Source organism: Pinus tabuliformis, chromosome 2_1, assembly GCF_031772625.1.
Source record: "Pinus tabuliformis cultivar Carrire ecotype Pingquan chromosome 2_1, CPIR1, whole genome shotgun sequence".
In the NCBI taxonomy this organism is placed as follows: Eukaryota; Viridiplantae; Streptophyta; class Pinopsida; order Pinales; family Pinaceae; genus Pinus; species Pinus tabuliformis.
In genome coordinates this window covers 668961019-669105197 of record NC_142299.1, presented here as the reverse complement: position 1 = coordinate 669105197, position 144179 = coordinate 668961019, and positions in this window count along the sequence as shown.

Below are 144179 nucleotides of genomic sequence, written 5' to 3'. Positions count from 1 at the left end.
GCGACGAAGGAGCAGTGCAGACTACATCACGAAGTGTTGTTCAGCTAATAAATCAGGGTACTCCTAGAAAAAATCATCCATCCACTCCACCTCCACCTTCACCTCCACCACATACGCCTTCACCCACACCTCCCCCTCCACCACCACCATTCAACATGGTGTTGGCTTGATGGGCCCTAACCCAGGTTCAACATTGATTAGCCAAGCAAATCCCTAAACTACTAGCCCTTTCGGCATCAATCCATGGAGCGGAGACTGAAGTCTCAACCGAAGCTGTATGGGGGGATGCAAGAACCAAATTTCTACACCCTGAGATAGTTGTGATGTCGTTTTTAACCCTAACCTTTCCTTCGCGCGGACCTATAAGTCCTTTAGGGCTTATCAATGTAATTCTCTTATTCGTCCTTGAAGCCTCTGCGAAAGTCTCCGAGCTTCCTTCACGGAGCCTAAATAGTCAATTTAGATGCTTACATGCCTCTGTAATTATCCTTATGTCTATGTCGACCCTGATTAGCTTAAGTATTAGTTAACTTCAACATGCATTATGATTATCTTCGCGTAAACAAATATTATTACTTGCATTCATATGACAAAGTAAAATACATAGATTCGCGCATCAATATAGCATTAAATCATAAACATAGTAATCAACACAACATAATCACAAACATTCATAACAGAAGTAAAATAACTCATACACAGATATCTCCAGAATAATTCTCTTTATTGATGGTTCAGGTCTCCAATACAGACTCTAGCTTCCCTGTGCACACAGCTGCAGGGGTCCGCGCACTTAGCTGCGGACTTCTACCCTAGGCCCCTGCACACTCAACTGCAAAGCCTTTTCCTACGCTAAGACTCTCCACTCTTAGTTCTCACAGACCCAAAAACTTACTTGGAACTCTACCAAAAACTGCTTTAGACTCTTCTAAGACTCCCTTTTTATACATTCCCATGGCCCACGAACCAAGGGTGGATATCATCAAGCCGACACAAGCTATCTAAACTAAGGACAGAAACCATTTTTTACTATTTACATCTTCATGCTCTGCGACCAAAAAATGCGGAGACTTTACATTCTTTATACAAAACTTGGGCCTTTAGCCCCAAAACTTGGGCTTTTAACCCCAAAATTGACCCCAGGGGACCCGTTCCCAACAAGCCCCCAACACAAATCTGGTGACTCACCTCGAGTCACTCGGCTGGTGCAGAGATCTTGTCGCAAAGACCTCCCAGCTCCACCTATACGACTGCAACCTCAGTGGTACATTGCATCGTCGCCTGCTTAACCTGCTCGACCAGCTGCTCCGTCGTTGGTTCTGTGTTGTCTTCCAATATTTTCAGCTATGTCACTTGTAAACTAGCCAATTTCCCTTCGATGGAGGCAATGACTACATAGGCTTCCTCTAGCCAGGGCCCTAATCTAGCCTTCAGTACTGCCTTCTTGTGTTGAGCTGCATCCACCTATTCCTTTAGTGCCTTTGCTTCCTATAGCTTTGCCAACCTCTACGTGATGGCGACGGTGCGTGACATCACTTTGACCTCATCGCACTTCTGTTGCAGCTCCCATGCCTCAGTTTCCAATCTTTGCAAGTTGGGATCTTCCTGCAGATTGGTCACTACATCGAGCACCTGCTCAAAGAGCAAGTGCAATCCTTCACATCGGTGTCAATAGCTGCAACCACATATTTTACAGTGGTCACACACTGCTCTATGACTTCTGGTGGAGTCGAAGGCTGGGCCCTCAACTCGAGTTTCGTGATCTTAAGGTTCAGTTCAAATTGAACCTTAGCCAGCTTTGCTTGTGCCTCGCGCACATCTGCAGCAAGCTTTCGGATCCTTACATCAACTGGTGCATCTTTGGGGATGTTCAGCTCTGGAACAATCCAGTATGCCTCAGCCACCACAACTGTTGTGTGCTCATTCTTTTCTGTGATCTTCTTAAGAAGATAAGCCGCAAATGATATTTTGGCGAACATCTATGCATTTTTCACCTTCTGCTTGCTGATAATGTTCAAGGTGCATTTTTCTCGAGCCCGTATTTCTATGATCACACCATCCAATAGGGTGTGAAGGGCTTAACTTGGAAATGCATCCAAGTTTAACCCGACTTGCTTGATGGTGCTGACATTGGCCCTGTCATCCTCTACTTCTGCGATCAATGCTCCATCCAGCAGTGCGACAGCCCGGGGATACATTATACAGACCATATCTGATGCATCTAAGGTTCCTGGTGCCAAATTGCTCGACGTCACACTACCCCACCCTAAAGTGGTCTACACCTAAGTAGCCTAGATCTATAGTTCACGCAGACCCATTTGAATGGCGACCAAGGCTTGTTTCTGCTGCTACTCAAACTACTGCAACAATTTCGCAGTCGTGTCCCTCACTGTATCACTAATATCATTCAAACCACCCTCTGTCAAGGTGATTGGGTCTAGGGATGATTTTCTGACCTTGGACTTCTTCTACGACCCTACTTTCTCTTGCTCCCTTATGCACTTAACCCGGAATGAAGTAGTCTTTGAGTTCGATCCTCCCTGCTCTGAGCGCTGCTCCTCCTCATCTATCTGTGGAGAAGGCGACTTCTGACTCCTATCAGAGTCACGATCATCCTCTTTCTCCTCCTCTTCTACCTATGTTTTGGCTGCGCGCTCTGTTCTGGCTTTATCCTCAGCTTCGTTCCTTCGTTTTTCAGCCAACTATTCCATCTTTAACATGGGCTCTTCCTTATTTTTCTTCATGGAAAACTTGTTAGTCCTAATCGATAAGTCTGAGGCCTTCCACCACTATGCAGGCCAACTTTCCAGAACCGTGGCGATTGCATCATTCTTCACCAGGTATGGAAGATCATACCATTTATGTGTGGGGTCCTTTTGCACTCTGATGGACACAGTGGAAGTTTGCCTTGAACTCCACATACTCAGACAACTGCTCAAAGACAATCGGTTAAAGCTACCACTTGTGGTTCATTGCAGTTCGGATGCTTGATTCCAACAGAATCTAGAATACTTTGTTGTCGTTGATCCTTTGGGGGTCCTTCGTAGCCCAGAGTGAAGTGAACTTCGTTGTTTCTAGCATCTCCGGTGCATTCGGAGGAAACTGACTATCCTCCAGTAAGTCCCATGCAACCAATACAATCGACAATAACAACCATGCATAGTGGAAATTCTTGATTTGATCTTGCACTTCTCGACAGTTCACAAGGAACTCAAGTAGAGATAGTGCGCCCAGTTAAATTGTACGGCCTCCGCACACTGGGCTGCTAAAAATACCACCGGTGCCGGCACTTCATCTGCGCGACACTTCCTCATAATTTTCCCTGACAAAATCTGAGTGGCTACTTTAACCATAGGGTCGGTTATGCTGGAGATGGAGTAGCCACACGACTTCTTGGTAAGTTTGAACTTGTCCTTCATTCGCTCAATGAGGTCACGTTCACCCGAATTTCTGCCAAAGTCCATGGCCGGATTCAAACCTGAGTGCGGGAGCAAGTTGATCATGTGGATCAACATGCCAGTGATTGGTATCGATCTCCTAACCACAGGCACCCATCGTGCACCAAGCATTATAGCTGCTTGATCACTATCAAAGTTATGGGCATGCGGTTGTAATGTGGCACCCATAGCAAGTTCAACAATCCTACCTTCTCTACCCCTTTTATCCACTTTCTTGGCTCCAGCGCAGTCACACCACAGTCTTTATAGAATATGCAGTGCATGAATGTATCTATCGCTAAGTGGGGAAAGCGCTCTGTATCTTCTAAATCCCAGTCCTCCAGCTTCAAAAGGGGGATGCGCGCCAAGCATGGTACTTCTAATGTATTTTTGTCTAGCAGCAACTGGGTGAACATTGTGATTTTGTTCTCGTTGATGTCCTTTGTTACCTTCACCTTGCCTCGGCACGGAGGGACATATGGTGGCAACTTGGAGATAGAGTCTTACCCCTCAACGTCAACATCTTATGTCCCCATGTCAACGTCTTCTACACCCACACCGACATCCTCTACGTCCTCATTAGGTTCCAGGTCTACTACCTTGGCCTTCTCCTGTACAGTAGGCTTTTCTTTCTTCTGGTGTTTTCTTGGTGACTCACGCACCAACTGTGTTTCTTTTTGCTTATCCTTTTTTGGCTTGGGACCTTCTTTGGGTGGCGTAGACCTCAGCCTGGGCGACCTTGGTGATTTGGCTACTTTTGCAGGTACCTCTACACTCACTACTTCCGGGGCAACTCCCGGAGCTACCATTGTTTCTCCAACACTTGCAGTCTCCATGGGTGCCGACATAATGCCAATTAAAATCTCTTAAGTTTCCTTCGACAACTTCTAAAACACTAAACTTGCTACCAAAGCCTCGAAATTATCAAGGTTCATGCGCGCCTGATAGCTCAACACCTCAATTCTCAAAAGGCCAAGTGTTCTTTGTTGGTTGGTCATCTGTAATTTATAGGAAATTTTGAATTTGAATCTGACCGTTCCCCCCAAAATCGGTTCATAAATGCTAGAGTGGCGGCATATTTTCAAAGATCTTACTCCTAAATTTTGACTTAATTGCAGCCCCCCCACTCCATTTAGACGTTTTCCCACTGTCAAGTCATGAACAGTGACCATAATGGTCTCTTTCCGGCTACCTTGCGTGGTCTCTCCTTCAATAGCACAACTCACCTCGCACTTTTGCTGACACTGTGACAATCCTCCATTCCGCAAAGTATCCCAACTGCGCAACTCTACAACTCAAGCAGTGTAGTTTATAGTCTCGTGCCTCCTTTCAGCCACCTAGAGCGCTAAGACTGTGCTTCCATCATGTAGACATTTGGTCGGATCCTCGATGTATGGCTTCAATCGGCTACCATTCACCCTCCCTGGGAATGGCTCTACACTAAACTTTACCAACTGAATTGCTCCACCATCGATTATCCACTAGATGGTGTAGGGCCCCAGCCAATGCATCCGAAATTTTCCTAGAAATTTATCAAACTTGATGTCATATAATAACAATAAATCATTTACCTTGAAGGTGCACAGTTTGATGTGCTGATCATGCCATGCCTTTTTCGCGTTCCTTTTGATCTTGCTTATGGAATCTAGCTAGAAACCTATCTTCTTCCATTTATACCAGTTGTGCGAGCCTTTCTTCCATGGCTCCACAATCCATCATTCTTGTGAATGTCGTTATGCGCAGACTAGGTACAATGTATTCCATTGGCATCACAGCTTCAACGCCATAAATCTGCGTGAAATACGTTTGTCCCATCAGCTTCTTACAAGTTGTTTTGTAAGCCCATAGCACCATGGGTACACACACATCCTAGTCATTTCTTTGTGTATTGCAAACCTTCATCAGCGCATTCTCCAGTATCTTATTAAACGCTTCTACTGTGCCATTAGCCTGTGGGTGATATGGCGTGCTCTTCTAATGGTAAACCTTCAATTCCTCTATCATCATGCTAATCGTCTCATTGATAAAATGTGTATCGCGATCGCTCATTAAAAATTTTGGACAACCGAACCTTGTCAGCACATACTCAAAGATGAATTTTGTTGATGTTGAGCTTGTACAGTCCTTCACAAGTTGCGCCTCCGCCCATCTGGTTAAATAGTTAGTCACGTTTATGATGTACCATGCACCCGTCTTCTTTCCTGCAAGCTGAATAGGTCTCGAAAAGTTAATCGCCTACTTCTTGAAGGGTTGTAACGATATCTGCAGATTCAGTGGTAGTTCATCCCTCCATGATGGTCTTCTAGTCCTTTGGCATGCATCACATGCCCTACAATACGCTTTTGAATCCTTATGCAGTGTCGGCCACCACAACCCAGCGCGTAGAATCTTCTGCGTTGTTTCTTTGCCCGCATAATGTCCTCCTGAGGCCCCTCCATGGGCCTCAGTGAGGATGTTGTTTCATTCAAATTCTCGCACATAATGCCACAGTATTTCATCTGATCCCATTTTATACAAGTGCCCTGAAATGACAGAAAAATCTACCACGCGCACCACCAATTCCTTCTTTTGTTGGCTAGTATATCCTTCCGGAGTCATTCCCATTGTCAGGAAGTGTATAATATCATCAAAGTGACTGTCCACGACATGCACCACAAAGAGTTGCTCATCAGGTAGTTCTTCTTCTAGATTAGTAGGCTCCTCTCCTGTTTCAATGCGTGACAGATGATCCAGTCCAGCGTTCAATCGTCCTGGTTTCACAATAACTTCAAAATAATATTCTTGAAATAGCAACTTCCATATGCATATTCCTCCCCCAACACAGGCTTGTTCACCAAGTACTTCAATGTAGAATGGTCTGTATACATCTTAAAGTGTATGCCTAGAAAGTAGTGCCTAAACTTCTAGAGCACGTATACCATGGAAAGACCTTCGCACTTTGTCATTGAATAACTATTCTTAGCTTTAGATAGCTTCCTACTTGCGAACGTTATGGGATGATCCAAGTCTCCCTCACCAGCCCGTGTTAGTACTGCTCCCGGCACAATACATGACGCATCCACATGCACATGAAATTCCTTCTTCCAATTTGGGAAGACTAGGATCAGCACGGTGACCATTTTCTCTTTAAGCACATCCAAGCTCTTCTAACATTCCTCATTCCAGCAAAATGTAGCATCCTTTTTTAATAGTTTCTCCATCGGTGTGGTGATCTGGGCATAGCTTTTGATGAACTTTCTATAGTACCTTGTATGCCCCAATGTTGCACGCATCTGTTTCACACTTCTTGGTGCCTCGAAATTTATTATAACAACGATCTTCATAGGGTCTACCATCAACCCTTGTCTGCATACCATGTGACCCAGCAAGATCCCAAAAGGGATGCAAAACAAACATTTCTTCAAATTGAGTGTGATCGGGTACCTCCAGCATGTATCTAGCATTAAGTGTAGACTTACTATATGGCACTTTACCAGTCCAAACACTGTCTAACCATCAAAGTATACCTCCATAAATTTCTAAATAAAATATTTGAACGTTGTGATGACTATGCGTGATAAGATCATCGGCGCGTTATTCAACCCAAAAGGCATCACAGTATACTAGAAGCATCCCCATTCAGTTGTGAAGGTCGTCTTACTCCTATCCTATGGCGCGATCTTGATCTGATGGTGTCGGCGAACCCATCAGTAAACGAATATGATTCTTAGCCGCCAACATTATCCAACACCTCATTAGTGAATGGAGTTGGGAAGGGATCATGTACACAGGTGTCATTCAACTTCTTAAGATCTATGCATATCTGTATCTCATCCTTCTGTTTTTTGTCCTGAACTACCATTGGGCTTACCCAATCAAACTCCTCGACTGGTTCAATGATGCCCACTGCAATCATTTTATCCAACTCCAAGCAGACCCTTTTTTAATACTTTGGATTGAGGCTATAAGGTCTTTTCTTAACTAGCTTCGCGTCCAGTTTTAGAGTGATCTTCATGACACCCAAGTCCCCTATTATCCCCTTCAGGTCTAAAATCTTCATGGGGAACAGATCCTAATATTCGCGAAGTAATTCAACGACCTTATCTACTGTCACGTCATCCCAGTAGACCCTAATATTTGCAAACTTCAGCTCTGCCTCTGTGCCAATGTTCACCTGTCTAGTTTTGAGTGGCTCAGCTATGTCTAGATTCTCTAGTTGCGGTCCTTCAACTTTGTGGTGACGTTCAGTCTCTGAAATATTAATCTTCCTCGGGTCTTCATCTTCTTTTGTTGTTACATTGTAGCACTCTAGCACGTGGCTCAGCTGGGTAGACCAATCAGGTTGAATCAAATCTAGAGAGTCCTGCAATATCCTAAATATCCTTGCCTTAACCTCCTGCAATGCTTCGTCGATATATTAAAAACCATCCTCAAAGTTGAACGTCATAAAAAATCCTTGGCGCAAAACATCCCACTCTTCAGTGTCATGGCAGAGTTCTATCTCCAAGTACCAATTCATCGGTATAACATCCAAGGTATGACAAAACAGATGTACCCACTCCAGCTAAGGCTTCACCCCATACACTTTAGTCCATTTGGCTAAATGGTCACGTGGATCATGCCTCCCATCATATTTTTCCATTAGCCATACTTGTGGGTGACCAAACTGCACTCTCATCATTTTTTTGTATCTCTAGCACTTCTCTCTCGAATGCATCCGAAAAGTGATCAACAACAGTTAAACCATCATAGTAAGGAATATTTCTTACCTCTGAAGATACACAGTGCAATGACTTGGTCATCATATTACAGCGCAGCGTAGACACTTCATGTAGTCGATTCTACTAGTGCTCCAGTTCTTCATCTGAATCTGATGTGCAGGAACTTTCGCGGTCCCATGAAATATGTCCATCTGCTGTCGGATTCACCCAATCCTGACCTCGCACCGTTATCTTGTAAATCTAGTCCAAATCATCATCACTTTCATAATCGCAGACTGATTCAGTATAGCGTGATCCTTCTGCAGGGTCAGGGGCACTACTACGCAGAGCAATTTCTTCTTAAATATCATCTTCCGCTTCTTCAAATTGATTACCCCATTCATGTCAGTGGCCCAATCGATCCCAAGGAGCGCGGGGTAGGGATTGTTGTCATCCACAATCTCTATCACGTCAAAATCAACTAATGCACTTGCGCCTTCAATATCAACCGTTACCCCCTGCAACCTCCCCATTGGGATGATTTTCTGCTGATTCGCCATCCTTAACTGAATCGGAGACCACTATAGGGCAGGTCTTCCCATTCTCTCCCATGTCTATTTCGGAAAAACATTCACATCTGACCCCAAATCTAAAATAACTTTATCCATCTCATATTCTCTTATTTGAGCAGTAAGCCTCATCTCATGCCCCATTCTCGTCTTATGCTTGCCAATATTTCTGAATACGCATGGTCCATCAGTAGCATTTTCGTTCCCAGTGCACTTGTAGTCCTTTCACAGCCTTGCTATTGCACAGTAGTTTCACGTAGGTCTCCAAGAACATGTAATCATGGACGGGTCCATTTCTTCAATCGGCTTCTCCTGACTCCCTGAGGTAGAGGCCTCAGCGAAGCTTTTATTCACTTCCATAAATGTTTCTCTCACGTGTTCTAGATCAAACTCAGTCTCCTTTTCTAGCACCTTGCGGACCCACTCACCTTATTCAGTTTGCTTCCCCTTATCTTCACCAGTCGTCGCTCTGCTCCACAGCACAATATTTACCTTAGGATCTTCCTCACAAGACTTATCCCTCATCATCTACAGGTTCTGAGTTGGTTTTTGAGGTTGCACCCCCTTCTCATGTATCTTAGCTAACAATATAGGGAAATCTTCCATCACATGGTCAAACTAAGTACAATAGCGGCATGACAAACACGTCGAATTCGGGCAGTCTCATGCATAGTGTCCTGGTCCCCCACAGTTGTAACAAATGACCTGCCCTCGATCTCTACCAGATCCTCCTCACCTCGGCCTCATCCACGCCCTTGATACCTGCCTCACACTCCTCTAATGCCCTATTCTATGGCCCAGGTTTCTACCTACATCCTGTATGCAGGTGTTTTATCCATCATTAATTTGTAACTATGGAAATTGCACTCATCATGACCCACTGATTGACAGAAGTTGCAGAAGAGTTGTTGCGGTGTCTGTACGAATTTCTGCAGCAAATGGAATTTGTCTGTCGCATGTTTTCCAACTACCTGACAGAGAGCACACCATAGCGCGGGCTCTGTACTTGACCCTACTGGAGCTTCCAGCCTCAAAGGCATTGGTCCCCCCTACTGCAACATAATTTGTGAAAACTGGACAGTGATATTTATCATGGCCATTGCTTTTGCACTTCAGGCACCAAACTTATTCGCACACTTTGGGCTGAGCTATTCTATCTTTCTTCAAACTCTGCATTTCTAGGAAAAGATTCTACAATCGCTCGTAAATATGCAGAACCCCCAGATTAGCATCTTGCATCAGTGTCTCATGCAATCTCATCGCAATTTCTGGAGCTTCCGCCTGGGTCCCAATCTTCTATTGTAATAGTGCAACCCTTAAACGAGGCAGGAGCGAAGCCACAAACCATTTGCAGTGCTACCCATCAGTCAGATTCATGTTAGCCTTGTAGATCATACACTTCAATCTTTGATCCAGATCCCAGGGTGTCTCACCAAGCTTCATCATGATCTCTTTGAATCCCACAATTGATTGTGCTTCAAACTTAGGTCTGTTGAATTCCTTATTCAGCATAATCTGAATATTTGCCAACATGGACATCGGATTATCGGTGCAATACTTAATGTACCACATTAGCATACAATCCTGCAATGCACTAACCAATGTTGCTTTATTCATTTGATCATTCGTGATACCCTAAGCTTCCCATAAATCCTTCGTCATGAACCAAAACTGGTTTGGATCTTCATTCCCCACGCCCTTGAACATAGGTAGCTTTACGGAGTTTTCCACACTGAACGGTGGTGGAGGTGGCGATGGTGTAGATGAAGGCGTATGCGGAGGAGGTGAAGATGGAGGCGGTGTGGGTGGATGGGGTATTCACGGGAATCCTTGCTTTATCAACTCAATAGTGCTCTGTGGAAATGCTTGTTCTGCTTCCTCATCGTCACTCAGAGGGGGGTCAATTAGCGACCTATATTCAAGGCTTGTTCTTCCTTTGTTCCTGAAATTCCATCCACTTCACGTAGCCCCAAACATCAAGGTAGCTGCATAACCCGCTTTTCACACAAGAGCATCTTAATCCAAGTATTTACCGATTTTAAATACTTACCTCGCGACCCCTTAAAGAAGTGGTGCTCTACTTCACTTTAACTAATCGAGGTGTTGACCGTGAATTCTGTCACAAACCCTACTATGACACGATCGAGCCAATGATCAACAGCGCGCATAACCTTATCTTTAGGGGCTTCTAATCTCTGCACTAACTCCGAGGTCCAGACTATTGGACCATCAAACCTCCACCTTCCTTGGTCGTCTGCCAATTTCGTGATCCACTTGTATAACTCGACCGGGAAGGAACATAAGAAGATCTTGTGTATTTTTGTGTACAGATTTCTGTCCAACCACTGTTCTTTTGTCAATCGCAGATTCTTGTTATCATGTGCCACGAATTCATGGATCTTTCTATCCAACTAGTATTCGATCTCCTTCTTAGTTGGATTCCAATGATGTGACATCACACATCTCATTGTGCAAATCCCGGTCCTGGAAACGGAACCATTTTTTGGCTTGATGGGCCCTGACCCAGGTTCAGCATTGATTAGCCAAGCAAATCCCTACACTACTGGCCCTTTCGGCATCAATCCACGGAGCGTGGACTGAAGTCTCACCCGAAGCAGTCTGGGGGGATGCAGGAACCAAGTTTTCACACCCTGAGATAGTTGTGATGTCGTTTTTATCCCTAACCCTTCCTTCACGCAAACCTATAAGCCCTTTAGGGCTTATCAATTTACTACTCTTATTCGTCCTTGAAGCCTCCATGGAAGTCTTTGATTGTCCTTCGTAGACCCTAAATAGCCAATTCAGATGCTTACGTGCCTCTATAATTGTCCTTATGTCTATGTCGACCCTGATTAGCTTAAGTATTGGTTAACTTCAACATGCATTATGATTACCTTCGCGTAAATAGATATTCTTACTTGTGTTCATGTGACAAAGTAAAATAAATAGATTCACGCATCAATATAGCATCAAATCATAAACCTAGTAATCAACCCAACATAATTGCAAACATTCATAACAGAAGTAAAATAACTCATACACATATATCTCGAGAATAATTCTCTTTATTGATGGTTCAGGTCTCCAGTACAGACTCTAACTTCCCTGCACACACAGCTGCAAGGGTTCGTGCACTCAGCTGCAGAGCCTCTTCCTACACTAAGACTCTTCGCTCTTAGTTCTCACATACCCAAAAACTTACTTATAACTCTACCAAAATCTACTTTAGACTCTTCCAAGACTCCCTTTTTATACATTCCCATGGCCCGTGGACCAAGGGCGGATCTCATTAAGCCGACACAAGCTATCTAAACTAAGGGAGGAAACCCATTTTAACTGTTTACATATTCGCGCTCCGTGACCACAAAATGTGGAGACTTTACATTCTCTATACAAAACTTGGGCCTTTAGTCCCAAAACTTGCGCTGTTAACCCCAAAATTGACACCAGGGGACCCATTCCCAACACATGGCAAACATAATGAAGATGTTGATCTTCAAGGGCATAGGAAGTGAAGATCCATAGCAGTTATGGTTTGTTGTGAATGATGTATGGACAATGCAACAAATCACCTATGGTAATATAAAGAAGGCACAGTTGGTTACTGCCATACGTGATTGCACGCTAACCTAGTATGAAGTATTGTGTTGACAATCCTCATGCATCACTAGTAGAAACTCAAACAACATTGAACAAAGAGTTTAGTCAGCCTAAATCTAAGGCATAGCCAGTAATTTAATTTAAATATATCATGATGAAGGTTGAGGATACACCTTGGGACTTTGATCAGAGGTTGAAGTGCCAGATCGGGCAGGATAACATGCAAAACTCAGATAGCCAGCATCGTGACTTGTTTATCATGTCGCTTTTGCCCCATTTGAGAATTGCTCTGTCACAACAGAAGATAGCAACACTGGCAGAAGCCTTGGATATCGCAATGAGGTTGCACGCATCACCTATTCAGGATACAAACCTAGGGGTACAACAAATCCACTCACAATTAACTGGCCTACACCTAGAATTATAGAGTTTGAAGAAAGAAAAGAAGACTAAGCAGGAAGTGCACACAGAGGTTTCGTGTTTGAATTGCAAGGGCCACGGGCACGATAAAGATCATTGTCCAATATATGTGAATTATATTATGGGGGGGGGGGGGGGGGGGCAATTCCCCTGAAGCCAGAAGCCCCAATAGGGCTAAGTACAGTGGTTGCATTATGGTGTGCCATTTGTCAAGTTACTAGGCAACATGTGACGGATAACTGCGACTTGCTCTAGAAATTCATTCAGACACCTCAGAAGTTGTTTTGTAATTTCTGCAAATTTGTGGGCCATGATGAGCGCCACTATCGAAGCTATGAGCTGATTATGGAAAGAACCCTTACTTAATATATGTAAACAGAGACTCGGCCTCCAGATCAAGGTGCCGAAGGAGCGCGCGAAGGTTTTCAGCACAAAGGACGAGGCTAAGGAGGAGGACCTGGTAGAGGTCACGATCATATTATATTCTACAACTACGGACAGCCGAGGCATTTTGCGCAAGATTGCCCAAATCCTACCCACCCTTCGTGTCAATACTGCAGACATTTCAACCATTCCGTAGAAGAATGCCCAGTTTTAATAGCTAATATGAAAGAGAAGAAATCGCAGCCTCAACAGCCTACACAAAATTTACAAATGATGAGGGTTGAGCCCTGTGAGGAGGATCAAAGCATTAATATTGTGCTAAGAAGCAGTATGACGTCTGGCACCAATAAGGGTAAGTAACCTGAAGAAGACGGATGGGTCCGCAAAGCTTCGGAGAAGGAAGTTGGCTTTGATCTTAATCGCACTAAGGAAACATTCATGGAAGCCAAGAAGACATTCGTTGAGGCCTCCACCTCAGGAAGCCAGTGTTGAAAATAGCAACAAGAAATGGTAAATATAGAAGTGCTAAATTTAGTACTACTATAAATAGCATTTTGGGATACCTTCCTATTTGAGTCAGTCCCTAAACTAAAATAATGAAGTAAATTCGAATTTGATCTTAGCAATTGTTTGTAAAATAATTAATTAATTCACCATGAGTTAATTAGTTAAGGAAAATCAAACATGAAGTCTATGTGGGGACATGCAACAGTTTCTCCATTTATTTAAGAATTTATCCATCAATTAAAGAGATAAGGATGAGTTGTTATATTGAGTTGTAATTAGTTGGCTTAATTAACTGAGTCAAGTCCAGTTAGATTAATTCAAACAGTTTGTTGAATTAATGTGAGTTCAGTTAGTTAATGCATGCATGCATGTAACTGTTTCACTTCAGATAATTGAATATTCTCTCATAAATAACTTATGCATGTCAGTTCAGAGAAAGAACCAGTTGAGATAAGATGGATGGACAGTGTACAATCAGTTGCTAGAATATTCCATTGTGAATATCCCTTGCATGCAGAAGGAATTCTTTCCTAGAGGATTGCGCAATTACTTCTTCATGTTTTGTGAGTGTGATGAGGCCAATTCATACATGTGGCTTCACTGGACCCCAAGAAAAACTACACAAGAAAATAGGAGGTTTAGAGGGCTTGAAGAGGACATATACAGTGTCTATTCAGTCTGTGAGATGTATTGTTTGATTGCAGAGAGAGCAGGATAGCTTGACAGCTAACTCTTTTTGTAACTTGAACAAGATTTCCACTTCTATGATAATACAAAGATTGGGGTTTTAGGCTGAGGCTTTCCCTAGGTTATTTCTTCTGTGTTATGTGTGATTGATTTCTCATTCTCAGTTATATGTGTTCTCTTGATCTTGCTCAATTCGATTAAGCTTCTGCAAAGTGTTGTAGAAGTAGATCTTGTATTGTATTTTAGTATATTGCATAATCTATTGATCTACAATGGGAATTTCTACATGGTATCAGAGAAAAGGTGATAAAGGCAAAGAAAAGTATACAAGAAGGAGAAGTATGAAGTTTCTGGTTCCTGAATATAGAAATCGAGTTCTTATCACATCTCAATTTCACCAATGGCATTCAGCAGTTTAAGACTCGAGTATGCCCTTGATGGCAGCTCGAATTATATAGCCTGGAAGGATCGCATGAAGGCAGTATTAGAGGATAATGGTCTAAAGGACTTCATTGATCAAGAAGTCCACAAGCCAATTGATGCTACTCAACTGGTGGAATGGAAGAAATGTGTGGCTAGAGCAAGGAGAATCCTCCTGGAGGGAGTTCAAGACCACATTGTCTCGAACCTCCATGGGAAGGAGACACCATTTTCGATGTGGAAAACATTGAAAGATCCATATCAGAACAGTAGCAATCAGAGGAAGCTGGCACTGAAAGACAAGCTTCGTAAGATCAAGTGTGAAAAGGGCGACATGATCTCTACATATCTGAACAAGCTCACCACCTATAGGGATGAGCTTGGAAGTGTATGGATCACGACCGCTGATGATGACATGGTGATTATTGCACTCCTCAGTCTTCCTAAGAGCTGGCATAGCCACCAAGACTCGTTAATGGAAGAGAAAAACTGCCAAATTGGGAACGAATTTGGTCGGATCTGATGCAAGAGGAAATAAGAAGAAGCACCAGAGATGGATCCTCATCGAAGCAAGATGATGAGGAAAATCTAGCCTTAGCAAGTAAGGTGAGGAAAGGGAAAGGGAAGGCATCCCATCCCAAATCCGATTATTCCCATGGTGGGAAGAAGATTGAAAAATCGAAAGTGCGATGCTTTCATTGTCATGAAGTGGGCCATTATGTTACGAATTGTCCACAGAAGAAATCCAAGAAGGGTTCCTCGAAGGGATCTGATGGTGAGGCACTGGCCTCACAGTTTGAGATGGATTTCTCACTTATCGCATGCATGGTTTCATCCATGGTGGGACGTGTGTGGTACCTAGACAGTGGAGCTTCATTCCACATGTCAGGTGATAAGAATCTTTTCAGTGCCTTGGAGGAGAAGGATCTGCAGATGTGGATCGAGATGGGCGATGACGGAAAGTATCGTGTTTCAGGTGAGGGTACGATTGTGTTTCAGAGCGAGCATGGATCTCCCCTCACCCGGATTGATGTAAAGTATGTACCAGGTATGAAGTTCTAAGAATCTTGTGTCTGTCGCTATGCTAGAAGATAAACGCTATGAGGTAGTCTTTAGTAAAGGAAAGGTATTCCTGAGGCAGGTACTAGACATACAAAGAGAATATGGATTCGAGTCAAGAATCTCTACAAGCTGGAGGTAGATGACTGTGTTGCTTTGAGTTCCAAAGCTGAAATGGTGTAGAGCCAAGATGTTGGCGAGCTATGGCATAGAAGACTAGTCCACTTGCACCATGGAGCCCTGAAGATCATGCAACAGATTTCTACCAGATTACCCAAGGGAAAAATTGAGCAGACGACTACATCCAAAGGTTGTACCTTGGGTAAGTATGTGAAATCTTCCTTTCCAGATTGAGACAGTAGAGCTGGAGCAATCCTAGAGTGAGTTCACTCAAAGTTTGTGGACCTTTCTCTACAGCCTCCACTGCTAAACAAAGGTACTACGTTATTTTTATTGATGATTTTTCTCGTAGATGTTGGATCTACTTTATGCAAAAGAAGGATCAAACCTTCTTGAGGTTTTATGAGTTTAAAGCCTTGGCAGAGAAAGAATCTGGAAAGAAAATAAAAGCCTTGCGTAGCGACAATGGTGGAGAGTATGTCTCCCAACAGTTTAAAGACTTCTGCACTGCAGAAGGAATTAAACGGGAATTTATGGCACCCCATAACCCACAGCAGAATGGGATGGCTGAAAGGAAGAATAGATCGATTTTGGGAGCAGCTCGAGCGATGTTGCATGACCAAAGCCTACCACTACATTTGTGGGCTGAGGCATGCAATACAACAGTATACTTGTAGAACAGAAGCCCGCACCGTATACTGGGAATGAAGACACCTATGGAGGCCTATTCCGGGAAGCGACCTGATGTAAGTCACTTTCGAATCTTTGGATCATTAGTTTACTGTCATGTGACAAAAGATGCCAGGAAGAAGCTAGACCCAACAGCTGAGTTGGGAATACTTGTGGGGTACACAGATACACCCCACAACTATTGGGTGTACCTGCCTTCCACTCAGAGGACTGTGGTATGCAGGGATCTGAAGTTCGATGAGCAGAAAGCCATGCAAGTGTCACTTGAGAGGGAGCTCAAGTTGCATGAAGAGGAGGAACTTTCAATTCCTAAGGAGGAGGAGCCTCAGATTGATGCGGAGCAGCCACATGTAGAGGATCTGGGAGTGGAGACATCCACTCATGTTGATACTTCCAGATATGGGTGGAAACGCTCAAGGGAAGCTGACAGGTTTATGCTAGATGCGCGGGAGAATGTGGGACATCCATCTTCTCAGTGCAAATATAGGAGGTCGCCCGAATGGTACACTGGGTACATGGCCCTGGTTGGGGAGTGTGTAGATACCAAACCTTCTTCATTCGAGGAGGCAGTGCAACAACCAGTCTAGGTTGATGCAATGGTAGAGGAGTACGACTCTGTCATTTGGAACAATGTGTGGGATGTTGTCCCTCGACCTCAGGGTAAGTCAGTGGTGAGTTCTAGATGGCTTTACAAGGTAAAGCAGGTAGTTGATGGCAACGTTGAGAAACATAAGGCAAGGTTTGTTGCCCAGGGTTTCCCACAGGTCGAGGGGATCGACTACGATGAGACTTTTGCTCTCGTAGCAAGGTACTCATTGATTATATCAATATTGGCACTATCAACTCAGATGAGGTGGAAGATCCACCAGATGGACGTGAAGACAACATTCCTTAAAGGGAAGATTGAGGAGGAGGTGTGCATTGAGCAGGCAGAGGGTTTCAAAACCTTCAATCATGAGTCGCATAAGTTTCAACTCAAGAGGGCTTTGTATGGGCTGAAGCAAGCACCCCGTGCTTGGTACACCAGGATTGACAGCTATTTCACCAGGTTGGGCTTCACCAAGAGGAAGTAGATGCAAACCTTTATCACATCATTGTAGAAGGTAAACCATTGATCATTGTTATTTATGTCGATGATTTGATTTTGACAGATGATGATCAGCTGATATAGTCTTACAAGGAGGACCTTGCAAAAGAGTTCGAAATGAAAGACATGGGTCTTATGCACTACTTTCTAGGCATGTAGGTGAGGCTGAAAGATGATGAAGTATTTGTGTCTCAAGGCAAGTATGCCAATGAGATACTCAGGTGCTTTCACATGGAGAAGTGCAAGCCCATGCAGACTCCTCTACCTAGGAACTGGAGGAAGGAGGATGCTACTTCAAGTGAGGTAGTAATTGCTATTGTTTATCGGCAGCTGGTGGGTTCACTGATGTATCTGGTGAACACATGACCCAACTTATGCTTTGCGGTGAATTAGTTGAGTCAAGCTATGGTTCATCCTACCAAGCTATTTTGGAAGGCAGTGAAGCATGTGCTGAGATATCTTAGAGGGACATCTCAGTTCAGATTGTGGTACAGATGGACAAAGGGAGTGAAGATTTCAGGGCTTCACAGATGCAGATTGGGCAGGGAGTCCATCAGACCGGAAGAGCACTTCTGGACAAATCTTCAACCTTGGTTCAGCTGTAGTTTCTTGGTACAACAGGAAACAAAGATCAGTTGCACTTAGCTCAACAGAGGCTGAATACATGGCTGCTAGTCAAACTGCATGTGAGGCCATTTGGATGCGGAAGATTCTAGTGGGATTGTTTGGTCAGAGGATAGATCCTACAGTGATCTACTGCGATAACTATAGTTGTATCAAAATCTCTGAGAATCCAGTTTTTCATGACAGGTCCAAGCACATAGATATCCGAAATCACCATCTTCGAGACTGTGTGGTCAATAGGATCATGTTTTTGTTGTATGTTTCGACTGAGGAACAGGATACAGATATTTTGACTAAGGCATTGTCAAAATGCAAGTTCGAGTTCCACAGAGATAGGATTGGGGTTACTGATAATCCCTTTCTTTTTGAGAGGGACTGTTGAAAATAGCAACAAGAAATGGTAAATATAGAAGTGCTAAATTTAGTACTACTATAAATAGCATTTCGGGATACTTTCCTATTTTAGTCAGTCCCTAAACTAAAATAGTGAAGTCAAATTCGAATTTGATCTTAGCAATTGTTTGTAAAATAATTAATTAATTCACCATGAGTTAATTAGTTAAGGAAAATTAAACATGAAGTCTATGTGGGGACATGCAACAGTTTCTTTATTGATTGAGGAATTTATCCATCAGTTAAAGAGATAAGGATGAGTTGTTATATTGAGTTGTAACTAGTTGGCTTAGTTAACTGAGTCAAGTCCAGTTAGATTAATTCAAACAGTTTGTTGAATTAATGTGAGTTCAGTTAGTTAATGCATGCATTCATGTAACTGCTGCACTTCAGATAATTGAATATTCTCTCATAAATAACTCATGCATGTCCTTTCAGGCAAAGAATCAGTTGAGATCAGATGGAAGCACAGTGTACTATCAGTTGCTAGAATATTCCATTGTGAATACCCCTTGCATGCAGAAGGAATTCTTTCCTTGAGGATTCCGCAGTTACTTCTTCAGGTTTTGTGAGTGTGATGAGGCCAATTCACACATGTGGCTTCACTGGACCCCAAGAAAAACTGTGCAAGGAAATAGGAGGCTTGGAGGGCTTGAGGAGGACATATACAGTGTCCACTCAGTCTGTGAGATGTATTGTTTGATTGCAGAGAGCAGGATATCTTGAGCTCTGATTCTTTTTGTAACTTGAACAATATTTCCACTTGTATGATAATACAGAGATTGGGGTTTTAGGCTGAGGCTTTCCCCAAGTTATTTCTTCTGTGTTATGTGTGATTGATTTCTCATTCTCAGTTATATGTGTTCTCTTGATCTTTCTCAATTTGATTAAGCTTCAACAAAGTGTTGTAGAAGTAGATCTTGTATTGTGTTTTAGCATATTGCATAATTTGTTGATCTACAGTGGGAATTTCTACAGCCAAGACAAGATGCAAGAAACCAATGCTCCATCAAAGGTTGATCCTTCCATACTCACTACCTTTTTGGAGACCTGCATAAAGTTACTGCATGATAGGAAGGATGTGGAAGGATTGTAGCACCTAATAGACAAGTGCGCCAATAAGGAAAAGACTCCTTCGAATCAGCACGCGGTTAGAAAAATTGGTAAGCATAAGGCATGCACAGGGCGAGAGATGCAGCTAACAACTAAGATAGGTGATTATGAAATGGACCAAGTCATTTTGGATTTAGGGTTTGATGCAAATGTAGATATGGGAAAGGATGGGGAGACATGCGCTGTAGTGGTCTCTGATTCAGCTCAGGTTGGAGAACTAGCAAAAAATCATCCCTGTGGGACGTTTATATGGAGTAACAGTTGATATCGATGGTGTGAGTGTAGTAGTGGACTTTGAAGTTATAGAAATTGTCGATGACAATAATTCCTACCCTGCGCTCATGGGAATCGATTGGGATATTGATATAAATGGGGTCATTAATCTGAAGAAGAGGACAATGTCTTTTGAAACAAAGTTTCCTAGGGTTATAATGCCATTGGATCCTGCAAAAGGGGTGCGCTATACTAAACCAGTTCATGATTATGTGCAAATTGATGATGAGATGGATCAAATCTACAAGATAAAAACATGAGATCAGGATTGGATCAATCCAATGGTAGATGGATGGATTGCATGGGACTGGGAGAGTTCCTGCACTTCTACTTCAAATGACGAATTAGAACATTGGCAAAACTACTTACATGTATTGTCTACATTACGATGCAAAATGATGACAAATTCGTTGCACTGTGTTTCATTAGAGGTAAGAAAGTTACCCTATTATGATGGTTTGACTGATGTATATATGTTTTTAGATGAATTTGAGCGCGAAGTCCCTGAGGACCACCACTTTCAAGCCTTGGAGTTGGCGTTGTGCGCTACTCCCGCATGATGGTGGGCTACACATAAGGATAGTTTTGCTGGATGGCAAGATTACAAGAGAATGATGAAGCTACAATTTAGGCATGCTAATACCAGAATGACTGAAAAGTATAATGGGAAGGATGATCCGCGCAATCACCTAAAAAATAGACTAAGGCATGGGGAACAGAACCACAGCCCAAATGGGTACACATATTTTTTCATACCTTGGATACAATCCCCATGAACTGGTACCTTGAAATGGAGCTCCACCATGGAACTGCGGAATGGCATGTATTGAAGGAAGGCTTCTTATTGACTTTTAGCTTTGAAGACAGATTTGAAAGCATCGATGATGTACTGCAAGAAATTAAAGTGGTTATCTTCAGAACACCAAAGGAACCTATGGAATGAACCCAACCAGATTGGAGCACCCAGCTGCACCATGCATTGGAATGCTATAATGTGACCATTGAAGAGGAAGAAGAAGACTCAAGGAATATCAATATTCCGGAGACGGAAGGGAATTGTGAATTCAAAGGCGCACAAGTAGAGAACCTAGACATATCCACACCTTTGAAAATGAAGCAAGTAAACATTAGCACTGAAGAAGAACCGAAGTTCGCAAAGATTTGAGACTATTGGGGCAACACTACAGTAGATAAAGTTGTTGACTTACTTCGTGAATAATAGGATCTCTTCCCCACTAAGTTTACGGATTTAAAGGGCATAATTTATTATTTGGGCATTATGAGGATCACATTGAAGTTGGACGTGAAGCCTGTTAAATAGAGGTTGCATCGCCTTAACCCTAAGTATCAAGAAAAGGTTTGCCAAGAGCTAGATAAAATGTTGGAGGCAAGCATTATAGAACCTATTGAAGAGTCTAATTGGATGAGCCCGATGGTGGTCCAAGAGAAGAAGCAAAAGGGTGAAATAAGGATTTGCGTAGATCTGTGGAATCTTAATTATGTCTATGATCATGATCTATTTTTGACACCATTTACGGATGATGTGTTAGACAATGTCAGAGGGAAGGAGGCCTATTCCTTTACTGACAGGTTTTCTAGGTATCATCAAATTAAGATTTCCCCAAAGGATAGAAGCAAAACCACCTTCACGACAGAGTGGGGTTGCTTTTAGTACATTGTTATGTCATTTGGATTGAAGAACGCACCTGCAATATTTTCCTGCATAGTCATAGCAGCGTTCAAAGACTTCATTCATAAGTTCCTAGAAGTGTACTTTGATGACTATACAGTGTTTGGATTGGTGAAGCTCCATGTAGCAATTTTGCGCCTTATGTTGGATGCATGTCGAAGATACCAGATAGCGCTGAATTTGAAAAAATGTATCTTTTTTGTTCCTTTTGGGATCTTGTTGGGCCATGTTGTGTGCAAGCAAGGATTGATGGTAGACCCTGCAAATATTGTGGTGATTGTGAACTTGGAGGCCCCAAGGAATGTCAAGCAGTTGCGCACGACGCTGGAACACATAGGATACTATAGAAAATTAATCAAATCTTGTGCTCAAATTACCAAGTCCATGGAAAAACTACTAAAGAGGATGCAACATTCTGTTGGGATGAATAATGTCAGCGCAGCTTAGATGTGTTGAAAGAAAAGATGGTAACTGCACCAATCTTGGTATTTTCCGATTGGAAAAGGGAGTTCCACGTACATGTGGATGCTTCTTGCAATGCGCTAGGTGCAGTGCTAACTCAGGAAAGCAAAGGAGAAATGGACCACCATATAGCCTTCACAAGCAGGAATTTATCAAAGGCCGAGAAAATTATTCAACGATTGAGCGTGAAGGGTTTGCCATGGTCTATGTGCTACAAAAATTCAGGCATTATCTGTTGGGAGGACATTTCAATATGTATACAAACGATTCTTCCTTAAAATACCTAGTCAACAAGCCTGTGTTGGGGGGGGGGGAGAAGATTTGCAGATGGTTGTTATAATTTCAGGAGTATGACTTTGAATTCATCATGAAGCCAGAGAGGTTGATTGTTGGACCTGACCATCTGTCGCGAATTGAAATAGGCGAGGAACCCAGTAATTTGGAGGAAGGGTTACCCGATGTGCGGCTCTTTGCGGTACGTGTAGCTAATAACCATTTTTCTTATATTATTCACTTCTTAACTACAAGGATGACACCTGAAGGATATACAAGTCAGCAGAAGACATAATTAGTAGTGCGCACAACCGATATTTCGGTTATTGCAGGACATCTGTACAAAATGGGTGCAGATGAGATATTGCAGAGATATGTCCCAAACTTTGATTATGATAGCATTCTCGCTGATGCTCATGGCCCCGCTACGTGAGGCCATTATGCAGGTAAAGTAACTGCGTAGAAGATTTTGCACATAGGTTTAAGGTGGCTAACTTTGCACAAGGATTCCAAAGCATACTATAAGGTGTGCAATGCATGTCAAAGGACTCACAAACCGTCATGAAGGGATGAGCTACCGCTACATCCTCGGGTATCTTTACAGTCATTTGAGAAGTGGGCAATTGATTTTATCGGACCAATTCAACCACCTAGAAAGACAATGGGCACGTGCTACATTATCACTGCGACTAAATATTTAACTAGATGGGTGGAAGCATAGCCAGTAAAGGACTATACAGGGGCTACGGCAAAAAAAATATTTTTTGAACATGTCTTAATGATATTTGGATGCACGAAGATTTTGATGAGTGACAGGGGTACGCACTTTTTGAATGAAACAATTAGCGCGTTGAAAGAGGAATTCCAGATCTACCATTAGAAGAGTACACTGTATCACCCGCAGGAAAATGGGACAGTCGAATCTTTTAACAAAATTGGAGAATGTGCTGACAAAGATCTGTAACATGTTGTGGAATGATTGGGATTTGCGCATACCTACGGTTCTATGGGCCTAAAGGACAACCTGTAAGAAGCTGACAGGACAAACGTCGTTCAGATTAGTTTATGGGGTCGAAGTAGTAATGCCTATGGAATACATTGTGCGGAGTATGCGCATAGCAGCTTTGATGGAATGGCTAGCGCAACTCATGGAATGAGAGGAGGATTGATTTTTGGTAGGATTCCACCAACAAGTTTAGAAGGAACGTGAAAATGCATGGCATGATCGCCATATCAAGGTTCGCACATTCAAGGTATTGATCTTACGTTGTTATACGATAATAAGTTCACTAGATTTCCAGGTAAATTTCAGATGCATTGGTTAGGACCATATATTGTCAAGGAAATTACAGATGGTTGCGTAGTTTAGCTTGCAAAGATGAATGGGGAGCCCTTCCCAAGAAAATTGAATGGGAGCAGGCTGAAGCTATATACGGGGGATCCTATGCAATGACTATATGGCAACAGGATAGTCTTAGTGCACCTGACAGTTGCAAGGGAGCGTGGGAATATAAAATATACTGCATGGTTTGGACGACCAGGTAGCAAGTAGGTTGTGTTAAGATTGACGAGGATGCATCAGATGAAGCTGCGCTTAGGATGCTATACGAGAGGGAAAGGTACTACACAGCCCAGTAAGAAAATTATTGTTGGAGTTACTATTCATGATGGGATGGCCAAAAGTGGTTAAGAGGAGCGGGGAGGCAGAAATAAAGGAAAATTTCTTTGAAGATCTGTTGCCAAAACAGCATTTATTATCATAATTTGGGGGGAACGGTAGGATTTGAATTCAAATCCCTTTATAAATTGAGCATGCTGGTCCAACAGAGAAAACTTTGCATTCTAAGAGTTGTTGGAGCCTTTTGTTGTCTGACACATATGAGCTGAGTGTTCTGGGAAGAATTTATGTCGTGCCCCTCATTTGTGAACTGTTTAGAAGCAACCTAGGAGCTATTCATTGAATAATGCTTGGCACTAACCCCAAAGAAGCTATGAGTTCAGGTGATGTTGTTTCCGACGCGCTAGGACCAAAAGTTACAAGTATGAAAGCTTCGGCCTCTGTGCCTATGGCGCTAAGATCGCCTCGGCCGAAGCCCACCACTGCAAAAGAAAAACAACCCACTTGCAAAGGTGAAGCACTCTACAAAGGACAAATAGAAGAAGTTTGTGCTGGTAAGAATGTCACCAAGAAAGAATCTGGAGTGCAGCAAAAGGATCAAAAGGGTAAATAGCCAGAGCAAGTAGTGGATCTAGAAGAGGAAGAATTCTAGGGTATCAAGGATGTTAATGATGAGGGGGTTGGAACCTATGATGAGGATGCTTGAGTATATCCCTCTGCAGAAGGGAAAAACTAAAGTAACAAAGGATCTTGATTCTGAGAAATTTGTAATTTCGACACTTTTGTTGCCTGAGCATGTTGCATACGAAGGTCCTCGGCTAGTGTGCATTCTGTTGCTTAAGATGGAGGATTGGGACCTCGCAGACCATTCAAAGTTTCTGCACTTGGTGACTCACAAGTATATGCATAAAATTTACTATGCTGACACGGGGGTTACAATGTTGGAGCACATGAAGTGGGTTTGCATTGTTGAGCAGTCAAGGATGCTCAATTTGTTGTTGGTGCCACATTATCACCGCTCCAGCATCAACACGATATGTGTGCACCAGCTCCTTGCATTGGTGCATGATGGGTGACTATGACTAGGTGAGCCTATCCCCATCACAAACATGTTGATCCATAGGGTAACAAGGTTTTCTACAAAGTGGAAAACCCTACCAAATACTTTGGAGGAAAAACCGAAGAAAGAGAGTTGGCAGATAGCATGAAGAAAAAATTTTGTCTTATCAAAAAGTCACGAGGATACTTTATCACGTCCATCTCAGACCTAGCAGTATAGTTGGCTACCTATATTCTAGCTGGAAATTTAATGAGAAAATCTCGTGCGGATGAAGTTTCGGCGCTGATCATATCACTCGTAGCTCAGTGCGCAAAAGGTGTACACTACAACTGGGCCAGTATCTCTGTCAAGAGTTCCTTGCAAACTACCGAGAGACCCAGGAGGAGAGGAGGTCGTTTTGTTATGCATGGTTGTTGTTGTCGATCATTCTGGTTGAAAGTTACTGGAGGATAGCCAGTTTCCTCCCCATAAAGAAGAATTGCCCGAGGCAGCGTGGTTTGCCTTGTTGTGGGCCACAAAAGATCCAGAGTGTATTAAGGAAACAAAGATATTTTGGGTTTTGATGGATATGGACCTTCACATGGTGGTTAATCAGCAGCCACGGTTGTCTCCCACCTTGTTTGTGCAGCTATCAGCCTATGCGGAATTCAAAGTCGATTTCCATAGGGTCTCGATCAAGGCGCGTAGAGACCCTGAGCAGAAATGGCACCAGTTGCCTTATATGGTGATGGACACAAATATACAGGAAGTTGTGGGGCTTTGGCCTCTGAAATGGTGCGCACCTATGGAATTCTGTGTAGGAACAAGCGCAAACACAGAAAACTCTGTTGCGCAAAAGTAGAAGGACGCTACTCAAAAGGCTACTCACTCACTGACAGAACAAAAGAAGAAGGAAGCTGCTAAGGCAACTGCAGAGAAGGCTCGAATGGAAAAAGAGAAAACTGCTAAGGTATAGGTGGAAAAGGAGCAGCAGAAGCCATAGGAAGGCGACAAATTGACTTCGCCCGAAACAGAAAAATGGGAGTTGTCAGACGAGGGCAGAGGTGGTGACGAGGGGTGGAGCACCCTGTTCATTCTAAATAAATGAGGGAAGGAACATACTAGAGGATTGTGAAAGAAACAAAAGTCTGATAAGAAGACACTTGTCGATCCAATGATATTGACCGAAGGCGATCTTGACGAGATCGGAGATAAAGTGCGGGATACAACAACAAAATTGTTGCAGCAATTCGAACATCAATACATGCAGACGCTGGGTAGCATCCAAAAAGATCTGCGAGAGCTGTTGATCCCGGCGAACATGATTCAAATGCATGTCGGAAAGGTGAGCAGTGTGCAAGCGAGCCTAACAAAGGGCCATAGCACTGTCACGGAGATCAAATGGCCTCTGGATCTCAGATTCTTTCCTTTACCAGAGGGGTCGATCCATGTGGAATTGAATGAGGATCGCGTGGTGCTTCACACAATGAAAGATATGGGACTAAACCTTGTCATGCTTCCACTCGAGTCTCTTCATGTGCTACATCAAGGGTCTCTGATGAGTTGAAAATCAGAGAGCAACGCACACTCACTTCCATCAGTGAGTTTTGAGTCAACAATGAGTAGTTTTTCGCAAAAAAAACTCAGGCGTTGAAGGAACAAGAGGAGTTGTAGACACAACTCCAGAACTTGGTAACCGCAATTGAGCAGGCCTACAAGTTCATGCCTGAAATGAATATTCCCGACATTGCAGATGGTTCAGCTAAAGTGAGTAAATTGGTTGCCACAATGCACACGTCAAAGGAAAAGGTCGATAAGGTGATTTTCGATCTTCGAATGCAAATAGCTGAGCTGCACTTGAAGTTGCAGCCAACCACACCGTTGGAGGTTCAAGAACAAAGAGGTGTGGCGATAAAAGAATCCATGGCTCAATTAGATGTTGCAGTTCAAGGTTGCGACCAGCTCTTCATTCAGGCAATGGGCCTCTGGGATACATTGCAGGAGGATCCTACACTGTAGCAGTTAAACACAGAAATCAGGGAAGCGCAGCAATAGTACAATGAGATCATCACAAAAAAGCAAACATTGGCACCTGTCCAGCACTTCGTGCGCTGATGGGAAGGAAAATAAAAATTGATGAAGATATAGGACTTGCGGAAAAATCACTCCTTGCTCAGAGCCCGACTTGAGCCTTGGACAGAGGAAGCCTGCCAATTTTCACAGAACATTCATGAGAAGCTGAAGGCAATGCAACAGACATAGAAGACTACACAACTGGAAGTAGAGGGGCCAACCATAGAGAAACTGGTCCAGGAAGTACAACAAGCAGTAGAACAAAGTACCGTAGAGCTTCAGGCACTGACCAAGGCATTCAGTGAACTCCGCTGGAAAGTGGAACAACCAGCTAAGTGACTCAAGGGAGAGTCACAATCTTTGTGTTGGGGGCTTGTTGGGATGGGGTCCCCTGGTCAGTTTGGGGTTAGTTAACCCAAATTTTGTATAAATTTTTGTAAAAGATGTAAAGTCTCCATGATATGTGGATGCGGAGCGCGTAGATGAATAAGAGCCAAAGGGGCTTAGCCCCCTATTTTTGCGTAAAGTTTTGAGTTGGTTTTGAGATGCATCCATGGTCAACAAACCATGGCATTGTATTGAAAAGTCTATAAATAGTTGAGTCTCAGCGAGTCTTAGAAGTAATTTTTGAAAGTGTTTGGATAGAGAATTGGGTTCATTAGAAGAGTTTTGTTGTCTTGGGCAAGAGCTAAGGCAGGAAGGCTCTACTTCTTGCGCTTAGATAGAGAAGGGAAGGCTCCTGTAGCTAAGTGCGCAGGAGACCTGGGTAGAGTCTACAACTGAGTACGTGGACCCCTATAGTTGTGTGTGCAGGGTAAGAAGATTATGTAATCAGTGAATTGAAGATCAATAAAGACAAATTTCCGAAGAATTAATAAGTATTTCCATTTGTATTTGTTTATGTTATATGCTGCCAATGAATGACATGTTTTATGAAATAATGATTGAATGCTATGAAAATTTATTGAATATATCTTAATAATGTACGGAATGAATGCTTAGCCACTTTCGTGAAGTTTCAGATTATTTCTCTTATTTTTTCTGATGAATGAAGTAGATCTACACGAACTCTAATCTAGGGTTACTTTTTGATGCGCGTAGTAGTTAAATCGACTGTTTAAGGTCCACAAGGACTGACCGTGGGCCATCACGAAGATCTTAAGGCCGCTTTAATTGAGCTACAATAACGAGCCCTAGAAGTCTATTGATCTGGTAGAAGTAGATCCAAGGCACTGGAAATTCCTCACACTGGTCTCTAGATGCAGAAAATTGGTTCTTGCATCACCCAATACTGTTTCGAGTGATACTGCAACCTGCACTACACGGGTTGTTGCTAAAAGGGCTAGCAGTGTAAGGTTTTGTTGGTTGGTGCAACTAACTATGAACCTGGGTCAAGACCCCCTAAGCCAACATCTATGGTGTGGCATGGTTCTATACCCCACCCATAATCCATGAGTTTTTATATCTGGAACAACATTCAGAGTGGGTTCCATTTGGAGACATGCCCTCCCACCCCGCTTTAGTAGGCACCTACTTCACATTCATTAGTTTTAGCATATCAACATCTAGCTTGGGTTCTTTGGATATGTGCCATCCCGCCCCATGATATGTAGGCACCTTCTACTTCATCAATAGTTAGCATCAAGGTTATGGGTGAACCACACAAAACCCTTGTCATTGAAGTCCATTTGTTAGGCCACACACTGTTAGTATCACAGTTGGTCACAAGCATTACATGTTATCTCTATCCTCAAATCTTCATTATTCATGGTTATGGGTCATCCAAAAACCCACGCTTCATCGAAGTCCATTTTCTAGGTTGCACATTGTTAGTATCACAGTTGGTCACAAGCATTACGGGGTATCTATTGGCTTGTTTGGGTCTGACCCAAGTTTAGAAGAGTTATTTAGCCCAACAAATCCCACACCTACCGGCCCTTTCGGCAACAGCCCGTGGAGCGTGAACTGAGGTCTCACCCGAGGTAGCAGGGGATGGTGCTGGAACCAGGTTTCTGCACCCTAGGGATGTCTAGATGTGCATTGGAGGGTTCACGCACTGTTCTATAACTCCGCGCTGCTTGACCTTCACGTTGATCCTGGGCGATGATAATTTTCTTATTCATGCACTATTCTACTTGAAGGAAGTAGTTAGGATTCAGAACTATTCAACAGGGTATTTAAGCAAACATTTAATCAACATAATTTATTCATCCACAAAATGAACCCAGAATCGCATAAATTCATCACATTTGCATTAACCAGATATAGAAAGGTAAATCATAAAGACAGATGCGTGATAATATAGAATTACAGAATCAAACTTTTCTTTATTATTATTCTTCACCAATACATCTACATCTACACTGGGCATTCAGCTGCAGAGGCCCGCGCACATAGCTATGGACTTTCTAGGCCTCTGTGCACACAGCTGCAAAGCCTCTACCTCCTCTCTAAACCCTGACTTCAGACTTACATATGCTTTCTATCTTTCTACTTTAAGTACCCATTACATTTCATGCCAAAAAGAATTTCCCTTCCCTCATAGAGCCGCGCTCTATTTATACCCTTTCCTGGCCCGCAATCCCTGTGCGGGCCGACTCTATTTACATTATTTTCAAGCAGACTACCCCTTGACTCGACCTATTACAATTCGTGCTCCGCACATTCAGTAGAGTCTTTACCCTATCTTTACCCAAAATGTCCGACTTCATGCCCCTTAATCGTTACGTGGGGCTTCCATTACCCAACAGTCCCCCAATGCAATCATCGTGACTCGTCTCAAGTCACTGAGCTGGTGCGTCCATCTTTGCGCAAAGGTCAGTCAACAACTTCAGTGCGTCACTGGTACTAGCAGAAAATTCTTCCGATATGCGCTGCATCCATTCCACCTGTGCTACCGATATTTTTGCCCCTGTCTCGGCTATCTCCATTATAGCACATTCGGCCTTCATGTGTGCTACCTTATGCTCTATGGTGGTTGAAACTGCAAATGCCTCATCCAACCATGGATGGATACCGGCTTTCACCACTGCTTCCTTCTGTCTCGCGACTTTGGCTTAGAGTTTCATGTCCTATACCTCCCTCATCTTGGCTAACCACTGCAGGATAGCAACGGTCTGCGCGGTCCCCCTGAGCTGATCATAGGCTTGCTGGAGTTCCCGGGCCTCTGCTTCCAATTTACGGAGTGTGGGATCTTCCTGAAGGACAGTGAGCATATCAATCGAACGATTGAGAAAGTCGGTACATTCCTCGATTGACTGTGTAAGCATCACGCGCCCCATAGCAATAATGTTCCTACGTTGTATTATGACCTCTTGGGGCGTTGGTGGTGGAACCTGTAACCGTAACTCAGCAATCTGCATGCTGAGCTCTAGCTGGAGCCGTGCGGCCTCTTCTTTTGTCCTTCAAAACTCCATAGCCAACGTACAAATTTGAGCTTCAACGACAAAGTCCCCTGTAATTTCTAACGTTTGGGCACTCGAACAGGCTTCTGCTACTACCTTTTCCATCTACTGTTTTTGTGTGATTGCTTCATCGCATTGGAGCCGTAGCTGTTCCATATTAATTTTCTGCTCGTGGAGTATTTGGTCAATGCGGCTGGCCATAGCGTGAAGTTCAACTATGGTGTTGTCGTGGAGTTGTTGCAAAATATTGCACGAGAGTGTAGCCACGTTCAGCCCTAGTCCAGTAAATCATTCTAGTATGGCTCGGTTTGTCGGTTGGTTGGTGACCAACGCGCCTGTCGGATTTGGAGTAGAATGAGCAACTTGGGCTCTGAGCAATGGTGCCGCAGTTGTTATACCGGAAGTTTCTGCAGAAACATTAGTGCCTACTTGCGCCATTCTTGATCCTAGTTCACGTAACTGTGTCCAAAGCTCCCCCAACACAATGTGCTGCTCCGACATAGCCTCATCATCTGCCTCCTGTGTAGCTTCGCGAACGATGTTTTCCATGTCATTTAGGTTGCCCTCTGTTAGGGTGGTTACTTCACTATCTATCTTATATGCTTTTGCTTTCTTTCATGGCTTTGGGCACTCTGATGTGGCTGAGCACTTCAATGGGGTACCCGTAGTAGTGGACGGAATATCCATTGCGGTCGGTTGAGTGGTTTCCTTCTAGGTGCCTTTGTCTTTTGTTGGTGTCTGCGCGCCTAGTAGTGGTTTTTCTGTTGCTGCGAGTTTTGCCTCTCATGTTGTCTTAACCTGTGTAACATACTAGTCAATCCTCTTTTGTTGTGCGGTGCTCTTGGCTTCCTCTTTTTGTTTCTGAATAGTAGCCTCATCTCATTCCACTGCCTAGGGTCCTCGCCAACCTACTGGCCAAGCTTCGACAATCCCGTTAACAACATCATTAGTGACGGTGAACCGAATATGGGTCCATTCCTAAGCTGGGTTCTTCTGCGCCCTGATGTAGACATGATGCATATCTGCTTTGAATTCCACAATGTGCTTCATACTCTCATAAACTTCATTTATCAAGCGTGGTAACTCAGTAATCCACTGACACACATTCACGTCCATCAAGATCTAAAATATTTTAATCCCATGAATTCTTCTTGTGTCTTTTGTCGCCAAAAGGGACGCACATTTCACAGCTTCCGGCCATTCCGGGGTTGAAACAGGAAACTGGCTGTCTTCAGGAAACTCAGTAGCGACCAGCATAAGAGATAGCAACAGCCACGCATAATGGAATGTCTTGCCTTCTTCCTGGACTTCGTGACAATTGGTCAGAAATTATTCACAAAGAAACTATGACCAATTGAACCGCACACCAGTGGCACATTCTTCAGCAAGTGCGATAATGATAGCAGGGACCTCAGAGCCCCGACATTTCCGCATCACTTTTCTTGCCAGCAACTGAGTGGCCACCCAGACTGCGTCATCGGAGATACTATCAATGACATACCCTTGTCGTCCCTTGGTGAGCTTATATGTCTTCTTCAGTCATTCTATCATCCCTACATCATTGCTTTTACCATTTATTTCCCGAGGGTTCCGTTCGGCGCAAGGAAGATGCGAGATCTGGTGAACAAGTTTTGCTATGATACTGACAGGTTTACCGACCCATAATGTATCTCCGTGCACTAGACATAGCAACTGCTTGACATAGTAATGGGGGGCCAGAGAAAGTGTGGGATTGCAAGGAGACAAAGTAATCCGGCTTTGTCCACCTTTTGTAACCACTTCTTTGGCTATAGAGTGGTCACTTCGCCATCTATCTTGTGGTCCATTAAGGCATTCGTCGCTAGATGTGGAAATTTTGTTAGATCTGCAAGGTCACAATCTTCGAATTTCATTGTCGCGACACGGCCAACCACCGAGTTTTCCATTGGGATGGCTTTCGGGAGAGAGGGGGTAGTGATTATATCGTTGAATTCGTCCAGGTTGGCAGGTACCTTTTTCGTCTCCTTGCTTGGAGGCACATACTTGGGTCATCGCACTGGCTGTACAGGGTCCTCCTCAAGGAAGTCCTCTTCTACCCGCGCGGGAGACTTCTATTTCTTCCTCGCTATCGATGATAACAGTTTTACCCTTTTCTTTCATTTCGGATTTGCCAAGAGGCTGGTGTCACAGCGACCGTCTAACTAATTTTGGAAGTGGAGGTTTCTTCTTGGACTTCGACGTCCAAGAGGATCTAGAGTGCTCGGCTGCCTGCAGTGGCTTTGGTTGTGGGCTAATGGTGGTAGGCTTTTGAGCTTTCAGGATAACATCTTTGTAGTGTTGTGGCAATGCCAGAAACCACGAACTATTTTCAACTTCCTCGTTGCTCATGATGTAGGTAATATGGACCGATTCTCTTGCTGGATAGTACGACGTGGTGGTGTGACCTTTGCTTTGTTTATATATCGATTGAACTCGAAAATCGGTGGTTTGTTCTTGGGATAGCACATAAATGCGATTTGGACAGTTATGCTTTTGCCTTGATGGCCTGTCGCCCACTTCAAGGTGCTTTAAATCCACCATCATACCATGAACAATATCTTTAATGGTCACTTTCCATATTTCCTTTGCAGCAGTGAATCCCCAGGGACGCAGACACGGTTTCTGAATGGATCCGGTGGTCATATCGCGCAAGTTTACAGTAGCCTATTTTATAGTTGCACACCCTCTTCCAACTGCTTGGGGTGTTGGGACTGAACCTCCAACGGATAGTAAAAAGGGCGAACCCCTCGCATGGTCTTCCAATTCCCCACTGACCTGAGTCACGAGCACCCTATACGTCCTTTTGCTTCCATTACGGAACTATGGTGTGCGCACCCCTGTGGCTCCGGGTGCAACCGTATCAAGGTAGGAAAGCCAACCATGTTAGTTTCCTTGGGCAATTCCTTTTCGTCATCTAGGTAGGCCACTTCTAATTGAAGTTTCGTGATGGCTTTGTCCAAATTCATACTATGGTCACGGATTCGGGCCTCAGTTTGTTCCAACTCATCCAATCATCATTTTGCACGCAGAATGGCATCCCACAGCTACTGAACCTTTTCGCGGACGCCATCCCTGGTGGGATAAGCTATACCTATAGTGGTTAATTTGGCTGTAGGGAGGAGGTTTTCCCTGGCTTGATGATCCTATGTTCCACCCTGGTCTTTTTGAGGTGTCAGGCGTTCACCATACACCCGTATTCTTCGGGCTATTATTTTATGCCATCTTATCCGCCACGCATATCTTCCATTCAGGAGTCGAAACTTTCTCTTATATTTTAGCTTCCATGATTCTTCTACTAGTACGCGTAACCTGTTTGCTGACGCACTGGGTTTTTCCTGTACTATGCATGTGATTTTTTCTTCAGGGGTTGCGTCCTTCCTTCCCGGGTGGCGTTTTTTGTTACATCATGCTGATTAAGTCACCCTATTACAGTTGAGCGTTGTAACTTCCTGCAATCGATTCTGCCATCGCTCTGCTTCCTCCTCAAAGTCCATGGTGTAGATGTTATCGTGTTCCCACGAGATTCCTCTATTCTCAGTGGCATGCATCCGATCTTGTTCTTTCGTTATTATCTAATAAATGCAATCAAGTTTGTCATCACCTTCTTCATCGCGTACAGGTTCAGTACAGCGTTATCCTTCCACTGGATCCAACAGAACTACCACCTATAGTGACTTCTGTTCAAAGGTCATCGTGCACCTTTCTAAGTTAATAATCCCCTTCATATTTGTAGCCCAATCAATTCCCAGCAGCACTGGGTAAGGATTTTTGTCGTCAACAATTTCTATAACTTCGAAATCATTCTAGGTACTCACACCATCGATATCTACCGTTATTCTTTGCAATTGGAGAACTGGTAAGATCTTTTGCTGGTTGGCCATTCGTAATTGAATCAGGGACCATTGCAATGCGGGTTTTCCCATCCGTTCCCAGGTTTGTTTAGGCAATACGTTTGCATCTGAGTCTAAATCCAAGATAACTTGATCCATTTCATAGTCACTGATTTGCGTGGTTAGTCTCATTTCGCATCCGATGCGTAGAGCATGTCTTCCTATCTTCCGAACGACCTGCAGTTCACTGAATCCGACGCATCCGATGATCAACTCTTGCAATCCTTGAACAGCCTTATGATCGCATAACAATTTCATGTAGGTTTTGAGAAAGGTAGTGACCATAGAGACGTCCACTCCTGACTCCATTTGATCCCTCCTATCTGGGGTCAAAGCTTCTGTGAAGCTCGGCCAAGCTTCTCTTGGCTCCATCCTTCCTTGCTTTGACTCCACGCTTTGTTCATTCATAGGTGTGTCGCACCTATCCCTACCTTCATTTCCTTCAGTTGCGCCACTTCTTAGTACCATACTTATGCTAGGGTCCTCTTCATGAGGTTCCGCATGCATCGTTTGGATATTTTGGGTTGGTGGAGGTTAGAGTACTCCCTTTTCGCTTAATTGGCCAATTAAAATCGGACAGTCTATTAATTCGTGATCAAAATTCTCACAGTAGGGGCATGAGATCCTGGTTGGGTTAGTGCAGTCACGCGCATAGTGTCCCTGTCCTCCACAATTATAAAAAATTAATTGACCACAGCCCCGTCCAAGCCCCAATCCTCTTCCCCTACCACGTCCTTGAGACCCTCCTCGCACCTCAGTCTGCACCCAGTAGGCTGGGGTTCTTCGCAGCATTAATTCATAACTCAACACGTTCATTCTTCGTGTCCCACCGATCAAAAAAAGTTGCAATACAGCTGTTACGAGGTCTAGGTGTACTTCTGTAATAGGTGGCAGTTATCTATCGCATGCTTCCCTCCCTCCTGGAAAATCGCACACCAAAGTGCCTGCGCAGTACTTGGTCCTGCTTGTACTTCTACCTTTAATGGCATCGGACCTCCTCCTACCAGATAGTTCAAGAAAACCGGGCAATGGTTCTTGTCCTGTGTTTGGCTCTTACATTTGATACAGCCTACCTCTGGGCGTACCTCTGGTCAGGACATTCTTCCTTGCTTCAGACTCTACACTTCCAGGCTCAAGTTTTGAAGTTGCACGTGGATTTGGTGAACGATCAACCCTAGGTCCGGTATTGGGGTCACGTGTAGCCTCATTGCTCCCTCTAATGCCTCGACTTGGGTTGAGATCTTATGTTGTGATAAATTCATCCTCAAATGGGGCGTCAAGGACGCCAAAAACCACACGCAATGCTGCCCATCTGTTAAGGTCATGTTCGCTTCGTGAATAGTACTTTTTAATATTTGGTCCAAATCCCATGGAGTTTCACTAGGCAACATTGCTATCTCTTTGAATCCAATGACCGACTGGGCTTTAGACTTTGGTTGGCCAAAATCTTTATTCAGTGCATCCTGGATCGCCGCTATTCCCTCATTTGGATGGTCGGTTGAGCATTTTATGTACCATGTCAGTGCATGGCCCTATAGTTCACTAACCAGCATGGACTTTTTAATGTTTTCATCTATTATGCCTTGCGCGTCCCATATAGATTTTATCACAAACCAGAACTGACTTGGCTCTTCATTCCCTATACCCTGAAAGGTCGGTAACTTGACTGCAGTCGCCATCCCGACTTTTGGTGGTGGAGGGGGTGGCGAAGGTGTTGGTGTGGATGGACTCGACGCAGGAAGTGAGTGGGGATGTATATGGAGCTGGTATCAGTGGGAAGTGTTCTTTAATCAATTGGACTGCACTTCTTGGTGAGAACCTAGCGAGATCCTCCTCGCTTTTCCGCAAGACAAAAATCAACGGCATGTTCTCTACTTCTCCTGTTCTTCAATAACCATTTCCACTCCACATTACCCCAGACATCAATACACACGCAAAATCTATTTTTCGCACAACAACGTCTTAATTGAAGTATTTAATGATTTGATGTACCTACCCCACAGTCCTTGGAGAAAGTGCCTTTCTACTTCACTGTAACTTACGGTTGTATCTATTGCGAATTAAGTGATAAATCCCCCAATCATCTGATCTAACCAGTGGTCTACCACATGCGCAATTCTATCTTGGGTGGCTTCCAGCCTTCGCACTAGTTCCGGAGTCCACACTATGGGCTGATCCAATCTGTACCTTCCCACGTTATCAAGTAACTTTGCGATCCACTCATACAATTCTATCGGGAATTTTACGAAGAAGATGTCATGTATGTCCGTGAATATATAGCGAGCCAACCATTGTTCCTCTGATATCCGTGAGTTTCTGTTCTCCTGAACCACGAACTCGTGGAGCTTCGGATCCCACCAATCTTCAAGTTCTTTCTTTGTAAGATTCCAGTGTTCCCACATTAGAAACCCCTTAGGCAGATCTCGGTCCTGGCAATGGAACCATTTGTTGGCTTGTTTGGGCCTGACCCAGGTTCAAAAGAGTTATTTAGCCAAACAAATACCGCAACTACTGGCCCTTTCGGAAACAACTCACGGAGCGCAAAATGATGTCTCACCTGAGGTAGCAGGGGAGGGTGCTGGAACCAAGTTTCCACACCCTAGGGATTTCTAGATGTGTACTGGAGAGTTCGTGCACTATTTTATAACTCTGCACTGCTTGACCTTCACGCTGATCCAGGGCGATGATAATTTTCTTATTCATGTGCTATTCTACTTGAAGGAAGCAGTTAGGATTTAGAACTATTCAACAGGCTCTTTAAGCAAACATTTAATCAACATAATTTATTCGTACACAAAATGAACCTGGATTCGCATACATTCATCACATTTGCATTAACCAAATATAGAAAGGTAAACCATAAAGACATATGCGCAATAATACAGAATTATAGAAGCAAACTTTTCTTTATTATTATTCTTCACCAATACATCCAGATCTACCCTACGCACTCAGTTGCAGGGGTCCGCACACACAACTGCAGACTTTCTAGGCCTCTGTGCACATAGCTGCAGAGCCTCTACCTCCTACCTAAACCCTAACTTCGGACTTACAGATGCTTTCTATCTTTCTACTTTAAGTACCCATCACATTTCATGCCAAAAATAACTGCCCTTCCCTCATAGAGTTGTGCTCTATTTATACCTTTTCCTGGCCCCCAATCCCTGCGCGGGCCGACTCTATTTACATTATTTTTTAGCAGACTACCCTTTGATTCAACCTATTACAATTTTCACTCCATGCGTTTAGCAGAGTCTTTACCTTATCTTTACCCAAAATGTCCGACTTCAGGCCCCTTAACCATTGCGCGAGGCTTCCGCTACCCAACAATATCTCTATCCTCGGATCTTCATTAATAATGGTTATGGGTTAACCATAGAAAACCCTTATCTTAGGAGGTAACTTCACGCAATGGGGAGCATTGCTTCTTAAGGAGGGAGGAATGATCTAAATGGAAAATGGCATCCACCCTTGTTATTCATCCACCCATGGAATTTACCCATGGTATTGTAAGTGGCATCCACCCATGGTATTGTAAGTGGCATCCACCCTTTGTATTCATCCTCCCATGGTATTTATCCACTCATGGAATTTACCCATGGTATTCTAAGTGACATCCTCCCATGGTATTACATTCACCCATGGTATTTACCCACCCATGGAATTTACTTGTGGTATTGTAACCAAAAAAGGCTATAAGTAACAAGTTTCATTTTGTAAAAGGACATATTTTCCACCACATTGTAGCTTTCACAGTTATTCTCTATTTTAATAAAAGGTTTCTTTGTGGGTTTTTTTTTTTAATTTTGTGTTCTCCTCTTTTCTTCTGGAATTTCATTTTGTTTAGATCTTGGGACCTTCCCCCCAAGATTTGAATCATTAGCACCAATTATCTCCATGAGGGATGTGTCAAGTTTCATGTGTGGTATATCAGGAGGATGGCGCTATTGATGGGAGGCACAGGGCAGTACAAGAAATTGTTCCTATTAGTAAATATGAACATATACATCCTGAGAGGTATAGGTATGTATCCACAGGATGGGAAGGCCTTAATGTCGAGGGACAAACATAATCATGTCCTGAGGAATGAGAAAAAGCATGTCCTAGAAGAAAAGACAGAGATGTGTTTATTGATGTAGAAGCTTTCTAATCAACAATAAAAACTTTATAATGTGAAATAATTGATTTACATGAAGGTTTGGTACCCTGTAGGACCCTCGATTAGGATGAGGTGATAGAAGGCATGTAGGCTAGGTAAGGCTATGCGGAAGTGGTGTCAGATTACAAAGGATGTGGTCATGTGACATGGAAGAGGTGCTAACATGGCACACTAACGGTGTAACATGTGGCAGATAGGAATGGCCTTTTTCAAAGGCCAAGTGGATGGTTTGTGGGTGACATGTGGCATCATGAAGGGATGCCATGTGGTAAGGTGACATCATCTTGATGTCAGCAAATGTCATGGGGATAGGTGATGTGGAAGCCTATGCTAAAGTGGCACTTAGATGACATGTGGCCACTCAATGTCAACATGGAGTTGTTGTAGTCAAGAGCCACATCACCATGGGGCTCAAGTTCTTGGAGATGCTTGTAGTGCCCATTTTCACAGTTGACCACAAAGTTCACATAAGTTGTGGAGTAGATAGGATCATTAGAAGGGGAATTTCCTAATAACTAATACAAAAGTGTTTGTCATGTCACGGGTGTTTGGAATATAATACCCTTAAAGGTATGGTGTGATGGTGTTGTGGTGTTGTGGTGTTGTGGCGCTATGACATGGCAGGTGTTGTGTTGGACCATGTGAAAGGTGGAAGTTCCATGTGGGCACTACACATCATATCCTTACTAGTGTGGAAGGGGCTAATGGGCCTAAATTTAAAATGGGCATCACTTTTGATCCAGGAGTCGAATTCGGATAAAATTTATATCACTGAAAATGTCTCGATTATCTGGACGTAATGGTGTTTTCCAAATTGAGTAAAGAGGAATTTGGTAACCCCATTTCCATAATGAAACCATGGAGGTTGGGTTATATGAAAGTAACATATCCCACTAGGCATGGGAAGTCTAAGGATGTTGGAGGGAGTGTTACAAAGTGGTATCAGAGTGCTCAAGTTTAGCACTTGCACTGAATGGGCCTAGGAGGATGAGTTTAGAGCTTTGTTACAAAGTGCAGTATTAAAAGGATGATTTTTTTTCTATGTGAAAATGTGCGTTGATTACATATTTTGTATTGTATACATATATGTTCTATCATCATAATGATGGGATGACAAAATGATCAGTAGGATAGATTGTTGACCTATCATTTTGTTTCTAACTGACATACTAACTTGATATTTGATGTTCCAGAGAGCTTCACACAATATGTTTATTTCAAATAAACTAAGGGATGGGTAAATGTATTTATTTGTGCCTTTATTTGGCTAAAAATTATGTGTGTAACATCACATAAGAATACACCAAATATTAGCAAGAGAGTAATGTAATGAATAACAGAATGGTGTGGCACAACACTAATAAATTTCAGCATTATCAGGAAGAAGAGTCAGTTGGAAAGAGGATAGAGGAAGACTTCCCTTACCAGATGAACACCCTTAGAAGTATAAGAGGTGAGTTGAGAAGTTATAAGCCTAACAATGAAAGTATTGTCATTGTCCAAGAGTAAAATGAAAAAGTAAACACAATTATATTAGGAAGCATGTTATGTTTTCATAGGCAAAGGAAGCATGATCTAGGTGTCTGCTACCTAGGAAAGGATAAAGGCATACAAAGTCCATCAAGACTTGGGAGGCATGAATTAAGGACTGATGGTGCAAAGGGAAAAAAATTTAAGAAAATGCATAGGCAGGAAAGCAAAGATACAGTGAGAGGAGAAACTCCATTGAGTACTCCACAAAGAGAGGCAAAAAATCACAAGTAAATTTCTATTGTTTCCACTAGGAGGCAACATCAATAGAAAAGAAAGTTGAAATACTAGATTCCAAAAGAGTTCAAGGAAAAAACTCCTACATTAGATGGATAGGTGAAGAAGGATGATAAATTAAAATCATGGCTGCTAGGAATGAAGAAGTACTTCACAGTACAGGCTTACTCAGAGAATATAAAGGAAAGAGTAGTCATTTTCAGCTTGAGGGAAAAGGTTGATATCTAGTGGGAAGACCTGAGGAATGTCAAAGATATTAGGAAGAAATATTTATCATGGACGAGATTTGAAAGGAATTTCAAGGAAAAGTACATATCTAAAATGTATTATGATAGCAAGGATAGAAAAATATATGAACACAAACTGGGGAACTTAATTATTGATGAATATACAACTAGATTCTTGTATTTGTTGAGGTATGTTCCCTCCCTCAAGGATGAGAAAGTAAATATCCAAAATTACCTCAGTGAACTGCCATAGGAATTTAAGGGTAGAATATAATTCAATGAACCTAAAACATTAGAGGATGTAATAAATAAAGTGAAGTATTACTATGAATAGTCAAAGCTTGGGACTAACCCCAAAATCATTGGAAGGATAAAGGAAAGCCCATCTTTGGAGGAAAAGGGTATAAATCAGCAGGATAGAAATCATAGGGAAGGGGAAATGTGAATGTTATGAAACCAGCTCAAGAAAAGATAGAAAAGATAGATCAACGCCTTAGAATTCAGCCTCTTTGAAGGGGCAACCTCCTTTACATTACATAAATGAACAATTCTTGGATGATACAAATGAAAAGACCTCCTTTCTATATATAGGAGTCTAAGGGGTCATAACATAATCAGAGCCGACATAACAATAATAACGTAAGGGCACAATAATAACAATAGTGGGTTTCTATGGGGCACATTAGTAACAATATGGGCACTACATGGGTACATCAATATAATAAGTGGGTTGTACTAATAACAATAAGGGGTTACACTAGTAGTATAGGGGCCTAACATGCCCCTCTCCTTCAAAAAGCGTTGTCCTCAACGCTTAAGTAGTTCTTGATGCTTCTGTATAAAATTCTTGTCCTCCCATGTGGAATCTTCAGCGGGTAAGTTCTTCCACTTGACGAGATACTCTGAAATTGATCGATTTCGTAGCTGTCGGGTTCTTGTTTCTGTGACTGCTCCAGGTTCCAATATGAGTTTTCCTTCCTTTTCAATATCTGGCAATATTGTTTGAATTGGGATCTTTTGCAACTTTTGAATAAGTGGCCATACTTCTTTGTCCTTCTTCCATTCATCCCTTGCTTCGTTTATCCAATCTGGTTGGATAATAGAAATAGCACAAAACAATGCTTCCACATCGTCATCCTTGAAGAGTCTTCCCATTTGGTAAGGTCACCATTTTTTAAAGAACCAGTGTCCTCTACCGAGAATTGATGACATGTTTAACTGGTTGAGGGAAGCTATGCTATTTTTGAAGATAGACTTTAGTTCTAGGTTTCATCAAGGATACATAAAATATGAAGACATCCATAAGAAAGCCTTTCAAACTAGATATGGGAATTATGAATTTTGGTGGTTCCATTTGGACTCATTGATGCCCTTGCAACATTCATGTGCTTAATCAATAATGTCCTCAATCCATACATGGAAAAGTTCGTGTTAGTCTTTGTGGATGAGATTTATTATAGAATGAAGGAGGATCATGAGAAACATTTGACAACGATTTTACAACTACTAAGAAAAAACAAGCTTAAAGCAAACCTCAACAAATGTTATTTCTTCCAATAACAAGTGCAATACTTGGGACATATAGTTTCCAAAGGAGTGGCAAAATTCCCTGATAATATCAAGTCCATTATGGAGTGGCCTACTCCTCATAATTTGACATAAGTAAGATCCTTCATATATTTGGTTGGGTATTACTAAATATTGATTTGGAATTTCTCCAAGATTGGACACCCAATGATGGCATTACAAAGAAAAGGAGATAAATTCCAATGGATAGTAGAATGTGAAACCAGATTTGAGTAGTGAAAATTTTTTCTCACACATGCATCAATATTAAGAATAACAAACCCAAAAAAATATTTTGTGGTGTGCATGCATACCTACAAGGAAAGGATTTTTAGAGTCCTAATGCAAGAAGGACAAGTGGTCTGTTATGACTCAAGAAAGTTGAAAGAACATGAGTGAAATTATGTCACTCATTACTCGGAGTTCGCAGTGATAGTGCATGCATTAAAAATGTGGAGGCATTACCTCCTCGAAAGGAAATTTGTATTAATGTTATATAATGGAGGGTTGAGGTATTTATTTATTCAACTCCATCTGAATGCAAGATAGGCAAGGTGGCTAGTTTTGATTCATGAATTTGATTTTGAAATCAAATGTATCAAAGGAAAAGAAAATAAAGTAGCAAATGTACTTAACATAAGGTTGCAAGTAGATCATGTAGAAGCCATTAGTACTTATGAAATAGAAATTAAACAAAAAATTAAAGAGGCAATGCAGTAGGATGAGCATTACTAAAAAATAAAATAACATTTGTAGCAAGAGATAGAGGGATTAGGTGAATCCATGTAAAATAGTGTAAATAGAAAATAAGAAGAATTGGAATATGAAGATACACTAGGAGATGAAGCCCAAGAGTCTCTCCCTCCATGTATATATCTATGACAAGCCTTAATGCAAAAACACTATTCATTTGAGGAGTTACCTCTTGGCCTAACATGGTATCAAAGCTAGCTCCATTTTTGGCTTCCCTTTCTGCCCTTGGAACTCCCTTATATCATTTTTTTTTGCAATCTATCAAATCCCTGTGTAGAATTTACAGTCTATTATTCCTTGGAATGCGATGTTGGATGGAGTATGCTCTGTGTTTGGTAGAATACCGAAAGACCCTGCATTGTATCAATCGTTGGAGAATCTTAGTTGACTGGTACGTTGAACCTGAGTTATATGCCGATACAAATTATGTTATATGCATTGAATGACTGAACCTGAATTGTTGTTGGAGGTTGTGTTATTGTGACTATGTTGTTGGAGGTTGCGTTACAATTCTCTATTGAAGGGGTCGTATTCTTTATTGAAGAATGAGGATCAAGTATGTGCATTGGCTAGAGGGTTGCTGCTTAGAGATGTTGAACATGGTATGTCAAAAAAAATTATGACTTTGAGCCGATTATCATATCTTTGTGTTGGTGAACGTTGAGTTGAATGGTACTCTACATTGAATGGTATTGTGTTGAATGTGTTGTGGTGAACTATGTTGTGGTGGTTGATAGTTATAATACAATGGAAAACCTTGTTTAACTTTGTATATGGCATGATTTTGGCCTTCCAAACCGCCTCTCTTATATACCACTCCCCCATACCACTCGACTCTCGACTCCATACCACCATACCACATAATCCATACTGGCATACAAACCTATCCCTCCCGCACCTTTCTCTATATGTTGGAATGAATGTGTTGGCATGATTCCCGGTCATACATATAACTCCGTAGCTCTGGCATTGATCCTCCCACACACCACTTTCACCACTACTGCCTTGGTACCGCCTCCTCCCCATACTCCATTCATACGTTGCCTCCTCCCCATACCACCCATACCTCGTTGTCATTACTTCCCATGCAATGTTATGTTGAACATTGTCATTGCCTCCCATACACATTACGTTGAATGCTTTAATACCTCCCCCACAGTTAATACCTCCCTGATCTGGTTATAATACCACCCCTTCGCTTGTTAAGTTAAAACCTCCCCCATTTATAACCCCACCATATAACACCTCCCCATATACCCCCTCCCTCATATACCACCTCCCCCATACAACACCTCCCCCAAATAATACCTCTATATATATATAGATATAGATATATATATCAGAATTGTATTTTTTACAAAATTACCACCAAAAGTGCATTTTTTTGCCAGCAGAAGTACATTTTTTGCACAATACACATATTTTATTCCTTAAAATTCAATCATTTATATATATTGTTGGAGTAGTTCTATCTGGAAAATAGAACTATCTTGAATGGCCAAGGAAGATAAAACACACTCTCATTTTCAATGAGTTGTGGGGAGGAGTTTGTGAAGGAGAAGGAGATAATGAACCTACAAAGCCCAATTCAAATAAGGAGATTTCCATTTGGGAAAATAAGAAAAACAAGGTTTATTCCTTGATCATAGCATCTATAAATGAAGAGGTGAGTCTCCATATTTCACCATTCTCAAATGTTTTTGATGCCTTAAAGAAGTTGAAGGAACTGTATGACTCACACTCTGAACTTGGAGTTGTCTAATTGATGATTAAATTGTTCAGCCTTGAATTGAAAAATGATGACCCTCTTGCTTTAGCATAAGAAGTAAGATCCATTCTGCATGATATAAAAACTAGTGGTGTTCAAATAGACATTCCTCTCATATCTTATTTCAAGGAACTATATCCCACTTATTCAAATTATCTTGAGTCATTGCAAGCAAGTGGAAACCTCAAGGAGATTACCTTTAACTCCCTTGAGAAGAAGTTTTCTAAGAGAGAGAAGGATTTTGGGAAGAATAAAGCCCCTCATTCTTCTAAAGAAGTTGTGTGTCTTGCACATAGAGAGAAGAATCATGCACAAGATTCTTCCAGAGGAATAGGTGGCTAAAGAGGAAGAGGAAGAAGGAATTTTAGAGGTAGGGGGGGCAAACAATTCCAAGGAAAAAAGTTTGGTCTTCATTGCATACGTTTCAATAGAGATGGACATGATGCATCCACATGTAAATTTCCTTGGGACAGAATTGAGAAAGAAAGAAATGAAGGCAAAGGTAAAACCAATGATAAAGGGAAAGGTAAAGCACCCAAATCTACTCACTATGTTGTGGCACATTACAATATTGGAGTACATGAAGACTTGTTTAATTCTTCACTTGCTTCTTGGAGAAATGATTGGTTTCTTGATTCAAGAGAAACTTCCCACATGACTTTTAGAAGATATTTTTTTTGAAGAATTTACTAACAATATTGATGGAGTAGTATACTTCGCAAACAAGTCAAAACTAAAGCCATTGGGGCTTGGCACCATCAGGCTCAAATTGCCTGGTCCTTCCAAACTTTCTTTTGCATGATTTTTTATATCTCCCAAAGTTGAGGAGAAACCTTTTGTCTTTGGTCCATATCCTCTAGCAAGGACACTCCATTCATATGTTGGATGGCAAGGTTGATGTCAGAAAATCATTAGATTGATCACTTGTCATGACGGGGATAGATGAAGAAAGAATTCTAAAGCTGCAAGGTACCTATGCTGATGCACAAAACGTTTCATATAGTTCTCATTATGATGAAGGCACATTTTCATCAAGTCATTTATGGCATGCTAGATTTGGACACTTGAATTATGACAACCTTCGAATGTTGAAGAAAAGTGTTGTTGTTGGTTTGCCTACAATTCCTAGTAAACTTAAGAAATGTGATGCTTGTATCTTAGGAAAGCACAACAAACAGTGTTTTCATGATTCACATTCCAGAGCACATAGAAAACTTGAACTTGTTCATTCATACTTATGTGGCCCAATGCTTGTTCCTTTTGCAAATGGAAATAAATATATCATGACATTTATTGATTACTACACCAGAATGTGTTGGGTTTATTTATTGAAGAACAAATTTGATGTTTTTAAAAAAGTAAAGAACTTTCATGCATGGATTGAAAATGATGCACAATCTCATATTTTCTCTATTCGCACTGATAATGGAAAACAATACACTTCAAATGAATTTGAAAACTATCTTCGCCAACATGCGATCAAACATCGAACAACTATGCCTTATAATCCCCAACAAAATAGAGTAGCTAAAAGAATGAACAAGACAATCTTAAATATGGTATGTTCCATTATGTTTTATGTTAAATTGATGTTTCGGGCCGATGCATTTCTATGTGTTGTGTATGTAAATAAAAGGTGTCCATCTAATGCTATTAGAAACAAGACTCCTTAGTAAATGTGGTATGGACACATTCCTTCAGTAAAGCATCTCATGGTCTTTGGTTCCACCTGTTATGCCTTGATACCTAAGGAACAAAGAAAAAAACTTGGTGCAAGGAGTCGTAAGTCTATGTTCTTGGGGTATTCAAATACCTCCAAATAATATTGTATCTATGATGAAGTTAATAAGAAATTTGTAGTATCTAGAGATGTGATATTTCTTGAATCTTCCAAGGCTGACAATGTTGTTGAGCGGAAGCTTGATCGCTTGGATAGATTCATACATGCAAAGTCTTTTCAATAATTTGATAATAATATTCCACATCTTGAAGGGAAGATTCCTATATTGGATCAATCTATGGAATCTTCCTTTGAAGCACAGTCTCCCCCACATGAAGCTCATGCCTCTAATGACACTTTGAGTGATGTGATTGACAAAATTGGGAGACTAAATCTTGATTTATCCCCAAGACAATCAAATGAGTAGCGTGGGCCATCTCAAAAATGTCCTCCAAAATGGATGACAAAGACACTTGAAAGTGTTCATCCTTTTGAGGTTGGAAAGACAGGAACAATAAATCGCTTCTCATGATGAATGGAAAGAATCGATGCAAAAAGAGTATGATGCCTTGATAAATAATGGCACTTGGAAGTTGGTTGATCCTCCATTGGGAACCAAACCAATAGGATGCAAGTGGGTCTACAAGAACAAGTATAAAGTTGATGTCTCAATTGACAAGCACAAATTCAAGCTTGTGGAAAAAGGTTTTGCACAGAAGGAAGGGGTCGACTATGAGGAGATTTTTCCCCCACAACAAAATGGGCTACCATCTAGACACTCTTTGACTTGGCAGATCAGAACAGTTGGAAAGTCCATCAAATGGATGTAAAAACTACTTTTTTTAATGGATATCTGAAAGAGAATGTTTTTATGTCCCATCTAGAAGGATTTGTTGCGAAGGGTTGGGAACATAAAGTATGCAAGCTTGTAAAATCCTTGTATGGATTCAAGAAAGCACCGCGAGCATGGTACGAGAATTTAACTAAGCATCTTCTTAAACTCAACTTGAAACATTATGATCTTGATGACGCAACTTTGTTTGTCAAGAAAGTTTGCAAAATAGTTGTATGTCTTGTGATTTATGTCGATGATCTTTTGATGACAGGGAGCAATGAGAGCTATATTACATCCATAAATAAATAATTGAGGAAAGGTTTTGAAATGATAGACTTGGGGTATGTTCATTACTGTCATGGCATTGGAGCAACTCAACATCTGAATTTTATATTCCTCTCTCAAAAGAAGTACATTGGAGATCTATTGAATAATTTTGGCATGGCTGAGTGAAATCCTTTGAATCCTCCAATGGAACATAACTTAAAGCTCACATCCACTAAAGGAAAAGAATTTGAGGATGCAACAAAGTATAAACAACTTGCAGTAAATCTCAACTACCTCACTACTACTAGACCAAACATTTCATTTTCTCTTGGAATCCTCTCTAGGTTTATGCAAAAACCTTGTGAGGGACATTGGTCTACTGGGAAAAGAGTTCTAAATTTCTTGAAGGGAACTCAAGACTTTGGACTTAAGTACACACATGTGAGTGACTTCAGCTTGATTGGATAAACAAAGGATATCTGGCAGCAGCCCAATAAACAAAGGAAATTGTGTGGCTCAGGAAAATTCTGGAATATTTGGGGGAGAAACAAGTGCATTCAACTCCTCTTATGATTGACAACACTCCTACAATAAAGTTTTCCAAGAACCCAAAGTTCCATGATCGAACGAAGCACATCAATAGAAAATACCATCTGATTCGACATCATGTTGAGGCCAAGACAATCCATCTATGCCATTGTTCCACAAATGAGAAGATTGCAGACATCTTCACCAAAGAGATTGGAAGAGAAAAATTTGAAAGATTCAGAAAAATGCTTGGACTCACCAACATCCCTTCAGTTTAAGGGGGGTAATGTTGACACCTAATCATTGGGATTAGGTGAATCCATGTAAAATAGTGTAAATAGAAAATAAGGAGAACTAGAATATGAAGAGACACTGGGAGATGAAACCCACAAGTCTCTTCCTACATGTATATATCTATGATCAACCTTAATATAAAAACAATATTCATTTGAGGAGTTACCTCGTAGCCTAACAACATCATATAGGATGGATTGTTAAAGTTCAAGGGAATGTGGTATATACCTTGCATGGGAAACATAAAGAAGCTCAACTCTAATGATTTTCATAAAATACTTTATTCAGTTCATCATGGTTATCATAAGATGATAACAACCATGAAAAAGATGTATTATTGGCTAGGCATGAAAAATGATTTGGATAAGTACATTGGAAAATGCTTGGAGTTCCAACAAGTGAAGTTGAATTGTAGACATCGTGGGGGATTGTGGAAACCAATCCCCATTCCCAAGTGGAAGTGGGAAGTCATTTCAATGGACTTCATCAAAAAACTACCAAGGACACCTAGAGAACATGATGTTGATAAATGTAACTAGTATCAGTCTTCATAATTGCATTTGAGTCACGATGTAATGTATTTATCAAAAGAAAGAAAGAAAAATAATTATTTTCTATGAGCATGGGTTCCATGCTTTATATATTTTGTTTCTAGGTCAAGCCTAAATTGAAGGCTTCTAAGTTTGTGTATTAAGCCTTTATCATTGTTATTATATTTTAGACCCTTCTTGGGCTTTTTGTGTTAAGAAAGAAAAGTATTCTTGTAACAAAAATGAGTTGTGTCCCTCCTCCACCATGTTAGCTCCTTTAACTATCTAGTCGACCTCATGAATGGATTCGTCCACCTTATAAAGACTATAAATAAAATTACCATTCAACCTATTGTGATGACTATCAAGTAAGCAACTCAATCTACAATTCATGGATAAGAAGAAGGTGCAAAGATGAAGGGAAAAAGGATATAAGACAAGCAAAAAAGGAAGAGAATCATGTTAAGCAAAAGGGACCAAATTGTTTGTGTTTTTCCACACGTGATAGGAATATAAGGTTAGTTGCAAGGGTCAAAAGTGAATACCAAATTTCAAAAATTGCAAGGAAGAAGTCGATATTCCATATGACTTGATTTGAATATTTTGTGTTTAGGAAGGACTTGGTGGATGGAGGAAGTCTATGTTTTGGTAAAAGGTTCTAGGTTGTCTCATTTGATTTTATTCTAAAGAAGAGACGAATATTTCTTGGGTTTTCCCCTAGAAGAGGGGTTTTTCCCTGGTTGAGCACCTACATCTTGTATTTTTTTGTGTTGTTAATCTTCATTGTTTGTCATTTGTCTTGATGATAAGTACAATAATTGCAAAGAAGGATTAATAAGAAACATCACAAGAAAGTGACAAAGAAAAGAGAAATCAAATTAATCAAACCCTAACTCTATTTCTATAAGGATTTCCCATCTTGGAATCAGAGATAAGGTAAGTAATATAAGGAAACTAAAAGATCACAATTGATTGGAAGAAAGAAGGCTTCAAGATAGAATGTTTAGGATAAGATACCTAAGAAGAGGAACCAAGCATATTTATGAGATTAGGACTGCAGACCTAGGCTAATAGAGTGAAGAAGTTAAAGGATTCAAATAACATCTTTTATTAATTCTGTTAAGCTTTTGTTAAATTCGTGAAGCTAGGCTACAAGCCTAGTCAAGACCAAGATCCTTAAAAGGAATATCAATGTTCTATGCATAAATTTAAGGCATTTACAAAGATTCTAAGGGTGAAAGAATTAAAATTACAAAGCATCTTCTGTGGGCTATATTTAGTCCTTATAATCCGCAAAAATAAGGACCAAGACCAAACTATTTAAAAGGATTGTAGGTCTGTCAAAAAACTACAGCCATTACAATAATTGAAGGAACCGAGATTCTTGTGAAAAAGGAAAAATTCTATGCACATTTTTATAGGAGATTCGAAACTTTCATTAGGGAAATTTTGAGGTCTAAAATAGGCCTCCTAAGGAAATTATAAAATAATAGTGGAAATAATATAATAAGATTATATTACATCACCAAATTTTAGAGGGAAAAAAGAAAAAAAATTATTTTTTCAACTTGTATTTTCAACTTATCTACCTATGGGTTTACTCAAATTTCGAACGACAACACTCATTGCATGAAAAATTTGATTCCTCATCCAAGGGGCATCCATGTTGCATATTTTTGATGGACCCTGCTACACGAAAAATGAAAATTACATGAAAAATGTGATTGTAATCACGTTTTTCATGTATTTATCATTTTTTGTATAGTAGGGTCCATCAAAAGTATGCAACATGGGCACTCCTTGGATGAGGAATTAAATTTTTCATCCAAAGAGTTCTCTTGATTGAAATTTGAGTAAAACATTAGGGTGATAAGTTGAAAATATGAGTTGAAAAATTAGTTTTATTATTTTATTATTTTTTAATATTTTTACTTTTGTACTCCAAAAATGGTGAAGCATCCCCCATGGTTGACATCATCATCTTGAATCCTAATGGTTCTTATAAAGTTTAATTTCGTTGTGCATTTTTCTTAGGAGGCCCATTTTAGAACTCAAAATTCCCCTAATGCCAGTGGCATAAAAGATCGACCTTAAAGTACCAAAAAGAATCTTATTGTTTGCTTATTTTTTAAGGGTATATTTTAATAATTAAAATAAGAAGAAGTGAAAGGAGAAGTCTATTTGAGGACCTGTAGCAACTCTTACGTCATGCCCTAACTAGAAGTTGAAAAAGAGTAGTGGAATTGTCTTTTGGGAAGCATCTAAAAGCCCATTGAAAAATACAGTGAAGAAAGATTCATTCCATATATATCCTATGAAAGGAAGAAATCATTGACTAAACTTAGTTTCTCTGACTCAAAGAAGGAAGTAGTTGAAAACATTGAGAATAACTTGTTCAGATTGTCTTGCACCATCTTGTGAAAGAAACAATGAAGATCTTATCAAAGTCAAGTAAGTATTATTTGATTTCTTTATGTCTCAATAATATAACAATATGTCTTCAATTTACAAGGAGAGGAATAATCTCAATGGAACATTAATATTTCAATCATGGATGACTAAGGTATGTATAACATGTTCATTTGTTAAAATCTAATTTTTTAGGGTTTAGTTGCTTGTATGATCCTAGTGTTTGAAATTTCTCATTGTATCCATGGATTGTAAACCCTACATAGTACATATTGAACCCCTCATCTTATCCATGTGTTCCCTCTTAGAAACCTTATCCAGTAATGTATATGCTCTGTAAGCCCTACATATATGGAAATCCTTGGCCAAAATGAATTTGAATGATGTACAGGTTTTATACTGGGAAACCCTAGAAATTGATCTTCTAAAATTTAACGAAAACTCGAGATCATAGTCTTGTACTTGTATAGTTTTGATCGTACTTGTCAAGAAAATGTTGCAGGTAGATAGAAGAAATATTGATATTATAAAATACCCTCAAGAACAAGCTTTAACCTTCTCACAAAAGGATAAGCATATCCTTCGTTATTTTGATTTCTTTAGCTTTATTATTGTAGCCTGAATATTATCCTTTCTCTTGTATTTTCATTTGAAGGAAAGATTGCAGGTACATTCTAAAAGGAAAGTATTTTGATTTAAAGGTATCCCTTCAAGAAGGAAACCATATAAGGTTTGTAAAAGGAGCAACCCAAGGTATGTTTAAGACCACATGATTTGTAGATAGTCTTCTTCATATAAAAAGGTACACTCATTTTGAAATTTGTTTCATATTACTAACTCTCTCATGTCTAGGGTTTTGAATCATAAAGATTTTTATTTAGGGTGATTTAGATTAAATCAACCCTTGTCATACTCTCTATATTTTGTTTACTTTAGTAAAACCCTAACCTTTAGGGTTCACTGTAAAACACTAGCCTTTTAATTCTTAGGGTATGTTGATGTTAATGATGAAACCCTATCCTTTTAAAGTTTGTTGATGATATCTATAACACATGAGGAAACCCTAGATATTTATGGTTTGATGAATTAGGGTTTACGACAAAACTCTTGTAATATTTAATATGAGATCCTAGGAATGAAACCCTAGGTGCATATGTTTTTATATGGTTGAAACCCTATCTTGGTTGTTGTATATTTAATATTAAAGTTTTGATGATTATATCTAGGGTTTATGAAAAAACCCTAGTAGAGATTGATGTAAAATTCTAGAAACCCTAAATGTAAAATTATTTTTCTATGATTGAGATCCTAACTTGATTTAATTATTGATATTTGTTTATTTTTTATTATGGAATCTAGGTTTTGTAGCAAAACCTAGCAGAAGTTGTTGGAAGAGTTTAGGTATGAAAGGTGTTTAACCTTGTTGATTTTAAACCTAACTAAGTTTAGGTTTTGGATATCTAAATTTTTATTTCTTATTCAAAGTGTTGATAACCGTAAATGCTCCCTTTGTAACCCTATATTGATAAAATTAAATACATGCATATTTGTGTTTGGTTGTACTTGTTGTTAAATAATTTTGCATGTACATAATATTCAAGGTGTTGAATATGCTTACCTAGCTTATACTTGATGATGACTTGATGAGGATGTTGAGCGTGATGGAAAGAGGGGACCAAAAGAATCTTGACGGAACTAAAATTTGTTGTTTAATAGATGAACTTGTTACCATGTGAATATAGAAGGAATAATGTTCTGGAAGGTTGATGTTATCTGATGATATGATGATAAAAGAAAGAGCCTTTGTGGCTAAGTTGTTGATGGATTTGTCCTCTAGTTGAGAAGAAGGTTCGATAAAGGAAAGTGTATATCTCCCTAGTTGAGAAGGATGGCACATTTTGACATCTATAGTGAAGACCATGAAGAAAGCATGAAGATCGGAGAATGGATAAAGTGCTACAAATGGTTATTCATTATTAATAAATTTTTGTTCATGATTAATGAAGTTGTGAACAAGCACTGGATATTATAGAAATCATTGAGGATGAGGTTGGTGTTGCTCAAGTTGAAGAAGGAAATTTCCATAAAGATGTGTTTGGATATTGTGATGAGTTAAGAAACATCATAATAGTTGAAGACCCTGGAGTTTTGTGCTAGCATACAATAAAATATACATTGAAAGTTTAATATTGCTTGGGGTTGTGAAGCTACAATACATGCCAATAGATGAATAAGTAGTTGTTGTGTTGATGAAATCTATTCCTAATAAGAGGTTAGTTTATTTTTAGGAGCATTATTGGATTGGTGGATATCCTTGATTTCGTTGAGAGGGAGAGATGACGTACCATAAAACAGCTTGTATGATGGTACCTAGGAGGACATCTTGGCCTGCTTAATATTGATATCTCATTTGATGTCTAGATCCCATGAGGGAGGGTACCATGTGGAGGTTCGGTTTAGTTTTGATACCTGTATCCCTGTAAGGGTTGGAGTTAGGCCATGGAGGCCTAGATGGTATCTATATCCTATTGGATTGATACCAAGGTTGTAGCCTAATGATACCCATCATGTAAAATGCATGGATGACACCTTAGTCCATGTTGGGAGGATACCTTGGCAGTTAGGGTATCCCTAACATTGTGTATGTTACTGTACTCTTCTTAAGAACATTTCAAATTGAGGTCAACATAGTACCAGTTGAAAAATTATGAATGCCTCCCTTGTTAAGAGGGAATGTTGAGAAATGTAACTAGTATCAGTCTTCATTATTGTATTTCAGTCAAGATTTAATGCATTTGTCAAAAGAAAGAAAAGAAAAAATTATTTTATATCAGCATGGGTTTCATGCTCTATGCATTTTGTTTCTAGTAAAAGTCTCCATTGAAGGCTTCTAAGTTTGTTTCTTAACTATTTATCATTGTCATTATATTATAGACCCTTCTTAGGATTTTTTTTGTCAAGAAAGAAAAGTATTTTTATAATCATAAATGATTATTGTCCCTCCTCCACCATGTCATGTACTTCAACAGTCTAGTCGACCTCATGAAGGGATTCATCCACCTTGAAAGAACTATAAATAAAATGAGAATTCGACCTATTGTGATGACTATCAAGTAAGCAACTCGATCTGCAATTCATGGATAAGAAGAATGTGCAAACATGAAGGGAAAAAGGAGACAATACAATAAAAAAGAGAAGAGAATCATATCAATAAAACGAACCAAATTTGTGTGTTTTCCCACATGTGTGAGGAATCCGAAGCTAGTTGCAAGGGCTGAAAGTGAAGATCAAATTTTAGAAGTTGCAGAGAAGAAGCTAAGATTCCAGATGACTTGATTTGAAAAGTTTTTGTTGAGGGCTGACTTGGTGGATGGAGGAAGTCTATTTTTTGTTCAAAGGGTCTAGGTTGTCTCATTTTATTTGATTCTAAAGAAGAGAAGAAGTTCCTAGGTTTTCCCTTAGAAGAGGGGTTTTTCCCTGGTTGAGTTCCTACATCTTGTATTCTTTATTGTGTTTTTGATCTTCATTGTTTGGAATTTGTCTTGATGATAAGAATACAATAATTTCAATTAATAAAAAAAAGTGTCAAAGAAAAGAGAAATTGAATTAATAAAACCGTAACTATGTTTCCCTAAGAATTTATAAACACATGATGCCATAATGGTAGTGGTGGACAAGACGAGTAAGGAATCTCATTTATAGTTATCAAATCCACTCACCAAGCACGTGATATTGCTCATAATTTCATGAAGGAAATTTTTAGACTGTATGGAGTACTCAATAAGATTATTTTAGATCGAGATGTTAATTTCACCTCAAAGTTTGGAAAGCGTTGTTTGTTGGACTTGGAACAGAATTGGAATTTAGCACAACATGCCATCCTTAAATGTATGGACACACTGAAATGATAAATAGAGTTTTGGTAGACATGTTGAGAATGTATATCATGCATTCGCCTAAGAGGTGGGAAGAGTTTCTACCACTGGTAGAATTTTCCTACAACAATGGGTACCAAGAATCATTAAAGATGAGTTCATTTGAGTCTCTTTATGGTAGAAAATGCAATGCACCTATCAACTAGAATGACCCAGTGAACAAGGTGCATCTCAGGCCTAATATGTTAAAGGATATGGAATATGAAATAGTCTCTATCAGGAAGAAATTGAAAATAGCTCAAGTTAGAAAAAAGAGTTATGTAGATTAGCAGAGAATGCACAAAGAAATCCAAGTGGGTGAACATGTTTACCTCTGCATCAGAATAAGGAAAAATTCACTAAATATTGGGTCTTGTGCTAAGTTGGCACCAAGATTTTGTGTACCATTTCAGATCCTAGAAACAGTGGGGCCTATGGCATACACATTTTCTTTTCCACCCATAGTGAAGGCACATGATGTTTTCCATATCTATTTACTTAAAAAGGATGTGCCTGTTTTTAATCATGTTTTTGATTGGTATGTGATACTGGCGGAATCCAAAGGATAATTCTAGCCAGAGCCACTATGAATTATGGATCAGAGGCATATCATGCTCCAAAATCGAGTAGTCAAGTAGGTCAAGGTGCAGTGGAGGCACTTTGGACCAAATGCATCCACTTGGGAAATGGTTGTGTAGATAAGGGTATGATACCCATTTTTTTTTATTGCGTAAGTAATGTAAATGAATGTAAGGAGCTATGTATATGAAGCTCACTGTTGAATTTTGTGTTCAGTATATAGCACAGTTTATTGGTGACAATAATATTCCTATAAGGTGGTGGGGTCTATAATAACCCTTTTTGTACCCCTCTTATAATTTTGACTATGAATTGGAAATCATGAAAATATTATGGAAATCCAAAATAGTGACTAGATTGGGGAAGTGGATACATATTCAAAGTTTGGGGAGGACTTTCTTGGGAATTTTTAACTATGATTGTTCATTTAATTTCCACCATTTTTTGTAACTGGGTTTAAGGGCTTGCATGGCAGGAAGGGAGGTGGATTATGGGCCTTCTAGGTGGATGAAAATCACATACCACCTCTATTCCTCATGGGCCATACTGTATGGTCAACATGAAAGAGGTGATGAGGGGATTAGCGGAAGGAAAAAAAGGAGCTAACGAGAAAGAACATGGGGGAAAAGAAAGGGATTGACATTGAGACAACATTCAGAAATGTGCAAGTAGAGATCACTCAGAATAGGTGTGGTTTCTATTGGCAACAGATCACAAACACAACCTTGTGTGTTGTGGATGCATGTATGCTAGGTTAGGCATACGGGAATTGCAAGTGAACTCATGGGGCAGAAGAAGAGCATTGACAAAAACCATTGGTGCAGAAGCAAGATCATGTTGAGGAGCATGGTTGAAGAGAAGTGAAGAGAAGAAGAAAGTGGACACTTTGTGAATTTTGGACTCCTATGTTGGGTCCCTATAATACTAGTGATTACCCCATTACTATTATAGTTATACCTCTTATTAATATTTTTGTTCCCCTATTGCCCCCATATTGTAATTATTGTGCCCCATAGAATCCCTCTATTGTTATTTTTGTGGCTTTATATTATTATTGTTAGGTCGGCTGGGTTATATTGTGACTTCTTAGACTCCTATATATAGAAAGGAGGTTTTGTCATTTGAATCATCCAAGAATTGTTCATTTATGTAATGTAAAGGAGGTTGCCCCCTCGAAGAGGCTGAATTCTAAGGCGTTGATCTATCTTTTCTATCTTTTCTTGAGCTGGTTTCATAACATTTGGTATCAAAGCTTTGGATTCTAGGGTTTCGCTGCTCCAAAGAGGTCATCGTGGAATTTTCGCTATAACTTTTTTTTTGCGATGTTTCAGAAGCTAAAAAAAAAACCCATTTGAGAAGACATCGCGCTGAATTGCGAGTCTGAATATCAGATCTTTTTGCACAATATTTGCGGAGATATGATCTGAGGAAGTTGGTCTTTTTGCAGACTCCTAAATTATATTCCAAACAGGTTACCTGGGGAAAATCATCATAACTTATTCCCTGAGAATTGGATTGAAATTTCGTAAGAAGGTGCAGAAAGAGGACAGACTGTAGTTTCTTGTATATATTTTTTCGAGCCAAAGGACGAAACAGTGACTCGTGGAACGTCTACAAGTTCGCTCTACTGAACTAGTCTATAATCAGGTCACTGTGGGAGATTTCGCATAACTCTTCCTTGGAGAATCCAAATTGGATTAGACTGGTGGAATTGGAAAGAGGACATAGAGGGCTACCACAGGTTGCAATTTCAGAACTAGATGATTTGAAAGTACACAGATACATCAGAGGCAATATCGAGCTCCTACAAAGTGAAAAAAAGGTGTGTAGATTCTTTTAAATTTTTGTTTAAGAGTGGTTCGAAAATTTATTTTGAAGGAATTCAAAGGGCTAGTATAGCATTATTATCGGTAACTGATGCCTCGAGGAAAGAAAATGCAAACACCTAGTAAGAAACCTGAAAGCTCTAGCATGACTCATGAAGAAGAAGAAGAAATGTTATATGATATATCAAAATTACAAGAACAAGTGCAACAAGTGTCACTTGCACAAAAAGCAACAGAATCTAAGATGGATGGTTTAAGGAAAGATGTAGAAGCTAAGATGGATGGTTTAAAGAAAGTTGTAGAAGCTAAGATGGATTGTTTAAAGAAAGGCGTAGAAGCTAAGATGGATGGCATGGAAGCTAAGGTGAATGGGATGGACGCTAAAATTGATGGCATGGATGATAAGATGGAAGAATTGAAGATAAAAATGAATAAGTTGCTACAAGAAATGGTCACTAATGGTGAAAGGGTACTAAAGGAAACTCATGATGAGAACAAAAGAAATGTTAATCATGATTCCATAGACTCTAATGTTGGATCGAAGACTCACCATATTCCAAAAATCGATATGAGGAAGTTTGATGGCAAGGATTCCACCACATGGATATTACAAATGGAGCAATTCTTCGATCTCAATAATGTGCAAAACACACAAAAGGTACGTATGGAAACTTTATATTTGGAACCAAATCAGTTTGTATGGTATCAATGGCTTTGCTATCATAAAAAATTTATCACTTGGGCAATTTTTATGGAAGAATTGATAACACATTATGAGGATACAAAAATCAACACTTTTTTCAGCCAATTGATAAGTCTCAAACAAAAGGGTTCAATAATGGAGCACATTGAGGAGTTCCAAAAATTGAACATAAGGGTAAACGATATTCCAGAGAAGCATAGGATTGATGTGTTCATAAGGTCTTTAAAGGATAATATCCAACATGATGTTTGTCGTTGGGAACCTGATTCATTAAAGAAGGCATTCAGGTTAGCAAAATGGAAAGCAAAATTATGGCAACCAAGAAGCATACCACTCACAACTATAAAGACGGAAGTGTTGTTGCCCCTAGTCTTCCACAACCTATAAGGTTGACACCACAATAATTGGAAGAAAAAAGAGCAAAAGGGCTTTGTTACAGTTGTGATAGCAAATACACTAAAGGTCATAAGTGTGCTGAGAAGAAATTATTCTACATAGATTGTGAAGAGGAAGAAGAAAAGGAGCAAGAAAGGTCAAAAGAAGAGGATATACTCCAGGAACAAGGCCTAGATTGAAGAAAAAATAAATCCGACCATATCTTGTAATGCATTGGTGGGAATTACCACTCCTCAAACCATCAAGATAGAGGGACAAATCAAGAAGAAAAAGGTAATAGTGTTGATTGATTCAGGAAGCACCCACAACTTTTTCATTGTAAGGTAGCAAAAGAATTGAATTGCTTCCTATATCCAACACCAGAGTGTCAAGTGATGATTGCAAATGGAGGAACAATAAATTGCTTTGGAAAGTGCCATAATATCAAGCTATCCATGGGAGAATATGTATTGACTAGCCCAATGTTTTCCATTCCAATGGGAGGTGTTGATGTTGTACTAGGAGTCCAATGGCTACAATCCTTGGGTACAATAGCTTTTAATTTTCAAGAACTTTTCATCAAATTTTCTATGGAAGGAAAGGAAGTTGAATTAAGGGGTATTGCAGGGAAACCAGGAAAGATAATCAGCTCTAATGGTATGACAAAGCTTCTAAAAAAGGAACAAAGAGGTGTAATTGCACAATTATGTTCGCTAGATGTTTCCACATCGGAATCATCTATTTCTCCAGATCTTCAAAAAGTCTTGGACAATCATTCCAAGGTATTTGAGACTCCAAAAGGTCTCCCACCTATGCGTGATCATGATCATGCTATTCATCTGATTCCAAGAAGTGTTCCTCCAAACATTAGGCCGTACAGATATCCCTATGTCCAAAAGAGTGAAATTGAACGTATGGTTGCAGAAATGCTAGAGGCTGGTATAATTCAACTGAGTCAAAGTTCTTTCTCTGCTCCAGTAGTATTGGTGCACAAGAAGGATGGATCATGGCGCATGTGCCCGGATTATAGGGAGCTCAACAAGCTCACTATTAAAGATAAGTTCCACATTCCTGTCATTGATGAATTATTGGATGAATTGCATGGATCAATTTACTTCACCAAGTTGGATCTTCATTCAAGATATCATCAAATCAGAATGAAGACTGAAGACATTCCAAAAACAACATTTAGAACTCATGAGGGTTATTATGAATTTTTGGTCATGCCTTTTGGCCTTACCAATGCACCTTCAACATTTCAAGGTTTGATGAATTCAATTTTCAAACCATTCCTTAGAAAATTTGTGTTAGTATTTATTGATGATAGACTAATCTACAGCAAGTCTTGGAAGGATCATGTTGAACATGTTGACAAGGTGCTACAACTATTGGAGGAGAAACAATTATATGCAAAAATATCCAAATGTTTCTTTGGAATCCAGGAGGTGGAATATCTGGGTCATATTGTATCTCATGAAGGAGTTAAGGTAGACCCTAGAAAAATTAAAGCCATTAAGGAATGGAAAATCCCCACATCAATAAAGCATCTGCGAGGATTTCTCGGGCTGACAGGGTATTATCGCAAGTTTGTTAAGAATTATGGGAGAATAGCAGCACCTCTAACAACATTATTGAAGAAAGATGCATTTTCATGGACTCCGGAAGCAACAAAGGCCTTTGAACATCTTAAAGAGGTAATGTGCCAAGCACCGGTCTTAGCTACACCAGTTTTCACAAAAACCTTTATTGTGGAATGTGATGCTTCAGGAAATGGAATTGCTTTTTAAATTCATCCAATCAAGGGAAAGTTTTTAAGCAAAGCTATTTATGAGAAGGAAATGTTGGCAATACTCCATGCACTTAAGAAATGGCGACCCTACCTAATGGGAAGACACTTCAAGGTAAAAAAGGATCATGATAGCCTTAAATACTTTTTAGAAAAAAGATTATCCTCTGAAGAGCAACAAAAGTGGGTCACAAAGATGTTGGGTTATGACTTTAAAATCATCTACAAAAAAGGGAAGCAAAATGTGGTGGCAGATGCACTCTCAAGAAAGGATGAGGATGTGGAAGCATTGTTGTGCACCATTTCTATTATCCAACCAGATTGGATAAACGAAGCAAGGGAGGAATGAAAGAATAACGAAGAAGTGTGGGCACTTATTCGAAAGTTACAACAAGATTCCAGTATGTTTGATACATTTAGCTGGCAAAATGATTCGTTATGGTACGAAGATCGCTTATACCTCTGTAATAATTCCCAGCTAAAACAAAAGATTCTTATGGAATTGCACACTTCTCCCTTAGGAGGGCACTCAGGATTTTTAAAAACTCACCACAGGGTTAAGAAGGAATTATTTTGGGATGGCCTTAAATCAGATATTCAAAAGTTTGTGGCGGAATGTTTGGTTTGCCAACAAAGTTGAAACAATTAAGACACCGGGTCTATTACAACCTTTATCCATTCCAAGCCAACGTTGGGAGGAGGTTTCAATGGATTTTATCAAAGGTTTACCCAAGTCTGAGGGAAAGAGTGTCATCATGGTGGTAGTTGACAGACTTACCAAGTATGCACACTTTTGTGCATTATCACATCCATTTAAAGCCAGTATAGTTTCTACTGCATTTATGGAAACAATTCAAAAGCTACATGGAAACCCAAAGATTATTGTAAGTGACAGAGATCCCATTTTCACTGGAAATTTTTGGACAGAATTATTTTCTTGTCTTGGTACTCAGTTAGCTCATAGCTCATCTTATCATCCTCAATCTGATGGGCAAACTGAGATAGTAAACAAATGTTTGGAAGGATATCTTCGTTGCTTTGTATCTGATAAACAGACACAATGGGTCAAATGGTTGCCTCTGGCTGAATGGTGGTATAACACTTCCTTCCATACAGCAACAAAAATGACCCCATTTATGGCACTTTATGGGTATCAACCACCATCCATCACATCATATTTAAGAGAAAATTCTAAGGTTCAGGCAGTGGAACATCACATCAAACATCAACAACAAGTTCTCCAACTCTTAAAGGATAACCTCGTGTTGGCACAGAATAGAATGAAACAACAGGCAGATCAACATTGCAGTGAAAGAAGTTTTGATGTAGGTGATTGGGTATTCCTATGGCTACAACCATATAATCAAATGTCCCTCAAGCAAGCTAAGAAGGATAATAAATTATCACCAAAGTATTATGGTCCGTACAAGGTGTTGCAAAAGATTGGTACTATGGCATACAAATTGGAGCTTCCTACAGCTTCTAGATTGCACCCAGTTTTCCATGTTTCATGTTTAAAGAAGGTTATAGGCGGAAAGCTCCCAGTTCAAACAATATTGCCAGAACTTGACGAGGAAGGAAAAATTATATTGGAACTGGAAGCAGTCACAGAAACAAGAACTCGACAGCTACGAAATCGATCAATTTCGGAGTATCTTATCAAGTGGAAGACTTATCTGCTGAAGGTTCCATATGGGAGGATGAGAATTTTATACAGAAGTATCCAGAACTACTCAAGCGTTGAGGACAACACTTTTTTGAAGGAGAGGGGCATGTTGGGTCCCTATAATACTAGTGATTACCCCATTACTATTGTAGTTATACCCCTTATTAATATTTTTGTGCTCCCATTGCCCCCATATTGTTATTACTGTGCCCCATAGAATCCCTCTATTGTTATTTTTGTGGCTTTATATTATTATTGTTAGGTTGGCTGGGTTATATTGTGACTCCTTAGACTCATATATATAGAAAGGAGGTTTTGTCATTTGAATCATCCAAGAATTGTTCATTTATGTAATGTAAAGGAGGTTGCCCCCTCGAAGAGGCTGAATTCTAAGGCGTTGATCTATCTTTTCTATCTTTTCTTGAGCTGGTTTCATAAAATCCTCCGAGTTGGAGCAGGTGGAATACAATGTACTCTAGATTCCTAGTAATTAGAGGGGAAAATTTGTGCATGCTTGAATTACCTAGAGGTTAGCAAGTGGAAATCTATTGTTTATTCTAGATCCTTGTCAAAATAGGTTGAGGCACTACGACTATGACTTCACATAGCATTTAGTAGGTGTAAAGTTGGGTACTCTAGATCCCTATAAGTAGTTGGAGACACTATGTAATCAGGATTCCTATGTGAACTGAGTGATTGGTATCAGTGTGAATTCCCTTGAGCACTTACTCCTTAGACTTTGAATCTGGCTTGAGGGTGGTCAACTATAAGAAATATTATAGTGTAGTTGGCATATGGTTGATTGGAGAGTTGGAGAGTTGGTTGTGTGTGTGTGTGTGTGTGTGTGTGTGTGTGTGTGTGTGTGTGTGTGTGTGTCATTTAACTAACTCAGATAAGTATGTTCATAAATATGTGTGTGTGTGTCATTTAACTAACTCAGATAAGTATGTTCATAAATATATGTGTGTGTGTGTCTGTGTGTGTGTGTGTGTGTGCATGCAGATATATATATATATATATATATATATATATATATATATATATATATAGAGAGAGAGAGAGAGAGAGATGTTCCACTATTAATGGGGAATGATATTGTTATGTGTTATATCAATGGTTGTATAAACATTTTTTATGGGGGAATATGTTATTCCTAGTTGTCCATAATAATATGGTTATGTAAATGTTTTCATGGTTATTGGGAGATTGGAGACCTTTAGGTTTGTCAATACTTTTTTGGGTTACAAAGCTAATTTATAACCCCACTATTGGCATGGCCAAGGTTATATATTGGATGAGACCATTAACTATTTTTATGTTGGATTCATGTTTATTCATGGGCATGATGGTATTTTGTTGCATCTATCATGGGGTGTGGTATGTTGTTACTATGCTTAAAATGAAAAGAAATATTAGCCATGGCTTGGCTTGTTTCAGCGTCTGGTAAAAGGCATATTCATAGCTTTATTGGATTGTAACATGTCCATGGATGATATTTGAATGTTAGAGTGGAAATGAGAGAATCATTTTTGTAGGGAACAATTTTCTAAGAAACACGCTGCTTCGAGGAAGCTTGGGTAAAGTCCCTAAAATCCTTAAGTTCCCAATTTTGTGTGTCGCAGAGCGACAGGATTATATTTCTAGCTAAATAAACCTAGTTAGGATTGAGTAGAATTCATGAATTTTATAAGGAATTCATTAAATGCTAGGTTTATCACTAACTGATGGGTTAATCAGTTGCATAATAATGATGCTTAGTGTTAATTATCGCCATACGGGCCATGCCAAGTTTCATGTGTGGTCTATCAAGAGGATGGCACTATTAAGGGGAGGCGTGGGGCATGACAAGAAATCGTTCTCGTCAGTAAACATGAACATATACGTCCCAGGAAATGGAGGTATGTATCCATGGGACAAGAAAGCCTTAATGTCAGGGGATGGACTTATGTATGTCTCAGGGAATAGGAAAAAATATGTCTTGGGTGGGAAGACTGAGATGTGTTGATTAATGTGGAAGGTTACCAATCATCCATAAAAACTTTATAATGTGAAATCATTGATTTACATGAAGGGTCAGAACCCTATGGGACCCTCAACTTTTCTGAGGTGGAAAAAGGCACATAGGTTGAGTAAGGATATGTGAAAGCCACATCATATTATGGAGGACGCGGTCATGTGACGTGGTAAATATGATGACACAAAACATTAATGATGTGACACGTTGTAGGTAGAAATGGCCTTTTTGGAAGGCCAAGGGGTTAGTTTATAAGTGACATATGGCATCGTGAGGGGATGCCAAGTGCTGGGGTGACATTAGAATGATGTCATCAAACATTGTGGGAAAAAGTGACGTGGAAGCCTATGCTAATGTGGCACCTAAGTGACACGTGATTCCTAAAGAAGCTTACAGTGCCCCTTTTCACAGTGGATCACGAAGTTGACAGAAGTTGTAGAGTAGATGGGGGTGCTAGACAAGGAATTTCTTGACAATTATCAAAAAGGTTTCTATTGCACCATGGGTGTTCAGATTAGAATACCCTCAAGGGTGTGGAATTATGGTGTAGTGGCACTCTAGCACTATGATGTGGCAGGCAATACATTGGACCATGTGTGACGTGGCAGTTACACATGGCAGGTCATTTTTTATGTGGCAAGGGTTAAGGGGCCCATATTTCAAATGGGAATAACTTTTAATCCAGGGGTTGAATCAAGATAAAATTTATATCATTGGAAATATGTTCATAAGTTAGACACGATGATGGTTTCCAAAGTGAATTTTGCATGCTTTGGAGAAAGAGGAATTTGTAAACCCATTTCCATGATGAAAACATGGAGGTTGCGTTAGATGAAACTAACACCTCCCACTAGGCCTAGGAACTCTAAGGGGGTGAGGGGGAGAATTATACTCTCTTCTTCCTTGGACTATGGATTCATCCACTTCTTCTAGATCTATTATCCCAAGGTTTTTGCATCTTAGCATCAATTGACTCTATCCTCAAAAACATCTTTATTATATTTCACCTTAATCAATTAAGTATTCTAAATATGCCACTTGGTAGTTATATTAGTACTCATATAATGATTCCCACCCTTCCTTCCACTATGTGAACCACATACCTCCACCTCCTTGACTATAATTACTCTCTACACTAGTCGTTACAATATTTTGAGTGCTTACCTCTAGGTTTGTATAAGTAATTATGTCGTACAGGATCTAGGGGCTTCATGATGCATGGACTCGGTTTCTCTCCCTCCTCTTCTTTAGTTTGCAGGGTACCGAACTATGTTCCTTCATAACTCTAGTCACTTGCACTGCTCATTGTCCTTCGGTGACCTCTTGTTGCCCCTCTCCTTTGGATTCTCCTCTCGGTAGGAATTAATGCTAACTGACCTCCTCTCATGTCACCCCATAGAAACCTCCTTCCACTCCTCAAGGTTCCACCCTCAAAACTCTCTATCTCCATATTATCTTTTCATATTCACTTGTATAGTTGTATACTCACTATGCAGCCTCCACCACAATCTTCCTACCTTTTTCTTCTTTTTGTATTCTCAAACCATCTCTTGGTTCTCCCCCATTTCCCTTTGCATGTAATTAGTTTAGTCATTCATGTTGTATAATTCCAAAATATAAATTCATGGTCATACAGTAACATCTTAATGGTTAATGGTAATAATTGTATAAATATGCCTCGTGGTCCCTTTAAAAAATTTCTTTGCACCGCAGTATAAGAATTATCTCTTCCACTGCAAATTCAATAATGTATCCCTCCAACACGCTTTCAAACCAAAAATCTACAGCATGCATAATTTATTACTTATTGCTTGTAGCTAGTGTCCCTCCTCTAGGGTCCAGCTCCTTGATCTGTCCTGGTGATAGGTTGGTTTATTGTTCGTGAGCCGTTGAACCCACTCCATCAAAATATTTAGGAATTCTCCAAAGAAAGCTTAATGGAGTTCATTGAACACATGCTTCTGCAACCATTTCTCAATGATCTATTTTTTATCCCCAATATCTTTTGTTGCAAACTCATGCTCTTTAAGATTAAGCCACCGAGTAATCTCTTCCTTGGTGGGATTCCAAGGTTTCCACATATCTCTCACTAAACAATCCCATCATACAATGGTCCCTGTCCTAACCACAAAACCATTTGTTGGCATGTGGGATTCTATCAGACACTATTTTTTATGCAGTTGGCCAACAAACCCACTTAGCATCGGTCATTTTGGCATCACCCACGGAGTGGATGAAGTCTCACCCGAGATGCTAATGGGGGGCCATCAAACCTAGGTTTCTATAGTCAAATGGGATTGTCATGCGGAAAGAGTCAATTTTGCGGACAAAACCGACCTCCCTAGAAGCTAAGGCTTTCTAGTGACAAACAAAACAATCAAGCACTATCTTTCCCTAAATATGCATTTAAAATAAAAGCAACCAGGTGTTTAAGGCATACCTTTAGTCCAACGCTGTTTGTAGCAGCCAAGCCTCTCCGATCCAGATGAGCTCCTTCTCCTTGAAACCTGCATTCACTAACAAGAAAACAATTACATAGCACCTGAATAACTCATATAATAAAACATATTCATCATAAAGACCAAGGAGTTTATGAAACAAATTATATATAACAACTTGTTGAGAAAAATGAACTTAATTGTATTAATTGGAAACAAAAGAAACCATTACAACCAGTGCCTTGGTGTTGTGCAGGTCCCTCCCAGGGTCCAGCAAGAGTTCTCCTTTACTTTGATCGGCTCACCCACTTCCAAATGAAGCTAAGAAAGGATGGGAATCTCTCCTCTCAAGCTCTAAAAGGGAGTCCTAATTTCAGCAGCATCTACCCTTAGGAATGTTCAGCTTTCAACCCCCCCTCCCTCTGGCCCAATGCCTGTATTTATAGTGCTTTGGAGGAGGTTAATCAGGTCCACCATTAATGGGATAAGCCCCTCTTTCAATGGGATGCATGAACCATCTGGAGGCGCTCAATCCACGTCAAACCATCTTCTAGAATGCTCTAGATTCGACAACAAGTAACTTTTTTGAAGTAAAACTTGCGCCTTTTGACCTTTACAGGAGTACGCACCCACCCCTTTATAGACAGAGCATACAAGTACGCAGGTATTATGAACTTGAGGTGCGTACACGCAGGTAAGGGTAAGAGAAACTATGTAACCAGAGTTATATTGACTTTTTAAAGACTTTCTCTCTTTCTTGGAGTTTGACATGAGGAGCAGAGGTATAAGACTTGCCAAGGAGGACAGTATGACAATTGATGGAGCCATACTAACTGCAAATAGCCATGGTGACAAATTTTAGTGTAACAGATTGCCCCCTAAAGTGTGAATCCTGTAGTAGATTAGGGTTTCATATCATCTAGGAAGGGTGAAGCACTTTATCATTTCGAGGATTATCTTGTGGAGAGCCCAGTTGGAACCTACAAATATTCAACACAAAATACATATATGAGATCATATCATCGCTGAGGTAGGCATTCCCATACTCAGATCAAAAACTTTAACTAACAAACTAACTACTGCTCTGATACAGGAATGATTTCGCAGTACATTATAATCATAGACACATGTAGACACAGTATGGACGCAGCCATCTGTTTATAATTAGTCTACTATATAATGAATACAAAACTCCTTGCAGCCTGGATGGCGGAAACTAGATCCAGGGTCTTCATTTCTGCTTCCCGAAATAGTACGATTATATCCATGCGAATAAATGAGTTGATGTCGAACATGGTAGAAACGACTTGATTACCAGTCAATGATGTAAACTGTTAACAAGTGTGAGAGAAACCACCAGTGATGTCAATGGCTCTCAAAGTACCCAGTACAATCCATGAGATGTGAATGAATGTGTTGATGTCGAACATGTCACGGAATCCTTCGATCGAAAGTCAATGATGTAAACTGTCGTCCAAGGCGAGAAACCTGCCATTGATGCATGCAGATTTCAAGGTACTGATAATTCCTAGATCATCTTTCTAGATAATGTGCTGATGTCGATAGAAAGCGATCCATTGTAGGCAAGCCCACAACACGAAATCATAGATCAAGTTGAAGAAATTTAGTTGCAAGGACTGACTCAGGGATGGTCAAGATGGATGACAGATATTTTGCAGATGAATGATTTATTTGCAGTGACCTCTTGAACACATAACGACACAACAGATGGCTTGGTGACGAGTGACCCAAAGTTAATACCCAGAAACCGGCTGAAGATTTTCAATGTGGTTTGATCAACTGTTAGGCAAAGGATTTCCCAACCCAGGTGAATGAAAAGTGTCGTGTTCAAGAGTGGTGATAAGGTTTTTCTGAGACAAAAGATAACAAATAGGCTCATTTCTCTCTCTTTTCCCCCACCATTTCTGGCAAGTACCTCTTTATTTTTTTACAAGCTTGAGGAGGATAACATTTGCTTGATTATAAGCTCATCCTTCGGATGAGTCCAACTTAGTTTAGATTCGAACCCTAAGAAGGAGTGGTCCGTTCCTGTTTGTAATCGAACAGGTCCTTTACTGTGAAATTTTAACGAGTCCAGTATAGGAGAAACGCGGCGTTTTTCAATTTTAGAGAGTCTGAAAAAACTTAAGAAGACTCCAGGGTTGACCTTTTTCGTAAATTTGTGTCTCCCAAGCCCGAAAAAGTATAAAATAATACTTGAGAGAACCGCTTGATCTTTACGACCAAGGAGTACTTTCATGATTAGTGTCTCTGATCTGAAAAGTAAAAAGCGATCAAGGACACGTCGTTTTATTTCCAATATCGAATTTGAAACAACAAAAATCCGGCAATCTTTTCGTGTTTTTACGGTCAGAAAAGGGCTGTAAGAGGACCGTCTTTTAATTTTGTTTTAACGAGTGTAAAAGAAACGCTCGGCAACCTTTTCATGTTTTAGGAGTCAGAAAAGGGCTTAAAGATGACTCTGATGTTTTTGTTTGTAAAAAATGACAATTTTCCCTGAAAATCCTTTATCCTGCACAAAAACCAACACATTACTCATACCTGTTTAAGATAGATAAAAATACTTTGAAAAATACCTTTTCATGGTGAAAAATAAACAAATTTACCATTTATTTACCCAAAAAACCTATAGAAAGGGCTTTTACCAATTCATTTTTACCATTTTACTGTTGAGGAGAGAAAAAGGGCTTTTGGCAAGAAACTTCCCGTGGACATTGCGGAGAATCCGACCGTCGAAACTGAACACCGTCTCCTCCAGGTAATTTTAAACATCCTCCTCTTCAATTTCATCTGTTTAGAATTCTTTTTTAGGCCCTAGATTTCATTTTTTGGAGGTTTTGGGGTTTCAAAGACCGCCTCTCGGCGTACGCAGGCACCACACTAGGGACCTGCGTACCCCGACATTTTCTTAGTTGGAAAAATGTCGGGGGTACGCACCTTACCTTCAGGGACCCTGCGTACCCACGCTCTGTTCCTAAAGGTGGGGTGTGTACTCCGCGCAACAAGTTTTTAAACCCCAAATTCTCCAAAATGGACCAAAAACTTTTGATTTTATGAACTCTAATGGATGTTTTCTGGTGTGTAGATTGTTCACCATGCTTGATTGGCGCGAGAGAAAGCACGAAGATGTTGATTTGGCCGCCATTAATCATCAACCGTCAATTGATGCTTTGAAGGCATGCGGCCTTTATAAATACTGGGCCATACCTGGCATGAGGGCCCAAGTGAGATTTCTAGAGTGGCTGGTAGAAAGATGGAACATTCAGGACCAGTGTTTTTATAATGGAGGGCACCAGCTCGAGATGGAGCCCGCAGATATCTACTTTCTCACTGGTTTTCCCAAGAGAGGCGAACACTTAACTCTGTTCGGGACTAGGCCGGGTGGCCAGTCCATCGCTAGTCTTCGACTAGAGTGGTGTAACACTCAGACTCAGGAGAAGGGGATAGAGATCAAAACTATATCCCATCCTGAACTTATGGTGATTGCCTTTACAGTTACCAGACTTTGCGGGGCTGCCGCTTTACACATTGCCACTGGATCCCAGATGCGGATGGCGATTGATTGCTATCGAGGTACCATTTTCAACTGGTGTGATGCTGTGTTGGCCAATATAAAAGGCCAACTGACTAGAGCCAAAAACAGACAGCTGAAGACTTTTGGTTATGGGCCTTTAGTTGTGAGTTTTGGCTTAGAGAGGGTTCCGATGTTGATCCCACAGCAGCTCACTGTTGGTGTTGGGCTTCCTCGAGAGCCCAAATTGATGCGATGGGTTGCGGTTATGGCCCATCATCCTGATGAGGGAACAGAGGTTGTTCGATTTACTCCGGAGTACTTTCATTGGTTAGAAGACCAGGTCTTTTCTATACAGGATTTTCCTTATGCCGGAGTTGATTTTCGTGGAGATCCGGACATGGTTCTTCCACCGGGAGAACAATGGGATGATACAGGTAACTTCATTTTCCACAAGTTTTTAAACTATCTATTTTTTTGTTTGTTTTTATATCGTCTCAAAATTGATAGTAATAATTTTCAAAATGCAGATGTAGGCCCACGTCGTCCAGCCAATCTCCGACCTTTCGAGAGGAGACTACCAGTTGCAGCGGCACCGGCCCCACAGGACGAGGCCACAGAGACTTTGACCGAGTTGGAACATGACCTAGAGCGTCTTACAGCAGATATATCGGAGACTACCATAGATGATATTCCTATCAGGATTCAGCGCTATGTAGTCAGGGTCCCAGGACCTTTTAGGAGGTTCTTGTGTAGGGTGGCCCGTGCAGTGGTGTCTTATAGAGATCATCACCAGTGATTGGATGGTCATCTTTGTAGACACATGTGACATTTTTGTTTTTTGTACTTATCATTTTTGCCGATCATAAGGTGTTTTTCAACCTATGATCGAAGACGATGTATTTTTTGACACACTCCTATCTATATATATCATTATTACCGGCTTATCTTGTTAAACATGTGTGATGAAATGTTTTTAAATTTACATGTATGATTATTGCAAATGTCTATTTAACATTCGAGAAGCAATTGCATCTGCTAATGTATTTAAAGACCTTGGAATATGTTGATATTCAATGTAATCAAACTCACGTTCCAAGAGACGCACTCTCAAAAATAACCTTAATAACACTCGATTTCTAATGGCATATACTCTATTAAGTTGTAATACAACGAGTTCAGAATCTAACCTCACTATCAAACTCTGAATCCCAAATGAAATAGATTCAGACAATAACTCAATCACTGCACTGTATTCGGCAATGTTGTTTGTTGTTTGACCGAGGCTCACCCCATGCATAGAAACTAACTCGTCAGAGGGCGAATAGATAACCCAAGCTGCGGAAGAGATATTCCGTGTACTACGACAAGCACCATCAGCAAATCCAATGTATGTTTGGAGAGGCATCGACATCTGCAATATCAAGAGTAAAACCAAGATAAGCCAGAATAACGACGAAAAACACACTCTCTAAGCTAAGCACACTGTCTAAACTAACAAACACACCAGCTAGAAAGAAAAACTAACCTAACTAAGAATCTCCATACCCATCTTTTAAGCATAATACCTCTTTAGGTAAAGTCCATTTCTGGGTTTACCCAAAGAGTCCCCGTCAAAGTCTACCAGCTCATAGGCCCCTTTTGCTAGCTTTCGCTTGACAATATAGGGCCCATGCCACATAGGAATGAATTTTCCAGCACCTAATTTATCATTAGCTTGATCATATAATAACACTAGGTCTCCTTCCGAAAAATTTCGAGGGGTCACATTTCGATCATACTGAGCTTTCATACGTTTTGCGTGAGTCTCAATCGCCAATGCAGCATCATGTCGATTCTCATCTAATTGAGCTAAGTATAATAAACGCTTTTCCTCTTTGGAAGTAGCTGGAAGTAACTCGATGGCCATTTGCAGTGACGGGATTTCGCATTCAATGGGTAGCACAGCTTCCAAACCATAAACTAGTTGGAAAGGAGTGAACCCTGTTGATGTTTTCACTGAGGTTCAGTACGCCCAAAGCGCTGAAAATAACATGTTGTTCCAATTCGACCGATGAATACCAATGATTCGTCGGATCATGATAACTAAAACTTTGTTGATGGACTCAACCAGACCATTCGCTTGTGGATAATAAGGAGTTGAACTATCGTGACGCAAACCAAGCTGGCCTGTAAGTTCTGTCATCATAATGTTTCGAAAATGGCGCCCATGGTCAGAGATTATCGCTTGTGGGACACCAAACCTAGCAATTATGTGATTGAACACGAAAATTGCAGCTGTCTTGCCGTCTGCCTCGAATGTAGGCATCACCTCGGCCCACTTAGTAAAATAATCTACCGCAAGGATGATATACGCATGCCCCCCGGCCGAGTGAGGGTTAAATGTAATAAAATCGATACCCCATTTGGCAAAAGGACCAACGAAAATTATAGGGTGGAGAGGAGCAGGTGGAGCGCGCATCTTTCGATCAAACACTTGACAGTTGTGACATTTTCGGACCACAATAATACAATCTTTAAACAAGGACGACCAGAAGTAGCTAGCGCGCAATATCTTTTGGGCTGTGGCATACCCAGACATATGACCGCCACACGCTCCAGAGTGACAGTCATTCAAAACCCTTTCAGCTTCCTCATGTGTTAAGCAACGTCGAAAAACCAAGTCCGCCCCACGACGATAAAGAGTATCTCCAATAATTTTGTATTGTTGGGACTGGAATCGAATTTTCCGACGTTCCGTCTTTGAAACTTCGGGCCGAAAGGATTGGGTCTGGAGATAGACGATGATATCCCCATACCACGGATCGAAAGTGCTGATTAGAAACAAAGATTCGTCCGCAATGGGCTCCTCTGCCACAGTTTCCGTGTCAGCACGCGGGAAGTCACACATTAACTCTGCAGAAACTAAAGATTTCTTAGACTTAGATTTCTCAAACTCCAAGTCGAACTCCTACAGGATAACAATCCATTTAGAGTACTTGCCCCCTAGCAATTGTTTAGTCAAAATGTAGATCATAGGGTTGCAATCTGAAATGACTGTAGTTTTACGGAGTAAAATGTAGTGACGAAAACGTTGGACAGCTTAAACGACTGCCAATGCCAATTTCTCCACATGTGAGTATTTTAGCTCAGTTGGGTTTAACATCCAACTAAGGTAATATATCACATGTTTCGTTCCGAATTCGTCTTCCTGAACTAAGACCATCCCAATGGTGGAATGGGCGGCGGCGAGGTACAAAAAGTAATCCTGGTTGTAGTTGGGAGGATGCAACAACGGTGCATGGGTCAACGCGTGTTTGAGTGCATCAAAAGATTTCTGAGCTATCTCATCCCAAGAGAATTGAGCGTTCTGTTTCAACAACTGTGTAAAACCCTTTGTAACCTCGGCGTAGTTAGGAATGAATCGGCTTAAAAAGTTTGCTTTCCCCTGCAAACTTTGGAGTTGGCGTAGACTCGAAGGAGGAGGCAATTTGATGATAGCTTCTACCTTCGAGGGATCGACGCGAATGCCGGCTTTCGAAACTACAAACCCCAGCAATCGACCCGTTTCAATACAGAAGACACATTTGTGTGGGTTCAACCGAATTCGATAATGCCGACACCTCATAAAGATTGCTCGTAAATGGACAAGGTGATCAGCTCGATGTAATGAATGAGCAGGCAAATCATCGAGATAGGGTTGCACAATGTGCTTGATGTCATGAAACGCATAAGACATCACCCTTTGAAAAGTTTCTCCGGCATTCTTAAACCCAAAAGGTAATTTGCAGTAAGCAAATGTCCCCCATGGACAAATGAAAGCCGTTTTTGGTTGATCGGCAGGTAGAATATTGATTTGATTGTAATCGGAAAAAACGTCCATAAAGGAAAATATTTCACTGCCGGCACAATCATCAATGATTTGATCGATATAGGGTGTTGGGTAGTTGTCCTTTGGACAAGCTCGATTAATGTCCCTATAATCGATGCATATTCTTATTGTTCCCTGCTTTTTGTTAACCGGAACAATATTCGATACCCAATCCGTTAACGGGATCGGATAAATGAAACCTGCTTTCAACAGTTTTTCAACTTCTGCTTTAATTGCAGCCGCTTTTCGTGGGTGAATCTGACGCAAACGTTGCCGGACGGGTTTAGCGTCCGGGTAAGTCTTGATCTCATGGACAACAATCGCGGGATCAATTCCTGGCATTTCCTCATAGGACCAGGAAAACACGTCGCGGAATTCTTGAAATAGGGCCTTGTATGTTTGAATTTCGTCATCTGTACACGAGGCACCTATATGAATGTTCTCAACAATTCCAGGCTTGACTGAAATTTCAATGGGAATAGTTCGAGAGATGTTTCCCAAATTCAGCTCTGAATCAGGATGTTTCATTGGATTCTGAGCTTCTTTGACATATTCAGCTGTAAAGATTGATGAGAAATCATTTTCAAAACGATCATCCTCAGGTAAAAACGAAGATCTATGATGGAGATCTTCCCATGGTAAATCGTCTACACACAGGACTTCACGAAGTTTCTCATCAGATGAAACAACTTCGGGAAACGCTATTAACTCCGAGGTTGATGTGAAAAGTGATTCCTCACGGACCACATTCATTTGGTCGATTTTGGTTGAACACGGGTCGGTAAAAGACTGCACGGCTTCATAGGCAATTTCATATGGACTCAAAGGCATAGCATCACCAAATGAGTCTATCTCAGATTCAGAAGGAACGATCCAAGGATCGTCATAAACAATGGTGTCTGATGTAATCATATGAATGGATGCAAACGAAGACAATGCGTTGATTGGAGGAAAAGGAAAAGTTCCCAGTAAATCGGCATATTTAACTAATCCTACTCCAACATCCTTATATGGGATAGTCGTTTTACCGACATGTTGAATACTCTCTGAAGAGGCTGGGTCGGGTGAAAAATAAGCCAGCTGGTCTATTGTTACGATCTTTCCATTATGTGGAAACTTTATTACTCGAAAGACCGATGAAACGACCGTTGTCATAGCGTAAGACCAACTTCGACCCAAGAGAAGGTTGTAGTCTAGAGGGGCATCAACCACCTCCACATCTAGACTAACGGTTTTTCCTTCAACTCCTATAGCCAAATACTGTAGAATGCCAAAAGGATGAAACCCACGGCCATCAAAGGCCTTAAGAATTGTCGGGGATTGATTTAGTGAAGGAGAACCAAGCGATCTCCAACACTGTATCGACACAATACACGTTGAAGCTCCCTCATCAATTACAGTCCGATGAATAGGCCTGTTTTTTACTATCACTGGGATCTGGAAAGCCATTTGATGAGGCAAACGCAGTGTACTATTTTCTAGATCAAAGATTATTAGGTTCGGGTCCTGAACATCAACAGCTCCTATAGCCGACAAAAGTAATTTGCGTTGTGCTGGGCATGATTGCAGCACTTCCAAAGCCGACATTGCTGAGGGTGAAACAGCTAAGTCCTCAACAATGTTATAATTCTAGGCCGCTCTCGCATGTGGATTGAAAGCAGACTTTCGAAGTATACCCTTGGTGGGCGGTTTGATTACTAAGTCCGAGTTAGGTTTCTCGATCTGTAGTGGATCGGAACCGGGAGCTGAGGTTGATGGATTAGAATGAGAAGATTCTGCTTCTTTGCCATCAACAGGACTTTTACTACCATAATCTTGCGATCGAGTCGCAATCCTTACATGAGACATCATCAATATGGGTTCTTCACTGGCACTCGAGGAAGAACCTATCATCTTACTATCCTGCTTTGGAAATGGATCCTTCAAAACAGCAGGAGTTTGGGAACCTTTGACGATTTTCGCAACCTCTGCTCGATGAGGGAAGTCTCTTGTAAAGTGTTCCTCTTCACATATAAGACATGGATAACGAGGTTTGCGTTTTTCGTCATTGGTTTCCGATTTTTCAGTTTTCTCCTTTGGAGTTTTGTCTGCTTTATTCTTCTTCTTCCCTTTCTTCTTTCCATCAGATTTTGATTTAACTGTAGATGACTCTACAACGTGAATATCGGCGGAAATCTCAGCAGAAGAATCTCCTGTTGGGGAGTCTGGTAAGGTTATAATAGGAGAAGAATTCTTTGAGGATTTCTTCTTACTTTTAGTGTTCACCGTACCAATCATGCCATCAGCAGCATGAGATCCCGAAGGAGCTGCAGCGATTTGATTTGACTTAGGAAGATCTGGGATCTTTTCGTGTAACGTACCTGACTGAGTATAAACTAAGTCAAGGTACTGCGCTTGAGAAATCACTTGCTCCTCAGTAACTACTCCGGCCTTAGCTACGTCTTCAGTAATCTTCGGTAAAAATGATTTAACAAACCATTCAGCTAAGATCTGGTCTGGGATAAAAACTTTCACTAACTGCCTTCGACGTCTCCATTCATGAATATGATCGGAAATATAAGTGGACGTTGATTGTTTTAATGAAGTTAGTAACTCTGTGCCATTATCATATCAGACCGGCAACTGAAAATGAGTTAAAAACGAGGTAGCTAACTGGCTAAAATTATAAAAAGAGGCCCGTGGTAACTCAATGTACCACTTGGCCGCAAGACCAATGAGAGTGCGCTGGAAAAGACGTAAGCAGATCGAATCATCCGAGATGGAATTAGAGGCACACCAGAGGTGGTAAGTCATCACATGATTCGACGGGTCCTCTCCAGACTTACCCTCGAACTTGGGAATGTCACTGGGCAACTTATTCGGCATTGGCGGCCAAAACGGAAGATAATTAATTGGATCGTTCGTTAGGCGCGACAAGTCTGGTAAATCCAAAGTTGCGATAAATGGTAACTGCCGATTAGGATCCCTAAAACTCTGGGTCACGAGACCAGCCCCAGGAGGAGGATATCCGGGATAACTTGGAATAGGAATCGCGTTCGGGATATTGTATCCTCCCGGAAAACCAGGATTAACCGGACCGTACTGGGGTTGTTGTGGTTGTTGATAAGTGTACCCAGGATACGGTTGATACTGGTAAACTGGCTGCTGGACAGCAGGACCGAATTGGTACTGTCCCTGGTACAATTGATAAGTGAATTGTGGTTGACTTGTGACAACCGTACTTAAACCAGGTTGTCCTACAGGCATCTGAACCGTAGTTTGAATCGTGGATCCAGACGATGGTAAAGATGTCTGAGGAGTAGATACAGGAACAGTAGAAACCGGAGCTGTCGATACTCCAGAAGTAAGTGGGGTAGATTGAACAGATGTTGCGGTAGTTGCAGCAGTCGTTTGAGATGGAGTACGAGGTGAAACAGGCCCAGACTGAGAAACTACCGAAGGTACAGAAGTTTGAATATTAGACTGGACTGGTTGCTGGGGTGAACCAGAAACTAAGGGTTGTCCAGTTTGAGATGACAACTGTACACTTGGCTGCAACGCCTATTGAATTTGCGATGGATCCCGCACTATGTTCATTCCGGGGTATTGACCCATAACAGGTTGAGGATATTGAGATCCATAACCGGATTGAGGGTAGGATTGATAATTGAAAGGTACATTTCCCGTTCCTTGAACATAAGATTGAACTTGGGGTGGTTGGAAACCTTGGTTCAAGTACTGACCTTGGGGTTGATACCCTTGAGGCATGTACTGATACTGGGTTTGACCTTGAGGTATAAATTGATACTGAGGTTGACCTTGGGGTACATATTGAGGCTGGGGTTGACCTTGAGGAATGTACTGCACCATGGGTACATACTGTCCTTGAGGTTGCCCCCCAGACACAATTTGTGTACCTTGAGGTTGCCCCCCAGGCATTAATTGAGGCTACCCCCCAGGCAGTAACTGGCCACCTTGAGGTTGAGAACTGGGAATAGAACCTGACATCATGAAAATGTCTCCTACGCTCAACGGTTTATTACCATTGTTTCCAGTTAATAACCCATGTTCAATGGGTTGAGGAGATGCTCCCGCAAAAGTACCAGAAAGTGACTGATACCCAGAGGGAACAGAAGGACCGCCATAAAAAAAGGATTCAGGCGATTGAGTAAACATGGACGAATGACCAGACATATTTACAGGAGTATAAAGACCTCTAGGTGGATAAGGAGCACGAGGTGGTGAAAAACTTAACCCTGAGTTGTCCAAATAATTAGTTAAAGAAAGATACCAAGTAGTACTTCTAGGTGGACTGTAAAAAATGGATTCACGCTCCCTTAGATCAATAATAGGTTGATTTTCAGGGATAGGGATGCCTATTTCTTCTTCTGGAGCAAGTTCTTCAATAGCTATCAAACCAGAAGGAAGATTTTCGGTGATGACTCTTTCTACCCTAGGTGAATTAGGAGTACTAGAAGTTGGAGAGACTAACCCCGATGTTGGAGTAACAGGTTCAGATATCTCAGGTTCTTCACCTATATCACTAGTAGATGAAAAACTACCAGCAAGTTCGGAAACCGAAATAGCTTCAGGATTATAACCTGTTTCTAGAGTTTGGTAATCAGGATGAACAACCAACGAAGACTCTCCTTCTTCAGGTGATCCTACTTTACTGCCACTAGGAGTTACGAGGACTTTCAAACCTTCATAACGACCCGAGACGTCTTCAGGAGGTTGGCCCCGAAGTCTACAGGACTTCCTCAACAAATCGGCCACGGTTACAACCTCAGGAGACTGGCCCCGAAGTCTACGGGACTGTCTCGGTAATTCAGCCACAGTTAAAACTTTTGACTACTGCACACGCAAACAAAGTAAAATCTCAAAGCAAACCGCCTAAAGTCTCTAAAGAACCAAACAAATTCGAATCACACGCCTAAAGAATCTAGGGCGTCAAACCAAACACAAACAGTAACCTTCCGGACGGAAAATACTAGTTGGTGATGAAATCCAACATCGCATAATTCAGTACAGAAGTGGCGGGTGGAACAGTTACCCCGGCAACCTGCTTAATGAATAGACTGGCACAAGTTCCTCCTGTTGAGATTGCAACAAGATGATGGAGCTTAGTGAAAAGAGTCGCCTTCACTAAGTGGGCCCGCAGACTATTTTTGGCGCAAGTCTATTTTTAGACTATGTCTATTTTTTAGACATATGGATCATGTCTATGGATTGCAGGTTGTTGTTTATGGATGATTGATCAAGTTGGGAAAAAATAGATGGACTTCTATTTTTGATGAAAGTGTGAGTGATCACAGTGTGAGTGATCAAAGTCTATTTTTAGACTGGCTGTCAAAAATAGAAAAGTCAAATATTATTATCTCACAATAATATTTGGACTATAAACTTAATCTTATTCTCTTGGAGCACTTCAGTTTGAGCTACAGAGGTGGCACATGCAGCTGTCAGAAGGAAATACGCTTTTCTTATGAGTCAGTTGAGTTTTTGCATGCATGACTTCAGTTAGAACTCAATCAGTTGAGTTTGGTGGAGTTGATTGTGGAGTTGATGGAGTTGTGTTCAATTTAGCTTTGTTAAACTGGTTGTATTTAGTCTAACTGGCAAATAGACTAGAGATGAGTTGGGTGAATTAGTTATTAATTAATTCACAAGTTATTAACTCATAATACAACTAATGAATACATCAGTTAACTCAGTTGCATGTCAGTGCATGTTCAGTTCAACAGGGACAGGTGGTAGAGAATCAGATTGCTATCAGTTGTGACTATAGTTGTGCACCAGATCTTGCACAATCAAGGGATTGAGTATGCAAATGAGTTTTCTCACGTATTTTCCCACGTTATAGCTTGTGCTCACGTCCAACAAAGTGTGAGTGACTATTTTTCAGGTGAAAAACGAGTTTGGTGAGCTATTCTCATCAGTTCTTGAGCAGGTATTGAGCAGTGGAGGCAGGCAAGCAGTGGAAGAGATTTGGAGATCAAATCTGAGCTGTATTGTGTGTAACAGAGGTGGAGATACTTGTGAGAAGTATTATGCTGTGTAATGTTACATGACTCAATCATTAATATACAGATAGTTGGGGTTTTTAGCGAGATGCTTTCCCCGGGATACATACCGTGTTAATGTGTGAATGCTCTTGATGTTTTATTGTTATTGATGCTGCTATATTGATGATCAACGTAGAGGAGCTTATGTATTGTGTATGTTTTCCACAATAGTACATGATCAGGATAATCTCCATTGAATATGTGTTAAATTATTCAAAATTTCTACATGGTATCAGAGCTGTTGATCATCAGATCTACTATTCAGGAAGTGTTTACATTCTATTTCTCTAGGCAGAACCTGTAATCGGGCCAGGTAGCCTCTGGATTCATCCTTCCTTTGGAAGGTGAAATATCCGGTAAAAACCCATACAGTCAATCTCTGTACGAGAAGTATTTTGTTCTCACAAATTCTAGATCGGAATCAGTTGAGTTGGTTGCTGGTGGAATTCGAATTTGCAGCAGTGTTTTCTTGGTGACAACGCAGCAATGTCTTTCAATGGATTGCGATTGGAGTATTCTCTTGAGGGCAGCTCAAACTATATTGCATGGAAGGATAGGATGGAGGCAGTATTGGATGATAACGGGCTGAAGGAGTTCATAGATATGGATATCCCAAAGCCTACTGATGCTGCTGAGGCGGAAGTTTGGCAAAAGAAGACCGCAAAATGTTGAAGGATTCTGTTGGAGGGCGTGAAGGATCACATTGTGTCCAGCCTCCATGGAAAGGCTACTCCATATTTGATGTGGAAATCATTAACAGAATTATTCCAAAGCAAGAGCGATCAGAGGAAGCTGACGCTCAAAGATAAACTCAGAAACATCAAATGCGAGAAGGGTGACAGTATTCCCAAGTATCTCACGAAGTTCACTCAGTGTCGAGATGAGCTGGGAAGTGTGGGGGTTACTGTCGATGATGAGGACTTGGTGAGCTTGGCTCTCCTTGGTCTTCCGAAGAGTTGGCATTCCTATCAGGACTCTGTCAATGGTCGGGAGAAGTTACCAGGATGGGAAAGACTATGGTCAGATCTTGTGCAGGAGGAGATCAGGCGGAGTACCAGGGACGGATCTTCGTCAAAGGGAGCTGATGAAGAGAATTGTGCTTTGGCAACCAAAGCAAAGAAAGGGAAGAGCAAGAAAGCTTCTCAGTCTGGTGCGAAAGGCAAGAAGCAGGATATGTCCAAGGTGAAGTGTTTTCACTGTCACCAGCACGGACACTATGCCACAAATTGTCCGCAGAAGAAGAAGAACAAGCAAGCTGTTGGATCTGCAGGGGGAGAGGCCTTAGCTTCTCAATTTGAGCTTTATTTTTCATTGATCGCATGCTTGGTTTCAAGTGTGATGGGATCAGTGTGGTTCTTGGACAGTGGTGCGTCTTTTCACATGACGGGAGATAGAGATTTGTTCTCTGATCTGGAGGACAAAGATCTTGGAGTGCACATCGAGATGGGCGATGATGGTAGATACAGTGCGACCGGTATCGGTACCATTTCCTTTGAGAGGGAGTCTGGTAAACCCTTTGTATTGAAGGAAGTCATGCATGTTCCAGGATTGAAGAAGAATCTCATCTCAGTGGCGATGTTAGAAGACAAGGGGTATGATGTTGTTTTCAGCGAGGGAAAGGCCTTCCTGTGCAGTAAGACAACTGGTGAGACCCGGAAGATAGGGGTTCGAGTGAGGAACCTTTAGCAGTTGCATGTAGATGGATGCGCAGCAATGGCAGGCAAGGCAGAAGGATTGGTGAGCCGGGATGATGGCGAGTTGTGGCACAGGAGATTGGGTCACCTTCACCATGGAGCCTTGAAGATACTGCAGCAGATCACTACAGGGCTTCCTAAAGGCACACTTGCACAGTCAGATCAGTGCAAGGGGTGTACTTTGGGGAAGTTTGTGAAAGCCATCTTTCACAAGAAGGATAGTTGCGCCACGACGATCCTTGAGAGAATTCACACAGACGTGTGTGGACCTTTCTCAGTTGCTTTGACAGCAAAACACAGGTATTATGTGATTTTTGTTGATGATTTCTCTCGTAAGTGTTGGATCTTCTTCATGCAGAAGAAGAGCGAGACATATTCAAAGTTCTGTGAATTCAAAGCACTGGTCGAGAAGGAGTCCTGGAAGAAGGTGAAGGCTCTTAGGAGCGATAATGGTGGTGAATACATCTCCGACGAGTTCAAGGATTTCTGCAAGACAGAAGGGATTCGTAGAGAGCTCATAGCTCCCCATAACCCACAGCAGAACAGGGTAGCTGAGTGGAAGAACAGAACGATTGTGGGTGCTGCATGGGCAATGTTGCATGATCAGGGCCTACCCCTTCACTTGTGGGCGGAAGCATGCAATACAGCAGTTTATGTGCAGAACCGTTGTCCTCATAGGATACTTGGCATGAGTACACCTGAGGAGACTTATTCTGGTAAGAAGCCTGATCTTTCTCATTTGAGGATTTTTGGTGCTAACGTTTACATGCATGTGACGAAGGATGCCAGGAAGAAGTTGGAGCCGACCGCAGAGGTTGGGATATTTGTGGGGTACACTGATATGCCCCACAACTATCGTGTGTATTTGCCAGACAGTGGTAAAACTGTTGTGCGACGGGATATAAAATTTCAGGAGGAGAAAGCCATGAAGTGTTCGCTTGAGAGGGAGCTACACTTGCATGCAGATGAGGAGCTATTAGTTCCTAAGGATGAGCTTCAGGATGTGGACCAGCCACAGGACGAGGTTCATGGAGTGGAAGAGACCACTCATGCAGCGCCAACCATCAGAGGGAGAAAGCGCTTGACAGAAGCTGAGCGACTGCCTCAAGATGCAGAGAAAGTTGTAGGACCACCTACAGCCCAACGCAGGTAGAGACAGTCACCTGATCGGTACACTAGATACATGGCTCTTATGAGAAAGTGTGTTGTGACTGAGCCATCCTCTTTCGAGGAAGCTGTGGAGGATCCCGCATGGGTAGACGCCATGGTGGAAGAGTATGATTCTATTGTCAGAAACAGTGCATGGGAGATTGTTCCTAGACCGGAAGGGAAATCAGTGGTGGGTTCGAGATGGATCTACAAAGTTAAGCAGGCAGCTGATGGGAGTGTGGAGAAGTACAAGGCAAGATTTGTTGCCCGAGGCTTTTCACAGATTGAGGGGATCGATTATGAGGAGACCTTTGCACCTGTCGCAAGGTATTCTTCCATACGGACGATTCTTGCTCTCTCAGCGCAGATGGGATGGCACATTCATCAGATGGATGTGAAGACTGTGTTCCTCAATGGAGTCATTGAGGAGGAGGTGTACATTGAGCAACCCGAAGGCTTTGAAGTCTTCAGCAGTGAGTCGCATGTGTGCAGGCTCAAGAGAGCGTTGTATGGGTTGAAGCAAGCACCACGTGCTTGGTACACACGGATAGACAGCTATTTCACAGGACTTGGATTCTCCAAGAGCGAGGTGGATCCGAACCTATACCAGATTGTGGTGGAGGGTAAGTTTCTTATCATTGTACTGTATGTTGATGATTTGATTCTAACGGGTGATGAGTTGTTGATACTGTCATGCAAGAAGGATCTTGCTACAGAGTTTGAGATGAAGGACTTTGGCCTCCTTCACTATTTCCTAGGATTGGAAATATGGCAGCGCAGTGGTGGACTGTTTGTTTCTTAGGGCAAGTATGCTCGGGAGATACTGGAGAAGTTCAACATGCATGGCTGCAAGCCTGTTGATACTCCTCTTCTTGGAGGTTGGAGGAAGGAGGATGCCGCTTCGGGAGAAGAAGTGGATGCCACTGTTTATCGACAGTTGGTGGGGTCGCTGATTTATTTGGTCAATACACGACCTGATATATGCTATGCAGTTAACCAGCTTTCACAAGCTATGGTTAAGCCTACCAAGCTCTTCTGGAAGGCGGGAAAGCATGTATTGCACTACTTGAGAGGCACATCGGGATATGGTTTGTGGTACAGACAGGAGGATGAGGTGAAGCTATGTGGCTTCACGGATGCAGATTGGGCAGGGAGCCCAACAGACAGAAAGAGCACATCAGGAGGGGTCTTCAGTATTGGACCGACAGCAGTTTCTTGGTATAGCAGGAAACAGAGATCCGTGGCACTCAGTTCAGCGGAGGCCAAGTATATGGCAGCAAGTTTGGCTGCATGCGAGGCTATATGGATGAGGAAGATCCTAGTTGGTTTGTTCGGTTCTCATTTGGATCCTACTGTGATTTACTGTGATAACCAGAGTTGCATTAAACTCTCGGCTAATCATGTATTTCATGATAGATCTAAACATATTGACATCAGGTACCATCATATCAGAGATTGTGTGCAGCGGAGGATCATGTTACTTTCGTACATTCCAACAGAGGATCAGGATGCTGATATTCTGACGAAGGCTCTCACCAGGAGCAAATTCGAGTACCACCGAGGCAGGATAGGGGTTGCTGATAATCCATATCTTGTCGAGAGGGAGTGTTGAGATTGAAACAAGATGATGGAGCTTAGTGAAAAGAGTCGCCTTCACTAAGTGGGCCCGCAAGCTATTTTTGGCACAAGTCTATTTTTAGACTATGTCTATTTTTTAGACATATGGATCATGTCTATGGATTGCAGGTTGCTATTTATGGATGATTGATCAAGTTGGGAAAAAATAGATGGACTTCTATTTTTGATGAAAGTGTGAGTGATCACAGTGTGAGTGATCAAAGTCTATTTTTAGACTGGCTGTCAAAAATAGAAAAGTCAAATATTATTATCTCACAATAATATTTGGACTATAAACTTAATCTTATTCTCTTGGAGCACTTCAGTTTGAGCTACAGAGGTGGCACATGCAGCTGTCAGAAGGAAATACGCTTTTCTTATGAGTCAGTTGAGTTGTTGCCTGCATGACTTCAGTTAGAACTCAATCAGTTGAGTTTGGTGGAGTTGATTGTGGAGTTGATGGAGTTGTGTTCAGTTTAGCTTCGTTAAACTGGTTGTATTTAGTCTAACTGGAAAATAGACTAGAGATGAGTTGGGTGAATTAGTTATTAATTAATTCACAAGTTATTAACTCATAATACAACTAATGAATACATTAGTTAACTCAGTTGCATGTCAGTGCATGTTCAGTTCAACAGGGACAGGTGGTAGAGAATCAGATTGCTATCAGTTGTGACTATAGTTGTGCACCAGATCTTGCACAATCAAGGGATTGAGTATGCCAATGAGTTTGCTCACGTATTTGCCCACATTATAGCTTGTGCTCACGTCCAACAAAGTGTGAGTGACTATTTTGCAGGTGAAAAACAAGTTTGGTGAGCCATTCTCATTAGTTCTTGAGCAGGTATTGAGCAGTGGAGGCAGGCAAGCAGTGGAAGAGATTTGGAGATCAGATCTGAGTTGTATTGTGTGTAACAGAGGTGGAGATACTTGTGAGAAGTATTATGTTGTGTAATGTTACATGACTCAATCATTAATATACAGATAGTTGGGGTTTTTAGTGAGATGCTTTCCCCGGGATACATACTGTGTTAATGTGTGAATGCTCTTGATGTTTTATTGTTATTGATGCTGCTATATTGATGATCAACGTAGAGGAGCTTATGTATTGTGTATGTTTTCCGCAATAGTACATGATCAGGATAATCTCCATTGAATATGTGTTAAATTATTCAAAATTTCTACACCTCCACTTTAACCGTCTCGAGTGAAGTGAACCCCCCAGAAAATCCAGGTGAGTCTAGCCGACGTCTGCTCCAGGTACAGTGGGATCTTCCCTCCACCGTCACCTTGGGTAGAACCCTAAAGATAATAGCCACTAAGGTCACCAACAGCAACAAATATACCTGGGGGAACAGTCTACGATCCGATACACACGCAAGGGCAGAGTAGCAAGCTCAATCCCCTTGTCGGCTCCTTAACAATAATCCAAGGTTTACCGACAAGTGACCCCAGGCTCCTCGACAATGGTTAATCCGAGGTTTACCGTTTGTAATACGTGCATATCTGGCGTCGTTCCCAATGAAGGAGGATTGATCCCCTCACTGGTTCGGACACGATCTCGTGCTTCTCCTTTAAGAGGAGTTTTCCCAGAGCATAAATGTAACAGTTGGATTTATCCTACCACAAGATAAGCTACTTGTTTGTTTTTATTGTCTTGGAGAGTTAATTACTCTCCTACTCCAAGACACTAGCCTGATCTATGTTGGTGTATCAGAGCCCTAGTAAATAAAAAGTTACTAAGTTAGTTTTACTTTAAGCGTTAATTTTTATGGCTTTTCTTTGGGACAAAAGGTAGCAGAGATGAAACCGATGGTGTGTAGACTCGACTCAAATCCACTAAAAAGATGCACCTAAGATGATTTAAACTATCTTTCCTTTTCAATGAATTCCCTAGCTAAGAGAGTTGGAGAATGCAAAATTTATAAAGACAACTTTCTTGGCAATGAAAATCAAAGAAACAATCTCTTTATCTTTTCCAAAGCACACAACACATGACCACTGATTATTTCACGAAAACTTCCTTTCTCTTTTCAAAGACTTCAAATGCTACTAAAACAAACTTTTCTTCAAAAGAGATTTTGTATTTTTCCTATTTTAACAAAGCATGTAAAACTACTTTAACAAAAATCAATTTTAAGATCTATGAAAATCTAAGAGAAATTTACCTAAAAGCAAATCTAAGAGAAATTTACCTAAAAGAAAATCTAATGAGGTAAAAACCTACAAAATATAATTCCAGGATGTTTTACTCGGTTACAATTCAACCAAGGACTAATTCATGCAGAATCATAAACCAGTCAAAAAAAAAAAAAAAAATCTTTTGTTCTTTTTCTTAATAAAGAAATTCACAGCTTAACCAACAAGCCTTCTCGAAATTCCGCAAAGAGACAACACAAAGGTAGGTTTCTCACAAAGGTGGATTTTATGAAAGGTCCGACTCCTAAGAAGACTGAAAAGACCAGGGATATCCAAGGTTTTTACAACTTCTAAAGCCAAAGTCACTACAAGACCAATACAAAAATCAAACCTAGGGCTAGAATTTCTATGAACTTCACTAAAACCCTTGATGCTAATGAAACAAGCTTAGATGAAAACTTTTGACAGGCAATCAGTGGATCTGGGCAGCAAAAAATAAACTATAAACAAAATCTAATGGGTAAAAAGGAAGAAATGGAAAATTTCTAAACTTCTGACAGGTTACGCAGGCAGCCTGTTTGCACAGGTGCGGCCACGCTCTGTGTACAAAGCAGAAGTGCGTACAGGTACGCACTGTGCTTAACGCAGAGGGTTCGTACTGGTCTCAAAACCAAGAAAAATAAAAACTAACTCAACCCTAAGCTATTCCACCCAAATTCACAGTCAATCAATCAAAAACTAGAAAGAAATCAACGTTTCTCAAATCAAAGTATCAATCAAAAGAGAAATCAATCAAATCCATGGATTCCCCAGCGGAGTCGCCATTTTGTCATGCGGAAAGAGTCAATTTTGCGGACAAAACTGACCTCCCTAGAAGCTAAGGCTTTCTAGTGACAAACAAAACAATCAAGCACTATCTTTCCCTAAATATGCATTTAAAATAAAAGCAACCAGGTGTTTAAGGCATACCTTTAGTCCAACGTTGTTTGTAGCAGCCAAGCCTCTCCGATCCAGATGAGCTCCTTCTCCTTGAAACCTGCATTCACTAACAAGCAAACGATTACATAGCAACTGAATAACTCATATAATAAAACATATTCATCATAAAGACCAAGGAGTTTATGAAACAAATTATATATAACAACTTGTTGAGAAAAATGAACTTAATTATATTAATTGGAAACAAAAGAAACCATTACAACCAGTGCCTTGGTGTTGTGCAGGTCCCTCCCAGGGTCCAGCAAGAGTTCTCCTTTACTTTGATCAGCTCACCCACTTCCAAATGAAGCTAAGAAAGGATGGGAATCTCTCCTCTCAAGCTCTAAAAGGGAGTCCTAATTTCAGCAGCATCTACCAAGGATAATTTTAGGGGCGAATGTTCGCCCTTTGGCGAAATTAAGGGGTTTTAAATTTTTAGTGGGCGAATATTTTGTATCATAGTACATTTTTACAAATCACCTCAAATAGCCCACCTTATTTTAAGGGAGAGGGTAAAAAAGGTAAATTTAGCCCTTGAAATTAGGACTTAAAACCTTCCATTCGCCCATTTTCAAGAATAGGTTTTATTTAAGTGAATCCATTCGCCCATTTTCAAGAATAGGTTTTATTTAAGTGAATCCTATGGGCCAAATACCATATTTATAAAAGAGGTATGGTAAATTAATAAAAATATAAATAAATGAGAGGTATGGTAAATAAATAAAACATTTTTTATATTTACTCCATAAATCACCTTATATACATGTAAGGGTGTAAACAATAAAAATATAAGTAAAGTGGAGGTATGGTAAATAAATAAAACGTCTTTTTATACTTACTCAAAAGGTATGGTAAATAAATAAAAATATAAATAAACTAGATGTATCGTAAATAAATAAAACCTCTTTTTATATTTAGTCCATAACCCTCGTTCTATTTATGAAGCCTCAAGAAAGAGGTTTTATTTAAGTGAATCCTATGGACCAAATACCATATTTGTAAAAGAGGTATAGTAAATTAATAAAAAATATAAATAAACGAGAGGTATGGTAAACAAATAAAACATTTTTTATATTTACTCCATAAGTCACCTTATATTTACGAACACTCAAAAAATGGGTTATATTTAGGTGAAACCTATGGCCAAAATACTATGGGACAAATACCATGGACTAGATTGTTATTAATACCATGCAAAAAACCATTATTAACCCTAATATTAGAATTAATAAAAATAAAAATGGCACATGGTATTGACTCATGGTATTCACCAAAATGGCACATGGTATTGACCCATGGTATTCACCTGGAATGTAGCCTATTTAAATGAGGGAATTAAACCAGCATGTAGCCTATGCTAAGATTCACTAGGACTTTACAAAGTTTTATTATTTAGTGAAAGAGTTGCCGAGATCTTACAAGATTTTATAATTGAGTAAAATATTCGCCATGCCTGGTGAGAGATTCGCCAAAAAATTATATATACATATTATATTATTGATAAAATCGCCTTCCATTTTTCCTATATACCATGGAGATTCGCCCATTTATTATATTTATAAATTTAGGGGGGTTCTTAAAATTTTCCCTGGCATCTACCCTTAGGAATGTTCAGCTTTCAACCCCCTCTCCCTCTGGCCCAATGCCTGTATTTATAGTGCTTTGGAGGAAGTTAATTAGGTCCACCATCAATGGGATAAGCCCCTCTTTCAATGGGATGCATGAACCATCTGGAGGCGCTCCATCCACGTCAAACCATCTTCTAGAATGCTCTAGATTCGACCACAAGTAACTTTTTTGAAGTAAAACTTGCGCCTTTTGACCTTTACAGGAGTACGCACCCACCCTTTTACAGACAAAGCATACAAGTACGCAGGTATTATGAACTTGAGGTGCGTACACGCAGGTAAGGGTAAGAGAAATTGCGTAACCAGAGTTATATTGACTTTTTAAAGACTTTCTCTCTTTCTTGGAGTTTGACATGAGGAGCAGAGGTATAAGACTTACCAAGGAGGACAGTATGACAATTGATGGAGCCATACTGACTGCAAATAGTCATGGTGACAAATTTTAGTGTAACAGGGATTATTAGTATCCTAAAGATCTTAACTTCAACCTACAACCTAAGGCTCAGACACCCATAGAATGAACACCTAGATATCATCTTTGGAATGTGCATCGTGCACGTTCTCTTGACTCTTACACTCACTGGTTAATGCATAAGTTGAGACCTCCCATCACTTTGGTTGACATCAATAGAATAAGACATCGTTCATCAATGGAATGTTTAAAATTGTAAGCTATTACCAAACCATCAATTTATGTGGCCATCTAAGGCATTCATCGATATTTGGTTTAATAAAATATTAGTATACAAACACTTACTAGACTAACCATAACAAAAGAAGCACACATATGCATTTAGCAGTATAAAGGAGGAAACCCATCGTTCATTCTATTACATCATCATAAAATAACCAAAGGCATGGGAAAATACAACACAGACTATATATAATTCGGCTCACCAACCTTCATTACTTGTCCAGAGTACAAAAGGGGCCACAAATACAGTAAAAACCATATAGACTTCCCCGCAAATGATTTCCTTTACACCTTACAGTGCAAGGTAGCTACAGACACAGACACTAGCACTGTAGCTACTGTAATAGTAAGACACATTCATATCAATCCTCTCGAATTCAGAAATTATGGTTTGATCATCTAATCGCCAAACCATCCAACCTAGACCTGTCTCAAGCATCTCCCTATAATGTCTCCTAGTAGCTTCTCGATATTCCTTTGGCTGGCTTCTCCACTCCTCAAGTTTACCTTCTTGCTAGCTAAGCATTAGGATATTCTCTGACATCATTTCTCTAATCATCCCATGCCTTCTCAATTGTCTGCTAAACATATCTCCTGCTTTCTCATCCCATTTCATCGACCTTATGCTTCCTACAAATATCTTCAAATTTTCTTTCCACGTCATTCCTCTCTTCCTTCACCATCAGCTACAAAATCCTAACTACTTGATCTTATTTTCATGCATCCCTACTCTCTGGACGTTGTTGTCTTATTTTTGTGCAGTACCTCCTTGTGCCATGTCTCTTCCTTCTATGCCAACTCCTACTACTATGAAAGATCACTTCTCTTCCCACAACACTTTATCCTCTATGTGGTTACTCTCCTAGCACTTAACAAAAACTTCAAAAAAAAAAATAGCGTCTAACAAGTAGCTAATGTCGCAACCTAGTGTGGTGGACCCTAAGGAAATTGAAATGGAGATGGAAAATTCCAACGATGCAATGACATGGTTGGCGAATCCTAGTCCTATATACCAGTTTCAATAATATGCATGAGAGTAATGGTGAAATTTTTTTATTTTTGTTTTTGTAAATATATACATTTGTATAAGGCGTTATTCCTGGAAAAATAAACATAGTATGGCCTTAAGAGGAACCTAACGAGGCACCTCGTGACAATTTATCGATCAGGATCAAGAGTCTTTGGAAAATCATAAGGTATAAAGTCTACACAGATGCGATGAACACCACTGTGTTTGATTATGGGAGGGACATTATAAACCTAGGTGGGAGATGCATGGCAATGGCTCTCATTGCATGAATGTGTGAGAAGTTGCAGAGTGAGGCCAAGGATCACTTCAGGTGAAGGTGGAATAATGTCACAGAGGATAGGATATAGAGTGGTATAAAGAGGAAGATCATCATGAGGGAAATCCACTCTGATTTCAAAGTTAGACGGAAGACCACTATTATGAGTGTCGATGTGGGTGAAAAAAATAAATTTACAATATGTCGGTCAAAGAGAACATCATGGGTGATATCAATATCTTGCACCCAATATACATTATACAAAGAATGAAGGGTAAGAAAGTCACCATTCCATAGTTTCAACCAAGGGGGAAATAATAAAGGATGAGAGAGATCCTCCCAAAATAAATCAACAATGAACATGTCTTCCTCAAGGTTGGTATCATAGGGATAGAAACAAGAATGAGTGACAGGAGAAGGGATATAATCAAACACAACATCATGGGGAGAGATTTATGGGACTATCGATGGGTAAAGGGTCCCATTAGGATCGAAAGAGAAATGAGGATAATCAAGTTCTACATCTTGAGAAGAAATTGACTCAAAGAGAGCCAGTCCCATTTCATGAAACATTCCAAAGTCCTCAAAAGAAGAGTCAATCCAAGAGTAAATAGATTCATCAGCATCAGATTCAATGGAGCAAGAAGAAATTTTGACATGATGGGAAGAACTTGTGTCATGTTTGGAAGACACCATTTCACCAAATGCACCAAAATCTCCAAGATAAATATCTATTTGTTGATGGTGCTAGACCCACCAACATGTCAGGGGATCTCCTCAGTAAGAAGTCCCAACTAGACCTTAGACCGTTTGGTGTAGGAGTCCCAGCAGTGGGTCATGTAGTATCACCTTGACTGCAGTTGCACGTAGAGATAAGTAAGGTTTCCCTGTTGGTAACAAGGGTGTGACATGTGCAACAATTCAAGGAAGGTGCATGAACGGTTCTAACACACAGAGGGTGATGTGAGTGTGCCCCTTGGAAACCTGTGAAAACACGGAGTTAAGAAGGGAACACACGAGCAAAGATGCATCACAAACTAGAAGGTAGGTAAGCTAGCAATCCAAAGTGATGGTTAAACCAACAGCACATTTCGGTAAGATTCATACATACATACATAGAAATACATACATGCATGCGTAACAAAATAGATACATATATCATTTAGAGTAAACAAGATAGGTGAAATACAATACGACATATGCATGAAACGTGTTGGCTCTGTTATATTAAGAAGTGAAAGTTCCAATCATACAATACAAACATGACCAACCACTAGTTCCAACAGTGGAACGTTACAATGAATGTCGCCTGCTCCTCCAAAGAGATATACTAGCTCTACACAGTGTAGAAGCCAAGGCTCATTACAGTACTCTCCGAGCTTTCTCTAAGATACTCCTATCAGAATCTTGGCTGACCAAAAGCCTCTACAATGATTTATGAGGTACTATATATAGCAAAGGGTGGGGTCACCTTTGACATTCCCCTTTGTGATTGTTCACCTACCCTCATGACTCTTCAACTACTCTATGACTATTACGTTTAACTATTGACACTTGAACTTCCACTTGACAAGATGTTACATACAATCTGCACATGAACTCATGTGAGACAAAATAGGCTTGAGAAATCCATGCAAGCTATCACTAACACTCAGATAGTTGTGGTAAGACAAACTCTTCGACATCCTTTGCGATGACTGATGGTGGCAAATTGATGCCAAGCTTGGTCATCCATTATGTTGTCCGCACGCTCAATGGTGACATCCTACTAAAAGCGAACTCTTGCCTCTGTTGCATCTGGGTACACACATATGGCTCCTCTACCCAACTCATCTAATTAACATGTGCATCATCATCTTGAGTGTAGCTAGACCAGAAACATACTGATGCATAGTGTCTGTGCTGATCTCTAACTGTGTGTTGGTGACCATGCGCATCAACTTGTCGAAATATATGTTCGGCTCTAGTCAGACTTGCTTCTTATCTTCGCCTCAGTGAGTGTGCAAAAAGGGTGGGATCACATGTGTGTGCACAATGACATGCATGCTTCTGAATTCCCTTGCATGTGATCAATGACACTTCTCACCATGTCTACTCCGTGCCAGCTACTGGGATGGATCTATAACTTGTACAGGTGCAGTTTCATCGTCTGTGCATGTTGCACCCCCTACTGTACATGTTCCTATTGTAACTCATTCTCTCGTTTGTGTAGCTCTTATTCCTCCTCAAGTTGCTACTTCAGCACATACAACTCCTTCTATGTTTCTCTCTCTTCCTTCTTGTGATCTTTGTGTTGCGTCGTCAGCTCATAGCCTCAATCTTCAAAGTTGATTTCATCATGAGCGGATCTACTTTAAATTTGCAGCTTTTCTCCACCTCTATGTTGTCAACAACCTTCCTCTTGCATTCGTTGCGTGCAGGTGTACTGCCTTCTGCTGCTACTGATGGTGCTGCTCGATGTGATGTTGTTTCCATTCATCTTGATATCCTTGTCCATGAACAACTTGATGTCTTCATGGATGGGAAAGTTCATAGACACTTGATCGACTGCATCCCTAGTTGCGCTCTTAACGGTGTCTTTGACTCTAATCTCCTAGAATCTATTGTACATGTGTTGTTGGGAGGAGGACGACACCTATGATACCTGGAGACATAGTAACACTCATGGAAAGCAATCTATTAATTGAAAATCAAAACAAACTGGAGGATTGAGATGCAAAAAACATGTGTGACTGTCCGTGAAGATTGCGCAATTTTCATCGGGAGACTAAGAGACTAACTGCCAAGACTGCGAACGACACAGTTTGTGCTACCAGGAGGATAACTGACTACTAGAACTAGGCAATGGATAGTCCAACCTGGCCTGATGAGGACTGAAACTGCGCAATGCGCAATTTCAGTCAGCAATGACATGCAACCAGCAAACTTCATTGCACAGTTTCTAGGGCCAGCAGGACACTACCTCTAAGAATTGTGCAATGCAAGCCTGGAGGTCAATGTTAGCCCAGACTTGCACAATTTATAGAGGGAAGGTAGAGCCTTCACCTTCATAAATGCGTAGTGCTAGCCAGGCAAGGCACGGTCTAGGCCAAGGCAGCCCAGACCGTCCAATAGGTGACTGAAAACATTAGAATTCTAAAAGCATGATGAGATGAGTGAAAACAAGAGTGAATGATTATGCATGCAAACAGTAAGTGCGGGATTCAAAAATGGGACGCATGCATGTGTGTGAAGCGGGTCGCCGCGACAACGACCGTAAGTGAAAAAACAGTGTCATGCATGTGATAGAAATGAGATGCGAATGAAAACTGAAATGGTTCTTGTACAAGTTAACATGCATGCAAATGATAGCAAGTTCTCCCATAAATCAAGCAAAGCATTCACACAAGCTGAAATACAAAAGTGATAAAAATGCAGTGCAAGACATGAGAAGCAGGCTTACCCCGAAACAGCTGAGTTGAATGTGCCGACGACTCCTAGATGTGATGTGGGATGTCAAAGCTGAAAGATCAATGCAAGGAATGAGCTCTACAACATCTGGTTCATAAGTTTTGATAAAATTGAGGCTATGACGCGCATGCCACAAATCTAGGAAAAGCGACACTAGGCGGGAGGATTCTGAAATGATCCTTGCATGTAACCTCCAGATGCTAGAAATAGATCCCTAAATATAGGGATGTATTTGCATGTTGCCATGGGAAAAGAAGTCCATGCATGCAAATCAATTTTGCTTGGTCTCGGAGGGAACCAGTCAACCTAAAGGCACATGCATCGGTCTGCGAGCGTGGCATGAAAAACTACATTGTTCCTGGGCTGAGCAGAGTTGGTTGTCCTAGTTGGATTGCACAATTTATGGGAGGAACAGGTGACTAACTCCCAGGATTGCGCAATTGCTGGGCTAAGCAGTTGTCCTAGGTTAGATTGCATAATTTTCTCAAGGAAGCATATCTGACTGCATTACGCAATTTCTGAGCCCAATAGGTTGCCTGACTGATTTTTGCAATTTCTGCTAGCTACTGGGTTAGTTGTCCCAAAGGGATTGTGCAATTCCTGGGAGAAACAGGTGACTGCTACCCAGAATTGCGTAATTTCTAGGTTGAGCAGCTGACATGGGATGAATAGCGCAATTTTTGAGAGGAAGACTGTCATGAATAATTTTATAATTCTAGATCCCAGCTGGGTGTCCAACTGGGTTTGCACAATTTCTGGAGGGAAGGTTAGTTCCCCTCCAGAATTGTGCAATTCCTAGAGGGAGATGCTCAACCAGCAACTGACACTAAGTCTGGAAAGCAACCTGTGAAGGAGGTGGAACAAACTTACATGCACAGGCTGATAAGACTCTATAAAATAGTTGAAGCCTATGTGCTTGACGATGCAAGACATGTTGTTGAGGATGGTTGGTAGGGAGGCTCCAAAACAAAGCTAAGGAAAAAATTTGGGGCATGCTTGTAGTCTCTACAACACTTGGTGACACACTGGTAGAACTCCAGCTCTTTGAATGGACCTTGTTCGTGAAAATCAAGTCTAACACCTCCGGAAGTATTATTCATTTCTCTGTTCATCTTGGTTTCCACACTTGCTTGATTGTAAGATGTAGGATCTTCCAAGCTCTTGGTCGGTCAACACACATTTCAAGCCAAGCCAACACAGGTGTTTCGATTAGGAATGAGGGGTATATTGGTGCACAAGCGTATTGGTCGTTAGAGTTTAAGTTTCATCTTTGGTGTTGCTCCGCTGCCAGCAGGCCTGGACAGTACCCCGACGGAGTCACACAGGAACACAAGCATCGCTCCACTACCAGCGAGCTTGGTCAGTACCCTAGTGGAGTTACTTATATCACCTCTCTACACAAGAATCCTTTCTCTTCTTTCGCCTTATTCATATTTCATTTTTTTTTTTACTTTTTTCACATTTTCATTTTTTTCATTTTCTCATAATTGTGCATAGCACTTATTCATTTTAGAGGTGGAAGAGGGATCTTGAATTATTGAGAGTAGAAGAGGTTGTTTCTTCAGAGAAGTAGTTTGTATATACCTCTGACGTTCTTGTTAATGTTTCCCCCTCACCTTACTCTACTTGGCTGAGCTAACAAGGATTAACCCAAAAACAGACGATTAGAGTAGGTGATACTAGTTCTCGCTCAAGCGTTGTGTTTTCACTAGGCTTCACTTCGAAGAGTACATATTTTCCATTGATGTATCATGGACTGAAGACAACAAGTTCTTACATAAGAGGCAAGACGACAGCTGACCAAGTATTGATAGTTGTACAAGTCCTCTTGTACTTCACCCAGCTTGTTTCAAGAATCGTACACAGTCCATGCGAAACTAACTTACGGACATAAACAAGGAAACAAACCAAAAAGAAAAGAAAGAATAAGAATCAAATTCGTATGCAAATCGAGTAAGAAAACAAACAAGAAAGCAAGCAAATGCACAAATAAAGAAGAAAGCATGCATGCAAGAAAACAACTCAAAAGAAAACACTACTCCTAAGCTAACAGTGCATGGGTCGTCTCACATGAAGTGATAATTCCAATGTAGCCATCAGTGCATTGGTCGACCAATGTTGGTAAAGGAAAGGTTTCAAGCATCACATTTGCACAAACCAGTAAGCATGAAAGATATAACAATGAAGACGGACACACTCCGAGCTTAAAAGCATTCAGAAAACAAAAATGAGTGAAAGAACATGACATGAACTCTGTGGACTTACCATGGTGTTGTGCTACACTATGTGAAAATGTTGAGTGTATGCATTCTCTTGACTATGACATGCAAGAAAACGTGATAAAGGTAGACCACTTACATTGTGAAAGTGTGCTCGTTCTGTAATATTCCTCCAATGCATGAGTGATGGGATCATGTAGTTTTAGTGGAGGAAGTGAAATTTGAGTGTTATATTTATCTTGAATGCAAAGAAGAGAGTGATGAGGAGCCTTGCATGTTTCAACAATTTCCTTATCAGAAGAAAAACCAACCTCGGGAGAGTGAGGGCTTGACATAACCATCCAATTGGGCTGAAGTGCCTTGACATTCTGTGGGATTTTGACTTCGTCGACAAATATATAATCGTAGACCAGCAGCTTAGATGCATTAAAAAATAGTGAATGAACATCATGATCGGATGAAGAATAAGAGTGATCATGACAACCAAGATCAGAAAATCCAAGATGTTCGTTGGCATCCGCATGATTTAATGAATCTTGCAGAGGGGTAGATGAGAAGCAAGGATGTTCATCCTCTTTGTTTTCAAAAATTACAAATGACAGATTGGAGGGATTTTCGGAGGAAGATGTGTCCTCTCTTAAATGTAATAACAAACTGACATCCGATGTGTCCTGTGAATAATCAGAAGTAGAAACATTTGGAAATGAGTTTTCACAGGGGAAATCAGCAGTGGAAGAATCACAAGGGATGTGAGGATAAAGCAGATGAGGCGCAGATGGAAGGGATTCATCCTTCACTGCGAGTTCTTTTTTAGATTCCTATACATACTCATCATTAATGATGGCACGGGTTGGCTGCATAACACTAACTCCATCGAAAACTTGATCCTCATTCACAACAGGTGAGGAGTCTGGAATGGAAGAACACAAGATAGTACAATCTGGAGGATCAACAAAATGCAAGGACGGTGGTTGAGGGAATGAATCCATGTGACAACCAACAAACTTGCAAGCCAAATCTACATAGATATCAAGAGCAGGTGGGGTGGGAGGATGTGACAATTCAACAGATGTGTGTGCATAATCTTCCAAATCACTCTATAGTGGTGGAGTTGTCTAATGAGGTGAAGCCAGACAGTCACTTGTGATAGCAACTGTGCCTAAATGTGATTGCGTAGCTCCATCACCAAAGTGTGTTGAGAAGGGTTCGAATGATTTCAAGAATTGTGTATTTTTGGATGTGTAAAGAAGGTACTAAAATCTTCCATCGAGAAATTCCAAATCAATTATCTTCGAAGAATCGGTATGCAAGATTACAAAAGTGTGTGTAAAACTATTCAACGCATTTATAGGGTTCTTTTCGTAATTCCACAATTTCTTTGTTGAGTGTTTTACAATCGAAGTGATTGAAAGCATGGTCTATTTCTGCAACCAGATGAGAAAGATAATGAATATATTTTTCAGGCGGCATGGCACACCAGTGCATTGGGTTCCCTCAAAGTGTGTAGAAGAACAACGTGCAGTTCATGTAATCTTCAAAGATTCCATGTCTTTCTCATGGCCTACAACACTGACCACGTGCCTAACCAAGGCTATGTAGCCTACACCATCGTATGTTTTATGTGACAACTTTTCTGAGATATTTTCCGAGATAATGAAGTCGTTTCCATAAAACATACACTCCAGAAGAGAAACTCTGTAGTCAGTCATGATGGATATGCAGAGATTCAAAACAGATGTGAGGACTCAGCTTGTCATCTATCCCTCCTTCTAGCACCAAAATGTTGACAATGCTGGACCTGCCAACATGTCAAGGGATCTCCCTGGTAAGAAGTACTAACTAGACCTCAGACCGTTTGGTGTAGGAATCACAGCAGTGGGTCGTGCAATATCGCCTTGACCGCGGTTGTGTGCAAAGGCAAGTAAGATTTCCCTATTGGTAGCAAGGGTGTGACATATGTAGCAAGTCAAGGAAGGTGCATGAACGGTTCTAACACATGGAGGGTGAGGTGAGTGCGCCCCTTGGAAACCTGTGAAAGCATGGAGTTAAGAAGGGAACACACGAGAAAATATGCATCACAAACTAGAAGGCAAGTAAGCTAGCAATCCAAAGTGATTGTTAAACCAACAACACATTTCAGTAAGATTCATACATACATACATAGGAAATTCATACATGCATGCATCAGCAAATAGATACATATATCATTTAGAGTAAACAAGATAGCTAAAATACAATACGACATATGCATGAAATGTGTTGGCTCAGTTATATTAAGAAGTGAAAGTTCCAATCATACAATATAACCATGACCAACCACTGGTTCTGATAGCGGAACATTATAGTAACTGCCGCCTACACCTCCAAAGAGATATACTAGCTCTGCACAATGGAGAATCCAAGGCTCGTTACAATACTCTCCAAGATTTCTCTAAGATACTCCTATCGGAATCTTGGTTGACCAAAAGCCTCTATAATGAGTTATGAGTTACTATATATATCAAAGGGTTGGGTGACCCTTGACATTCCCCTTTGTGATTGTTCACCTACCCTCATGACTCTTCAACTATTCTATGATTGTTACATTCAACTATCGTCACTTGAACTTCCACTTGACAAGATGTTACATACAATCTGCACATGTACTCATGTGAGACAAAATAGGCTTGAGAAAGCCATGCAAGCTATCACTAACACTCAGACAGTTGTGGTAAGACCAACTCTTCGACATCCTTGCGATGACCGATGGTGGTGAACTAATGCCAAGCTTGGTCATTCGTGATGGTGTGCACGCACTCAATGGTGACATCCTACTGAAATCGAACTCTTGCCTCTGTTGCATCCAGGTACACTCATATGTCTCCTCTATCCAACTCATCTGATTAACATGCACATCATGTCTTGAGTGCAGTTGGACTAGCAACATACTGATGCATAGTGTCTGTGTTGATCTCTGACTGTGTGCTGATGACCATGCACATCAACTTGTCGAAATACATGTTCGGCTCCAGTCAGACTTGCTTCTCATCTTCACCTCGGTGAGTGTGCTAGAAGGTTGGGATCGCATGCATGTGCACAATGACAGGCATGTTGCGGAATTCCCTTGCATGCAATCAACAACACTGCTCACCTTGTCTGCACCATGCCAACTACTGGGATGGATCTATAACTTGTACGGGTGCAGTTTCATCTGCTTGTGCATGTTGCGCCCCCTGCTATACATGTACCTATTGTAACTCATTCTCTCGTTTATGCAGCTCATGTTCTTCCTCGAGTTGTTGCTTAAGCACGTGAAACTCCTTCTATGTTTCTCTCTCTACCTTCGCGTGATCTTAGTGTCACGCCGTCACCTCATAGCCTCAATCTCTAAAGCTACTTTCATCATCAGCGGATCTACTTTGAACTTGCAGCTTTTCTTCGCCTCTATGCTATCAACAACCTTCATCTTGCATTCGTTGTGTGTAGGTATACTTCCTTCTACTGCTATTGATGGTGTTACTTGATGTGGTGTAATTTGCATTCATCTTGATATCCTTATCCATGAACAGTTTGATGTCTTCATGGATGGGCAAGTTCATAGACACTTGATCGACTGCTTCCCTAGTTGTGCTCTTAATGGTGTCTTTGACTCTGCTCTCTGGGAAGCCATTGCACCTGTACTGCTAGGAGTTGGATGACACATGCGATACCTAGAGACATAGCAACACCCATGGAGAGAAATCTATCAGTTGAAAACCAAAACAAACTGGAGGACTGACATGCAACATACCTATGTGACTATCCGTGAAGATTGCACAATTTTCACCAGGAGATTGGGAGGTTGACTGCCAAGACTACGGATGACATAGTTCGGGCTATCAGGAGGCTGACTAACTGTTGGAACTGTGCAATGGAAATTCCATCTGGCCTGCTAAGGATTGAAACTTTGTAATGCACAATTTTAGTCAGCAGTGACATGCAACCAGCAAACTGCATTACGCAGTTTTTGGGGCCAGCAAGACACTTGTGGTGAAGTAAAATTATAAGTGTGGACACAAACAAATTCCTCTAGCCCGATAATGGGTCTAGCCACAACTGGTACATTCTATGGAATATTTCCTTAGGTTAGAACCAATTAAGAGGGCCTACTTCTTAGTATGCTTATCCCATTTGATGATGTCCTTGCTTGCTCGCTCCAACTATCTCTCGCTTCCTTCTTCAAGCACCTGAAACAAGTAAACAAAAGCAAACAACAACCGTGATAATAGACAGATTGTAATTCAACCTACTTAACAATTCAAGAAACATTAAGCCATGAATATGTAATATGACAAATCATGTAGGAAATCAATCGATAGTTGCATATATTAATAGCAAAGAGAGCTTACAACGATTGTCTTGACGTTGCAGTTCTCCTCTGACAAGACCAGGTTCCCACATACTTTTGCTAGCATTCCATGATGGCCTCAATCCATAATAGTTTTAAGGCTCTTCCCTTTAGGCTTCACTTCAAACCAAATCACACTTCTCCCTCACACAACTAGATAGCTAAAACTATGAATAGCTTGTTGTTTACTCCAAACCAAAATAGCACTAGCACACCAACATTAACACTAGTATGTGCTTGGGAAGAAGGAAGGTTTATATAGGATGAATGGATGGGAGATGGATCCTATTCTCATGGGAGAAAGTCTTATCCCTTGAGGTAGTTCCATCATTATAGGGGAAAGGAGCCCAAACTGGCATCCTCAACCCCATCTGGCCAAACCATTTACTAGAATTTTGTTACGAATCTTCTAGAGTTGGAAGCTTCAACTCTTAAGTTAAATAAAAATTCATAACAGGACCGACGTGACTGGAACACATCTCAGTTTCTCCGGTCAACGCTAGGGATAGTGCTAATCTCTGCACATCGGTGCGAGGAAGAAAAGGGCCATTAGCGCCAGTCTTGTAAACTGGGCAAAATAGAAGTTTCAGGGGAAATGGTGCAAAATGGAATTGATCTGCTCATCAAGAGGGACACAACGGTAGTTTCTTCATGAAGGGAAATCATGTAGAGTTCACTGTAGAGGCCCTCCAGGATCAAGGAATGGGGAGTACAGGGACAGTGACAAAATGTTGTGTAACAGATGCCCCCTAAAGAGTGAAGGCCGAACTAGAGTGAGGGATGAAATGCTTTATGAATCAGTGTGTGGAACCGTATTCTGCCATTGAAAAACCTACAAGCAAGTACAGATACATATACATAACTGAGAACTCTATCAAATGATACATGAATTGTGGCATGGATGCAGCCATCTAGAGAATGATCATGTAAAGGGATCCAGGTATGGGCACAGCCATCCGTCAAAGAGGATCATAATGAAACCAAGGTATGGTCGCAACCATCTAATAATGAGAGGGATAACATATGGTAACTCATGGTAATGTCATAGCTATCCATCTGAAAGAGACATGCATATCAACATAACCATGTCACATCACTTTGCAACCTGGACTTTTGTGATCTGAGTCCAGGGTCTTGCGCTCCAACACGACCTGATCAAAGTATAGATTCCAACATATGATTAGATGTGTTGACGTCGAACATGCTAGAAAGTCGCTTGATTACCAGCAAATGATGGTTGTTAATAAGCGCGAGAGAAACCACCAATAATGACAATGGTTCTCAAGGTACTATCAACACAATCCACAGAATGTGAATAGAGGAACTGAAGTCGAACACCCGTGAAATCACTCAATCAAAAGCCAATGATGTGAACTTGTCGTTGAGTGCGAAGAATTTTCCATTAGGGCATGCAGGCTCTAAGGTACTGGAAGGGAGTATCTCGGTCAACTTCCCAGATAATGAGTTGAAGTCAACAGAAAGCGACCATGTCGAAGGAGGGCCATAATGTTTCCCACGTCAATGACACAAGACGAAAGGATGCAAAATGATTTTGGATGATATAGAGAATCAAAGGTAAGTGTAACTGCAGAAGGACAACTCTTGAACATATCGGTGACACAACTGGAAGTTTGGTAGCTTTTGGATCCATGGGATCGGTGGTCATGATGACATAGCAGAGATCGAATCAAGGAATAAATGAATGGCCCAACCTAGGAAGGTCAACGACACCAAGGAGGATATCCCAACCCGACATGAAGCAAAGAGTGTCATGTTCAAGAGTGAGCTGCCGACACAACTGATAGATTTCCAAATTTTCCCCCACCATTTCTGGCAGGTACCCCAATTATTTTTTAATCGCAAGCTTGAAAGGGATAGCATATGCTTGCACTATGAGTTCATTCTTCGAACGAATCCAACCTATTAAGTTTAATGATCCCTAGGAAGGAGAAGCTCATGTTTGTCATGATGACAAATCTGAAGTCATTTAATAGTTTAACGATTTTGACAAAGGTGTAACTCAGTATCTTTTTCATGTTTAGAGAGTTTGAAAAAGACATGAAAAAGAAAACTCCACATGGTCCCTTTTCATACATGTGTGTCTCTCAAGCCCAAAAAGGTAGAAAGTGATGCTTGAGAGAACCGCTTGACCATTTCAATCAAGGAGTACCTTTTTCATAAATAGTGCCTCCCAGCCTGAAAAAGGGGTAAACTTATACTCGGCACATGGTTTCACACACATTAACGAGTTCAAAATGACAAGGGCTCAACCATATTTTCGATTTTAAAGCGTTGGAAAAGAGCTTGAAATCAGACCCCCCATTTTATTCTCTTTTACGAGTCAAAAGGGAAAAATACTTAGCAATCTTTTCATATGAGTTTAACGAGTCGAGAAAAGAGCTGAAATGTGACTCATCCTGGAGGAACGAGTGGTATAAAGGGTAGCAACTGGTTCCGACAATGGAGGAACTGCTCAAAACATGTAATGGTTAAGAGGCTGGATAATAAAACCTCTCATCGTTGCGTTGTTATAGACATATTTGGGCACTACAACCCCAATCACATATGTCCATAAACCCAGGGCTTCTAAACCCCTAAAAGTGTTGTTTCGTACCCTAAAGTAACAAGGTCAGCTGATTACATCATCTCCCAGAAGTTCTCCATGAAAAACTACTCAGAACTAGTCAAAACAGGACCATACAAACTACTCCATGCATAGGGTGCGATGCATCTCACCTATTACACACGGGGGGTGCGATGCATACTAGAAATCCCTTCTGTAGGGTTCAATGAGCAAGAGCAAACAAATGGCAAAAGTAGTTTGCTAGGTGGAAACCCAGAAAATCTTCTAGAAACTGCTCATATGACACTTACCTCTCTAAATTCGCCCACAGATGAGTAAGAGATCTGAAATCTCCAAGTGGAACCAAGAACTATCAGTGAAATGACATTATTCAAAATCCCAGAAGCTGACTCACTCTCCTGTAAACATCTATATATGGATCCCTCACCCTAGAGATCCAGAGGCTAGAATTTTGTAATTTGTAGGGAAGTGTTGTTGGTTTCTCGTTGAAGAAATTGTTGGGTGATCTTGCTTTGTATGAGGTGAAGAGGGCTTTCATGTTGGGAGGATGATGTTGGATCAGACAACTTGGTGTTCTTTGAAGTGGGACAAGTGAGAAAGGAGTGGCAAAAGCTCTATCAAGGGAGAGAGGAAACAAGCAAGGAGACTAGCGAAAGACTGAGGTTGGTACTCTCTACTTCTCTCTCATCTATCTCTCATGAAGGAAAACACAAGTGACTTTAGTTTCTTTGTTTCTAAGATAGCTACCCGTCTTCGTGGGACTAGCAGCTCTAAATGGACACTAGTTTTCCCGATAACAAAATGGCTACTCTGCTGGGGAGTGAATATTTTGTTTGTTTTGTTACTGTTGTTTGTTTTATGAACCACAAACGGAGCCTGAAGTCAAGCCAGCTAGCCTTCGAACAGCTTTTGCTATGCAACTGCAAAGTAGATCAACGCTACTTCAGTCAATCTCCGGGTTGGTTTATGAACTGAACATCTAGCTTGCAAACATCCTAAGTGCCCTGGTGGTAGCTCAAATAACCTCATTAGATCAGCCCCTATACTTTGTGTTTACTGAAAATCATTAGCTCAGCCTAAATCCCTGAACTTAGTTGTGAACTGTGAGTGAAAACCAAGCTCAGTCTCATCTCTATTCCATCGCACTATCTCCTCTTGGCAACCTAGATGCATCGCACCTATCATGTGTTGCAAGTGATATGCATCCCTGTTTCCCTATGTTACAGGTGTGATGATTGAATGAGACTTTTTCTGCTTCCAGATTTTGGTTTTTTCTTCATTGTCTTCAGCTTTATTCAATAGTTTTGATGTCTATGATTAGTATATCACTGTTGAAACCATCTTCCTCTGCATTATTCAGCCTCCATCAGAAGGAATTGTGAATTTTTTTTATGTATTTTTCATCATTTATAGTTCTTCTTTGTAAATAGTAGCTTAATCGAACTGTCGTCTTTTGATTTGAAAGTGTCACAAGTGTCGTTTTCAGGCAATAAAAAGAGCGTCGCAAAGCATTCCTCTTTTAGATAGTCGATTACACTTTTACCATTGTATTTGATTTGAATCACTGGTATTTCAAGTGTAGAAAGCAATTTTAAATTCAAAATCGCAAAGTGTCGACTTGACCTTACTTTTGTTTTTTGAAAAGAAAATTGTTAGTACTATCGCTTTGAAAGAAGATATTTCAGATCTATACTTTGTTTTCTTTTTCTCATTCTCACATTAAGGAAACTGAAAAACAATACATGCATGTGCATTTTCATTAAGACTGCATGCTGAAGTTGATTTAGGAAAAGTGCATCTAGTGTGTGCTCTCTGCTCTATGTTGAAAGAATTTCATTTCTCTTTCCTTAGTAGCTAGGATTTTCATTGCAAAAAGAAAGTAAACGACTATTTATCATCTTAGATTTCATATTTAGGAATTGTATATCTACATCAGACGGTGAACCTTAAAGGAAAACTTCTTAAGAAAGATCAACTGTAAAATAAACTTCAATGAACATAAAAACGATTTGGAACCTAATGCACAAAATTTAGAAGTCTAGGCTAGAGATGTATTCCAGCATCATAAAGCCTGGTAACTATTGCTTTCATCGTAGGTTGGGTGATTCCTCCTCTTTGAGACGACAAGTGCCAGTATGGACTTGTGCTCCCACATACCATCGAGTATTTATTGGGAGACCACAATAGGCTACATCCTTTATCTTTAGGAAGTCATGTCTGCTGCCCTATCGATCACAACGCACTGAACACAGCATTTGGGAAGATTGACTGCCGTACTGTAAAAATTATTCTGTAGTTTTTTTATTGGTTTGGTAATCCCTCTATCTATATTTCGAGAGTAGTCACTTTCATTCATTTTCAAACTCCTTAAAAGAAAAGGTCCATCTAAGCACTTGTCATTTTAGGCTCATTAAAAATCGAAGGCGACTCGAGTCATCTTTAGCTTTTTCTTGACTCTTAAAAATTGAAAAAGCAAGTTGTGTCAAAGCATCATAAAATTTATTTTAATCAGAACAATGTAATTGTTCCCTCGTTGGTCTTTAGGTTGAGAAATGGAGTCTACCGATCAAGGATTTCCCGGTGGAAATCCTAGTCCTTTCTCCTCTTGGGGGGATGTTGGTGCTCCACATATGCTACATTGTCCCTTTTGGGACTCGCAATTGGCCTGCCAGTATGGATTTTCTCAACCTTTGTCGTTCAAAACACCACAATTCCTCAGCAATGCAATAAGCGACCAGATGAATTTGCTCCCCAACCTTCTACTTCGTTTGTTTCTCCCTCTCCTTCTTCCTCTTCGCTTGGTGAAGCTAGTAACGCTAAAAACCAAGCAACTAAGAAGAAGAAGAAAGGGAAGGAGAAGAAGAAGAAGAATCCAACGATGAAAGGGGGCAACCGTGCATCGTGTGGCGAAAATCCACACACTGCACCTTCCAAACCTAAATCTCCATGTGTCATTTGCAAGGGATGTTAGAAAATTATATATTATGGAGCAATGGAACACATAAAATATTGCAAAAATATAAACACAGAAAGCGCATAAAACAAGAGAGACACAGATATACATCGTTCACCCAATTTGGGCTACGTCCACCCCGAACAGCCAGTCCTTCCTTTCTATTATCCTGCAAAATGAAGAGACACAACCTACAGCAAATCCGTTGTAATATCCTCTGTTTTCTCTCACAGTCTCACCTCTCTATTTCCTTCTCACAAAATACACATCTATCACACAGCCTCAAATACAATGCCCTCATACAAAGAGAGGGGTTTACTTCTAGGGAAAAAAACCCTAAACTAAACATAAGTTCTACCATCAGATCATCCGCCTAATGAACGGCCCAGATTGACTAGAAATTACTATACTTTTACAAGGCAATTTTACAGTTGTTTTTAGCTTCGGGGGCGCTGCCCCCGAAACCCCCCACCAAGGGGGGCTCCCAAAGGTCGCAGCTGCCCCCCCCCCCCTGGACCCCCCCTGCAGCGAATATTTTACGGGCGGCGTTTCTGCCCCCATTTTGAACTGGGGTCCAATGTGGCGATACCTTTGAATATAGAAGATAATCAAGCTCCACACCCAACAATCTCCCACTTGGAGACTGATTGTAGCAACTCCACCGCTGCTCCATTTGCTGGAAAATGACTCGTCTTTGGACCTGGCTGTTTCTCATCTTCATCGTCATCCTTGAAGACCAATTGAAACTGAGCATATTCTCAATTTCTCCCTGGTTACAACTTTTGTTAGCATATCTGTAGGATTTTGGCTAGTGTGTATCTTTTCTAGCTTCAACTCTCCATCTTCCAACACTGATCGTATGAAATGGTACTTGAGCTGTATGTGTTTAGTCCTGGAATGAAATGTTGAGTTCTTTGCAAGATGAATGGCACTTTGGCTATCACTGTATAACGTGCCCATATCATGCTCCTTACCCAATTCACCCATAAACCTTTGTAACCAAATCATTTCTTTACTAGCCTCTGTAGCAGCAACATACTCTGCTTCTGTTGTTGAAAGTGCAACAACACTTTGGATTTTTGCAACCCAACTCACAGTTGTTCCTCCAACAGTAAATACATATCCTGTAGTGCTCCTCCTGTTATCTCTGTCACCTGCCATATCTGCATCAACATATCCTTGTAGGGATATGTTTGAACCACCAAAGCATAATGCTTGATTTGTGGTACCTTTCAAATATCTAAGAATCCATTTCACTGCCATTCAATGTTCCTTTCCTGGATTTTTCATGTACCTGCTTACAACTCCCACTGCATGTGCAATATCGGGCCTTGTGCAGAGCATTGCATACATTAAGCTTCCAACTGCTGATGCATATGGAACTTTAGACATATAATCCATGTCTTCTTGGTCTTTGGGCACATTTCCTTGCTAAGTTTGAAATGGCTAGCAAAAGGTGTACTAACTAGTTTTGCATTGTGCATGTTAAATTTTTTCAACACCTTTTGTATGTACTCATTCTGAGACAATGTTAATTTACGATTTTTCCTGACTCTAGTTATTCTCATACCAAGGATTCGTTTTGCAGCTCCCAAATCCTTCATTGCAAATGAATTTGCCAATTTTCTTTTGAGCACATTTATTTCCTGCATGTTAGATCCTGCAACAAGCATGTCATCTACATACGATAACAATATAATATAGCTGCCATCATTTTGCTTTTTCAAATAAACACAATGATCAGAGTGACATCTAGTATAACCTTGTTCAGACATAAACTTGTCAAATTTTAGATACCACTGGCTTGGAGCCTGTTTTAAGCCATACAAGCTCTTCTTCAACCTGCACACTAGTTTCTCCTTCCCTTTCACCTCATATCCTTGTGGTTGTTGCATATATATCTCTTCCTCCAAATCCCCATGGAGAAAGGTTGTCTTTACATCTAACTGCTCAAGATGCAAATCTTCAGCTGCTACAAGACTTAAAATAGTTCTGATTGAAGTCATTTTAACAACAGGAGAAAATATTTCATCAAAATCAATACCTTTCTTCTGTGCAAACCCCTTCACCACAAGTCTAGCTTTATACCTCTGTTTTCCTCCATCTTCTTCCTTCAGCCCGTAAACCAATTTATTCTTCAATGTAGTTTTTCCTACAGGAAACCTGACTAAATCCCAAGTCTGGTTATGCATTAAGGATTCCATCTCTTCTTCCATGGCTACCTCCCACTTCTTCTTGCTTTCAACCTGCATTGCTTCTTCATAACATTCGGGTTCACCGGAATTAGTCAACAATAAATAATATAATGAAGGAGAGTATCGTTCAGGGGGTCTACTTATCCTGGTATATCTTCTAACACCACTTTCAGGTGTTTGGGGTGCCTGTTGTTGTTGTGGTGGTTTTTGTTGTTGTGGTTGTTGATTATTATTATTTTCAGGCACATTTACTTTTTCAGTGATTTCATCAAGAACTGCATATTCCTTGTTTTCCTTTTCCTGTTTCTTTTCCTGCAACTGATTCTTATACAAGACCTTTTCATTGAATATTACATCTCTGCTCCTAATGATTTTGTGATTTTCGTAATCATATAAGCGATAATCAAAATCATTAACACCATATCCAATAAAGGTACATTTCTTTGACTTTGCCTCAAGCTTTGTTCTATTTTCTTTATCAATATGGACAAAGGCCTCACAACCAAAAGGCTTTAAAATAGAGTAGTTTACCTTTTTACCTTTCCATGCTTCCTCTGGAACACCACCATCCAAGGAACTTGAAGGCCCTCTATTTATTAGATAAACAGCAGTATCTACAGCATCTGCCCAAAACTGTAAAGGCAATCCTGCATGCAATCTCATGCACCTTGCACGCTCCATGATTGTTCTGTTCATCCTTTCTGACACACCATTTTCTTGTGGTGTTCTTGGAACTGTCTTCTCTCTGCGAATTCCATGCTCTGAACAGTGCCTATCAAACTCTTTGCTGCAATATTCACCTCCATTGTCTGATCTAAGACACTTCAATTTCTTTCCTGTCTCAATCTCAACCAAAGCTTTCCATTTCTTGAAAGTATCAAATACATCAAATTTATTCTTAATACAATAAATCCAAGTTTATCTAGTTGCATCATCAATAAAAGTAACATAATAACGAGAGCCACCGAGAGATGATACCTGAGCAGGTCCCCATACATCTGTATGCACAAGCTCTAATTTTTCATTCTTCTTTTCTTTCCCAACTCTGAGAAATCTGACTCTCTTCTATTTTCCATAAATGCAATTCTCACAGAAGTCCAAATCAACATTGTTCAAACCCGGCAACATATTCCTTGAGTGAAGAATCTTCATCCCCTTTTCACTCATGTGTCCGAGCCTATGATGCCATAATGTTGCATCTGCTCCTTTGGAAGTTAAAGCATTAATAGAGTTAGAAATATCATTGCATAAATACAATGTACCAACCTTTTCGCCTTTTGCTATTACCAAGGCTCCTTTGATGACCTTCCAAGCTTTATCTGTGAAAGTTGTCACACAACCTTCACTGCCTAACTGCCCTGTAGAAATCAGATTTTTCTTTAGATCTGGAACATGCCTTACCTCCTTTAATAGCCATTGGTTTCCATTCTGCTGTTTTACAAGAACCTTACCCATTCCAATGATTTTACAGGGTTTATCATCACCCAGACGAACTTGTCCAAAATCTCCTTGAACATAGTCATGAAATTATTTCTTATCAGGTGTGGCATGGAATGAAGCCCCTGAATCTACCACCCAGGAATCAGTAATATTTTCGAAAGAAAGAATCAGAGCATCTTGTAACACCTCACCTGTCACATTTGCTTCATGATTGTTTTCTTGCTGTGCATCTCCTTCTTTTCCCTTCCGAGATCTACAGTCTTTCTTTAGGTATCCTTTCTTTCCACATTTCCAGCACACTATCCCTGATCTGGACTTGGATCTGCCTTTCCTTGATTTACTGCGATATCCTGAGCTCTTTCCTCTTTCCATTTTTCTTCCTCTAGACTCTGCACTCAAAGCATTTCCCGATGTCTCACCAGAGCTTTTCCGTCGCATTTCCTCGCTAAGGATAGCACCGACAACATCATGAAACTTTAAAGTACTAGATCCAGAAACGGAGTTACTAATGGCCATTACCAAACCATTCCAACTTTCTGGTAATGAGCACAAGAATAACAGAGCTCTAACTTCATCATCAAAGTTTACCCCTACAGAACTTAACTGACTTGTAACTGTATTAAAATCATTTAAATGGTCTGCAACAGATCCACCCTCCGACATCTTCATATTAAATAACCGTTTCATAAGAAATACCTTGTTTGAGGCCGAGGGTTTTTCATATAGTTTCGACAACGTCTGAATCAAACCCTCTGTCGTGGTTTCCTTCGAAATGTTGAAGGTGACTGACGCAGCAAGGCACAACCGTATTGTTTCGAGTGTTTTTCTATCGAGAAGGTTCCATTCTTCGTCTGTCATACCCGTCGGCATCTTTGATTTTCCGCCCAATGGTAGGTATAGATCTTTCTGATACAGAGAATCTTCCATTTGCATATTCCACAGCGAGAAGTTTTGGCCGTTAAATTTCTTGACCCTAAACTTACCATCTTCCGCCATTGCTCCCACTCGAACCAGTAACCCTTCTTTCCTGCGAGTTTATCAGCCAAATAGACCTTCGGCTCTGATACCAGTTGTTAGAAAATTATATATTATGGAGCAATGGAACACATAAAATATTGCAGAAATATAAACACAGAAAGCGCATAAAAAAAGAGAGACATAGATATACGTGGTTGCCTTCTAGGGAAAAAAACCCTAAACTAAACATAAGTTCTACCGTCAGATCATCCGCCTAATGAACGGCCCAAATTGACTAGAAATTATTATACTTTTACAAGGCAATTTTACAGCTGTTTTTAGCTTCGGGGACGCTGCCCCTGAAACCCCCCACCATGGGGGGGGCTCCCAAATGTCACAGCCGCCCCCCGTGGACCCCCCCTGCAGTGAATATTTTACGGGCGGCGTTGCCGCCCCCATTTCGAACTGGGGTCCAATGTGGCGATACCTTTGAATATAGAAGATAATCAGGCTCCACACCCAACAAGGGAGACCACTATCATCGAGATTGTCCCTGCATCCCACGGATCTTGAGGGACTGGTCTCCCCACTTGCACAATCTGGTGTCTTCAACCGCTGACGATCATGTTGAGAGCACACCATCAACTAGTGAAAACGAAGTTAATGGACAAAAATGAAGATCCAAATTTCCTTGTAGACTGTGTGAAGGCAATCATGCCCTCCACCATTGTCCCTTCCTAGACAAAGCTAAGAGAGTCTTGGATAACCATCCTGCTTCACTGCAACGACTTCCTCCCGGATGCAAGAAACTCTTGCCGAGTCTGTTGCTAGTTGAAAATCTGACTGACACACCTTTTTTGTCGGTCGAAGCACCTATCATTGAATATAAACCCTTTGAGTCCACACCGGACCAAAGTCAACAGGTTGAGATAGCAGTCGACCCAATCTTGTCTTCATAGGGTCCACCTTTAGATGATACTGTCACCAAAGAGAATGAGAACGACACTGTTCAAATTCTCTTCGTAAACACAGAATCCAATGAACATGGGGGCAATCTACCCATTCCTTTACCGTAGGAAGGAAGTTTGTCAGAGATTTATCCGGCTGTTTATTTGGTCCCACCTCTAAGCAATCTAGTCATTTCCTTCGATTGGAATCTACTAGGCAGACCCCGCCTACCATCTAATGTACCATTTTGAATCGTAGTACAAGCTTACAGAATGATCATGGTTGGTACTATCATAGATGAAGGGTCTTCTATGAGTATCCTTTCCTCAACTGCATGGAAAGCGCTTGGTTCGCCATTGCTTCTGCCTAAGATTTGAAATCTGACAGGCTTCGACAAAGTAACTAGCCAACCGTTAGGGATCCTTCCAAATTTGCCTATAACTTTGAGAAGGAAAATAGTTCATCTAAATGTGATGGTAGTCCAAGGACCTCTAGATTACAATCTACTCCTTGGGCGTGACTACATTTATAGCATGGGAGCTATCGTTTCCTCACTCTTCTGAGTGATGTGTTTTCCACATGAAGGTAGAGTGGTCCACCTAGTTTACCAGATTTCATTCCCCGGTTCAAACACAGCTATTAGTCAAATTCCATCCGTAATTAGTCTTTTTGCACAAGGAATGTCTCATCAATCTCCAGTCCATCCACCTGAGGATCGCTAGTGATTCGGTGATTGTGACTGAACCCCAGGAGGCATGCACCCTGGTTTGCTTCGGCAGGAAAACCACAAATATAAGGTAGGTTTTCGCGTAGGAATATGACTAGTCTGATACCCCTATCCATTTAGGAAAATGGATTTGGACTGGAAAAGGATTCCCTCGTCAAACGTTATGTGAGTGGAAGCTCCCACCATTCACCTTTTTCTATTTCGATGGACATCGCCAAGGAAGCGTTTTTTCTGCGACGTGGATGGAACAATCTTGCTAATGCAAGAACTTCCATATGGTGACTTGGAAACTCTACTTTATACCTGGGGGCATGCAAACCTTTTTGCATGCAAGTGAAAAATGACCATTTATTTTCTTAGTTTGTAGACTCTTAACCCTTTAAACTCGTAGGTTGGTCATTCCTAGCTTGCATAACGAAAGGCTCCAGGAGCAAAGTTGCGCATGGAGCAAGCTCCCTAAAAATTAACCTACTGATGAGATATCCTTATTATACGACTAGCACGAGCAGTTTTACGCGAAGTTCAAGCTCGTTAAAAAATAAACCTAGCCATGAACAGTTTTACGCCGAGTTCAAGCTCGTTAAAAAACAAACCTAGCAATGAGCAAGTGTTCCCATAGAGTTCAAGCTCATTAAAAAATGAACCCCACCTCCAGTAAATAACCATTGCAATCGCATAATTATTAGCTTTTGAACCTTGGTTGTGTTCTCACCATCACCTCAACTCTTTTTTAGCCGATCATATGCCTCCATTTGATTGTTTACCCCTTTTGAGGAACAGCTGCGACGAGTGATTCTATTAGCCACCTTCTTTACACTGCCGTGATTGAAAAGTTCCAAACCTTACCTGGAACTAGTTGCTATCCAAAAACATCACTTGTTCCTCAAAAAACGAGTCTCCTTTAAGCTCTTTTCATCTGACTCATAAAATATGAAAAGGTTGCCAAGAAATTGGCCTTTCCAGCTCGTTAAAGTGATCGGAAGTGACATCCCTCCTCTAGATTTTAACCTTTTTGGACCTGAGGGATTATTACACAAAAATATCGAGCACTTGTCTTGTTCGGCTCGTTAAAACTATCGAAAAGTCATCCCTTTCGTATTATTTTACACTTTTTCGAACTCAAGGGATTATATTATGAAAAAGGACCACTGGAGTTGCCTTTACGTCTCTTTTTAGACTCTCTAAAATTGAAAAGGACCAAGTTATCTTTGTCGTTAAACTCATTAAAACAATAGCGACAAACTTGTCCATGCAGACAAGAGCGAGTTTCACTGTCGCTAGGCTTGTTAAAACATAGCGACAGGTTTTCCCGAAGGGAAAATTATAGAACAAGCATATGTTATCCTCCTCAAGCTTGACAAAAAAGAGGTACTGGTCAGCAATGACTGGGGAAAAAGGGAAGAAAACTTGAATAGCTTCATTGGTAGCAGTCGCTCTTGAACATGACACTTTCACTCTGTCACCATGATTGAGTCAGGTTGGGTTATTCCATTCACCGGTCATATCACCATTGGCCCATCATACCATCCACCTTGGGGTTAACACTACCAATCCATATCAGTGTCGCCAGTATGTTCAAGAGAAGTCACTCAGAGAATTCACCAACCTAGCTAACACCCCATCCGCTGCAATACCTTCACTCTCCATTTTTCATGACCGCCACCCTGAACCTTATATCATCATATCATTTTCACCTCCACAAAATCATTTTCTCCGTTCCGTGTCATAGATGTGGGATTCATTAAGGCCCTCCTACAATGGGTCACTTCTTGTTGACATCAGCTCATTATCCAAGAATTTGTCTTAGGAACAACCCTTTCAGTACTTTGAAGCTTGCATGCCTCAATGGCAAGTTTCTCACTTCCGGCGATAGGCTTACATCAATGGCCTTCGACCAAAAGATTTTACGTGGTGTTCAACATCAACTCATGTATACACACCACGTGAATTGTACTACAGTACCTTGAGGGTCATCATCATTATGGGTGATTCCTCTCGTGCCTGTTAACAGCTTACATCATTGGTTGGTAATCAGGCGATGTCTTTCAATGTTCGACATCAGAACATCTTTTCACATGGATCGACTTGTACTTCGGGCAAAGATTGAACAAGTTTGAATACCCCGGATCTAGTTTCATCATCTGGGCTGTGATATATTCAAGAAAATAAATACATCACAATTGCATAGATAATCATCCAAACTAAAGGATGATGACTCTACCAGAATCATTAGTCTGCCACACAAACAGTTGTCTGTCTTATGTACATAAATATGAATTTATAAAGCCGAGAATGGGAATGCCCGCCTCAGCTAGATCATGAAAATATTTTGAAGATAACGTATTGTATTGTATCTTATTACAGGTCACCTTCCAGTTCGAAAAACCTCGCATCCTCATTATAAAGCATTTCACCCGACATCAAAATATTTATGACCTCATGCTTTAGGGGGCAACTGTTACAGACATATTTGGGCACTGCAACCCCAATCACGTATGTCCATAAACCAAGGGCTTCTAAACCCCTAAAATTTTTGTTTCATACCCTAAAGGAATAAGGTCAACTGATTACATCATCTCCTAGAAGTTCTCCATGAAAAACTACTTAGAACTGGTCAAAACAGGACCATACGGACTGCTCCATGCATAGGGTGCGATGCATCTCACCTATTACACATGGGGGGTGCGATGCATACTAGAAAGCCCTTCTGTAGGGTGCGATGAGTGAGAGCAGACAAATGGTAAAAATAGTTTGCTAGGTGGAAACCCAAAGAATCTTCTAGAAACTGCTCATATGACACTTGCCTCTCTAAATTCGCCCAGGGATGAGTAAGAGATCTGAAATATCCAAGTGGAACCAAGAACTATCAGTGAAATGACACTAATCAAAATCCCAGAAGCTAACTCACTCTCCTATAAACATCTATATATGGATCCCTCATCCTAGAGATCCAGAGGCTAGAATTTTGTAATTTGCAAGGAAGTGTTGTTGGTTTCTCTTTGAAGACATTTTTGGGTGATCTTGATTTGTATGAGGTGAAGAGGGCTTTCATGCTGGGAGGATGATGCTGGATCAGAAAACTTGGTGTTCTTTGAAGCGGGACAAGTGAGAAAGGAGTGGCAAAAGCTTTATCAAGGGAGAGAGGAAACAAGCAAGGAGACTAGCGAAAGATTGAGGTTGGTACTCTCTGCTTCTCTCTCATCTATCTATGATAAAGGAAAACACAAGTGACTTTAGTTTGTTTGTTTCTAAGATAGCTACCCATCTTAGTGGGACTAGTAGCTCTGAATCAACACTAGTTTTCCCGATAACATGCGGTCCCTCAGGAAAGGAAAAACAACCAAGAGAAAGCATATGATCGACCAAAGAGATGGTGGCGATGGAATGAAACAACCAAGGCTCATCTAGCAGAAATTAGCTGATAAAAATTGAAATCACGAGATGTAAATTGGGCATGGGTTCATTTTTTCACAAGCTTGAACCATGGAGAACTCTGCTTGGATTCAGTTTCATGTTTACACAAGCTTGAAATGAAAAACTATGCTTTCTATAAGTTCGCATGCCCCCAGCATAATGACTCAAATTGAGGTACATACCCCCCAAGCTTCATTTCAGTCAACTAGGTGGATGGAATGAAGGTTTACTTTTGAGATATTGGAAAGAATCGACTGGGATTTTACGAGATCTTAATCAAAGACTTGATTGGGAAAAGGGAGGTGCTTCATTTTTTAAAGAGGTTGAAATAGCATCCTCGATACCCTTGTTTCATTTTTTAACGAGCTTGACACAAGACAAAGAACTATGCTCACGTTGTTTCATTTTCTAACGAGGTTGACACAAGAAAAAGAACTGTCCTCATCACATCTGTTCATGAGCCATACAAGAACATGACTCCCAAGAGGTCCTCACTGGATGGAAAAACCACGCTCTGGGAGGAATACATGTCAATTGGTACCATAGACAGATTGGGTTCCAATGCCCCTAGTACATAATGTACTATACCATCTGTGTGATCATCAGCAGATGTGGAGACGGAATGGGTAGCCACATAATTGACCTGTGGCGGGGAAGGTACTACTTGCAAAAAAGAGCCAATAGGGGACAATGGTTGCAAAGGAGATGCTTGGTGACCAATGAACGATAATTGATCAATAGTCACAATTCTCCCTTCGTGCGAAAAACAAACCACATGGAAAAGTGAAGAAACAAGATCTCCCATGACATAAACATAGTTACATCCAAGGAGAAGATTGAAATCTAAACGACCTTGGACTAACATCATGTCTATATAGACGATCTTTCCTCTCAAAGTAATAGGGAACTTCAGAAGGACCCCCAAGGTTTGATTGGTTCCTCTGTTGAAAGCCAACAAATTCTGAGTGATAGGCACAAGTTGTGGGGAACCCAAAGCTTGCCAAGCAGTAGAATACATGATGCTAACAAATGTGCCTTCATCTAATATAGTGCCATGTACTACCATATTATAGGCTTCTACTGTGATCTAGAAAGGCACATAAGATGGAAGGCGGAAAGGAGTCAATGGACCCCAATCAAAAGAGACAACAAAACTACTTGGTGGGGTATCATATGATTGCCCCCATGCTGAACAGGTATAGGAGAAGGACTCTCCTAAATAACTGGGATGGGGGGGTCACTCTTCGATTCATGAGAATATGAGGAGGCGAGAAGAACATGAGAAGTATGATCATTACTCTCTTTGGGAACAGAGTGAACAATTAAGGGCGGAGCCAATTCAACACTCTTTTCAACCAATGGTTGGTTGGGAATAGATAGAAGAGAGTCTTTCTCAGGAAGATCAGGATGAGCAAGGGATGAATCCAAGTCAATCTCTTTACCAACTGGGAGAGGGTAAGAAGAAAGCCTCCGATAACCAACAGGAAGTTGGGGTTTAGGAGCTGTCAAGATTTCCAAAACTTTGGAAGCTTTATCCATGAAAGGACAAAGGTGAAGAAGATGCTCTCCTTCACATAACCTACAGGGGAATCTAATCTTTCCCTTATTCTTACCATCATTAGTTGAAGGTGTAACATCGACATGATCTCCAGAGGTTGAAGGGGATGGTCGGTTCAGGTCTTGAGACTGCACCTCTAAGACTCTCAGAATGCCAAGATAGTATTGAAGGAGATAGTCACCCTTACACAGCCTACAAGGGAATTTTACCTTCCATGAAAGATCTGAATGTTTTTCAAAAGGGGGGTGCATTTGGAGTAATAGCTTTATGGTTGGCCTCTCTCTTATTGGACTTCTTCTTCTTCGTATTCTTCTTCTTCTTCTTAGCCTCCTGGTTACTAGATTTCAAACTTTCACCAAGTGAAGTAGAAGAGGAGGGTGAAGAAATGGGAGAATAAGGTGAGGGGTCAACCTTAGAATCATTGTGACGTGATTCGAATGAAGGAGCTTTCGGGCCAAGAGTTGGGACGCTTGGGACCACCGAGGTCGAAAATAACTAGACAAGTAAACCAATGGTTAACTCAGGGAGGGACAATGTTGCTATATAAGGAGAACCATCATTTCCAAAAGAAGTAAAAGGGCAAGGATTCCCATCCAAGGGGAACCCTTGACTGGTAGACTCTGGGAATGTTTCCATTGGAATCAACCCTAAAGAATCACTAAGGAAGATAAATTTAACCAGGAATATTTCATGGGTAGTTAATTTTAAGACACTGAAACAAAATTTTTCCTTTTCATGTTTTAAGAGTTCAAAAAAGGATGAGAGATGACTCTAGTTGCTTTCGTAATTAACGAGCTTGAAAGGACAAGTGCTTGGATAATATTTTAAGTTTAAAGAGTCAAAAATATCTAATGACTACTCAGGATGATCTAGGTAAAAAGGATTACCAAGCAACCATGAATTGCAGAATACCCCCCGGCAAACCGAGAAGTACGGGCAGGCGATCTCCCCGAATTCTTTGTTTGGTGTATCACGTTTGCAAGGTGGTAGACTCAGCTTCCTATGGATAAAGGATTGCAGCCTAAAGGGGTCTCTCGTTATATACTCGACAGTATGGGGAGCACAAGTCCGTACTAGCGTTGTCTAGTGCCAAAGCTAACGACAGCTGCTAGGTTTAAAGACGTCGGAACTCTAGCCTAAACCACTAAATGTGAGCGTTAAGTTTCAATTCTTCCTTAGGTTAATTCAATAAATTTTAATGGTTGATCTTGAATTAGGTTTCAATTTCAAGGCCCTACCGCTATCATCTGAAAACTCCTATATGCAGCTGTATGAGAAAGGAAATATTTCTTCGATGAAAGTTAACACTAATTGAGGGATAGAGAGCACACAATCAATGCAACAATCAAAGAATGAAAACTTTCACTTATGCATGTCCTAAATGCACTTTATCTTCCCTTAACAACAAAAGAAGTTTCATTTCATTTCCAATGCTTATGATGATGCAATTATAGCTTCTCAATGATGCTACTAATACAATATTTTTGCTTAAGTAAACTAGAATGATGTTCTTCTTTTAATAAAATGCAAAATGAATCTTTCACATAAAGCACTTTTAATGAAAATTTTCATAATTCTGAACAAAAAAACATCGATCAAAACCAAAGCGTGATAAATGAAACTAAAAGCGACTTCTTCCCTAAATCGAACAAACCAAAAACATAAATGCTTCAATCGAAAAACCAAACAATGTAATCTATTCTTGGAAGGATAAAAGAGACACTCGAAATAAGAGAACAAACGAGACTCTTTCACTCATTCAATTGAAAATGAAGCAAACAAAGCATCCTAGTCACTTCTGGGCAGAAGAAGAGAGTCTGAGTGTTAAGACACATTGGCACTAGAATGGGATAAATTCTGATTTTTTCTTAACTCAGAGACCAGAGTGACTTTTGGGCCAAAATTAGCGCTGATCGGCATGACCGGCACAACTTTCAAGTTAAAACTAGCATTGATAGGCCTGATCGGTGTGAATGTTTGGCCAAAAATAGTGTTGGTCAGGGGATTCAAAGAAAAAAATAAAAAAATAAAAATTGAAATAGGGACCAGATCTGCTATTATGGATTTCAAACTCAGTCCAGTAAGCAGGATAAAATAAACAAAACCAAAGGGAGAAAGTGGAACTATAAAATTTCACACGAAATCATGAAATCTAAGACAAGCAAAAGGATTGGTTCCCTAGTGGAGTCACCAATTTGTGGTGAAGTAAAATTATAAGTATGGACACAAACAAATTCCTCTAGCCCGATAATGGGTCTAGCCACAACTGATACATTCTATGGAAGATTTAATTAGGTTTCAACCAATTAAGAGGGCCTACCTCTTAGTATGCTTATCCCATTTGATGATGTCCTTTCTTGCTCCCTCCAACTATCTCTCGCTTCCTTCTTCAAGCACCTGAAACAGGTAAACAACAGTGAACAACGACTATGATAATAGACAAATTGTAATTCAACCTACTTAACAAGTCAAGAAACATTAAGCCATGAATATTTAAGATGACAAATCATGTAGGAAATCAATCGATAGTTGCAAATATTAATATCAAAGAGAGATTACAACCATTGTCTTGACGTTGCAGTTCTCCTCTGACAAGACCAGGTTCCCACACACTTTTGCTAGCATTCCATGATGGCCTCAATCCACAATGGTTTTAAGTTTCTTCCCTTTAGGCTTCACTTCAAACCAAATCACACTTCTCCCTCACACAACTAGATAGCTATAACTATGACTAGCTTGTTATTTACTCCAAACCAAAATAGCACTAGCACACCAACGTTAACACTAGCCTATGCTTGGGGAGAAGGGAGGTTTATATAGGATGAATGGATGGGAGATGGATCCTCTTCTTATGGGAGAAATTATTATCCCTTGAGGTAGTTCCATCATTGTAGGGGAAGGGAGCCCAAACTTACATCCTCGACCCCTTCTTGCCAAACCATTTACCAGACTTCTGTTACGAAGCTTCTAGAGTTGGAAGCTTTGGCTCTTAATTTAAAAAACTTTCCATAACAAGACCAGTGCAACTGGAACATAGCTCAGTTGCTCCAGTTGATGCCAGGGATAGTGCTAATCTCTGCACATCGGCACGAGGAAGACAAGGGCCATTAGCGTCGGTCTTGTAAACTGGGCAAAATAGAAGTTTCAGGGGAAATGGTGCAAAATGGAATTGATCTGCTCATGAAGAGGGACACAATGGGGGTTTCTTCATGAAGGGAAAGCATGTAGAGTTCACTGTAGAGGTCCTCCGGGATCAAGGAACGGGGAGTACACGGATAGTGACAAAATGTTGTGTAACAACACTTCCTCCAAGAATTGCGCAATGCAATCCTGGAGGTCAGTACTGGGCCAAAATTTCACAATTTATGGAGGGAAGGCAGAGCCTCCACTTCTGGAAATGTGTAGTGCTAGTCGGGCAAGCCATGGTCTGGGCCAAGGTAGCCCAGACAACCAACGGGTGATTGAAAATATGAGAAGTTTGAATTCATGATGAGATGAGTACAAACAAAAGTGAATAATTATGCATGCAAACAATAAGTGCAGGATTCATAAAATGGGACACATGCATGTGTATGAAGCAGGTCGCCACAACAGCAATTGTTAGTGAAAAAATAGTGTCGTGCATCCAAAAATAGTAAGATGCAAACGAAAACTATAACGACACTTGTACAAGCTAACATACATGCAAATGACAGCAAGCGTTCACAAAAATCAAGCAAACAACATTCACACAAGTCGAAATACAAAAAGCGACAGAAACACAATGCAAGACATGCGAAGCGGGCTTACCCTAGAACAGTTGAGCTGAATGTGCCAACGAATCCTATATGAAATGTGGGATTTCAGAGTTCTAAGATCGATGCGAGGAATGAGCTTTGTAGCATTCGGTTCATAAGTTTTGATAAAATCAAGGTTATGATGTGCTGCCACAAATCTAGGAAAAAAAACACTAGGCGAGAGGTTTATGAAATTATCCTTGCATGTAACCTTCAGCTTCTAAAAATAGATCCCTAAATCTAGGTATGCCTTTGCATGTTGTCTTGGGAAAAGCATTCCATGCATGCAAATCAGTTTTACTCGGTCCCAGAGGGAACCATTCAACCTGAAGGCACATGCATCGGTCTACGAGCCTGGGATGAAAATATGTGTTCTTCCTAGGCTAAGTAGAGCTAGCTATCCCAGGGGGATTACGCAATTTTTGAGAGGAACAGGTGACTGTCTCCTAGGATTTTGAAATTTTTGGGCTGAATAGTCGTCCTAGGTCAGATTGCGCAATTTTATCGAGGAAGCTTGTCTGACTGCATTGCACAATTTCTAAGCCCTGCAGGCTACCTACCTAATTTGTGCAATTTCTATTAGCTGTTGGGTTGGTTGTCCCAAAGGGATTATGCAATTTCCAATAGTAGCAGGTGATTATTTCCCAGAATTGCACAATTTATGGGTTGAGCAGTTGTCCTGGGATGAATTGCGCAACTTTTTAGAGGAAGATTGTAAGGAAGAATTGCGCAATTATGGAGCCCAACTGGGTGTCCAGCTGGGTTTGTGTAATTTCTAGAGGGAAGGTTGGTTCCCCTCTAGAATTGCGCAATTCCCAAAGGGAGTTGCTCAACCAACAACTGACACTAAGTCTAGAAAGCATCCTGTGAAGGAGGTGGAACAAACATGCGTGCATAGGCAGACAAGACTCTATAAAACAGTTGAAGCCTATGTGCTTGATGATGCAAGACATGTTGCTGAGGATGGTTGGTAGGGAGGCTCCAAAATGAAGCTAAGGAAAAATTTGGAGGGTGCTTGTAGCCACTACAACACTATCTAAGGATTAGTAGATTGATTGAAATTATATTCAATGGAGGTAATCATATTAATGTCATTAGTTTTCTAGGAAAAATCAAGAGGAAGGAGGGGGAATGTGCCCATAAAGGAGAACTATTTGAACATTCCTACCCCAATACTCTCCACAATAGGGGAATATTCACTTACAAAATGGATTGACTAACTATCATGAAATCAAAGTTCGGGCTTATAGAAATCTAGCTAGTTGAGAGTGACCATTTTACCCTGATGGGGAACATCGTGATATGGAATACTATGGCATGATAGCAGTCATAGCATAAAACGAACATTTCCCAAAGAGGAGTTTGTAATATAAGGGTGCATCAATGACCTCGACCTCAACAGAGATCATTTTTCCTCCTAGATCAATAGGCAAAGCTGAAAACGCAGGCTTGAGGCTACAAGGTGTGCCCATCAAATTTCCTCAACATTGATCTAGGTGCAGACAAAGTGGGAGAACCGAGATATTTCCAACACTTCGATGACATTATACAAGTCAATGCCTCTTCGACTAATATTTTCCTATGAACACATTTTCCAAAAACATGGACCATTATCTGAAATGCCAAATGATGTTGAAGACAAGGTTTCCAAAGAGATGGATCGAAGGTCATAATGTTTTAGTCTAAGGGATCCACTCCATCGATAAAAAAAAATAGTGCCTTGAATTGCGTTGGGAATCTTTGCAACACTTCTAATGCAGACAAGGCAGCTAAAGCTTAGGCTAGATCCTCAAAAATACTATAATTGTGAGTGGCCTTCGCATTGGGATTGTGCGTAGTCTTTCAAAGGGGACCCTTCGGCAGGTGTGGCATGATGTTCAGTGATGGATTATCAAATTAAGTTGACCATATAGTGTAGGTTGGTTCATGGGCTCCAAGGTAGAAGAACTACTCTTATAATTCTCGTAATTGTGAGCTCTAGTTTGTAAATGGATGCATGGATTTACCATAAAGATATTTTTTGTTGAAGGCAAGACATTAGAAGAGTTTCCCCCACTCCTCCCTTTCTAAGGTGGTGGGGTATTTGCAAAATTGTTTTTTCTTAGGCTGGAAATGTATTCATCAAGATATTTGGTTGATGGGAAATTTGTTGCGAGAAATATCGATGAATCTTATCCATCCAGGGGCACTCATGAGTCAGATGATCATCCCCATAAATCTTGCAAGGAAAGTGATTCTTCTTATTCTTCTCTTTTGCACCACTCCTAGTGTTATCTTTGGATTGTGATGCCCATTATTCCTCAAATAAAGTCTTGGACTTATTCTCTTTCTTTTCTCCTCCTAGTTGCTAAGATTCTTATTTGAGTTGGATTGAACATAATTTACCTTAGAGGGAGGAACAAAGGCATAAGGATTTTGAGTAGCAGGATGACCAGCAAGGGCACTAGAAGAGATGTTTAGCTGGACCATTTGAGAGGCTAATTGTCCTATGGTTCCAGATGATACAAATCCCATGACTCCATCAACATGGGTTCTGGGTTTCTAAGTTGACAATCCAGTCAATGGTCGAGGAGAATTTTTAATGCATTCATACAAGGTTACTAAATGAGAATAAATGAAGTCGAGTTGGTGGGCACACAAGATAGCTTTCTCTTTGGTTTGGGATCCACCCTTTTCCACATATTCAGTGATTTCAGGTAGTAAATATTTAATAAACAACTAATGAAGCACTTCATCAAAATTTTGGTTCATAGCAAAGATTCTCATCTCCTCCACTCATGAATATGATCAGAAATGTGCGTGGATTCATCCTGATAGAAGGCAGTGAGGATATCCATAATAGCCTCATATAGAATAGGAAATTGATAATGATTAACAAATGTTTGTTCCAAATATAGGGAAGTATCATAAGCAACATAGTTGAGATCAATATACCAAACATGGAAAACAACAAAATAAACACTCACAAACCACAATTGAAAAATTATATACCCTAGGAAACCCTTTTGGGAGAAAACCTAGTTAGAAGGTGATGTCGCTATGTTTTCTTTATCTGAATAAAAAATGGCTACAAATACAAATAAGTAACATGGCCCATGGGATACTAAAATGCACAAATCCTCTCTATTTTCTCTCTCCCTATCCCTTTTGACTACTTTGCATGAAGGAACAAAAATTCCCTCCAAAATAAAGAAACACCCTTTTCCTCCTAGCACCCTAGTTATAACATAGCCAAATATCCTACTAGTGGTTAGGTTTCATTCCTTCAACCAAAAGGTGCCAGTAGGACAATGGACTTATAGAAAAGCTAAGGGTATTAAGTATCCTCAATACTTAAATAATTACCCTACATAATTTCAACCTCAACCTTGGTTTCCACTTGGTCCCTCACCTTGGTCCATGCCTAACCCTTAATAGTATCCAAGCCAATAGTATGTCATCCCTCCTTACCAACCATTTCAAAAGTAATTTACTTAATGGTATAGTTATACTCAAGGATGGATACATCCTATAGATCAACCACCAACCTTAATTCCTCCTCCTCAATAGTCTAGCATGCCTTAGAATACTACTCCAACAAAGAAACCTCAACTTTCTATGTAGTATTACCCAAATCAAAAAAATAATTAGGCATAAACTATTTATAATAGTGAAACTACTTACCAAACTTATTCCCTGGAAGTTTAAGATATTGATCCAGGTGGATGTTGGTGGCCACCCACCTATCCCATTAGGACCCCCACAACTGTCTCTTTCAGCTTTTTCAGTCTCCTAAATTGTAGCACAATTTACTATTTTTAGCAGTTTTTCAGGTCCTGAACTTCCGGAGCCGTTTGAGGTCCTAAACGACGTTTTTTTGGGAATCTGGGGCAAAATGGGTCCAACATGGGTCCATGGACCCATGTTGCCTCCCAAAGTGGTAGTGCTCAGATAGATATTTCTAACGAGCTATTGTACGCGTCAAACGGAGATCATATGTCAACGTTACGACCCCGGGAAATTGATGTACCAATTTACCCAAACGGGGCCCACAATTTGGCGTTTCATCTTCTAGGGTTAGGTTTTGGGATGTGAAGGGTTTTCCATTGTTTCTCAACAATAAATAGGCCTTCGAGCCTCATTGTAACACAGTTTTAGAACAGTTCAGAGGCATGTAGCCACCACATCTCTTCTCAGAGATAGCTACCATCGCCCTAGCTAGTTTATTTCCATTACTGTTGTAAGCATATTTCAGTATTTTACATTAATGAAATGAAGTATTATTTCCGCTGCATATCTATGTTTATGGTTATCTCTGGAATTTGTTGCGTTCCTGTTTAAGTCAGGATCAGTGGTATCAGAGCGGTCTGCTTTTTCTCTGTTTTTCTTTGCATGTCCCCAACGAGGTCGGGATATAAGGAGTTAGGTCTGGAACTGGTCGAACCTTTGCAAGACCAGCCTCGCAAATCTCGACGACCTCCCATGGCAGATGAGAAGAAAAACGAGGGGGCAGGAGATCTTATCAAAATCTTGCTCGAAGAAGCGCTCGAGCGGCAAAGGAACGCGATGATGGATAGCTTTGCGCAGATCCTTCAGCGGCTACCCAGAGGCGACGCATCGGCCTCCAACAGCGACTCTGGAAATGCCACACCCTTCAAGGTACAAGTTAATTTTGAAATCCCCATCTTCAAAGGTCAAATAGACGCAGATGTCGTAGATAAATGGTTAAATCTGCTGCATGGGTATTTTTCTGTTCATGAATTTTCAAGTCGGGAAAAGATTGTTTTCGCTCTTCTCAAAGCAGCTCCCCACGTCAAGGCCTGATGGGAAACCTACTGTGAGGAGAAGGATGAAAGTACAGGCTCACTATTTTCAGCCGCACCCACTTGGAATGACTTCCGGGATGCCATCAAGGAGCAGTACTACCCTGTCGGAAGCTATGAGGACAAATACATCAAATGGACCACACTGCGGCAGGGACGAGACCAAGATGAGTCGAAGTTCACAAACATTTTTCATACCCTTTGCACACAGTTGGATATCAAATATTCTGAGCTGCATCTGGTACTCAAATACCACGGCTGCCTACATAGATACATCCAGGAAGAGATGGGGTTCTTGAACATCTCCTCACTCGGCATAGCTGTTATAGACATTTTTGTGCCTTACATCATTGAGCATGAAATGTCCATAATCTAAGGGATCCAAAGTCCCTAAACATGTTGTTCCTACCCCTAGAGGAACAAGGCTAGCAAACCACAGCAATTCACAGAAGTTCTCCACCAGAAACTGCTCAAAAACAAGTCAATTCAGGATCAATTCAGTGGCTCCACTAGCTGTTTGCGCTGAATGTCAAAGCCAACACTGGCTACCTGCGCTGAATGTCAAAGGCAACATTGGCTACCTGCGCTAAGCGAGAGTGGACATGTGGCAAGTTCATTCCACAAGGTTTCAAAACCCAGGAAGCTTCCAAAATGACACTTGCCTCATGGAATTCGACTATGATGAGTAAGAGGTTCCAAATCTCCAAGTGGAAGCAAGAACCTCCAAGTGGAATCAAGAACTGACAGAGGGAGAGGACACTAGTCAGATCTCAAGCTGACTCATCCTCTCTCCAAACATCTATATATGGATCTCTCCTCCATGAGATCTAGAGGCTGGAATTTTGTTATTGCAAAGAATTGATGTTGGTTTGAGATTGGAATCATTGGGTGCTTAATGCTTTGAAGGGGGTGAAGATAGGAATTCCATTTGCTGGGAAGGAGATGCTGGATTGGAGCCCTCTGGGTTGTATCTCTTCCTGAACCTTGTTATTCATCAATAAAGCTATCTTGGTTTCTCCTATATACTGATGTATTTTTGATGTATTATTGCATTAGTATGTTTAGTTTATTTCTAATCCCGAACTAGTTATGAATGTGAATCCATGTCTTGTGTAGTGTTCTCTTCTTGTGATCTTGCAGAAACCTCTTGAAGTTGGGCGAGCGAGAAGGCAAGTAGCTGAGAACTCTCCAAGAGAAGAGAGACCGGATCGCGGGACAAACGGAAGACACCGGTTAGTCCATCTATCTCTCTTCATTCTTAATTCATAAAGGAAGAATACTAGAATAACTGTCTCTATTTGTTGCTAAGGCACTGTCACACCTTAGGTGGATAGGATCGTCCTGCATAGGCATTTTTCCCCACAAAAAATTGGCGACTCCACTGGGGAGATCTGTTTAGTCATTTTATTTGTGTTTCTATCATTGTTTGTTTTATAGACTCGATAGCAACAATCGAACTGCATCTGCTATTCCCGGATGCAAAGTAGACAGTTGCTGCTTTGATCCAATCACTGGACTTGTCTATGATCTGAACAATGAACTCACAAATGATTTGATGATCCTTTGTGATAGATCTTAGTACTCCCTCAAAGCATCCCTTTGATTGCACCTTGCTTGTTGCTTTTATTTGGCCTGAAACAGTAGATTAAATAGCAATCTGTGACCCAGAACCCAGTGAGAAACTCTCATTTCTCCTTCAGCGCGACAGCTGTGAAGAGGTTCTGCATTTCAACGCAGGTCCCGTGAAGGCTACCTGCGCTGAATGTCAAAACCCCTGTGTTGAGGTTGCGCTGAACCAATTTGGCCTTGTGCAGCTGGGGTTCTCTGCTCTGTTTTGCCTTGTTTTGATCTCTGATTTTTGCAGCCTGTAACCAGCATAGGTACCAGTCTGATAACTCCTTTTCTCTGCTTAAATTCCGCCTCCTTTTGTACAAAAAGACTGTGAGTGTTTTTATGTGTTTGTGGCGTCATTTACAGTTTTCCTTTGCATGAGTGAAATAATCATCCTGTAGCCCTTAATTCAGATCTATTGATTGTGATCTTAGGAGAGAGTTCATTGGCTGTTTGCAGTTGATTATACATTTACTTTTGCATTTGGTTTGAGTTTGTCTCTTTCAAGTGTCGAAACAAGTGTTCATTTCGGAAATCGTTAAGTGTTGTAATCTCTTCTACCCTCTCTGATTTCGAAAAAGTAAACTTGTTTGTATTTGTCATTTAAAAGAAAATTCAAAGTTGTACAAAAAGCTTTCTTTGTAGGCATCAATACTAAGAAAGCGGAAAACAAACACCTGCATTGTGCATTTGCATCTTGATAGTTTGCATGTCTGATTTAGGAAAAGTGCATTAGAGTGTGCTGATTGCTCTTTGAGAAAAGATGGTGTCTTTCTTTTCCCTTAGTAGCTAGGATTTTCAAAGTTCAAAAGATATAAAGCTTGCTTATCATCTTTAGACTGCATTTAGGAATTGTATCATACATCTCGTGGTGAACCTTGAAAGACAAACTTCTAAAAATATCAACCTAAAATAAATTGAATGAACTTAACAACGCTTTGCAACATAACACACAACATAGAGGTCTAGGCTAGAGACGTGTTCCGGCGTCGTAAAGCCTGGTGACTGTCGATCTCGTTGATGGTGGGTGATTCCTCCTGAGGGACGATAGCGCCAGTACGGATTGTGCTCCCACGTACCGTCGCGTATATATTGGGAGACCCCTATAGGCATAAAACCTTTATCCTTAGGAAGCCGTGTCGGCCGCCCTACTAATCGCAATGCACTGAACACAGCATTCAGGAAGATCGACCGCCCATACCCTAAAAAGTATTCTGCGGTTTTGCGAAAATTTTGGCACACCCTCTGCCTAGAACTCCAGAGCAGTTTCTTTTGGCCTTTTTCAGACTCTATAACAGAAAAAGTCCATCCGAGCATTTGTCACTTCGGGCTCGTTAAAACATCGAAGGAGACTAGAGTCATCTTTAGCTTTTTCTCGACTCTTTAAAATTGAATAAGCAAGTTGTGTCTAAGCGTCGTTAAAAATTTATTTTAAACGGAACAATCACCCTTTATTCCTGCGTTGATCTTTAGGTTGAAAAATGGAGCACACCAACCAAGGAATTCCCCTTGGTGGAAATCCTAGTCCCTTCTCCTCTTGGGGAGATGTTGGTGCGCCCCATATGGCCACATTGTCGCTTCCAGGACTAACAATTGGCTTGTCGGTCTGGCTCTTTTCAACCAATGTTGTTCAGAACACCACTATTCCTGAACAGTCGAGTCAACAGTTAGACCAGACCAGAGTTGTCCACCAGCCTTCTACTTCATCTAATTCTTCCTCTCCTCCTTCCTCTTCGCTTGACGGAACTGGTAGAACAAAAAACCAAGTTCCTAAGGAGAAGAAGGAAAAGAAGAAGAAAGAGAAGAAGAAGAAGGAGCCAAAAGCGACTGGGGGCAAACAAGTGTCGTCTGACAAAAATCCACACACAGCACTGACCAGGCCTAAATCGCCATGTGTCATATGCAAGGGAGACCACTTCCACAGAGATTGTCCCTGCATCCCTCGGATACTAAGGGACTGGTCTCCCCGTTTGCACAATTCGGTAGCGTCAACCTCTGATAGCCATGTTGACTGCTCACCGTCAACTAGTGAAAGTGAAGCCACAGGACAGAGAGGGAAAGCTAGATTTCCCTGCAAACTATGTGAGGGCGACCATGCCATCCACCGTTGTCCCTTCTTAGATGAGGCTAAAAGAGTTTTGGAAGATCGCCCGATTTTACGAGCGCAACTTCCTCCTGGATATCAAAAACTCCTGCCAAGTCCTTCACTAGTTGAGAATCCAGCTGGCCCGCCCAGGTGGTCAGCCGAAGCACCTATCATTGAAGATGAACCATCTGAATCCATACCTGACGAAAGTCTAAAGTTTGAGACGGCCGTTGACCCGGTTTTGCCTTCAGAGGCTCTATCTTCGAATGATACCATCACAGAGGAAAGTAAAGACGACACCGTCCAAATTCTCTTCATCAACACAGACTCCAACGAACAAGGGGGCAATTTGCCCATTCCTTTATCGCAGGAAGGAACTTCGTCAGAGTCGTACCCGGCCGTCTATTCGGTCCCACCACCAAGCAACCTAGTTGTCTCGTTTGACTGGAACCAACTAGGCAGACCCCGGTTTCCAGCAAGCATACCATTCAGAATTATCGTTCAAATATACAGAATGGTAATGGCTGGCACTATCATTGATGAGGGGGCATCTGTGAGTATCCTTTCCTCTATTGCTTGGAAAGCGCTTGGTTCGCCGGCGCTTTTGCCTGAAATGAGAAATCTATCAGGCTTTGATAAAGGAACCAGTCGACCTTTAGGGATCCTCCCCAATGTGCCCATAACATTGAAAGGGGAGACCGTTCAAATGAACGTGATGGTCGTTCAAGGACCCTTGGATTATAACCTACTCCTTGGACGAGACTATATATATTGCATGGGGGCCCTCGTCTCCTCACTCTTTAGAGTAATGTGTTTTCCGCATGAAGGAAGAATGGTCAAGCTCGTGGACCAACTTTCATTTCCCGGATCACGCATCGCAAATAGTCATGTACCTTCCCTAAATGGTCTCTTCACGCAAGAAGTGTCTCAACCCACAGTCCGTCCTCCTGATGAGCGCGAGTAATCCGGGAGGATATGACTGGAACCCAGGGGGCATGCGTCCTGGTCTGCTTCGGCAGGAAAACTTTGGGTATAGGGTAGGTTTCCGCGGGAGAATATGACTAGTCCGTACCCCGTCCGTCTAGGAAGAGGGGTTGTTCTAGAATAAGATTCTTTTGTCAAAGTTATGTGAGTTGGCGGGCTACGTCGCTCACCTTTGTCTATTTCGGTAGACATTGCCGGGGAAGTGTTTTGTTTGAAAGATTAACGAGACAATCTTTGGGTAACCTGAAAGAGGTAGGCCTCTCTCGGTGAAACGAATGTTTTGACGGAAATGAAGTAGAGGTAACCTTGAAATCGTACTTTATGCCTGGAGGCATGCAAACCTTTTGGAGTGCAAGCAAGGGGCGACTATTTATTTTTTAAATTTTTAGGTCCTCCCTTTAAACCTGTAGGTCTAACCCTTTAAACTCGTAGGATTAGTCATTTCCGAACTTGCATAACGAAAGGATCCGGGGAAAAGCTTCGTGAGATGAAGCTCCATAAAAAATAGAATCTCAATGAGACACCCTTATCATATGACTGGTATATCGAGCAGTTTTAGCACACAGTTCATGCTCGTTAAAAAATAAACACAAGATCCGAGCAGTTTTAACGCGGACTTCATGCTCGTTAAAAAATAAACATAAGCAATGAGCAAGTGTTTCCACCAGCGTTTAAGCTCATTTTAAAATAAAAGAACCTACCCGGTAAATAACCACTGTGAATGTAACCTTATCAGCCATTAAAGCCTTGGTCGTGTTTGCACCGTCACCTCCACTTTTCCATTGGCCGATCGTTCACCTCCATATGTTTGTTTACCCATTTTGAGGAACAGTTGCGAAGAGTGATTTCACCTAGCCATCCTTGTGACACTGCCGTGATTGGAAAATTCCAACCTGTACCTGGAATCAGCTGCTAACCCTGTTTATCACTCGTTCCTCAAAAGACGAGTCTTCTTTAAGCTCTTTTCAACTGACTCGTAAAATATGAAAAGATTGCCGAGTCCTTGGCCTTCCAGCTCGTTAAAGGGACAGGAAGTGCTATCCCTCCTCTAGATTTTAATCCTTTTGGACTTGAGGGATTATTGCACAAAAAGATCGAGCGCTTGTTTTATTCGGCTCGTTAAAACTATCGAAAACTCATCCCTTCTGTATCGTTTTATACTTTTTCAGACTAAAGGGATTAGATGACGAAAAAGGAATTTTGGAGTTAACTTTATGTACCTTTTCAGACTCTCTAAAAATGAAAAGGACCGAGTTATCCTTGTCGTTAGACTCGTTAAAATCATTAAATAGCGACAAACTTGTCTTTAGACGAGAACGAGTTTCACTATCACTAGGCTCGTTAAAACATAGCGATGGGCTTGCTCGAAGGGCAGGTTATAGAACAATCATATGTTATCCTCCTCAAGCTTGACAAAAATAAAGAGGTACTGGTCAGCAATGACTGGGGAAAAATTTGGAGAAACTCAAGAAAACTTTGATGGTAGCAAGTCGCTCTTGAACACGACACTTTTCTTCTGTACCACAATCGGGTTGGGTTGTTTCATTCACCGGTCACATCCATGGTCTCGCCATACCATCAATATTTGGGGTAATGCTACCGATCCATCGCATCAGTGTCGCCATATGTTCAAGAGAAGTCGTTCAGAAAAGTCAACCGTGTCCCATCCACTGCCATACATTATCCTTCATCCTTTCATGACCGCCACCCTGAATCATATGTCACAGATCGTTTTCACCTCCATCAAAATCATTAGCTCCGTTCCGTGTCATTGATGTGGGATTCATTAAGGCCCTCCTTTGACGGATCGCTTCTTGTCGACATCAGCTCATTATCCAAGAAGTTGATCTAGGAACAACCCCTTCAGTACTTTGAAGCTTGCATGCCTCAATGGCAAGTTTCTCACTTCCGGCGACAGGTATACATCAATGACCTTCGACCGAAAGATTTTGCGTGGTGTTCAACGCCAAGTCCTTTATTCACACCACGTGAATTGTACTGCAGTACCTTGAGGGTCATTATTGTTATCGGTGATTCCTCTCGCGCTTGTTAACGGTTTACCTCATTGACTGGTAATCAAGCGATGTCTTTCCATGTTCGACTTCAGAACATTTCTCACATGGATCAACTTGTACTTAGAGTGAAGATCGAATGAGTTTGAAGACCCCGGATCTAGTTTCATCCATCCGGGCTGCAATATATATTCAGGAAAGATAAAGACATTGACATGTACATCATTGCAGCAGATAATCATCCTACTCAAAGGATGATAATTTCATCAAAATTATCAGTCTACCATCAGACGATTGTCTGTTCTATGTACAGAAAAATGAATTTATAAAGTTGAGCATGGGAATGCCCACCTCAGCTAGATCATGAAAGCAATATGAAAAATAATGTATTGTATTGTATCTTATTACAGGTCTCCTCCCAACATTGGATGAACTTCGGATCCCCCTTGATAAAGCATTTCACCCGATAAACGGCCTCATACTTTAGGGGGCAACTGTTATAGACATTTTTGTGCCTTACATCATTGAGCATGAAATTTCCATAATCTAAGGGATCCAAAGTCCCTAAACATGTTGTTCCTACCCCTAGAGGAACAAGGCTAGCAAACCACAGCAATTCACAGAAGTTCTCCACCAGAAACTGCTCAAAAACAAGTCAATTCAGGATCAATTCAGTGGCTCCACTAGCTGTTTGCGCTGAATGTCAAAGCCAACACTGGCTACCTGTGCTGAATGTCAAAGGCAACACTGGATACCTGCGCTGAGCGAGAGTGGACATGTGGCAAGTTCATTCCACAAGGTGTCAAAACCCAGGAAGCTTCCAAAATGACACTTGCCTCAGGGAATTCGACTATGATGAGTAAGAGGTTCCAAATCTCCAAGTGGAAGCAAGAACCTCCAAGTGGAATCAAGAACTGACAGAGGGAGAGGACACTAGTCAGATCTCAAGCTGACTCATCCTCTCTCCAAACATCTATATATGGATCTCTCCTCCATGAGATCTAGAGGCTGGAATTTTGTTATTGCAAAGAATTGTTGTTGGTTTGAGATTGGAATCATTGGGTGCTTAATGCTTTGAAGGGGGTGAAGATAGGAATTCCATTTGCTGGGAAGGAGATGCTGGATTGGAGCCCTCTGGGTTGTATCTCTTCCTGAACCTTGTTATTCATCAATAAAGCTATCTTGGTTTCTCCTATATACTGATGTATTTTTTATGTATTATTGCATTAGTATGTTTAGTTTATTTCTAATCCTGAACTAGTTATGAATGTGAATCCATGTCTTGTGTAGTGCTCTCTTCTTGTGATCTTGCAGAAACCTCTTGAAGCTGGGCGAGCGAGAAGGAAAGTAGCTGAGAACTCTCCAAGAGAAGAGAGACCGGATCGCGGGACAAACGGAAGACACCGGTTAGTCCATCTATCTCTCTTCATTCTTAATTCATAAAGGAAGAATACTAGAATAGATGTCTCTGTTTGTTGCTAAGGCACTGTCACACCTTAGGTGGATAGGATCGTCCTGCATAGGCATTTTTCCCCACAACAATAGCATACCGATACGCTGTCAAAATCGAGCAAAAGTTCAAACAGAAGAAGCGAGACTTTGGATCTGCAAATCCGAAGCCCAAAGGACAAAGCCAAGGCGGGGTGACGCAAGACAACCCGTCGAAGCCACAAGAAGAGAACAACACCACAAAGCCGAGGAAGGACACAAGAAAGTGCTGAGACTTCCACAAGAGTCCCACTCATAACACAAGTGAGTGTCGGACCAAGCAGTCGCTGGTGGCTGAGTTGAAGGCTTCCGAATCAGATGCATGTTCCGACCCTGAGCTAGAACCCGACAAGGGGAATGGCAAAGGGAAGCAGATCATTGATGTGGATCCTAGTGCCACTGTTGCCACCGCCAAGATCCAGAAAGATGAGCCTGAAAATCCAGAGGAAGGGGAGCGCCTTTTCCACTCACAGATGTGGGTGAAGGGTTCGTCGCTACAATTCATTGTCGACAGTGGCAGCCAAAAGAACCTCGTTTCAACAGAGGTCGTGAAGTGGTTGGGCTTACCGACTACACCACACCCACAACCGTACAGTATCGGGTGGCTTCATGAAGGACGAGATCTCAAAGTTCGCCAGCAGTGCCGCCTTCCCTACAGCATCAAGCCCTTCACAGACGAGGTATTGTGTGATGTTACACCTCTAGATGTTTGTGATGTATTATTAGGCCAACCATACTTGTGGAGGCGACATGTTGTGTATGAGTCAAGGCCTCGTGCTGTCATTATTTCTTTAAATAATTCATTATACAGGATACCAGAGGTAGCCCCACCTACTGCCACATCTTTGATCACTGCTAAGAAAGGCAGCAAGCTCATCTCCCAGACCAGGAAATTTATCTGTCTGGTTCACTCCCAAAGTAAGGGGAAGATCGTTGCTACATCCATGACCCCTGCGAAGGGTTCCTCCATGCAGCAGCAACAGCAAAGTGATACGGTCATGATAGAACATAGGCACAACTTCTCCTCACCCACATAGATACCACACTAGTTTCAGGTGGGCAACAAAGTCTAGTTGCATCTGCAGAGAGAACACCTTACCAGAACCTATCAGAAGCTCAGACCACTCCGACATGGTCCTTACAGCAGTACCAAGGCTATGGGGAACAATTCTTTGGAGCACATCATTCCTCCATTCCTTTGCCTGCACCAAGTGTTCAATATGGACCATCGTCGACCATGCTTCTCACCATTACTGGACACATCAGAGATTGCAGGACAAGTTCAGCAGATGGAGGAACTGAACGCAATGGGGACCATTGCTTCCTAAGGGGGGAGGAATGATCCAGGTGGATGTTGGTGGCCACCCACCTATCCCATTTGGACCCCCACAACTGTCTCTTTCAGCTTTTTCAGTCTCCTAAATTGTAGCACAGTTTACTATTTTTAGCAGTTTTTCGAGTCCTGAACTTCCGGAGCCGTTTTGAGGCCCTAAACGACGTTTTTTTGGAAATTTGGGGCAACATGGGTCCATGGACCGATGTTGCCTTCCAAAGTGGTAGTGCTCAGATAGATCTTTCTAACGAGCTATTGTACGCATCAAATGGAGATCATATGCCAAAGTTACAACCCCGGGAAATTGATGTACCAATTTACCCAAACGGGGTCCACAATTTGGAGTTTCATCTTCTAGGGTTAGGTTTTGGGATGTGAAGGATTTTCCATTGTTTCTCAACAATAAATAGGCCTTCGAGCCTCATTGTAACACAGTTTTAGAACAGTTCAGAGGCATGTAGCCACCCAATCTCTTCTCAGAGATAGCTACCATCGCCCTAGCTAGTTTATTTCCATTACTGTTGTAAGCATATTTCAGTATTTTACATTAATGAAATGAAGTATTATTTCCACTGCATATCTGTGTTTATGGTTATCTCTGTAATTTGTTGCGTTCTTGTTTAAGTCCGGATCAGATATAAAACTGAAATCAGGGAAGGCCCAACAGGAACCTCCTCAACCTTCCCCACAATAAAATTCCAAAAAGGAAGAAGAGAACCGTGTACCTCAGTGGATTCCTCCTTTCCCTCAAGAATTAACCATTAAAAGGGCACATGATTCTAAAGGATTTTAACTCCTAAGGGAAATGAAATTCCTTTACAACCCCAAGTGTCTTTTGAACCATTTAAGAAATGGGGGATGGAATTCATAGAACTGTTTGATCCTTCATCATCGAAAAAGACATACATATTGTATACATTGATCATTTGACTAAGTGGGATAAAACAAGAGTAGTTAATGTGGCTACAGAACAAAAGGTAGCAGAATTTTTAAGAGGTAACTTTTTCTATAAATATGGATTCCCAAGAGAAATAGTCATAGATCAAGGAATACAGTTCACTTTAAATCTTATCAAAAGGATTATATAGAAACATCACATCAATCATAGGAATGTTATTCCATATCACCCCCAAGCCCATGGAAAAGTTAAAGTGACAAACAAAACAATGGAAAGCATTCTAACAAAAGTAATCATCTTGAGCAGAAAACATTGGGTTGACAGGATCACTGAAGTAACATGGGCCTAAAACACTACTTGGAAGACTACTACAACTTTTTCCTACTATTAGTTGGTCTTTCGTAATAAATCCATGATTTCCATTGATTTTGAATTTTCCACATTCAAGATAGCTTCACAATGAGAAACGGATCTGATAGATGCTAAGAAATAAACGAGACAACAATTGAATGCATTAGAAGAACATAGGTTGCATACCCTTTTTCACATTGAGAAGGTCCAACTTCAAAGGAAAATATGGAATGAAAAAAGTGTTAGGACAAATGACTTTAAGGAAGGTGGGCCCTATTGTATGATTCCAAATTTAAAGATTTCCCAAGTGGATAAATGTCATGACAATGGCTCTGTACAAAACAATACTATTGATGAAGAGTAGACCCCTCTACTATTCAATGGTTTTAGTATTATGGTATACAAGATACCTCTATCAAAATAGGAATTCATCCACACAATTAGGAAATGGGATTTGAATGTGGTTAAGAGTACAAATACTTCTAGTCAATTCATTAAAAAAAAGAAGAGGAATAAAAGATTCTCATATGAAAACCTCATTTGAGCCACCTGAGACAAACTCTAAAATTGACAACCTCCATGAGGAAGTTTCTAAGTTTGAAATAAATCCCCCTAACAATAAATCCTTTACAATTTTGGTAGGGCAAGGCAATGGTTAAAATTGGAGATGGGACCATTGCCCTATTTGTGAAAAAGAGGGAAAAGGGGAATAAAGAATAAAGAATAAATGTTTTCAGATTAATCTCTATGATTATTTGTGCAAATGTTTAGGACCCACCTATAGCCAAGAAAAAAAATCAAATAAAGTCATCAAGCTACAGGAAGAAACCATTAGAAATTTTTATGCAGTGGGTACTTGGACTTATCATTACTATCCACAAGAGATTTTGAACTATACCTATCACTATTTTCTGATAAATATAATTTTTTCCCAAGATTTACCTTTCACTCTTTCCATCATCAACCATAAATACCACTTTCCACATTGAAAATTTCACCCAAAGGCTCACCTTTTTTTTACTTATAGGCTCCTACAGGAAAGTATAGGGAAATACAATAAATCTATAGGAAAGCAAAAATAAATCTTGTAAGTTCTATAATATCGCCCAACATCCATCAACGAGCCACAATATTAACAACACCTATATCATTGACCTATAACTCTCAAGAAATTACTCCATACAAGTAATATCAACCATTAGCAAGAAAATAAATTCAGCCAACAACTTTAATAGGTTACTATGTTCATCTACAGGATCCCCTATACACAAATTTTCAGAGCACCACCTTCAACCCACCATCCAAGGCATCAACCACTAGTATATAAGCATCATACAATACTTAGGTATGAATCTCTAAGCCACAATTCTCATTTGGATTGCATGTATATTACCATTTGCATAATGTCAAGGTTGGACACCCAAGGTTATGTTAGAGAAAAGAGTAAAACTACAAAAGGTACAAAATATATCACACATGTGAAGATGGTGGCAGTTCTATTAGGAAGAAGGCATTAGCATAAATCATCCATGTGTGCAAACAATCACAAGATAACTCATATTTGAAGGCGGTCAATTCTAAATCCAGGGGCTCATTGTCTACTAGACTTCGAAATGATAACCACCACACACCAACCTTGCATCATACTCAAATAAACTGATGGGGAGGTGATAAAATCTACCTCCAAGGAGAAAATTCAAAAAATTTGAAATACCACTTTGTTATAGTTTTTATCTCCACTTCAAGGTTTCTATAGGAGCTACACCAATTTTTACAAGAGCTACACCAATTGCTACAGGATCTACACTAATTGCTATAGGATTTTCCCCCCAAATCTGATAAGAATGGTATTTGTAGACTTAAATAGTTGCAATTAAAAAAATGGCATCAATTCACTTTTACTTTTTTCTAAGCACTAATTTTCCTCTAAAAAATTTCATCAAATTCACTTCAAGATTCTCAACCATCACTCAGACTAGACCTACATAAATAGACGGACCTCTAATAATTTATAGTGGGGGTTGGGTTCAATCGTAGGGGACCCACTGTCACTACTAAGATTCATCAAAATCTTGGGGTGGAGAATATATTCGAGAGAAGCTAGTGGCTTTTATTCTTTGGGAAATTGAGAATATATCTTTAGCTAATTTAGAGTTTCCCCTGAATTTTTAGAACCTTAGAGGATATGAGTATGTCATAGTAGTGAGGATTTTGGAGATATGAATCAATGAATTTTTCCTCAGTAGAGTGATTGGTATTCCTGCAAGCCTTCCATGGGATAAGGACAAAATATAGGAGGCCATTATTTCCAAGAAAATTTGTTCTTCTAAAATGAAAATTTTATTGAAGACAAGAATGGGATTAAAAGGGAAATCATGCCACCCCCATGGAATGAGGTTGCTTATAATATTTCAAAATGCATATATTGGGAATGTAGACTTAGTGTGGTCTATTCCTACCACTTTAGACTACTTTACTAGCTTAGGAACAAGACTATCTACCACCATTTCAATCCCTCAGCATCCCTTACTTTCTGTTGTAATCGTGGAATGAAACAGGTGGAAAAGTCAAAATAGGAAAGCATGAAACCCTAGCCCATCATGGGATAATTAAGCTTATTTTTTTTATTCTCTAGAAAGGGTGTATCAACCTATTCCATGGGTTGATTTCAAATATATGCATAGGAATCCCTTCATAAATAGTTAGAGGACCTTAGTATAAAAAAGTGTCCCCATAGTGAAAAAGGAAAAGGGAAAGGTTGTTCCCAACCATATCCCCTTTTAAAATGAAAATCCCATAATGGAACCAGTATCATGGAAATTTTAGCTACCCTGGCTGAAATGGGAACTCCTCTAAAGAAAACCACACCTCTCAAACCAAAAAGATCACAAAAGCAAAGAAAACTAATCATTTGGTGAGAGCACCAAACTTTGAAAGACCGAAGACCAAGGAGAAGGTTACATGTTCAAAAGGAGGAAAGTCCTTTGGAAATGATTCATATAGCATAGATAGCTAGTCCCATGAAATAATATGATACATCCCTTTACAAGAAAGCAAAGTCACAAGAAGATGAGTCTTAGGAAGAATCAAAAGAAAATAAATCAATTGAGTAAGAATTGTAGAAAGAAGGAGACACTTTTCAAACAATGTAATAATTTTAGGAAATAGTGCAACCACTATAGGATACAATGCACCTAATATAAGAAGCATCACATAAATCAACAGTACAAGTAGAATTACAAGAAACGACACCATAAAAATTTAAGATTCCTTTGCCCAACAAGGACAAGCTCTTCAACCACTTTTTGAAGAGATAAAAATAGAGGAGAAAGAATCACAACCTACATAGAAGGATATACCTTATACAGGAAGGTGGATGCAACTAAAATCCTTAAGACTCCCTCCTAAGGGAAAGCTAAGATCACATCACCTCCTTCACCATGTCATGCTAGAGATTAAAAAGGAAAATATAGAAACACATAGGTGAAAGATGATAGCAACATAGAAAGGGTTTGTAGATGTGGGCAAGTTGGAGGATAAGATTCACAAAATAAGGAAATAAATGGCACTTCTCAAACAGCACGAAGCCTATAAAAAGAAAATCTTAAGAAAAAAACAAACAACTATGATAGCAACTGCAATAATTTGAATCGCCCAAGCCATTAAGTAGTGGTTAATTAACAAGGATTGAGACTAATATGGGAATCATGGCGCACTTTTCCTTAGATATGTCCAACTATAGACAACCATCTAGGACCTATAGTCTATTTAAAGGAGCAGTAGTGTAAATTCTAGATCTCCTTTTTAGCACAACAAGGGGAATTTCAACTACAGGAACCCAAGGAATTCATTAGGATTTTGAAAACTACACCATGGAGGAAAAACCAATATTGTGTGAATTTTACTTACAAAATATGGTGAATCCCCAACATGGGATCTAAACCCCCATGTGGTTGTGAATTTCTTGCAACAATGTGAAAAAATCCCCTTATACCCTACAAAGTGGTTGCTACCTGTAAGAGAACACACGATTAGTCTGGTTAAAAAGAAAAAATAACAAAATATAGTAAAGAAACCAGTGTGACATGCATAAACCTAATAGCATTGATCCAGGAGGATCTCGTCGGATCAGTTACACAGTTTCAGTTTCATCGTCAACATTCAGTCTAGTGGCGTTCAACTTTCACAGTGTTGGTTATGGTTCAGGTTTTTCAGGTGATGTCTATGGTTTTCATGGTGTTCAACAAATATGGTTTTGTACCCAGCTGTCGACATGAGGTTGTCGTCAGTTCCTCCAGGATTTGGTTGTCGACGGATTTTTCGTCATGTGGTGTCGTCGCAAATGTAGCTTTGTGTCGAAGATATGTGTGTGGGTGAATGTCACTTTGTGACAAATGGTTATAAATGGGTCTTGATGTAAAGTCTAAAACCTAATCCTAAACCCTCACCATGCATTGATATGTCAAAAACCTAAGTCTAAAACCCATACATAAGTCCTACACCTAAACCCATGTATTAAACATACACTAAAAAAACATTAAACCCTAAACTAAACCTAAACCACACTAAAATACCTTTTCCCTAAGGCTAAACCCTATGTTATCAACTATCGGCCTATATGATACATTGCAATTCAAACTATGTATTGAACATACATAAACCTATTTTCATTACCCTCTCGACCTAATGTAATGCATTACAAAACAAATAACAGTCCTAAACTGCCAAACCTAGACCGCATGGAGTCTCTAACCGCAGTGGGCTCATGTGACCAAATAAAAGTTAAACCATCGGAATTTATAAAACTATCTAGCCAGACCGTAGCGGAAATGTCCGAGCTAACCGCGTGACATGTGAGCGGCAAGGAGATAAGCCTGTTGGGGTTACATAACTCTCAGTCCTAAAACCTCGCAGGGACCGCGACATGTGAAGGGAGATTGATAACCGGCGGAGTTATAATATATGTGAGCAGGAAACCGTAATATGTTAACCACCGGAGCACCGTCAGCCGAGACTGCCAGAAAGCAGTTGTCACATGCATTTTCTCCTCCTCCACGCGGTTAGCGAACAGCTAACGGTATTCGAATTAATATAAAGTTTATATTTGGGTTTTGTTATAGTTTGTTCCAATATTAATTGAAACACCATGTATGATACTCCTAAGGTGGCAAAACATGGTTAGACCAAAACCAAAAACCCTGATTTTAGCCAATTCATGCCAAGTTTAGTCCAAAGTAGTTTGAATTTACTTGCAGTGTTATAAAAGGCAGTTTTTTCTCATTGAAGAGGGAAGAGTGGTTTTGGGTTTTGTATGCGGGTTCTAGAAGTTATAGTCGATTTTGTTTTCAGTGTAATAGGAGCATCCAGAGTCAGAATTGGGAACTGTGATAGGTGTTGGAAATCTGGTTCAAAGAGCTATCTTATGGCAATGACCAGAAGTGCCTACGTTCACATTCTATTTGGTCAAATTTATGTGTAATCGACCTCTTCGGTTTCAATCCTAATAAATTGGTCGCCCATCTTGAAAGCGGACCCAGAGACGTAGTCCATCAGGGATGAACTCCGTAATCAATATTGATGTCTGGTATCATTGTGTATTTGTTTTTTTCACTTCTATTATTCATCTTGCTTAAAGTCTTTCTTCTCAAGCAATTCTCATGGTTTCAGCACTTAAGTTAACATTCAATTCAATGTTGGCATAATCAATTCTACTTCAGTTTTAACATATGATCATTTCAAAACATATAATTTGGTATCAGAGTAGGTTGTGTTTGTAGAATTTTCCATTGAATGTTAACCAGGTCAAAGTCGTAACGTGGAGAAGGAATCCTCGAGGAGCTTAATCCAAAGATTGGAAAGCGAAGAGTCGTTCATAAATCAACCATGAAAGGATCTGATGTAGGTGAAAATCCTGAAGCTAAAATGAGCAATGAACAGTTTCAACAAGAATTCTTGACTATGCAGCAGATGTTGGGGGAACTCTACAAAGACAATAAGGCGAGAGATGCATCTTCTTCTTCAAACTCATCGAAGAAGGACAAAGGTAAAGGTAAGGCTGATAAACCACCTTCACCTCCATCATCTCCATCATCGTCTTCTCATTCTTCTTCCTGTGCAGAATCTGAAACAGAAAAGAAACCTAAGAAAACATCTCTTTTAAAACTTGACATAAAATTTGAGTTACCTATTTATGATGGCGAAACGAATCCTGAAAAGTTAGATAACTAGATTCAGCAGTTACAAGTGTATTGTCGTATTCAGAACATTTCTGATGATAAAACAAAAATTCAGTTAGCTACACTTAGAATAGGGGGAAAAACTTTAATCTGGTGGGAAAGTAAAACTCAGATAGATGTAAAGCAGAAAGGAAAAGTCATCTCTTCATGGTCTAAGTTTTTAAAGCTCTTAGGAAAAAAATTTATCCTTTAGGATACGTAGGAAGATGTTATTGATTGGAAGTGTCTGAGGCAAGGTAAAGAGGAAAGTTTTCAGGAGTTTACTCAAGAGTTCAGAAAGAAAGCATTGGCGCTTGGTATTTCATTGGATACACGTGAAACTTTATTGAAATAGATTGGCAGTTTACATTCATATTTGTAGCATATATTATTGATGTTTAATCCTGATGATTTTCATGAAGTGTGTGTTCAAGCCATACATATTGAATCAGGTGGTAGACTATTATGAAGAATTTGGTATCTACATATAAATACTAATTCCCTAGATAAGTAGCCATATCTAGAACAACTGTTTAAAGCACTTTAAC